The 144,179-nt window shown below is 36.8% G+C and overlaps 9 protein-coding genes across 9 annotated transcripts in view; 2 read left to right on the forward strand and 7 right to left on the reverse strand.

Annotated features, from left to right (window-relative positions):
• Positions 1-2,512, reverse strand: part of LOC115966477 — a 4,262-nt gene extending 1,750 nt beyond the window's left edge. Inside the window, exons 1-4 of the mRNA XM_031085708.1 lie at positions 2,432-2,512; positions 1,682-1,842; positions 1,256-1,403; positions 1-1,188 (exon numbers count right to left, since the gene is read on the reverse strand). The exon at positions 1-1,188 is cut by the window's left edge and continues 446 nt beyond it. Of these exons, the coding sequence (XP_030941568.1) occupies positions 1-1,188; positions 1,256-1,403; positions 1,682-1,842; positions 2,432-2,512 (1,578 nt within the window). The remainder of the gene's footprint in view (positions 1,189-1,255; positions 1,404-1,681; positions 1,843-2,431) is intronic.
• LOC115969060 (AAA-ATPase At3g50940-like) lies at positions 2,204-4,841 on the reverse strand. The gene is made up of 3 exons (XM_031088623.1): positions 4,759-4,841; positions 3,343-4,368; positions 2,204-3,140 (listed from the first exon to the last, which is right to left on the reverse strand). The coding sequence occupies exons 2-3, from the start codon at positions 4,324-4,326 to the stop codon at positions 2,556-2,558; spliced, it is 1,569 nt and encodes a 522-aa protein (XP_030944483.1). The 5' UTR covers positions 4,327-4,368; positions 4,759-4,841; the 3' UTR covers positions 2,204-2,555.
• Positions 4,842-25,059: 20,218 nt separating this feature from the next.
• Positions 25,060-30,832, forward strand: LOC115966478. The gene is made up of 4 exons (XM_031085709.1): positions 25,060-25,214; positions 28,782-28,961; positions 29,775-29,853; positions 30,639-30,832. The coding sequence occupies exons 1-4, from the start codon at positions 25,060-25,062 to the stop codon at positions 30,777-30,779; spliced, it is 555 nt and encodes a 184-aa protein (XP_030941569.1). The 3' UTR covers positions 30,780-30,832.
• A 19,443-nt stretch (positions 30,833-50,275) lies between these two features.
• On the reverse strand, positions 50,276-52,855 carry LOC115966479. Its single transcript, XM_031085711.1, has 3 exons — positions 52,580-52,855; positions 50,749-52,201; positions 50,276-50,676 (listed from the first exon to the last, which is right to left on the reverse strand). Exons 1-3 carry the CDS (start codon positions 52,853-52,855, stop codon positions 50,276-50,278), a joined length of 2,130 nt encoding a protein of 709 aa, XP_030941571.1.
• A 45-nt stretch (positions 52,856-52,900) lies between these two features.
• LOC115966480 lies at positions 52,901-53,755 on the reverse strand. Its single transcript, XM_031085712.1, has one exon. The coding sequence runs from the start codon at positions 53,753-53,755 to the stop codon at positions 52,901-52,903; it is 855 nt and encodes a 284-aa protein (XP_030941572.1).
• Positions 53,756-53,860: 105 nt separating this feature from the next.
• Positions 53,861-54,529, reverse strand: LOC115966481. The gene has a single exon (XM_031085713.1). It carries the CDS (start codon positions 54,527-54,529, stop codon positions 53,861-53,863), a length of 669 nt encoding a protein of 222 aa, XP_030941573.1.
• Positions 54,530-62,632: 8,103 nt separating this feature from the next.
• Positions 62,633-64,314, reverse strand: LOC115966483. The gene is made up of 2 exons (XM_031085715.1): positions 64,060-64,314; positions 62,633-63,118 (listed from the first exon to the last, which is right to left on the reverse strand). The coding sequence occupies exons 1-2, from the start codon at positions 64,312-64,314 to the stop codon at positions 62,633-62,635; spliced, it is 741 nt and encodes a 246-aa protein (XP_030941575.1).
• A 6,267-nt stretch (positions 64,315-70,581) lies between these two features.
• LOC115966484 lies at positions 70,582-71,606 on the forward strand. Its single transcript, XM_031085716.1, has 2 exons — positions 70,582-70,903; positions 71,035-71,606. The coding sequence occupies exons 1-2, from the start codon at positions 70,582-70,584 to the stop codon at positions 71,604-71,606; spliced, it is 894 nt and encodes a 297-aa protein (XP_030941576.1).
• Positions 71,607-96,783: 25,177 nt separating this feature from the next.
• Positions 96,784-99,767, reverse strand: LOC115967910 (AAA-ATPase At3g50940-like). The gene is made up of 2 exons (XM_031087067.1): positions 98,271-99,767; positions 96,784-97,648 (listed from the first exon to the last, which is right to left on the reverse strand). Exons 1-2 carry the CDS (start codon positions 99,252-99,254, stop codon positions 97,082-97,084), a joined length of 1,551 nt encoding a protein of 516 aa, XP_030942927.1. The 5' UTR covers positions 99,255-99,767; the 3' UTR covers positions 96,784-97,081.
• Positions 99,768-144,179: the final 44,412 nt, after the last annotated feature.

The following is a 144,179-nucleotide window of genomic DNA, read 5'->3' on the forward strand; positions in this document are numbered from 1 at the left end:
CAAGTGAACCAAAGACTGTATAGTAGCAGTAATTGAAGTTAATAGATCAACTGAACAAACAAAATGGTCTGTAGCTCCAGTATCCAAAACCCATGTCCACTTATCATAAACTCTTCTATTTACTACTTGTGCAGAGAAAACACTATGAGAGAGATCAATACCTGACATTGGAGCACTAGCAAGTGTAGAAGATGATGTTATATTGGCTATTGAAGCTTCTTTGACTGGAGCAGAGGGTATAATGGATGAAGCAGAAGCTCCAAATAGTGCAAAAAGCTGTTGATACTGTTCCGGAGTAAAGGCAGTCTGATGGTGCATTGGTGAAGCAGCAATGGGTGATGCATCTGAAGATACTTGATGAGCCATAAATGGCTTATTCTTGAACTTAAAACCTGGTGGAAAACCATGCTTTTTATAGCATTTCTCCATTGTGTGACCAGTTTTGCCATAATGTGTGCAAGTTGGTCTTCCCTTCCCTTTACCAGCATTACCAAGAAATGAACCAAGATGTTCATTGGACAACTTAGCAGCCAAAGCAGTGGAATCAACCTTAGCAAAGGATGTGTTAGGTACTGATCTTTGTGTCTTTTCTTGAATTAGCAATGAGTAAACTTTACTAAGAGATGGAATAGGATCCATAAGCAAGACTTGAGATCGAACTTGGGAGAAAGAATCATTCAATCCCATTAAAAATTTCATGACAGATTCTCTTACTTGCAGATCAGTAAGCCTCTTGTTAATATTGCAAATACATTGACCACAGGTGCAAGAAGGAAATGGACTAAGGTTTTGTAATTGATCCCAAAATACCTTCAACTGAGTGAAGAAGTCAGTGATAGACATTTCTCCTTGATGAAGCTCTGCTATGTCCTTTTGAAGATTAAAAACTCTAGGTCCATTTGTTTGGGCAAAACGATTCTTCAAGTCATTCCAGATTTCTAAGGTAGTATCTTCATAAATGATGCTTGCTTGGAGCTTTGGTGAGACTGAATTGGTTAACCATGTCCCAACCATGTTGTCACATCTTATCCAGGCCTGCACATTCGAAGGAGTTGATACCAATGGTGATGAGAGAGTCAAAGTTCCATCAATGAACCCTAGCTTATTCTTGGTGAGTAAGGCTTTTCTTACTGCATGAGCCCAGGCTGAGTAATTTTCACCACCTATCTTGGTGAGTAAGGCTTTTCTCTGCATGATGCAAGAACAGAGGGTCATCCATTGGAGATTCTTTTGAAGATGAAGAAGATGGATTCACAGATGTGGAAGCATCTGTTGAACCATTTGCATTCGTAGCAGAAGCCATAGATGGCGAGAATGAAGAATAAGATTTCCTAAGAACTAAATTTCTCAAGAACAGAGAGATTTTCTCGGGAAAATTTGAGAAAGAAAGAAAATGCAAAACCCTACAGGAATTTGGAAATTTGCTCTGATACCATATAACAAAATGAAGAATTGAAAATCTGTATTTTCATTAATGAATTAAATGGATTACACAAACTATATATATACTGATCTGTACAGGTGTGAACACACAAACTAACAAACTAACAGAATTAACAAACTAACACACGTGCAAGCTACAAGACTAACTAACACTCTCACGTACTAACACTTAAGTAAATACCCATACACATTAAGCTACAAGTCGTATGTGCATTATTCTTCTCTTACATTGACCTACCGTTTATGCTCTGCTACAGAATCAACATCTCTATGTTCAGTGTTTTGATCCTCTGTATTCTTGACTTCTCTTCTGCTCTTGCTACCGATCTTGGCAGATTCACTTGAACTCTGATAAATAAGCACCAAAGCATCTCCGATGCCACCAACTCTCAAAGGTGGCTGAAATTTGCGAAAGCGTTAAACGCTTTAGTATCAATTAAATATGAACACTCAATAGTATTATGGCCGTAACAGAATAAGAGTAGGGCTGTTACACGAACTAAAACTATATATCCTCCATTTTTGTAAAAACCACCCTCATCATCCTTTAAAACCAATAACAGAAAGAAGCCCCACAGATCTCAAACACAGAAAACCCACAGAGAATAAGAAACTCACAGCAACACTTTCAAAAACGTGGCCACAACAACGAAAACAATCACAGGTACCTCACAGCAAAGGCAGGGATAGGAGATTAAGAGTGGGAGTCAACATTACCAGCAATTAAAATAAAGTGATCAGAAGCAAATAGCAGCAACCATAAAAAGCGTAATGCAAATTATCCCTTCAACAAACATGTAATTCTTTTTTAAAACAACATCATCTCCCACAAACAGTCACACAATTTGCAAAGTACATAATCAGATTCACAGCAGTGCACACCCACACATTGATACTATACATATTATTTCACTAGGAAAAGAAAAACTCGGAAATGAGGGGAGGAACAGATAAGGATCACCACCAGCAGCGAGTCACTGAGGGTCACCAAGACGAAAAACTCAAATGCGATTTGACAAGTGCTAGAATGGCTTGGGAATATTACTAATTCCTTGAGAACACGAACCATCTCTTTTGAAATTACCCATCAGTTAAGATTCATTTGGATTTATTCACTTTGCCTCTGCAGCCTTTGCATCCTCAATTTTTTTTTGCTTGATAAATTTGACAAATCCTTCAGCATCAATATCAGTATCACCACTGTTCAAAAGTTGCTCTACCTCTTTTTCCTTTGCATTCTCAAGTTTTTTCTGCTTGAGAAATTTGACGAGTCCTTCAGCATCAACATCTATATCAGCACTCTTCAAACGTTCCTTTAACTCTGCAGCCTTTGCTTTCACATGTAACTTTTGCTCGAAAAATTCGACAAGTCTTGCGAGAACAACATCATCACTACTACCACTACTATTCAGAAGTTCCTCTGCAATTTCAGCTGGGGTAACCTCTACATTCGCCAACAATACTTCAATCTGTCTATAGAGTTGGTGGTCATCTTCGATTTTAAGATAATTAGTAGCCAACAACTTGAACCCATCTATGGTGCAATATGACATGTGCACGTGTACATCCATGCGGCCTCGGCGAAACAAAGCGGGATCAAGCTTGTCCTTATGATTGGTGGTGAACACAATAATTCGCTCATCTCCACAGTTCGACCATAATCCATCTATGACATTCAATAAACCCGAGAGTGTGAACTGAAAAAGTAAAAAGAAAAAAAGAAAAAAAAAAAAAAAAAACATTACGGAAAATATTGTCAGATAAAATCATTAGATAATGTCAATTGCAAAAGTTTGTGTGATAGTACTGGTGAAGCAAATAACATATTTAACTCTATTTTCTGATAAATAGTTATGCTAATTAATTTTATACATATATACTAGACTAGAGAATGCTAACCTTAGCGGAAGAAGCCTTATTTTGTTGCCCTCCTTTTTCCAACCGTGCACAATCTATATCCTCCATTACCATTATTGAACCATTAGACGTTGAAAGCAATATTTTTCTCAAGTCTAAATCTGAATTTATACTTGAAATGTCCACATCATAGATATCAAACTTGAGGAAATTAGCCATGGCAGCAATCAAGGTTGATTTACCGGTACCCGGAGGGCCGTAAATCAAATACCCTCTCTTCCATGCTCTGCCAACTTTCTTGTACCAATCCTTTCTTTTAACAAACCTGTCCAGATCATCCTTGAGCATCCTCTTCAGCGTTGGGTCCATTGCCAACTTCTCAAATGTAGTTGGGTGTTCAAAATTGATAGAAAGCCATTCACCAAGACCACTTCCACCCCTGCTATAAAGCCTTGGCACCCGTTCTTCTTTACGAATTTCCTCAGCACGAGCTAATAGATGAGGTATATAATACTCAAGCACCTTCTTTTCGTGTCTCTTATCAAATGAAAGCTCAAAATATTTCGAAACAGTTTCACCGTTGTGTTCATTAATTTTTGCACGTGACTTCCATTCGAGCTTGATGCCTTCAAAGTTAGCAATGATCGAATCTTCTCTCGCAATATCTTTTTTTTGGTAAAAATCTTCCCCCACAAAATCAAAGACTAGTTTCTCTCCCTTAATTGCTCTTCTACATTTGAAATGCCTTGGTTTTCGTGAAACACTAAACAAGACACCTACGTAAGTTCTGGCCGCTGCATAGAGTTGATTTTGACTGAAACCATCACTCTCTTCAATGATCATTGTAAGTTGAGGAAAGAAATAATCTTGATAGTTTGAGAAGAGTATACTCCTGACTGCGGCTATGCGATCTGTTAGTATGGGGCTTAGTACAATTATAACAGTAGCAGTGAACAATTGTGCCAAGGATAATTGTGCCAAGGACAATTGTGCCAAGGATTTAAGCACCTCCAAGAGAGGAAACATGGTTTGAGAGTATAGTCGTTTACCAATCACCTCTTTCAAATCCTGCAAAAATGAGAACGTGGTCAATGACAACTTTTTTAATGGCTTGAGGCTGCAATATAGGAGAATGGCCACCAAGTATTTCTTGGTTCTGTTTATGCAATCTGGTTAAAGTTACGAAAGTTTTGAGTCACTTCACAAAGATAACATCTGCCATAAATTTGTTGGGATAAATCTCCACCTTATGTTTCAATAAAATCTAAATATAAACTGAATTAAAAAAATTTTAAAAAATCACGCAAGCAACAAGAAAATTAATCACACAAGAACATGCACACTACATTGAAAACCTTCTATTTAATATAGAGGGAAAACTTTACTATTATAAAATGCAATGCTCGAGTTTATACCCAAAACTTAAGTTCATAATAAATTTTAAAAATACAATAATACCTCTCTGGAAACCCAGTGAAACCAAAAATGCAGCAAGATCTCCACTCTAAACAAGGAACTTTTTTTTTTTTGTTGTTGTTGCTGCACACAGCTAGCAATCTCTGCATGCTTCTCTCTTTGGATCCCATTTTATAGCCCCTGTTGCATCACTATTCCTGAGCGTGTCTCACAAGGCTAAGGAAATTGATGAGAAACTTCGTGTGTAGTAATTGTAGTTAAAAAATAAAAATAAAAAAGAGGTAAAAATTATCTACTTTGAATGACGCGGTTTCGTAATTGATTCCATTTAGTTTTACATAATTAAGAACATGAGATTTAAGCAATAAATTTAGCTTTTAATTTTTAATTTTCTTTAACTTTTATGTATTTTTTTTTTTTAAACATTTTCAAGTACACTTTCAACAAAAAGTTTTCAGTAAAAAAATTTTCAAAATTTTCATGGTAATTACTCCACCTCTTGTGCTGTTAAATGGTCCTTGATCAAGTAATGTAATGTAATTGAATTGATAGAGTGACTTCATTAACAATTTTCATGTTTTATTAATTGGTTCCTAATTAACCGGTGCATGCATGAAACTAACTAAATTTGAAGAAAATATCATTATATTTGAGCTGCAACAATAAATGGATAAAATAGAATTCTACTTATTAAGAAAAGTATTATGTCAACAACATTTTTACAATAAATTTTAGATGATAAATTATTATTGATTCTAATTTAAACTTATCATTGAAATTACTTTTTTGTTTATTAGCAATAGCTAATAAACGTTGCAAATTTGCAATCATCAAAATGAATTAAAAATTCGTAATCATAAATGTAGTAATGTTGTATAACTAAAATATGATAAAAACATTATAAATTTTATTATACAAATTTTATAAATTGATTTGGTATCACAAATTAATGTGCTAAGAAATAAACTTAACATGAGTGATGATAGATAATAGGAATATATGTTACAAATTTGATTACTTATTACAAAAATCAACATCTCTCCAAATCAAAATATATATATATATATATATATTGATATTAATATTAATTTATTATAAATTTTAAATAGCGCAAATCATATTTTAGACACATCAATTTATATAAAATTTTATAATAATTTTAGTATTTTCACTACAGTTTCCACGGAGGCTCAAAGAGTTGAGATTTAATAAAATTCAGTATCTACTAGCAATTTCCTTGTTCTTTCAATAAAATTTCCATTACATTTAAATGGAAAAAGAAAATTGGGACAATAAAAACTTCACTGCTGAGACAACAAACAATTTGGATACTAAACACTAAGAGTCTGTTTGGTTGGAGAAACACTAAGAGTCTGTTCGGTTGAAGAGGTGAAAAAGTGAAAGGATAAAAAATAGGAAGAAGATAAAAAAAAGTGGGAAGAGTGAAAACTTTTTAGTTTTCCCTCACTGTATTTGGTTTGCAAGTAGAAAAGTAGAAGGATAAAAAATATAATTTATATAAAATTATTTTCATGACCCTAATAGATAAAAAGTTAACAAATAAGAAAAAAAAAAAATTAAAGCACCAAAAGTACTGAAAATGACAAAAATCTAAAGAATGAAATTATAAAAAAATAAAAAAACTAAAGGTGATTGAAAAAAAGGAAAAGGAGAAAAAAAATTAAAGAAGGAAATTTATTATTAAAATAAAAAAGAAACCGCTGACATGTAAAAAAATGACAAAATGTGTATAAAAAAAAATGGTAAAAATGCAAAACTGATCCTCTAATTTTCACATTTTTTTTATTTTAGTCTTCTAACTTTTAGTTTTGTCAATTCAATCATCTAACTTTCATTTTTTGTTAATTCAAGACTCCGTTACTGCTGCCATTAAACCCACTAAAACGATGTCGTTTTGCATGTAGTTTTTTTTTTTTTAATTTGAAATTAAAAGAAAATTCTTAAAAAAAAAAAAAAAAAAAAAAAAACACACACACACGTTAAGGGGAATGATGTCGTTCCCCTTCCCCTAAATCAAAGCAAAACAAAGGAGGATTCAAATCCTAACTTTGAGTGAGAGTTCTTCCTTTTCTTCCTCTTCCTCCAAATCCCAGTTCCAAAAGTTTCTCGATCGCCAGAGAAGCATTCGAGGTTTGTTCCATTCTTCTCTTTTTCTTTGCTCTTTGTTTTGGCTTTATCATAGATGTTGAATTGAAGGTTTTTTTTTTTTTTTTTTTTTTTTTTCCTTTTTGGGTTTTGGGTTTTAACAAGAATGCAAAGTGCCAGTTCGAAGATTAACCCTGAGGTTCTGAAATCTATGATTGTGTCTGGTTCAGTGAACAATGGCTCAGGTTCAGTGCCCTCGAGTCCAAATAGAGAGCAAATTCTCTTCCCTGTTTTGCTTGTCTATTCTACTCCTACACTTAGGTACCACAGTGAATGGACCTTGCCTTGAGATAGTTGGAATGAAACCCTTATACAAAACCATAACCCCCTCTGTCCTTAGAGTCTTCATGGCACACCCATCACCGAGGCAGAGCACACCCATCACCGATTCAGTCAAGGTAGAGCAACAAGGGTAGTGGTGGTTTACACAGTAAGCAGGAGCGGTCTCGCCGCTGGTGAACTCAGTCTCTCTCTCTCAAAGTTAGGATTTTAATCCTCCTTTGTTTTGATTTGATTCAAGGGACAGTCGTCGTTCCCCTTATTATTTTTTTTTTCCAGATTTTTCTTTTAATTTCGAATTAAAAAAAAAAACCACATGCAAAATGGCATCGTTTCAGTGGGTTTAATGGCAACAGTAACGTAGCCTTGAATTGACAAAAACTGAAAGTTAGAGGACTGAATTGACAAAACTGAAAGTAAGAGAACTGAAATAAAAAAATGTGAAAGTTAAGGGGTCAGTTTTGTATTTTTGCCAAGAGGAGTTTTTTGTCCAAACATTTATCTCCTATTTTCTTTTTGATTGGAAGAGAAAACAGTTTGACGAGTCTGGAAAGAAAACACCCGAGTCCTACAATTTTTTTTTTTCTTCCTTCCTTCCAACTAAATACTCACTAAGTGTAAGTTTGGATCCACGTCCGAGTTTTACTTTTGCGTTTTGCGTTTTGCTTTTTTTTTTTTTTTTTTTTTTTTTTTTACACGCGTTTCAGGGGACAAGCGCAACAGTAGAGTACTGTTTAGTACTGTTTGGCCCTGTTTTTTTACTTTTCTGTCAATCAGTGGATCCGTGCACTGTTCATAGACCCACAAATTTCATTTTTTATCAATTTTTTCATTAAAAATGGGTCCCACAGTACTATTCACACATTTAAAAATTATTTTGCTACAATGTTTTCAGTTTTCAGTTTTCAGTTTCAGCAAAATAAGTTCTATCCAAACACATCCTAAGTATGCGTTTAGATAGAGTCTGCGTTTCACATTTGCGTTTTCCTTTTTTTTTTTACTTTTTTTTTTTTTATAATTCAGAACAGTATTTTCACATGGGTTTTGTCTGTCAGTGGGTCTCATGTACTATTTACAGGACCCACAAATTTCTTTTTTTAGCAACTTTTTTATTAAAAATGGGTCCCATAGCACTATTTACACATTTAAAAATTATTTTGTTACAAGATTTTTAGTTTTGAATTTTCAGCAAAATAAGTAGTACCCAAACAGACCCTAAAAACATCATTTCTTCACTCTCATTTTTTTTTTTATCCTCCCTATTCCACCTCCAACCAAACATACTTTTAAAAGCTTTCTTACTAAAAAAAAAAATCGTATTCCAAATTGCCAAGTTTTGTCAAAAATTCAAATATGAGCTCGGCCTTGGCTGTCACAAGACTTACAATAGGCTTTTGCTTTTGAAAATTGGTGTTCAGTGTGTCTTTTCTGACGGGCTGAGAGCCTGACAAAGAAAATTATTCCTTTTTGAGTGAGAACTGAGAGGGTGAAGACTGCTAAGAGCATCTCCAGCAATGTATGTATCCGGATATATTAGCTAAAATTTGGAGAATTTGTGCACTGTTCATGCTCCAGCAGATTCGGTACAACTGGATTTTTTTTTTGGCTCATGAAAAGTAGCCCATCAAGTCTGATGGGCTACTGTACATCAGCAATCGAATTTCTTGGATTAAAAAATTATACGAGCTATTATTATATCAATTCTTTCTCTCTCCTCCGGATTTTTTTTCTCTCATTCTCTCCGTTTCTCACATAATCCAAACACAAAACACAAAACAAAATCCAATTCTTAAAATAAAGTTGAATCAGAACAAGCAAATATGAAAAAAAAAAAAAAAAAAAAGAACAAGCCAATCTGACCCCGTTTCTCACATAATCCAAACACAGAACACAAAACAAATTCCAATTCTTATAAAATAAAGTTGAATTAGAACAAGCAAAAAAAAAAAAAAAAAAAAAAGAACAAGCCGATCTGACCCAGCCTGGTGGTGGGGAGGAGGACGAGCGGCGGTGGGATGGCAGACGTGGTAGTGCATGGTGAACGCCGATCTCCCAGTCTTTCTCCTCTCTCTCTGTCTCTCTCTTTTCTCTGATGAGAAGAGCAAATTTTTTTTTTTTTTTAGGAACAGAGAAGAGCAAATGAGATGTTGCTGGAACGTTTTGGAGGAGAAAAAGAAATAAAAGAAGGGGGATAGAGGACACGTGTGTGCAGGAGAATGAAATGAAAGAATAAAAAATCCTGATTGAGAAATTCTATCACAATATTTTCATAATAAATTTTAAATAACAAATTGTTATTAGTTAATATTGACGAAAAAAAATAATTTCAATGATGAGTTCAAATTAGAACTAGTAACAATTTTTCACATAAATTTTGTTGTGAAAGTATTGTGAAAAATATTGTAAATGTAACACTTTTCATTAAAAAAATATAATTATTGGGAATAAATATAAGAAAAATAAATGATGATAGAAAATAAATGAAGAAATAATATTTAAAAGAAATAGAAAATAAGATAAAGAATCTGTTAGAAGTGTATTTAAAAAGTGGATATATAAAAGTTAAATATCATTATTTATTTTTTAAACAGTACCAAAATTTACTGAAGTTGTTGGGATTGAGACCTAGGTATTGCGCCTGTCTCAATCCGTGTTTAAAGCGTGTCATAGAGAGGAAAATTTTTCTTTTCTTTATGAGAGAACAGCGTGTGAAAACTGATAAGAAATGATGAGAGAGAAATTTTGGCAATTGAGTGGGAGCTTCAAATGTGGGGCAGAGAGAAAAAGATTGAATAGTATGTGATCTTGCGCCTGTCTCAATCCGTGTTTAAAGCGTGTCATAGAGAGGAAAATTTTTCTTTTCTGTATGAGAGAACAGCGTGTGAAAACTGATAAGAAATGGTGAGAGAGAAATTTTGGCAATTGAGTGAGAGCTTCAAATGTGGGGCAGAGAGAAAAAGATTGAATAGTATGTGATCTGATTACTTGTGCAGCACGCTCATTACTATAGCACAAATTACGGGGCTGGACTTACTGCAGACATGCGCAAACAACAAAATTTATAAAACAAATGATTGATATGGGTAATTCTTCCACTTACGAAAAAAAAATTTATATTAAAAGATTCTTAATTAAAATTTTTATTTGTTTTTCAAAGAATATTTTAATTTTTATTATTAATGAGATTTGAGAGCCGTAAATGTAATCAAATCAAAGTTTTAGGAATTTATTTCGTTTGTTTTTATCTTATGAGAAGATAATTTTTTGAGTTTTTCGGTGTTTAATAGCATAAGAAAAAAAAGATAGTTTTATAGAAAAAAAAATTTAAAAATTATTTATTTTCTAGAAAATATTAACATCTAAACAAAAATAGATAATGTTTTTTCTTTTAAATTTTTAAAATTTAAGTTTTTAGAATATTTTATATATACGAAGATAATTGGGCATATGTATATATATAATTCTTTTACGGCATGAATAAACTTATAAACATGGTTGGCTTGGATTGAATCGTTTATACTTTTAGGCCCATTATGTGATTTGGTTGGTGATTTTTATTTATTTAATTATTTATGTTATTCCTTTTGCTTTTATTCATTTTAATCATATTTATCCAATTTAAAAAATACATTAATATTATGCCCATGTAATGCACCACTTAAAAAAGAATTATATGTACTAATTAAAGGCAAATTTAATACATTGAGTTCTACCAAAGACTTTGTAGCTAAATTGGTATCAAGAGCATGTTTAGTATTATAAAAATTTTCACAACTTTTATAATGAGTCATCACGTGACTAGTTGTGAATGATAAAGAAAAATTATTGGATTTTTAAGGGTCTACATCTTTATCATTCATAACTCGTCATATAAAAAATTGTGATAAAAACTGAGAAACTTAATGAACTGTTTGGTAGAGTGTTTTGAGCAATAGTTTTTAGTGTTTAAATAAAATTACACGAATTTTCATATAATTTTTTATCCACACATATTTCTAAAAACTATAAACAAAATTACTAAAACAACATTACCTAACAGTCCCAAAATTTTGAAAGCTTGAATAATTTGATACAATTATTAATTTATTTTTTTTTCTATATATTATGAAATTATGACTAAAACATTTCACTTCTTCAAAATTTCATGAATTTTCACTGCGATTAACTTCTTTATATCCATCAAGAAACTATAAATAACAATTTATTATCATATGAACCGACAAATTTTCAATGAGAAGACGACTGCGAATGTGAAAACTGGGAAGTTTGACGGAAATAACAGAGAAATGTGTGGGCGAGAGCAAAAGAGTAAAAAAGATCAGACCTTGTGACTTGTGCAACACGCTCAAAGTCATAGTCATTGATGTGAACAGCTTAGCCAAACAGAAAATGCCCACCTCACCATCCCAACGTCATACAAAATAAATTATTGCTATCTTCTTGTTTTACAGCATAGTGTCAGAATCTTTCAAATAACCCATTCGCGTTTGTTACAGACTGGCATTCCCACTAATGACTTATGCGAATGCAATAACTGTGTTACAATTTGATCACGTGATAAATCGTAAGCAGTAAAAGAGTGATAATGACGTCATAAGAGTAAATTACGATACAAATTATGCAACAAATTGTGGCACTAACATAACTCCTTATTAATACACACTCTTTGGTCTTTGCACACACATAAATAGTAATTAAAACACAATTAATTTTTATGTGAACAAAAATGTGTATTAATATATGTATAGCATAAATTTTCCATTACGTATTTTCTAGTGTTGAATTTTTTTAATAAAAAATAAATAAATATTGACTCATTACTATGAATCATTACAAAAGGCAAAAGAGGAGAAACTCAACCCAACAAGTCTCTTCGGATAAAATAGGTAACTAACCCTGATATTCTAACTATTCAGTTAGATGGTTCAGTTATGAAAGTAATTTGCTTTTTAGCATCTCGAGTCTCTTAGAGTCGATTTTGGTCTGTAAATCGAGTATAAAAGACTCGATTTCCATGGTCTGATCTGGCATTTTTTCCACATCAGATTAGTGGAAATCGAGTCTTTTAGACTCGATTTACAACTATTATATAACCTACTCCCAAAATCATAAAACAGAACCCAGAACCCAAATCTCTTTCAAATTTCAAATGAGCCTCGTTCTGGACCGCCGGAGAGATCGCCCAAATCTCTTTCAAATTTCAAATACCTGAAGAGATCTCTCCGGCGACCCAGGTCGCGCCAGGAGCGCGACCCAGGTCGAGCGGCCAGGGTCGCGCGACCCAGGCCAGCGCGATCCAGGTCGCGCGGCCAGGGTCTCGCGACCCAGGCCAGCGCGATCCAGGTCGCGCGACCCAGGCCAGCGCGATCCAAGTCGCGCGGCCAGGGTCACGCGACCCAGGCCACCGCGACCAGGGTCGCGCGACCCAGGCCAGTGCGACCCAGGCCAGCGCGGCCAGGGTCGCGCGACCCAGGTCGCGCAGGCCCTGGCCGTGCGACCCAGGCCGCGAAGCCTGCGTCAGTTTTTTCTTGGGTTTTCAGTTTGATTTTGTTCTTGGGTTTTTTGAAATGAGAATGGGAGAATGACGAACAGACACTTGAAAGTTTGATTTGATTTTGTTCTTGGGTTTTTTGGAAGTTTGAGAAATGAGAATGGAGAAGAACTGTTCTTGGGTTTTTTGGATTTGGAAATTTGAGAAATGAGAATGGAGAAGAACGATCCAGAATATGTGTACTGTAGATGTAAATCGAGTCTTAGAGACTCGATTTACAGGTGGACCTCTCCTGACACAAATGCCATCTCGGACCCGATCAAACCATGAAAATCGACCTTCAAAAAGTCGACTTATAGGCCAAAATCGACTCTCTTGAACTCGAGATGCTATAAAACCAATTAGTTTGATAACTGAGCCTACTAACTAAATAGTTATAAAATTAGTGTTAGTTACCTATTTTATCCAGTCTCTTCTCTAAGGGCACCCGTGTTACGTTATTCTTTTTTTTTTTTTTTTTTTTCCAAGTGTTATTTTAATGTACCTAAAAATTACCATATTTGTTTTAACATAGCATTAAAAAATACACTTCATATCTCGTCTCTTACTTATACATCACACATTAAAATAACTTAAAATAAAATCAACATTTTCTTTTAAAAAAAAAAAAAAAAACCTCAACTACTAAATAGAGAGACATTAGTTAGAGGAGAGAGAATAAGAAATAAAAGAATTAAAAAAAGTAGCATTGAGCTATATTGCACTTCTACTAGTAGCTCAAAATTAAATTAGCACATCCAATGCTAGTGCTCAGTAACTTTGAATCTCTACAAACTTTACTCAAATTATTGAAAAGAGAAATGGAAATAAGCTTGGCGGAAGAAAGACCCCACACACACACACACACACATGCATCTCTCCCTCTCTCTCTCTCTCTCTCTCTCTCTCTCTCTCTCTCTCTCTATATATATATATATATATATATTAATAGCCAAACCTCAAAGAAATTCAATTAGATTTTAATTGGATTCTCAATTTTGCACCATGTAAACTATTTAATTTTTAATTTTATACCAAATGAATTATTGAGTATAAAAATAGAAAAGTCCAAATTCAATTATATTTTAAATTGGATTTCAATTGGAGTCTAATTTTTCATCACATGTCCATTTAATTTTTAAATTTTTATGATAAGTGAACTATTTGGTGCAAAAATTGAAGAGTTTAAATTCAATTAAATTACACACACACATATAATGAGAAACCATAATATATTTTAAATAGAGCAAGACTTAGGTACAGTACTTAGGTCATGTTCCTTAAGTTCCCTTTTTAAGATTCTGCCATGTGAATTTTTTCTCATGAAAAGAAAGTGTATTTTTTAATTAAGTAGCCACATGACTAAATTTTAAAAAGAGAACCTAAGAAACAGAACTTAAGATACTATACCTAATTTTTGTCTTTTTCAAAATGTATGATTTAAAGAAAATGTAAATTAATACCATGTATAATTTGAATATCTTCTCAAAAAAAGTTGTATTTTAAACTCTATAATTTTTATTGTTTTTAATTGTATCCGTGCATATGCACTGGGTTACACACTAGTATGTGTGTGTGTATATATATATATATATATATAGAGAGAGAGAGAGAGAGAGAGAGAGAGAGAGAGAGAGAGAGAGGTATAAGTATATATAACTACAAAGTAAAGACCTACACATGCTTAATAAAATTTAATTTAGCTATATGAATGAAACCCCATTACATATACCAGCTTTGCTTGGCTGCGTTGATTTTATTAGAGCTGTTTTAGTTAAAGGAAAAATTATAATCATAAACATATGGTAATATAACTAAAAATATGCTAAAAATATTACAAAATTTATTATATAACTTTTACAAACTGGAATGACACTAGAAACTAATGTGGCAAAAAATAATTCCTCAAAAAAAAAAATTTTAAAATAATAAATAAATGAATCATAATGGAAATATTACAAATTTTATTACATAAAACTTATTATCACTAAATCACCAAAAAATATTTTAAATATTAATTGATTATGTAGTTTAAATAGCATAAATCATATTTTAGACATTAATTTACAAACTTATAAAAATAATTCTAGCAATTTTCCTCCCAGGTCTCAGTGAGGCTCAAAGAATTGAGATTTAAAAAAAAAAGTTATCTAATTTCCTTATTCTTTTAATAGAACTGCCATTCCATAGGAAAAGAAAATTGAGAAAAATAAAAATAAAAACCTTCTAGGCAGAGATTGACGAAAAGAGAGTAAGAGCTTTATTACTTAAAAAATTATTTAAAAAAAAAAATTGAATTCCAGTACTCAATTGTGTCAAAAGCTCAATTAATGAGCTTGTAAATTCCTGCCATAAAAGTCTTTAGCTTTAGAAAATTGGTGTCTACGAAGACTGAAACAGAATAGAGATTAGAGACTTGGGTGTTTGGTATTCCTAATCAAACATACATTTTCAACTTTTAAATAATATTACAAGTATTTTTATATATTTTTTTATTCATACATATTTCCATACATATTTTCAAACAACAAAACACATATTTTCAATGAAAAATAACATTTCTTAACCGCTTTCGAGAGCGCTGCATAATGAGAATTGGTGAAAACTAAGAAGTGAAAGGCATAAAAACACGCCCGCGAACATGCATATATATATTGAAGCAAATGCATTTTTACTATATTAGCATCTAAAAATAAATGTTACTTTATATAGTGGAGTGAGATTCAAATGTGAAGAAAGTTACCTACAAACTAGTATTTTTTATTGGATGTTAATTTTGATAAATCTATAATTAAATTATAATTTTTTATTATATTTTTCGTACTTTCAAATTTCAAGAAGATTAAAAATTAATAATTATGTTATCAATAAAATATTTAAATTCAGAGGTGGCTTTACAGTCAGCCCAAGAGGTTCAACCCTGACCTGGCCAAAAAAATAAAAATTATATATAAATATATATATATATATATATATATATTGTTCATATTCCTAAAATAAAATTTTGAACATCCTAACCCTAAATTTTGTTTAATCCCCCGTGGAAATAAACTTGAATTCAATTATCTTAGTGTATGTTTGGATTAGAATGAAAAGGGAAATAATTTCACTATTAAACTATCTTTAACACTATTTATAAACCCTATTATACTATTTTAACTCATTTTTATATAAAGTACTCTCAATAATAATTTTTTAATTTCTATAAAATAACTAGTATCTTTTGTGCTGAGATTGACATTGATATGCCCGACCAAAACTACAATCGTCCATACAATGCAAGATAGGGACGACCTTAAGGAAATCGTCCAGGGAGAGAAGGTCGTCGCTCAAAGACCTGAATATTCGTCCCCACTCTTCGTGGAACGGTTACGAGACATTAATCAACCTTCAGACCGTTCGGAATGGCAGCTCATCATTAACACCCAGCAAGGGCGTTACAAGGCAAGATTAAAGCCTCCATCAAGACTCCACCAACGGCTAGAAGATATGACCTGCAAGCACACTGATATGCCCGACCAAAACTACAATCGTCCATACAATGCAAGATAGGGACGACCTTAAGGAAATCGTCCAGGGAGAGAAGGTCGTCGCTCAAAGACCTGAATATTCGTCCCCACTCTTCGTGGAACGGTTACGAGACATTAATCAACCTTCAGACCGTTGGGAATGGCAGCTCATCATTAACACCTAGCAAGGGCGTTACAAGGCAAGATTAAAACCTCCATCAAGACTCCACCAACGGCTAGAAGATATGACCTGCAAGCACACATATATAAAGACTGAACCCAAAAAGGGTTGGGGGGTAAGAAAACACTCTAGCACAATATTTTCATCGCTCTCCTTTGTCAATCTTTCTGACTTTGGCATCGGAGACCCTTTTGCAGGCACAACGCCGGCGAACTGCTTCCTTTCGTTCGTCCACAGATTGTAGGAGATTGATTTGGTGAGGAACGACTTCCATCTAGACGATCGTAATCAACTGACGATCATTTCATAATCAGTTTGGTGCCGTCTGTGGGACGACGATTCAAAACGTGATCTGTCCCCAATCCAAATGGAATCCAGTACAAATCCAGATCCTGCTGCGCTGGCCCTACAAATCCAGTCGCTATCAACAACCGCGGAAGAACTCACAAGACAGAACCAAGAGATGAAACAACGACTACTGCAGGAAATCAATCGTGCAGATAGGGGAGACGACGAAGACAGCAACAGAAGGTGAACCAGCACTCCAGAGGAAGCAAGCTCGGATCTTTTGAGAGAGATGAGGAAAGAGATGGACGAACTAAGAAACGCCATAAAAGGAAAGATGGACCAAAGCTTGGAGAGAATCGTCCGGAAGACGGATTCGCCCTTTACCATAGCCGTCCAGGAGTGCCCTGTGCTCTCCAAATTTCGCCTACCCCAGCTGGAACCTTTCGACGGGCTGAAAGACCCCTTGGATCACCTGAATACCTTCAGGACGACCCTAGGCCTCCAACAGCCGCCTGACCAGATCTTACGTCGCTCATTCCCTACGACCCTCAAAGGAGCAGCCAGGGAATGGTTCAACAAGTTGCCAACATCGTCCATTGACAATTTCGAGCAGTTGAGCAGCTCTTTTGTCCGTCACTTCGTAGGGGGGCAACGACCAAAGAGAACTGCCGACCACTTGCTTACCATCAGACAAGGAGAGAAGGAACCACTAAGGTCCTACGTGACACGTTTCACCCGAGGAATGTTGGAAATAGACGAGACAGATGACAAGGTACATCTCACGACCTTCAAAGCAGGATTGAAGTCCAAGGATTTTGTGGCGTCCTTGGCAAAGAACCCCCCCAAGACGATGGCCGAGGCACTGTTAAAAGCTCAGAAGTACATGAACGCGGAAGAAGCCCTGGCAGCCATTGACGGAGCAGGTAAGAGTAGGGAAAAGAAGAAAGAAAAGGAGGACGATCGAAGAGGGCTAAAACGAGATCGGGCTGACAGACGTAATGACGATGGTAATCGAAGGAGAGAGGATAAAAACCCTTGTCCATCAAAATTCACCCCGCTGGTGATGCCAGTAGATCAAATTCTAATAGAAATAAGGGACGAACCATCCTTAAAGTGGCCAAAACCTCTCCATTCAGCACCTGGATTGCGCGACAAGAGGAAATATTGCCGTTTCCATAAAGATTATGGGCATTACACGGAAGATTGCAGGGACCTAAAAGAGCAGATTGAAGAGCTCATCCGCAATGGGAAGCTACAACAGTATGTAAAAAAGGGGGATTTCGGCAGGTACGGACATAAAAGCCAACCAGTTAATGCACGAAGAGACGAAGATCGCCCCCAACCTCGTCCACAGAACGCACTAGGGGAAATCAAGACCATCGCCGGGGGACCAACCGTAGGAGGATCATTCAAGTCTCTCAGGAAGTCATACCAAAGACAGGTAAACAGCGTCCACAACATACCGCCGTCAAAGCAAAGACGCACCAGTGAGGACTTGCATTTCTCTGAGGAAGATGCCAGAAGTGTGAAGCAGCCCCATGATGACCCGCTCGTCATTATGATCATGATCGAGGGGTTTAACACGCGAAGAGTCCTGGTCGACAGTGGAAGCTCAGCAGACATAATCTATCTTCCTGCTTTCCAACAACTAAAGCTGGAACCAAAAAGGCTCCGTCCTTTTGAGTCTACCCTCGTTAGTTTTAGTGGGGACAAAGTATACCCCAGAGGAATTGCGACGTTAACAGTAACGGCCGGGTCATACCCCCTTCAGGTAACCAACCAGCACAATTTTTTGATAGTAGACTCACCCTCGTCCTACAATGTGATCATTGGCAGACCGATGCTCAATCGCTGGAAGGCTGCTATCTCCACCTACTGCTTAAAAGTGAAGTTCCCAACAAAACATGGAATCGGGGAGATTAAGGGAGATCAAGTACTGGCCAGGGAATGCTACCATGCCGTCCTGGCATCAAATGAAAACCATACGTGGGCAATTGAGGAGAAGACGCCCGAGATTATGGAGAAACTTGAAACGATAGATCTGGCTGAAGGGAATCCTCCAAGGACGACCCAAATAGGGACGAGCATGAGTAAAAAGACGAAAGGTGAAATCGTCAGCTTTCTGAAGAGCAACCTCGATATTTTCGCCTGGAACCACAAGGATATGCCAGGAATCCCAGCAGACGTCATCCAGCATCACCTGAATGTTGACCCGGGAAAGAAACCTGTCCAGCAGAAAAGGAGAGTCTTTGCTCCCGAGCGAAATAAGGCAGTGATGGACGAGGTAAATAAGTTGCTTGCAGCAGAATTTATCCGAGAAGTCCACTACCCAGAGTGGTTGGCCAACGTAGTCATGGTCAAAAAAACAAATGGTAAGTGGAGAATGTGTGTCGACTTCACAGACCTAAATCAAGCATGCCCAAAACATAGCTTCCCACTGCCCAGAATCGACCAGCTAGTAGACTCCACAGCAGGGCACAAACTTCTCACATTTATGGACGCGTTTTCGGGATATAACCAGATACAAATGGCTAAAGAAGACCAAGAAAAGACTGCTTTTATCACCAGCCAGGGACTTTACTGCTATCGGGTCATGCCTTTTGGGCTCAAAAACGCAGGGGCCACCTATCAAAGATTGGTAAACCAGATGTTCGAAAAGCAAATCGGGAGAAATGTGGAGGTTTATGTTGACGATATGCTCGTCAAGAGCAAGGAAGAAGAAAACCATCTGGACGACCTCAGAGAGACGTTCAACACTCTCAGACGGTATAGCATGAAGCTAAATCCGTCCAAATGTGCCTTTGGGGTTTCCTCGGGAAAGTTTCTTGGGTTTGTAGTATTGCAGAGAGGGATTGAAGCAAACCCCGAAAAGGTAAGGGCCATCCTGGAAATGTCTTCACCCAGGACGGTCAAAGAAGTACAGTCCCTAACAGGGAGAATTGCGGCCCTCAATAGGTTCGTCTCGAAGGCGACGGATAAATGCCTTCCATTCTTCAAGACTTTGAAGAAGGCGTTTTCATGGACGGAGGAATGCGAAACGGTATTCCAAGAGCTGAAAAGTTATCTTAGCAATCCGCCCCTCCTGAGGCCGTCCAAAGAAGGTGAAGATCTATTCCTGTACTTAGCCGTCTCAATCACGGCTGTCAGCGCGGCATTGATTAGAGAAGATGGTGGTTTGCAACTTCCTGTGTATTACGTTAGCCAGGCCTTCCAGGGTGCCGAGGCACGGTACCCACGTATAGAGAAGATCACCTTCGCCCTGATTATGGCTTCAAGGAAACTTCGTCCATATTTTCAAGCCAATCTCATCGTCGTGATGACGGATCAGCCCATAAAAAAAGTAATGAACAAGCCCGAAGCAGCGGGAAGAATGGTGCAGCGGGCAATCGAGCTCAGCCAGTTCGACATAAAATACCGTCCAAGGGTAGCGATAAAAGCACAAGCACTGGCCAATTTTATAGCTGAGTTCACCGTCCCTGAAAACGTAGTGAACATCTGGACGGTTAACACTGACGGATCGTCCACCCAACGGGGAGGCGGAGCTGGCATCGTCCTCACTTCTCCCGAAAAGAATGTCATCAAGTATGGAGTCCAACTTAAATTCCCCGTGACCAATAATGAAGCAGAATATGAGGCATTACTGGCAGGATTGAGAGTAGCCCGGGCATTATGAGCTGAGAATGTTGTGCTCAGGAGCGATTCCCAACTCGTCATTGGACAAGTAAGGGGGGAGTACGAAGCAAAGGAGGCAAGGATGCAGAAATACCTCAAGCTGACGAACCAATTGATCAGCTCCTTCAATTACATAGAGTTCGTCCAGATCCCCAGGGATCAGAACATAGAAGCCGATAAGGTGGCCCGAAATGCCTCAGCGGACAGTGGAGGTAAGAGGGTTGATTGGAAGACGGAAGCACAAAACCACCCCAGCATACAGGAACTTCAAATTTCCTCTGTCCACACAGACCATGGATGGATGAGCCCTATAGTCACATTCCTTCAAGAAGGACGACTACCGGATGATCCAGAGGAAGCTAAAAAGGTAAGGAGACGAACAGCCAGATTTACGATACTTAATGACAAACTCTACAAAAGAGGCTACTCCCAACCGTATTTGAGGTGTGTTGAAAAGGAGGAAGCCAGGTACGTCCTTGAAGAGGTGCATGGTGGAATCTGCGGAGATCACACGGGGGCAAAGTCCCTCGCTAGAAATATCATGAGAGCTGGCTACTTTTGGCCAACAATGCAACGAGACGCAGCTGATTTCGTGAGGACGTGTGACAGTTGCCAAAGATATGGGAATGTTCAAAGAATCCCCGGGGAGAAAATGACCACAATATCATCTCCTTGGCCATTCGCACAGTGGGGGATCGACATCATGGGTCCCTTACCTCAGGGAAAGAGACAGGTGAAGTTCTTGCTCGTCGCCATCGACTACTTCACAAAATGGGTGGAGGCAGAAGCTCTGGCAACAATCACCGAAGCAAAGGTACAAAATTTTGTTTGGAAAAATATTGTTTGCAGGTTCGGGATACCAAGGACGATCATATCAGACAACGGTCGCCAGTTTGATAGCCAAAGCTTCAGGTCATTTTGCTCGAGCTTGGGCATCAAAAATAAGTACTCATCACCAGGTCATCCCCAGGCCAATGGATAGACGGAAGTAACCAACCGGACCCTGCTCAAGATCATCAAGTCCCGGTTGGTGGGGGCAAAAGGAATGTGGCCTGAAGAACTGCCAAGCGCCTTGTGGGCATATAGGACGACAGCGCGGACACCAACTGGGGAAACACCGTTCAGTCTGACATATGGCACAGAAGCAGTTATACCAGTCGAAGTTGGTCTCACAAGCTTAAGGAAAGAATTTTTTGACGAACAAACCAATGAGAACAAATTGAAGGAAAACTTAGACAGCCTGGACGAGATTAGAGATCAGGCAGCTGAAAGAATGGCAAAGTACCAGCAGAAGATAGCAGAATACTATAATCAAAGAGTAAAGCTAAGAAGATTCAACATCAGTGACCTCGTCCTTAGAAAAGTCACCCCTGCAACAAAGGATCCAGCACATGGCAAGTTGGGACCGTCTTGGGAAGGACCCTACAGAGTCGTCCATTATTCGCGTCAGGGCAGTTACCACCTGGAGGATTCAGAAGGAAAAAGACTACCTCGTCCGTGGAACGTCGAACATCTAAAGAGGTATTACAAAAAGGAACCATAAACTTCATTGTAAAACCAATTTGATACTTCTATCTTATGTAAGCAATTATTCGAATTATAAGTATTATCCAGCATCCCTTATGTGTTAGTGAGCAAATCATGCGCCACTGTTTTCGAAGATAAGCACAAACGATCGTCCCCCTAAAAAGCTTAATGACGATAAAATTCCTTAAATGGATGTACATCGTCCCTAAAAAGCTTAATGACGATAAAATTCCTTAAATGGATGTACATCGTTCCTAAAAAGCTCCACAACGATAAAATTCCTTAAATGGATGTACACCGTCCCTATAAAGCTTAACGACGATAAAATTCCTTAAATGGATGTACATCGTCTCTATAAAGCTTAACGATGACAAAATTCTTTAAATGGATGTACATCGTCCCTAAAAAGCTTAAGGACGACAAAATTCTTTAAACGAATTACATCATTCCTAAAAAAGCATAACGACGACAAAAAGTTCCCTAAGGGGATGCACGTCGTCTCAAAGGCTAAAATTCCTTGATGTCCATGATTTCATCTATACAAAAAAGCAAGAGGATCAAACTCCTCAAGTTGATCAACGTAATCTCGTCCATACAGGACAACCAAAAGGAAGGTACAAAAATCATCACACAACTCATGCAATCATGAAGAGCAAAAAACAGACATTTATAAAACCAAACATAGAGTTAAATTGTTCAAGAAACGAAAATGGGGGGCCCCAAAAACAGGAGGGGCATCCAAATAACAGCAGTTCTTAACTTAGTGCAAAAAAAAAAAAAAAAAAAAAAGAAGAAGAAATTTTCCCTAAGGCAGAATTAGGCTGGAGGGGCAATATCATCGTCCTGGGTGGCCTGAGATGGTTCAACACCGGTAGACGCCCCTGCCTAAGCCGCCTTGTCCTCTTCAATCTCCTTATCAACAACCTCAAAGTCTAGATCGTCAAGGTTCACGCCAGGACCGTGCTTGATCAAATACCTTCGCAGCAGCTCGAACCCTTTGAAGTACCACTGGAAGAGAATGGTGTTATATTCTTCAGTGGTTTGGAAAGCAGTGACGGCCTTGGCCACTGCGACCTTCATCTTCTGGGCGGACGCCGATAGCAGCTCGTCCTTCTGCTTCACAGATTGTCTCTCAACATCCAGCTGCTCCGTCAGTACACGAACCTGCTCCTTGGAAGCGTTGAGAGAATCCATAGTCGTGATCAAATCCTTCCGCAGACCAGAGGCCTCAGCCTCCAAAGCTTCTACCTTCGAGTTGGCCACGACGGCCTTCTCTTCATTCGCTAAATACTGAGTAGTGATGTGCATGGTCTCCCCCAACACCTATGGACGAGCACAAAGTTAACAAAAATTAGTTTAATCAAAAGCAACAAAAAAATAGTCAAGCAGATAAAGACGAAGGAGGGGACAAAATGTGTGATGATTCACTTGCACAAGCTTATGAACGTGATGGCTCACCATCTCGTGTGAAGGAATGCTCGTGACTTCCCTCATCTCGCCTGGGGTAAAAAGCTCGTTGGCACGGTCCATGGCCGTCCCAGCGTCCGACCAAACGCTGGCACCAACCTTCTCTTTCCCCTTGTTAGCAGCCCTCTGCTTCTTCGAAGGACGAGCCACCTCCTCAATTGAAATGCCACGAGATGCAGCCAGACCTTCTTCCAGGTCAAGGGTAGGAGTGGACGATCCTCTCTCCACAACCTCTTTCTCCTTCTCCTTTTCTATATCTGTGATTCTCAGCCTCTTCTGGCCTATGCTGGAAAGGGGCTCATTCTTTTTGCCCTTAATTTTGTCATACATCTGTTTGTTAAATTTCGACGTCATTTCTACATCAAAGAGATCAAGGACGAATAAAAGAGGCGTAAGGACGAATAAAAAAGAATGCAGATAAATAAGGAGAAAAGACGTGAAGTGCAACTTACGTTTTCTTTCTTCACGGTCGAGGGTACTGAGTACGTAGAGGGAAGGTTCTGGTCCCAGACAGTGATGAGCTAAAGTGCGCGGATCAATCAGCTCACCAAAATCTTCTATCGTCCTTGCGTACTTGATCGCAGCTTGCACTCGCTCTACAAATTTGGCCTCTAGCTCTGGACGATCTTTCACTACAAAGGACGATATTAAAAAAAAAAAAAAAAAAAAATGGGGCCAACAACATTGGGGTACACGCATCAATCAAAGGGGTCTTCCATCATCGCAGCAACCTAGGTACGTCCCCCCATAGATCATCAAGCAACGTTTCCCAACCGTCCCCAGATACAAAGAAGTATCTTGATTTCTAGTAGCGAAAGGACGACGGAAGGTCAGCTACCAGACAAGCCTTCCTATTCCAGGGTACGAACTCATAGTACCCAAATTCTCTGGACTCTTTTAGACGATACAGGTGGACGAACTCATTAACTGAGATCATATCCCCGTCAGCAATGGTCGTCCAAATCACCATACAACTAATCACTATTCTCCAGGAGTTAGGCATAAGCTACCCCGGAGCAAGGTTAAAATGGTAAAGAAGCTCCATTATGAACGGATGGACGGGAAATCGGAGGCCACACGAAAAAGCAGCCTCGTAAAAGCAAACTTCCCCGTGGGCAAAGGCGCAAGCCTTTTCGCCCTTCCTGGGTAGACGAGCCTTGGTTCCCTCTGGAAATTGGAATCTGTCCCTAAATTTACTAAAAACCTCAACTTTCAAGGAGCAATTTTCCTTCAGGGCATGAAAACGACGGACCGTCGCTGGAGCAGGGGAATGAGAAGACGAAGGAGCACGGGAAATAATGGTGGTCGTAGCACCGATCCCGGCCTTCTCCTCGACCACGTTTGAGGACGAACCCCTCTCCAAATCACCTAACCCTTCTTCTAAACCCATATTTTCCTCTCTTAGGTGCCCTCTAATAGACCGAAACCAAGCTTGAGACTCTAACAGAAGAGGGTATAAAACACCCAACGCCGAACCTAACCCGGTACCCCTATTAACAAATTCCTCAACTACTGGGTACGAACCGGCAAGGGAAGGCGCACCCAATAGGTCACCGGAAAACTCTACCAAGGAACCTAGGCGGGCAAGGAGAAAAGCTACGGAAGGGAAGTTGCGCCTAGCTTTGAAAGTGTCCACCATTAAAGGAAAGAAAGGAAAAACTAACACCACCACTCAGTAAGAAGGGAAAATAGTACAGAAAGAAAAAGGAACTTAAGTGACACAAATGCAAGGAAAAACCAGAAAGGAAAGAAAGCGTAAATGGGGGTGGGCGTACCTGGAAGTTAGGGAGAAAACTGAGGAGGTGAGGAGCAAAATACGCGTAGGAGAGATCAACCGCACAGAGAATGGGGAAATGGAAAAAGCCAAAAGAAATCAAAGGTCTCTGCCTTGGAAAGTGCGGGAAAACTGAAAAGGCACACACCGGAAACGAGGCACTCCCACCAGTAGAAATTGAACACGTGGCACTGAGAGGAGCCACAGCCGCCACTACGCAATCAATGCGGGGCAGAATTCCAAGCGCCATTACTGAGAAAAATAAATAAATCAAAAATAATGATAATAACAATTGTTTCATATTCCTATAATCGTCCGAGAAATGGACGACCATGGAATAGGGGGGCAGCTGATATGCCCGACCAAAACTACAATCGTCCATACAATGCAAGATAGGGACGACCTTAAGGAAATCGTCCAGGGAGAGAAGGTCGTCGCTCAAAGACCTGAATATTCGTCCCCACTCTTCGTGGAACGGTTACGAGACATTAATCAACCTTCAGACCGTTGGGAATGACAGCTCATCATTAACACCCAGCAAGGGCGTTACAAGGCAAGATTAAAGCCTCCATCAAGATTCCACCAACGGCTAGAAGATATGACCTGCAAGCACACATATATAAAGACTGATCCCAAAAAGGGTTGGGGGTAAGAAAACACTCTAGCACAATATTTTCATCACTCTCCCTTGTCAATCTTTCTGACTTTGGCATCAGAGACCCTTTTGCAGGCACAACACCGACAAACTGCTTCCTTTCGTTCGTCCACGGATTGTAGGAGATTGATTTGGTAAAGAACGGCTTCCATCTGGACGATCGTAATCAACTGACGATCATTTCATCATCAGACATAAATGTAGACGGTAAAGCACAAAACCAAACAATTTGGTCACTAAACAATAATAGATTTCTTATGAAAAAACAAAACTTTGAATTCCAGCACACGGTTTTGTCAAATTGTGGGGTTATTTCCTGGCACAAAAGTGTTTTACTTTTTGAAAATTGGTGTTAGGCGTGTCTTATTCTTCAGACAGGGAGAGAAATATGTGGGCAAGGAGAGCAAAAGAGTCAAGAATATCAGACCTGATTACTTGTGCATCACGCTCAATGTCATTGATGACTGATTAAAAAAGTAGCTCAGCCAAACAAGAAATGTCGTTATACAAATTATTGCTATCTTCGTGGATTGGATTCTATAGCATAGTGTCAGAGAATCTTTGAAATAACCATGAAGTCGACTCCATACCATGCACCTTTACTTCCTAGCTTCATTCAATTCGTCAATTGTGGGGTGAATGAAATCCTTTCTTTTTGTCTTCTCATGAGGATGTACCTGCATGTATAATAATGTATTTACTAGATTTTATTATTTTATTTAAAAATGAATAAATATGAATTTATCGCTAAGAACATTTGTATTAACTTGTCCAAAAAATTATTTTTATTTTAGATAAGAATTTACCTTTTTAAAAAATTTTACATAACCATTATTTATTATATTATCTATTTTATTAAAATATTAAAATTTCTTGATATTTTAGCTGTCTATCTATCTTCACACATCATTAACATCATCTACTCTATTTAGTAGTGGCTTCATAAATTTTTTTTTAAGATGATCGTTAAAAAATTTTAATTAAAAAAATTTAATAAAAAGATAATTTGAATATATTGAGTTGTTAACAAAAAAAAAAAAATGTAATTATATTAAGTTTTACGATTCCATTTGTGGGGCCAAAGAATTTGACAATCCCGACCCACTTTATACTAAACCCAAAGCCCACGTCAAGGAAGAAGAAATGATCGAGGACAAACAAAAAAACCCAAATAGCCTAGAAACGTTGCCGAGGACGATCCTGTTCTCGGTATTCTAGATTCTAGAACGAAAGAACGGTACGTCATCAAAGGCAGCCTCCCAGAGCGCCCCCAGAAAAAGGATAAGTACAGTAGGACACCCATGGGGTATGGTGTAGGAGCAATTCAAGGAGAAACAGTCACTCCCGCATTAAATGTACCCAACTAACATTCTGGCCGCATTAATAAGAAAATGACCCCTGAACAGTACGGTCTTGGTTGTCGCAACTCACAGAGAGTTTAGGAAGGTAGCTGATGGGACGAGCACTCAAGTAAAGACCTGCATGATCAACAGATGGAGGGTTAAGATCGATTGAAAGGAGATATATAATGTGAGAGATCCTTCAAGAATGGGGGATCAGAAAAAAGCCGAAGGGAGAAAAAAGGAGAATACGAGAGAAATTTGCATTATCCTGGAAGCCTTTGGAACCTAGCATTGAAGAAAGAAGAAGAATATTAAATTCCTCGGATGAAATGCCCGAGGACAGAACTTCATACTTTGGCTTATATCTTTGTTATTTAATCCATACATAACTGTGTCTAGTTGTTATAATCTTGACTAAGACCTAGTTCCTAGACTCATTCTCTATAAATTTATTGTATTGGACTAATTGGGTTTGAATCTACTCATCCAATAGGAGAAGAGCTTGAACCCTGTCCCTACACCATTCTTCAAGTTTTCATATTTCAAAATAATTACAAGATAATTCATTATCATTTGTCATTATATATTATCAATGTAAGTAGATGTGACTATTTTATTTTGCTATGTTTATATAATATTTTTATTTTTATACAGTTGCCATTATTTGTTTGCAATCTAATTTGTAATATTTTTATTATCTCTAATAAATTAAAAAGGTAATAAAAATATAAGAAAACTGATTACATATTACATATTAATGGGCAGAGACTTCTGTAAAAATTGGGGAAGTTTAAAGGAAAATAATTAAAAACCATCATTTAGATAAATCACACGATTCACGTTCAAATCAAATATGTGGCCGAAACCAAAAGAGTAAAAAGCAAAAGTCTACGCAAAAAATTACCTAATTTCTTTCTCTTAATATTTGAAATAAAATATTAAGAGACAAAGAAATTACATAATAACAGGTTTTATATTTTAAAAATAAAATAAAATAAAATAAGTATTCTTTGAAAGTATTTTCACAAAACAAATTTTGAAAGCTTAGATAATTTGATACAATTATTAATTTATTTTTTCCTATATATTGTAAAATTATAACTAAAACAATTTGTCTTTTCAAAATTTTATGAATTTTTACTACGAATAACACTTAATATCATCAAGGAACTATAAATAACCTTTTATTATCATATGGACCGACAAATTTTCAGTGAGACGATGACCAGAGTGTGAAAACTGGGATTTATGATAACAGATAAGCTTCAAATGTGTGGGCGAGAGCAAAAGAATAAAAAAGATCAGACCTTATTACTTGTGCATCACGCTCTATCTCATAGTTGTTTGTGTGAACGTACAGCTCAGCCAAACCCCCCTTACTAGGGATGGCAATTTTTACCCGACCCGCGGGTATCCGGCCCGGCCCGATCCTAATGGGCCGGATTTTACCCGGTCCGATTAGGAATAGGGTCGGGTATGGGTTTAAAAAAAAAAAAACCCGAAGCGGGTCCGGGTCGGGTCCGGGTTTTGTCTAAAAAACCCGAGACCCGGCCCGAAACCCGGCCCGGTTAAAAACCCGGTACTCAAAAATTACAAAAATACCCTAGATATATATATTCCTATATTCTAACCCTAATTGGCTAATCCCTCATTTCTTCACTCTTCACTATTCAGCAGAAACTCACGCCGACACTCACACTCCCTCAGTCCTCAGTCCTCAGTCCTCACCTCAGTCCCTCATTTCAGCTCAGTCCGACACTCCCTCTCCCTCAGCAACTCACTCCGACACTCCCTCACTCCCTCAGTCACGCCTCTCTCGCCTCCTCACCCTCACTCCGAAGCTCATCTATCCAGGTTTTTGTTTTAAAATTTTGGATTTTTTTTTTCAGTGTTTCATTAAAATTTGTTAGGAGGTTTTGATTGTGTGGTTGAGAAGATGTAAAAACAAATCAAAATTTGTTTTGAGTATTGTGGGTTTTGAGTGTTCTGTCTCTTGCTGCCTTTTCATGTCTGTGTGCTAGATTTACATTTTTCTTTTCTAAGCTTTTTCTTAATTAAACATCCAACAGATCCAGAGAGACTTTCATTTTTATATTCTTCTCAGAATCCAAAAGCAGTAGATCTTGGATCTAAATTTCACTTCTGTTCCTTGTTTTGTCAATTGGTAATTTTATTTTGTTAAAAATAATAGTTGGTAATTGATAATCATTTGGGCAATAAATAAAAAAAAAGAGTGTGTTTTTGGAATGTAGTTGTTTTCATTTCTTTGGTGGCAGTAGTGGGGGTAGATCTATATGATATGATAAAAGTCACATTTCTTTGGGTCAGGTCTCGCGTACTATATATATATATATATATATATATATAATTTGAGATGCTTAGATCTTTGTTCTATTTTGTGTGTGTGTGTTTTGGAATGTAATACTGTATTGGATGAGCATATATAGGCATTGTAAGTAACGTGATGAGTTGAGAAGGCATCTTATCCAGCTTTTAGATTTTTTTCAGTGTTTTCATGAATTGAGAAGATGTAAAAACAAATCAAAAGCTCGGCTCTTTTAATAATGAAGAGTAAATTCATATAGCTTTGTGGTTTTATTTGAAAACTGTGTGTGTGTTTATAGCTGTGTATTGAATCATTGATCTGAATAGTTTTGAATTATCCAGGTCAGTTGAACTAATTGGATTGTGCTCACAACCTGAAGCTGGTGGTCGCCCCCAAAAAAACAAAGTAAAAGGGTGGAGGGTGAGGTTACAAATTTTTAATCTTTTATGTCGTATATTGTTAAGATATGGTTTATGCTTGTGATAGTGCAGATAGCAGTAACTGTGTATCTTGTAATGTGTAGCTACTGTAATAAAAAAATGTGTTGTTACTGTAATTGAGCATGTGCTTAATATGCTTAGAGATGAGGTAGTTAAGGGGTAGTTAAGAAACTGTTAGGCTGATATAGATTGTAGATTCTGTCAGATGCTAGTATAAAGGAGCACTGAATTGTAATGTAATGAATAAGCTGATTTGTGTGTTCTGTTCTGCTTTGCACTTTCACTGTTGATATATGTATGTCTAGGCCTATGAAGCTGAATAGTGTTGTTTAATGTGATCTATTGTTCAATACTTGCATTTCTTGTTTTCTTATTGTGATTTTGTGATGTCCAAATGCATTTACCTCCTTTATTCGTTTAGAGCATAATGGGCCGGGATAAGATCCCTTCCAATTCCTCCAATTTATATTTAAATCTAAGACATGTGGCATTCAAAAATTAAATAATACCATGTGTCACACATCAGGACTAAAATAGGAGGGGATTGGAGGATGTTGAAATCAGTGAAACTAAGTGTGAAATATGGCAGTGAAATATTGTTTTTTGTGTTTGTTGGGAATGATGTGTGCTCAGAATTGGTTATGGAGTGAAATCAACGGTTAGCAATTGTCTAATTTCTATTTATAAAATCAAAATTGTGTTTTTATATTTGCTAGTTACAATTTGATGAAGTTTATTCCATTTTTTAATTCATTGTTGTTGTAGGTTCTTCAACTATATCTGGAGATAGTACATTTCAATCCATTCCTGATGATGGAGAGCCAAATGAAGATGATGGGAGTTGTGCCACAATTGATGGGAGTTGTGTCACAATTGTGGAAGATTAAACATTTTGTATTAATTTAGTAGCTTTTTTAATTTCTTAGACTTGTTGGATTAATTTGTTGGTTTGTAATTATTCTAAACTTGTAGGATTTATTTTGTAGCTTTTTAATTTCTTGGACTCGTTGGACTTTTATTTTAGTTATGATTTTGTTGATTAATGATTAAATGGTTATCTTAGCTAGGTAATTTATTGATTTAAAATCTTAGTTATGATTTATTGAATTATGATTATGATATTAGTTATGGTTTATTGATTTATAGATTTGTAAAAATATTATTAGGTATAAAATGTAAATTGTCCATATATTTTTTTTAATAAAATTATTATGAAGCATTTTTTTTCCCGGGACCCGAACCCGCCCCAACCGGGCCCCGCGGGCCCCACGGGCCCCGTTTAGGGATTGGGCCAAATTCGTGGCCCAACCAAAAAAAAAAAATTTTTGAAGCCCAAATTTATTTTTGCCTACATTCAAGCCTGCATATGCATATTCTAATTCAAGCCTAGGTAACGTGGCCCAAATGCCAAATCAATCCAAATCATAGGCTATTGATCATAAAAATGACTATCAATAGTATTTAAATTATATATATAAGAATTATATTATGCATCTTATTGGATATTTTTAAGTGTATTTATACATATACATGGAGTTACAAGCTAGTTACATATTAACATGTCACCAAGTCACAAAACAATAATTTATTTTGTTGATTAAATAACACATATAATGTTTTAGACACCTAAATTTATAAATATTTTATAGTAATTTTAGAATTTCCCTCACAGTTTCTAGGGAGCCTCAAAGAATTGAGATTTAAAAAATCACTATCTACAAGTAATTTTCTTGTTCTTTCAATAAAAACTGCCATAATTCACGGCTAAGATTGATGTAAATGTCGACGGTAAAGCACCAAAACCAAAAACTTTGGTCACTAATTGGTAATGTTGTTCTAGTAATATTGTTTGTATATTTTGAGAATACGTGTGGGTAAAAAAGTGTATGGAAATATATGAAATGTTGTTTAAACACTAAAAACTGTTGTTCTAGTTACACTAGCAAACAACTCCTAAACAGTTAAAGGAAAAAGTTTGAAGTTCAGTAGACCAAAGAATATTTTAATTTTTTATTAATGAGATTTGAGAGCCGTAAATGGTATCAAATCAAAGTTTTAGGAATTTACCTCGTTTCTTTTTATTTAAAATTTTATGAGAACATAATTTTTTGAGTTTTTCGATGTTTAATAGCATAAGAAAATAAAATAGTTTTATAGAATCTTTTTTTAATTATTTATTTTCTAGAAAATATTAACATCAAAACAAAGAGAGATAATGTTTTTTCTTTTAAATTTTAAAAACTTAATAAAAATAGTTTTTAGAATATTCTATATATAGAGAAAGATAATTGGACATATGTATATATATAATTCCTTTTTTGCATGAATAAATATGGTTGGCTTGGGTTGAATTGTTTATACTTTTAGGCCCATTATGTGATTTAGTGGTGGTTTTTATTTATTTAATTATTTATGTTTTTCCTTTTTCCTTTTATACATTCTTATCATTTTTATCTAATTTAAAAAATATACTAGTATTATACCCATATAATGCACCACTTAAACACGAATTATATGTACTAATTAAAGGCAAATTTAATACATTGAGTTCGTGATTATATATGAATAACAATTAAATTTTTAAGAATACAAAAAGTTAGAATAGTATAACTAATCATATATAGGTAACCAATAGCCAGTATATATATAGAGAGAGAGAGACACACACACACAGAGTGACTTCATTAAGAATTTTCATGTTTTATTGGTTCCTAACCTATGCATGCATGAAAATAACTGAATTGGAAGAAAATATCACTATATTGAGCTAAAATAGTAAATGGAATAGGTAGTTCCTAAAAAAAACAGAATAGTAAATGTATAAAATAGAATTCTATCTAATAAACATTGCAATCATTAATTAAAAGAAAAATTGTAATCATAAATGTACTAACACTTTATAACTAAAAAATGCTAAAAATACTATCAAATTTTATAAACTGACATGGCATTAAACTAATGTGATAAGAAATAAACTAGATTAACATGATAAAAAAGTTATAGATAATAAAAAAATATTACAAATTTGATTACTTATTACATATTAACGTGTCACCAAATCACAAAACAATAATTTATTATGTTGATTAAATAACACAAATCATATTTTAGACACCTAATTTTATAAATATTTTATAGTAATTTTAGAATTTCCCTCATAGTTTCTAGGGAGGCTCAAAGAATTGAGATTTAAAAAATCACTATCTTGTAGTAATTTCCTTGTTCTTTCAATAAAAACTGTCATAATTCACGGCTGAGAATGACGTAAATGTAGACAGTAAAGTGCAAAACCAAACAATTTGGTCTCTAAACAGTAAAAGATTTCTTATTAAAAAAAAAAAAAAAAACTTTGAATTCCAACACATGGTTTTTATTTTAGCATGTTTATATAATATTTTTATTTTTATGTAGTTGCCATTATCTGTTTGTAATCAAATTTGTAATATTTCTATTATCTCTAATAAATTTAACTTGATAAATAAATTACAGGTAATAAAAATATTACAAAATTGATTACTTATTATGGTTATTACTGTATTATATACAATATTGTAATAACCTAAAGTCATGCTATGTAATTAAACAAAGTATTAATAAGGTAAATGCATTTTTTCCAAGTGTTAAATACTTATCAGTACACTTTAAAAAAAAATTATAAATACACAAATTCTTTATGTAAAATGAATTTTTATGATTATTTTTCTAAGCTTTATATAAGGAAAAATTGATTTGGAAATATTACATATTTTGATCAAATTTAATTGTCTTAGCAACAGTTGAAAAAAAGTGCAATAAAAGATAAAAGAAAATTTAATAATATTTATATTAAAAAATTGTACTGTTAAATTAGTGAAAATAGTTAAATATTTGGCAATCACTCAAGCAATAAGTTCTTATTCTCAACAACATTATTTATAATAATTTTATATTTTCTCTTTTTAATTACAAGTAATATAACTGAAGTTAATCTTCCAAAGATTATAATTTGCCGTTAAATTTCTACAAAATGTTTCAAAATGCTTCGTACATTGGGTGGACATCAGCTACTTAATTTTTAAATTTTTTTAAAGGCATCTAAGATTTATGCTGAAACTTATTACCGTTTAAGCTATAAGAGCTCAAATGACAATTTCAACTTTTCAACTAATAGCCCTTTAAAAAATTTTAGGAAGAAATTTTTTTCAATGGTTAAATTTTCTGTCACTTCCAGAATTTTATATATATATATATATATATATATATATATCAAGAACTCAATCATGAAATGCCCTTCTTTGCTAATTTTAAGAAGAAAAAAAAAAAACTAATTTTTTTTTTTTGGATTTTTACACTGCTCTTTGCATTTTCAAGTTTTTCATCCTCAAGAAATTTGACGAGTCCTTCAAGAGCAGCATCTGTATCATCTCTCGAATAATCACTCTTCAACAATCCTTCAATATGTTTCAAAAGTCGATGGTCACCATTGATACCAACATCTTGAATCAATTCATGGTGCAATATGACATGTGCGCATGTGGATAGAAGAAAAAATTTGCTTTAATTTAAATGCAAATTTTCCAGGCTCACATTTCTTTTCTCTTGCCTTGCCTTGCCATGCCTTGTGTTGTTAAGGAATTGGTGTGGGCTTGGGCTCAGATGTTTACACTTTTAGGCCCACTATGTGAGTTCGTTGGTGCAGCTTCGGTGGTCTTTTTTTATTTTAATACATTCTAAAGCATATTCATCCAGATATAAACATACATGTATATTTCGTCACAAAGAGATTAACTACATTCTAGAGAGAAGTCAATTAATTCATACATAACCATACCCGGCCACCCAAACTGACATGATATCCATAAACCCATCACGGGCTTATTTCAAGACCAATAAAAATGGGTAAGATACAAAAACAAAATCTCTACTGATACCCAAGTTCTTAATTTTAACCAAAAAAAAATATGGTAACCATCTTATGCATGCATGGATGTGTTCATTTAATCATGGAATTAACATACTAACATAAGCTTGAAAATAATCCTAGCTTAATTATGCGTGTCTATAATTATTCATAATCACACATGTGTGGCATTCATTATAGTCTTATAAAGACAAGAAGCATAAGAATAGTGAAATAAAAAGGATTTATGAATTATACCAAACGGGAAGCTAGGATTTGATGAAGGATTATTTATCTGGAAATTTTCTTGAATAATTGAGAGAGAATTTAGGTATTTTCATGGTATTTTAATTTTAATGTTTTCGAGTCAGAGGGGTGACAAATTTATAGAACCAGAATAAAAAATTTGCTCATACTATGAGCATTAGGGCAAAAGCACATGGTATGTGTGAGCATGTGCTTTGGTTTGAGAGAGGGGGGGGGATTTAAAGGGGGATTTAAAACAACAAAATTTGCATATAATGAGCACCCTTCTTTAGGGAGGGTGTTTGCACACCTATTCACTTTCCAATATACATGGTTTATCTTGATTCACTGAAATTGGCCAAGAAGGAATCTGCAGTCATTTAGAAGTGAGGAATAAGCTTTGCTAGAGGCATTCTAGTTCAAATTCTTGTCCTTATATATAGTTTTTGGTATCAATTTTGTGTACTTGGTTCGAGGCTTTAAAGATCTTCATTTTACTTGTTCTTGATACCATTAAAAAGGTTGAGTAACATTCTTTTTAAAGGTAGCAATTTTTTTTTTTTTTTTTTTTTGTGCTACAATAAAAATGTTATTCAATTGAGAAATGGGGTGGTTCAAATGTGAAATTTTTGACGTGTTTTTTTTCTCGTCATCCTTGTTGCAAGTATTTTTCAACAATCTGGGGAACATCCAATGGAGCTTTTTATTTCAAAGTGTAATTAAAGAAGCATGCTTAGTTTACTTAGTACCAACTTTTTGGGTCTCCCATGAGTAATTTGTGATAAATATATGTGCAAAGCGGGCATGTCAAGTTTATTTTGAACCATTCACCCTGGGTTTCGCATGATTTTTTCCACTTATGTGAACTTATTTTTTGGCCTTCTGACCCTTGTTTAACTCAAATGAAGTGTCGTTAGAAAGCTTATGATGCTCATTTTCTAGCTCCTCATATCATATCACTCCATTTGACCCTTGATTTTTTCAAAATTTCCAATATTTAACATTTTTAAAAAATATTTTGTTACTGCATCCAAGCTAACCTCATTAAGGAACCAAAATTGCTACCCAATATTATATTATTGGAAACACATAATAGAGAAAAAAAATGAACATTTTTATTGTTGACCGTAATTTGCCAATAATGCAATAACCAAAACAAATGAGTAAACTTATGTTTAGAAGACAAATATTTATCTTATTATTATTTGTTGTTTGCTCTTTTTGATTATCGTGACTTTTGGAAGAATATGCAACTCTACAATAAAAGATTAATTTGTATGTGAGTGTGTGTTTGTTTTCTTCAATTGAAGATGAAGTATACGCTTCTTAAATTTATCTTTTTATCAAGAAGCGTAGCGAATCTAGTCTCAATTAATAAATTTTTTTAAGTGAAAAGAAAATATTTAAGCAATTAGCAATAAATATTTTGGATAATTTTATAATATTTAAATACTTAATTTCTCAAGTTAACTATTTTAGTAAATCAAAATTGCAAACCTTGTTTCACTATTACAGCCACATTGTGTAGAAAAATAAATAAGTTTATATTTTCAAAATCCGATAGTAATAATACTTAAATATATAATAAATAAATGTATAAACAAATGTTTACACATACTGTTAAAGGACAAAACGGTTAACCCTAGGTAATGTAAAATGATTATAATACAATACTCTAAAACATTGTTGGACACAATTAGGGCTGTCCATCAACTCGTCAGGCCCGACCAACCCATCCGATCCAATCTGACCTGAAGGCCCATGGGCAGATCCAATTGTTCATACGGGTCGGATGTGGATCAATTAATTTTAAAATTCGGTCTTATGGGTTGGTTTCGAGTCCCTTGACTTCTAACCCGTGTAAACTGACCCATCCGACCTAGAATTTTTAAAAAGAAAAAATCATGAGTTTATGTTTTAGTTTTAGAACATTCTCACTGGTTCTAGAAAATTCTCTCTTACTTTCTCTAATCTTTCACTCTCCCTTTCTCTGATCTCTCTCTCAAATCCCTAACCTTAGCATCCTTGCTACCGTCATGGCCAAGTTGAGCCTCATTGCTGCCCCTAACCCTAGCCTCCTTGCCGACGTCGCCCAGTTGGCTCTACTGCACTGTCACTAATTCAAAGTGTTTGTTGCTCTCACTGTTCTTGGTTGAGTCTCAAACTCCATAAGCCTCCTCTGATCTACTTGAAATATCCTCTTATGACTTTGGTTTGTGCAGTTTGATGGTGACTTTGAATTTGAGTAATATTGTTTGAGTGTTTTTGATATACGTGTGAGTGAAAACGTAGGTGAAAATGTGTTTAAAATATGAAAAATATTGCTTGAGTAGGGCTACCAAATGGGCCCGAATCACCTCTTCAAAATTTCATGAATTTTTACTATGATTAACTCTTTATATCATCAAGAAACTATAAATAACAATTTATTATCATATGAACCGACAAATTTTCAATGAGAAGATGACCGCGAGTGTGAAAACTGGGAAGTTTGACGGAAATAACAGAGAAACTTCAAATGTGTGGGCGAGAGCAAAAGAGTAAAAAAGATCAGACCTTGTGACTTGTGCATCACGCCCAATGTCATAGTCACTAATGTGAACAGCTTAGCCAAACAGAAAATGCCCACCTCACCATCCCAATGTCATACAAAAAAATTTATTGCTATCTTCTTGTTCTATAGCATAGTGTCAAAATCTTTCAAATAACCCATTGGCATTTGTTACAGACTAGCATACCTACTAATGAGTTATGCGGGTGCATAATTTATGCTACAATTCGTCTACGTGACAAGTTGTAAGTGGAAAAAGGATAAAAATAGGGTCATGTAGGTGAACTGTGGTAGAAATTGTGCAACAAATTGTAGCACCAATATAACTCCTTACTAATACGCCATCTTTGACCTTTGCACACACATAAATAGTAATTAAAACACAATTAATTTTTATGTGTGCAAAAGCGTGTGTATTAATATATGTATAACAAAAATTTTCCATTATGTATTTACTAGTTTTGAATTTTTTTTTCAAAATAAATAAATAAATAAATATCGATTCATTACTATGAATCATTACAATAGGTAAAAAAGGACAAATTCAACCCAACAAGTTTCTTCTCTAAGAGCACTCACAGCAGTGGTGTTATATAGGTATAATGCTATTTTTTAGCTCCAAATACCAAAAAATCATCACGCAGCAGTGGAGCTAAATCTAAAAGATTTAGCTCCTCAGCTACAGTGCACATCTATCTTTAGATGTGCACTGTAGCTCAAAGCTAAATTTTTATTTTTTATTTTTTATTACACTTCTCTCTCCTCTCTCATTAAAATATTCCTTTCTTTTTCTCTCTCTCTCTCCGGCTTCTCTTCTTTCTTCTTTCTTCCTCAATTTTTTTTTCTCTCATCTCCCTCATCCCTCAACTCGCCGGTCAATTTTTTTTCTCTCTAACTCACTGGCCTCCCTCATCCCTCAGCTCGTCGGCCTTCCTCATCTCCCTCATCTCCCTCATCCCTCAGCTCACCGGCCAGCTCCCTCATCGCCGACCTATTCCACCGACCCAGCTCGCCGACCCACGCCAAGCCCCATCGCCGATCTCCCCAAGCCCCATCGCCCAGTCCGTGCCCCTCTGTCGGCCTCAACATCACTGGCCCAAGCCCCAAGCCGCCGATCCACGCCTCCACCCAATCCTCCTATTAGACCCATGCCGCCCAGTCCTCCCCACTCCGCCGATCAACGCCTCTGCCCAATCCTCCGATCAGACCCACGCCATCTCTCTATTCTCTTTGCTGTGAGTGAGTTTTTTTTTTTTAATGTATTTTCATATGGGAATGATGTTTGATTTTTTTTTTCTTTTGTGGGTTTGATTTTTTTTTTCTTGTGGGTTTGGTGGTTGTGGTGGTGGCGATGGTGGTTGTTGTGGCTATGGTTTGGTGGTACAGTGTTTGATTTTTTTTTTTCCCTGTGGGTTTGGTGGCTGTGGTGGTGGATTGGTGACTATGATGGTGGTTTGATTTTTTATTTTGTTTGTGGGTTTGGTTATGTCTGGTGGTGGTGGTGGCTGATGGTAGAGGTGGTTGTGGATGGTGCTGGGTTGTTTTTTTGGGTAGTGGGATATATTATTTTATTGTAGGTGGTATATTATTTTATTGTAGGGGATATATTATTTTATTATGATATTTATATTATTTTATTACGTTGATAGCTAAAATAGATTCACTGCTACAGCATATGTGTAGGTATAATAGATAAAGTAACTTTTGGTGGAGCTAAAAAGCTAAATTTTTAGCTCTACTGCTGTGGATGCTCTAAGAGCATTCACATTAGTGAATGCAAACTTATCATATATTTTGCACAAAAAAACTATTTTTTCTATTTTACATACCAATTTTTACAAAACATCCACATCAATCCATCTGTTATACACTATATTTTATATAAATAATACTTTTATACTATTTTTTTAATATTATTTTATCTCCCGTTTCTTTTTCCTATTCTTGCTCTTCTTTCTTTGTCTTTCTCTCACAGTCAAAACCTAGGAGCACCATCACAAGCACTCCATCAACACTGATCTCCGCCAACCCACAAAACCTAGAAGCACCATCACAGACACTCCATCAACACCACAACCATAACAACCATAACAAGCATCACAAGCACCACAACTCCTCTCCAATCCACTAATCTCCATCAAAACCCAGAACTGATCCACATCGCCTCTCCAATCACTGATCCACATCATCGATCACCAATCCAACGATTATCGATCATTGATCCACATCACCGATCCAAATCGTCTCTCCAATCCATGATCCATAATCACCAATCACCGATCCAATGATTTTGTTCTAGTGGTTGATTTTTGATTTTGTGTCAGTGGAAGTGTGTGTATCAGATGAAGAAAGAATATGATGAGGGAGAGAATGTGTTAGTTTTGCAGATAGAGAAGAAAGAGAAAAAAGGAGCGAATTAGAAATTATTAAAATATTAAATGCAAAAGCTACAATAACCGTGCATATTTGCATGGCTACTGTAGCTCTTATGCATTTATGTACAATTTTACACCCACTGATGTGGATGTTATTTTACTCGAAAATGTGTAAAATCAGTTACTTTTTCTATTTTACAAGACTTTACACATACCCATGGGGATGCTCTAAGGGCATCGGTGTTACGTTCTTTTTTTTTAAAGTGTTATTTTAACGTACCTAAAAATTACCTTATTTATTTTAACATAGCATTAAAAAATACACTTCATATCTCATCTCTTACTTATACATCACACATTAAAATAACTTAAAATAAAATCAACATTTTCTTTATAAAAAATATAAAAAATAAAAAGACCTCAACTACTATAGAGAGAGACATTAGTTAGAGGAGAGAGAATAAGAAATAAAAGAATAAAAAAGAGTAGCATTGAGATATAGTGCACTTCTACTAGTAGCTCAAAATTAAATTAGCACATCCAATACTAGTGCTTACTAACTTTGAATCTCTACAAACTTTACTCAAATTATTGAAAAGAGAAATGGAAATAAGCTTGGTGGAAGAAAGACCCCACACACACATTCACGCATATCTCTCTCTCTCTCTCTCTCTCTCTTTATATATATATATATATTAATAGTCAAAACTCAGAGAAAATCCAATTAGATTTTAATTGGATTTTCAATTTGGCTCCACGTGTCCCATTTAATTTTTAATTTTGTGCCAAGTGAATTATTGAGTGTAAAAATCGAAAAGTCCAAATTCAATTATATTTTAAAATGGATTTCAATTGGAGTCTAATTTTCCACCACATATCTATCTAATTTTTTAATTTTTGTGGCAAGTGAATTATTGGGTGCAAAAATCAAAGAGTCTAAATTCAATTAAATTGCGCGCGCACACACACACACATAATGAGAAATCATAATATATTTTAAAAATGTATGGTTTAAAGAAAATGTAAACTAATATCATGTATAATTTGAACATCTTCTCAAAAAAAGTTGTAATTTGAACTATATAATTTTTATTGTTTTTAATTGTACTTGTGCATATGCACGGGGCTACACATTAGTGTGTGTGTGTATATATATATATATATATAGAGAGAGAGAGAGAGAGAGAGAGAGAGAGAGAGAGAGAGAGAGAGAGAGAGAGAGAGAGAGGTATAAGTATGTATAACTACAAAGTAAAGACCTACACATGCTTAATAAAATTTAATTTAGCTATATGAATGAAACCCCGTTACATATACCAGCTTTGCTTGGGTGCGTTGATTTCATTAGAGCTCTTTTAGTTAAAAGAAAAATTATAATCATAAACATACGGTAATATAACTAAAAATATGCCAAAAATTATTATATAACTTTTAGAAACTGGTATGACACTACAAACGAATGTGGCAAAAAATACTTCCTCAAAAAAAAAAAAGCAAAAAATAAATTTAAAATAATAAATAAATGAATCATAATGGAAATATTGCAAAATTTATTACATAAAACTTATTATCACTAAATCACCGAAAAATAATTTAAATATTAACTTATTATGTAGTTTAAATAGCACAAATCATATTTTAGACATTAATTTACAAACTTATTAAAATAATTATAGCAATTTTCCTCCCAGGTCTCGAGTGAGGCTCAAAGAATTGAGATTAAAAAAAAAAAAAGAACATTATCTAATTTCCTTATTCTTTTAATAGAACTGCCATTCCATAGGAAAAGAAAATTGAGAAAAATAAAAATAAAAATAAAAACCTTCTAGGCAGAGATTGACGAAAAAAGAGTAAGAGCTTTATTACTTACAAAATTAAAAAAAAAAAAAAAAAAAAAAAAAAAAAAAAAAAAAAAAAAAAAAAAAAAAAAAAAAGAAGAATTCCAGTACTCAGTTGTGTCAAAAGCTCAATTTAATGAGCTTGTAAATTCCTGCCTGCCATAAAAGTCTTTAGATTTTGGAAAATCGGTGTCAACGAAGACTAAAACGGAATAGAGATTAGAGACTAGGGCCTTTTGGTATGACATTTTAAGCAACATTTTTCAGTTTTTAAATAACTTTACACATATTTTCACACACTTTTTCACCCACATGTATTTAAAAAAAAATACATACAACGTTACTAGAACAATGTTACCAAACGACCCTAGAGTCAATGAAAAACGACATTTTTTAGCAGCTTTCGAGGTCGCTGCCAGGGTGGCGTTAAGTGTTGTTCAGGGGGTTCATTTGAACCACTTGAAAATAAAAATATTATATATATTTATATATATATATATATATATATTTATATAAATTATTAGCTTACTTTAAAAAATATTTTTGAACACCCTAACTTAAATTTTGCACACCCTAATCACAGATAAGTCCAACTCAAAACTAAACAATAACACAGGCCAACCTAGTCCAAAACTAAAACAACACAGATAAGCCCATCTTAAAACCAAACAACAACACAGATCATATAAATCTCTTTTTTATGAATCTCATTTCATTTTAGTTAATTATTTGACTATTTTGGTATCTTCAAACTCTAAGAATAAAGAGTGAATATTTGTGAGTTGCGAATGTCTATTTTATTATAAATATTTATTATATGTGTGAGAGTATTTAATATTGATTATGAACATTTTTTTTTTCGGTGAATTGTGATGTGTACAAATGTGTGCATGTATAGTACAAACATGATATAACTTTATATAATTTAATTTTTAGGAAATACAGAGGGTTTGTAATGATTCAAAATATGAAAACTTGTAGAAAGAAATTATAAAATTTTATGCATTTGCATGTTTTTTTTGTTGGTAACTTGATATAGTAAAGTTTTATTTTAATTAATTTTTTTTAACTTATATTTCTTAATGAACCCTCTGGAAAAAATTCCTAGACCCGCCACTGGGCGCTGCATAATGAGAATTGGTGAAAACTGAGAAGTGAATGGCATAAAAACATGCGCGAACATGCATATATACTGAAGCAACTGCATTTTTACTATAGTAGCATCTAAAAATAAATGTTACTTTATATAGTGGAGTGAGATTCAAATGTGAAGAAAGTTTACCTACAAACTAGTATACTACTAGATAATGGCAACAAACTTGAACTATATATTTTTTCTTGGATGTTAATTTTGACAAATCTACCATTAAATTATAATTTCTTATCATATTCTTCATACTTTCAAAATTTCAAGAAGATTAAAAATTAATAGCTATGTTATCAGTCAAATATTTAAATTCAGGGGTGGCTTTATAGCCAGCCCAGGGAGTTCAACCCCTTGGCCCTCAAATAAAATTTTGAACACCTTAACCCTAAATTTTGTTTAATCCTAGTTGAAATAAGCTTGAATATGATCATCTTAGTGTTATTTTCATAATATTATTTTCACAATGATTTTACAATAAAGGTTAAGTGGCAAGTTTTAATTGATTTTTATCTTGACCCGCAAATAACATCATTTTTTTACATATCTTTAACAATTTGCGACTTAGATTTTGTTGTGATAGTGATAGTATTGTGTTAGTAGCTCTACTCTTAAAATTGTTGCTTTGTTTTTAAAAATAAATAAGCAAATAAACTTTCTCTCTGGACTCTAGCTTACTTTGCAATTGGCTGCGGAATGAAATTGTTTTTCCCTAAATTTTTTTTTCTTCCTTGACAAAAAATTACAACTTTTAGCGCACAAAAATTACAACACTGTTAACCCCCCTTGAAAAAAATTCTGGAACCACCATTGTTTAAATTATTCTTTTTTTTGGCAAGAAGAACTGAAGAAGTACTATTGAAGACTTGCAACAATTATTTTTTAAATCATTTTTTTTTCGGTGGAGTATTATTGAAGACTTGCAATAATTACATTTGATACTAAATCAATTTTGTTCAACTTTTTCATTGTGTGGTGTTAGCTTTGTAGAAGTATCAATCACTCTTTTTTGGGCGTAGAGAAGTATTATTGAAGACTATCAACTTTGCGAAAGTATCAATCATTCTTTTCTTGACAAGAAGAAGTATTATTGAAGAATTGCAATAATTACTTTTGATTATTATTGAAGACTTTAAACTTTGCAAAAGTATCAGTTTGTTAGTTTCTAAATATTTAGGATTAAATGTTTAGATTCTAATTTTATGTATGTTGGCAAACTGAGTACAAAAACATGTCTAGTATAAGGTTTTTATGTCTTAGAACAGTTTTAGTCATTGCTTAAGTTGATTCAAGTCAAGATTCAAGAATAATCAAGTTACAGAAAGAAGAATTCAGAATCTGCCTTTCTCGACGGATCGAGAGACACCTTCAACCGATCGAGATGTGTTTTTTGCTGATTTTAAATAAAACCCGAAAGCTCGCAAAATGTTTAGGGTTTGAGTCCAACAATGCTAGGTATAAAAGCAAAACCCTAATACATGTTTTCCAAGACTTGTGAGTTATTCCTGAGATTTGAGAGATTCTGTAACTTTCTAACTCAATAAGCATCTACTAGAGATTAGATTGATATTGCATGAACCAGTGGAGATAAGTTGCTGCATACAAGATCAACTATTGCTGATGATCTAAACCTTTGAATGGAGATCTCAAAATCACAAACTGGAGTGTTTGTGTGCAACAGATTCAGAATAAAAGAGTCTATGAATTCAGAGAGTAAGTACTACATGAGGTAGTATTAGATCTAGGGAAAAATCTATTGTAAACGGTTCCATTCTATTTAGTGAATTTGTTGCATTGTGGATTGTTTAGGTTAAATCCTCCCTAGGTTTTTTACCTTAAAACTAGACAATTTCATTGGTTTTCCTGAGTAATCGTATCATGTTCTTTACTTTTCCGCTGTGTATGATGTGATTTATTATGATTTATACTAGATCTGCATAATAAACCTAAGAAACAACTTGGTTAATAAATTATGTTAAACAATATGAGTTTACAGGGGTGTAAATAACTAATACAGTTGTAAGGGCGGATTTTGGGGCCCAGGCCCAGTGAGCAGACGATTCTGGCCCAAAAGACCCTCAACAATGAATTTATAGAGAGTGGGTCGAAGAACTAGATCAAGACAGAGTGCACGTAATGGTTAGTAAGCTATGCAACCATTTGGGGGGGCGCTTCATTAGGTTTCCTGAGATAACAGTTTATGGAACAACAACTTATACTTTTCTTACAGAACTTCTTCTTCTTCTTCTCTCTTTTCCTTACTTTTTTTGCTCTCCCTTTTCCGATCCCCTGATCGTGGGGGTTTTCTTCTCTTATATAGCATCCTTCGAATGATAATGGCCATACACCTGTTGATCACCTAGGCCTCTACTTGAGTGCCTATCCCATAGGACATCATCCTCCTTTTCTGTGAGTTGCACTGGTCAAGACAATACTGTTCTCCTGTCCTCTCCACATTAATGCGGCTGGAAAAGTAGCTTCCTGGCATTTAATGCGGCAGTTGTGGTTGCCCCCCTGTGCGTCCAGCACTTTCCTTCGATTTGGGACGATTTCCCACTATGTGAAGGGTATGCGTTGGATTCCCATTTGATGCGTCCGAGGAGACATTCCTCCTCGGATGCCTCTTGGGTAGGCCCGGCCCAACAGGGCTGGGCTGGAAGCCCTCTGGCCATGTCCGCACTTCTTGTCATGGTTGGGCCCCGCATGGATGCCAAGGCCCACTGTGGACTGATGAACTTTTACCCCCACAATAGCCCCTCAAAATTCCGCCTCTTTCTTCTTGATCCAAGGAGGAAATGTGGGATTTTGATACCCACTGGATAGTTCGCTGGGGATCCCTGCTCTGCAAGTGTGGAAGTGTGCCCTTACGTGCCTCATTAATGTTGCAGGCATTTATTGCTCTCTCAATCCAACGGTTGGGGACCGGATCAACGGTGGACAACATTTCATTTGCTCTAGGCTGGAGTGTGTCTGTCCATCTCCCTCTGAGTATATAAGGTTTTGGAAGGCGTTACTTCTTCGCTTTTGACAAACACTCCAGTATTCAGAACACCTCAGAGCCTTCTCCTTCAGCACGTTCTTACCTTCGCCGCTGTTCTCTCGAAGATTCCGTCAAGCGCCTTACCCGTAAGTGCACGCTTCTCCTTCGTTACTCTTCATTAGACAGATTGCCTTCTCGTTGTCTACGATTAGAGGGGATGGGTAGACTTGAGAAAATGGTAAACACTCCAGCCGGTATGGCGGGCTTCAGGGCGAAGTATCGTATTCCACCGAAGGTAGGTTTAGAATATTGCCACTAGGAGGAAATTTTTTTCAAGAGAAGAACGGGGGAAGTCGCAATTCCAATGATAGCCTTCGTGGAAGGAGGAATGACGATTCCAATGGGGAGAATAACTAGGGACTACCTACGTTGTCATAGGTTGGCCCTACACCAGTGCACCGCGAACCTGTTCCGGATCCTGGGGTGCGCCGACGCCTTAAACGACCAGATGAACCTCGGCCTTTCATGGCACGACGTGGTTCATCTCTATGAATGCCATAAGCTCGGCGACTCATATTACCTAAAGTCCAGGACTGACGAAGTGAGGTTGATATCCTGTCTTCCCAAGTCCAGCAAAGGCTTGAAGGAAGACCATCTGATCGTCTCTGAACCATGGCATGATGGCATTCACTGTCCGACTAGGGCAGGAGAGCCAGGTGGGGTGTCATAGAATTAGATTTCGTGGGGAGGACCCTAGTTTTGAGCTCTCCCCCCTTTTTGCTTTTCTTTCTTTCTTTTTACTTTTTGAACTTGTTGGTTTGGTTGCATGCCTCCTCGGACTAACAAACCCTTTGATGGCCTTTGCAGACAAAGAGCGAACATCCCCTCGGCTGAGCTTGGTCAACGTCCCGGCTCTAAATTTCCTCCTCCGATCTGAGATTTTCGTGAGTGAGGACGAACAATTACGGTCGGCTCCTCTGATTTTGGACTACGTTCCTCTCACTCGATCCTTGGTGGACCCCGGCCAAGCTATAATGGCTGGCAGTCCTCTATTGGCACGTATTGACGTATCCATACCGGGGTTCCTTGCTTCAACAGACTTACCTCCTGTTCAGCTGCCTCCCCAATGTGCTTTTCCCCCAGTGGTTATCCCGGAAGAGGAGGCTGGTTCTTCGCATTCATCCTTGGAAGAACAAATAGACCAGTTCCATTTTCCCGAGGAAGGAGAGGTGTCGGCCAGGGTAGTAGAGCTCTCAGACACCGACGCCGATCTAGACCGCGCTTCAGCGGCTCCTGATACTGGTCTAGTCATCGCACAAATTGACACTAGCGAGGAAGTCGAAGAAGAAGGAATGGACTTGCAGCCGAGGACAGGCCTCAGGGGCCTTTTATCCAGCAGGAGTAAGGGGCAATCCTCTAAGGATGTCTCGAAGGAACGAGCTGCCACTAAGGCTCTCGCTCCTCCTCTCCCTCCCCCCTCGTCGGACGCAGCGCTGCAGCCTATGATTAACTTAAGGCGAAAAAGGCAGGTAGAAGAAACGGAGGAGGGAGAGATCAGCCGTGAGAAGGCTAGGCCTCAGAAGAAGGGGAAGGAGACGAAAGAGCCCCGGGATAAGAGGACTAGGTCCACTGATACCCGAGACGAGGCAGCCACCCGTAGGGAACAACGAATATGGTCGCCGCGGATCGAATTGGACGCCGCCTCTATTCCCTGGGATGCTACCCTATGGGAATCCCAACGAGAGCAGGCATCCTACCTAGCTGATGCCCTGCAGCAACCTCTTCTCTTGCCTCGTGATATGGAGGGGCTCAGGAAGACTCGTCAACCAGAACTTTTCATGTCCTTGAAGAGGGATATGGCTATGGTAAGTAGAATCTTCTATCTCGTCCCCATATTGTGCATCCTGCTATTGTCATGTTCTAATAGGGTTTTATTTACTTCTGGGCGCAGGTCACTCAACAAATTTTTGTTGTGGAGGAATGGGCCAAGAAGGCTCGCGAGGACTTGCATAAGGAGGCTCTGTCCCGCTATGCCGCCGAGAAGGCTACTGCTGACCTCAAACTGGACTTTGAGCGTTAGGATAAAGAATTAAAAGAGGTGAAGAAGGCTCATGCGAGCGCGGAGGCCGGCGTTAAGAATGCCGAAAAGCAAGCTGAGGAGCTGCGCGTAAAGCTCCGTCAATCTGAGAAGACACTTACAGCGGAGCAGCAGGCGGTTTCTACGCTCCAGGCTGAGCTTGCAAGGACCAAAGAGGAGGCCCGCCTGGCCAGGGAGGTTGCTGAGAGGGCTGTAGCGGCCTCGTATGAGCGTGCAGTGCGTGATACTGAGGCTAGGATTACCGAGGAGGTGGCCATTGTCTGCAGGGAATACATCACCACGTCCTGGGGTGTAGCCCTGGATCGGGCAGGTGTCCCAGCGGATTCTGATCTCAGGAAGGCTGAGAACATCTTCTTTCCACAGGATGTACGCGAAATCCCTGATGAGGACGCCTCCAAAGAGCCTCTTCCAACTGACTCATCTATTCTCGAGGCTGGGGGCAATGAGCAGACCGTGCAGGACAGGACACCTGACGACAGCCTTTCCATCAACGAGATCGTTGCACAAGCCAAGGAGGTTGCCCCGGGGACCTAAGTAGCCGATGATCAGCCCAATCCTGCTCAAGGCCCTTAGGAGACTAGTGTAGGATTTGTTAGCCTTGCCTTTTGTATCCCATTTTGTTTTGCCTCACCAGTGTTTGTAAACAGAATTACTTTTGGGGATTTTAATGATAAGGGCTATTTTCTTTCAAATATTATTGTCTACCTCTCTTCTTTTTTTTTGTTTTCATTATGAATGGATGTCTCCGTCGCTAACTGTTGACAACTGAGCGTAAGTGAATGAATACGTGAATGGAATGATAGTTAATAATTAGGTGTGTTGGTTGCGAACCTTATTTTCTCCAAGCCCCTGGTCCGAAGAGCCAGTCAGGATTTGGGCCCTATTTAACACTTAGGGAGAATCACTTGGCAGTTAATTTCCCCCGAGTCTGTGGTCCGAGGAGCCAGGCAGGACTTGGGTTCTGTTTAACTCTGCGTGAGAATTACTTTGCAGCTAATTTCCCCCAAGCTTGTGGTCCGAGGAGCCAGGCAGGACTTGGGTTCTGTTTAACTCTGCGTGAGAATTACTTTGCAGCTAATTTCCCCCAAGCCTGTGGTCCGAGGAGTCAGGCAGGACTTGGGTTCTGTTTAACTCTGTGTGAGAATTACTTTGTAGCTAATTTCCCCCAAGCCTATGGTCCGAGGAGCCAGGCAGGACTTGGGTTCTGTTTTACCCTTCGTGAGAATTACTTTGCAGCTAATTTCCCCCAAGCCTGTGGTCCGAGGAGCCAGGCAGGACTTGGGTTCTGTTTAACTCTTCGTGAGAATTACTTTGCAACTAATTTCCCCCAAGCTTGTGGTCCGAGGAGCCAGGCAGGACTTAGGTTCTGTTTAACTCTGCGTGAGAATTACTTTGCAGTTAATTTCCCCCAAGCCTATGGTCCGAGGAGCCAGGCAGGACTTGGGTTCTGTTTAACTCTTCGTGAGAATTACTTTGCAGTTAACTTCCCCCAAGCCTGTGGTCCGAAGAGCCAGGCAGGACTTGGGTTCTGTTTAACTCTTCGTGAGAATTACTTTGCAGCAACACGGCACCAAAGATTACATCTTTCATTAATAACAGTACCTTTTCAGGTTATTTACATTCCAAGGGCGTGGGACTACACGTTTATCCAAGTCTTCTAAATAGTAGGCTCCTGCTCCAGCTACGGAAGTGATGCGGTACGGTCCCTCCCAGTTTGGTCCTAGCTTCCCCCATGCGGGGTTCCTTGCAGTGCCCAGGACTTTCCTCAGTACTAGATCTCCAGGCGCCAAGGGCCTGGACTTCATCTTGGCGTCGTAGCCTTGCTTAAGCTTCTACTGATAGTTAGCTAAGTGGACCATCGCGCCTTCCCTTCTTTCATCGATGAGGTCCAAGCTCTTTTCTAGAAGTTTGTCATTGGTAGCGGGGCAAAAGGTGGTAGTCCTCTGGGTCGGGAAGTTCACCTCCAGTGGAATGACAGCCTCGGCCCCGTAGGTCATCGAAAAAGGGGTTTCCCCTGTGGACCTACGAGGCGTGGTGCGGTATGTCCATAGGACATGGGCTAACTCTTCTACCCATCTTCTTTTTGAGTCATCTAGTCTCTTTTTCAGTCCGTTCAATATGGTCTTGTTGACGGCTTCTGCTTGGCCATTACTCTGGGGGTAAGCTGGCGTGGAATACCGGTTAACAATTCCCAGCTCGCTGCAGTACCTTCTAAAGGCTTTGCTATCAAACTGGAGCCCGTTGTCCGACACTAGGGTGTGCGGGGTGCCAAACCTGGTGACTATATTCTTCTAGAGAAACTTCTTGACATCGACGTCTCTAATGTTTGCCAGCGCCTCCGCCTCTACCAATTTGGTGAAGTAGTCGGTGCCGACGAGAAGAAATTTTCTATTCCCTGTTGCCTTGGGGAATGGACCAAGTATATCTAGGCCCCATTGTGCAAATGGCCAGGGACTAGACATTGGGTTTAGCTCTCCACCAGGCTGGTGTATGCTCGGGGCGAATCTTTGGCATTGGTCATACTTCTTCACATAATCCAGGGCTTCCTTATGCATGCTCGGCCACCAATAACCCTGCGTTAAGGCTCTATGAGACAAAGACCTACCCCCTGTGTGACTTCCGCAAATTCCTTCATGTAACTCTTCCAGGATGAGTTCTGCAGCCTCTGGGGGTACACATAGCAGGTACGGCCCTGAAAACGAGTGTCTGTAAAGCTTGAAGTCCTCCGATAACTAGAATCGGGCAGCCTTTCTCCTGATTTTGCCAGCCTCAACCTTATCGTCTGGCAAGGTGTCATGCTTTAAGTATAGAACGATAAGGTCCATCCAGCTCGGTCCGGCCCTGATGCTATGTATTCCAATCCCATTGGCCCTTTCTGTTGATGGACGGAGGACCTCTTCTACCAAAATGACTCGAGGCAGGGGTTGAGCCGAGGAGGTAGCCAACGTTGCAAGAGAATCAGCATGAGTGTTCCCACTTCTGGATACGTGCGTCAGGCGGAAGTGATGAAATTGGGTCTGTAGGTGCTTAACCCGAACTAGATACTCCTGCATTCTTTCGTCCTTTGCCTCCATGTCCCCATTTATCTGCCCCACAATAAGTCTTGAATCCGAGAACATGTCTACAGATTTTCCTCCCAACTTCCGGATCATTCCCATTCCTTCCAGTAGCGCCTCATATTCGGCTTCGTTATTTGTGGCTGAAAACCCGAGTCTCAGTGACTTCTCTATGGTTATCCCTTCAGGTGAGAGCAGGACAAGTCCTAACCCTGAGCCCCTTTGGTTCGCTGCGCCATCGACGTGCGCTTTCCAACAGGTGTTTTCGTGCTGGGAGACCGTGTTGATCATCTTCTCATCAGCCCCCAGTAAGACCAACACTTCCTTTCCCTCTGATGCGGGCTCCGCAAACTCTGCCACCAGGTCCGCGAGGACCTGGCCCTTTATAGCGGTACGAGGCATGTATTTAATGTCAAAGGCGCCCAAAATAGTTTCCCATTTTGCAATTCTACTTGTGTAATCGGCGCTGCGTAGGATGGATTTTAAGGGGAGTTGAGTTAACACCACAACCGTGTGTGCTTGAAAATAGTGGGGAAGTTTTCTTGTGGCCTGCACGATGGCCAGGATAGCCTTTTTGAGGGGGAGGTAACGGGTTTCTGCCTCCTGCAGCGATTTGCTAACGTAATAGATTGGTCGCTGTGTGCTGTTGTCTTCTCGGATAAGCACCAAGCTTACTGCATGTGGAGCCACTGCTATGTAGGCGAACAAAACCTCGTCGGCCTCGGGACTGAACATAATCGATGGTTGGGTGAGGTATTCCTTTAGCTGTTGGAAAGCAGTAGCGCATTCCTCATCCCACTCAAATCCTTTCCACTTGTGCAATAGGAGAAAAAATGGCCTGCATCTATCTGCTGAGCGCGAGATGAAACGGTTTGAAGCTGCTATCATACCAGTAAGCTTCTGGACTTCCTTTGGGTTCCGAGGAGGCTGTAAGTTATGGATGACTCTTATTTGGTCAGGGTTAGCCTCGATGCCTCTGTGAGTCACCATATAGCCCAAGAACTTTCCAGATCCCACTCCAAATGAGCATTTGGTCGCGTTCAGCCGTAGTTTATACTTTCTTAGTGTTTGAAAAACGTTCCCGAGATCATCAATATGGTTGGGAGCCAGCTTACTTTTAACCACCATGTCGTCTATGTACACTTCAATGTTTTTACCCATCTGATGTTCAAACATCTTGGTCATCATCCTCTGATAGGTTGACCCGGCATTTTTTAGGCCGAAGGGCATTACTTTATAATGATAATTCCTAACTGGGGTGACAAAAGCAGTCTTCTCCTGGTCTTCGGCGGCCAAGGGTATCTGGTGGTAACCTTGAAAAGCGTCTAGGAAACTAATTCTAGGATGTCCGACAGTCGAATCTACCAACTGGTCTATCCGGGGCATAGGGAAGGGATCCTTTGGGCATGCCTTGTTTAGGTCGGTGAAGTCTACGCAGACCCTCCATTTCCCGCTCTTCTTCCTCACCACCACCGTGTTGGCTAACCACTCAGGATAGAAGACCTCTTTGATAGCCCCTGCTTTCTTCAATCTTGTGACCTCTTCTATCACGGCGTCAGTATGTTCTTTCGATGGTCGTCGAGGGGCTTGCCTCTTAGGGGTTATGGCCGGGTTCACATTAAGGCGGTGGCAGATGAAATCTGGATCTACCCCGGGGGCCTCATAGGGGTCCCAAGCAAACACGTCTAAATTCTGTCGGAGGAAGGCAGTCATTGCTGACTTCTCTTGGGGCGGCAATTCTGAGCCAGTTTGAAAAAACCTCTCTGGGTCAGATCCGACGAGTGCTTTCTCCAACTCCTCACAGTTCACCTCCATGGCTGGTCCTCCACTACCCGCAGTTTGGACCGTAGTCATTAATTGCTATAAGCCGCTCTTGGCCGACGTGGAAGTTACACGATCCTGCTTTCGCAGGATTGCCGACACCATGCATTGCCTAGCAACCCCCTGGTTCCTTATTATCTCTTTGACCTGGCCTCCTGACGGATATTTCACATTTTGGTGCAAGGTTGATGACACAACCCCTAGGGTATGAAGCCATGGCCGGGCCACTATGGCTGTGTAAGGGGAGTATGCATCTACGACAATGAAGTTCACTTCTACCACCTCCGACTCCGTTTGCACCGGCAACCTAATCATGCCTTTTGGGATGACGACCTTTCCTTCAAAGCTAAGCAGGGGGGAATTGTATGGCAACAGGTCTTCCTGTTTCAAGTTCAATCCCTTATACAAATCAGGGTACATTATCTCCACCGCGCTGCCTTGATCAACTAACACCCTTTTGACATCATAACCTCCTATCCTGAGCGTCACGACTAAGGCATCATCATGGGGCTGGATAGTCCCTTGTTTGTCTTCCTCCGTGAACCCAATCAATGGCGTGGCGCTCACCCTAGCCCTCTTAGGTTCCCTGTCATCTGGCTTAGTCGGGAGATTGCTCACTGACATTACCCTGAAGGGGACAGAGCCTGTCCTTCCAGGTGCGGCGAGAATGACATTAATCGTGCCAATGGGCGGCCTCAACGCACTTTGTCTGGTTTCATTACTTGACTGTTCTTGCCATCTTTCAGAGCGATACAGCAGATGTCTTAGCTTCCCTTCTCGGACGAGCCTGTCTAAATAGTTCTTCAGGTTCCTACAATCATCAGTAGTGTGATCGGGTTCCTGATGGTATGCGCAATATAGGTTCTGATTACGCTTCAAAGGATCGCCAGCCATCTTGTTCGGCCACTGAAAGAAAGGCTCATACTTCACCTTCTCTAGGATTTTGTGGATAGGTTCCCGGAACACAGCATGGACTGTCTGAGTCCCAACGGATCCAGATTATTCTACATAGTCCCTTCTCGGCCTGTTACTGTTGTTAAACCGTTCCGACCTGAAGTCCCTCCTCTCCTGAGGGACGACCTTCGCTTTTCCCTTCCCCATTTGCTGGTCCTCCTCGACCCTTTTATACTTGTCAATTCGGTCCATAAGCTGGCACACACTGGTGACTGGCTTTCCAGTGAGGGACTTTCTTAAGCCATGTTCTGTCGGTAAGCCCCTTTTGAACGCGCTGATGGCGACATCCTCATTTTTCCCTTCGATCTCGTAATATGTTTCCCAGTATCTATCCGAGTAGGCCTTCAGCGTCTCTCCTTCCCGCATGGATAGGGATAGGAGGGAATCGAGGGGCCGAGGGACTCTAGTGCTGGTGATGAAACGTGAACCAAAAGCCTGCGTCAGCTGTTTAAAGGAATCTATGGAATTTGGCTGGAGGGAATCAAACCATCTCATCGCCATGGGTCCCAAACTAGATGGGAATATCCTACACATTAACGCCTCATCCCTGGTGTGGACAGCCATTCTTTGATTGAATTGGCTCACATGCTCCACTGGGTCGGACCGACCATTGTATATGGCGAACGTTGGTTGATGAAACCACCGAGGAAGCATTGCCCTCTCTATTCTACGGGTAAACGGCGACTGGGAGATGCGATCCAGGGCCTTACTCATGGCATCATTGGCCAGGCCTTGGTAAGATGGGCTTTTGTGGCTGCGTTTACGAGGCCTCTCTTCCTCATAGGAAAATGTTTCGCTCGGAGGCGTTCTTGATCTTCGCCGGTATTCATTATCCTCGCCACTGCTAGAGCCCGAGGAGGGTAAAGGACGTTTCTGTTGTGCTCGGCGCAGTTTTTTCTTCAAGTCATCAATCTCTTTTCGTAAAGCCTTTCGATCGTCTTTCTCACGGGATGCATGATCCTTCCCCTTTGAACGATTTTTGCTCGTATAAGAGGTGTTCACGCTTCCCTCCCATTGGTTATCCTGGTCGTTCCCTCGTTCGACATTTAAAAAATTGTCTTGCCGTTGAGAATCTGCGTGTCCGGTTTGGCGCGGGCCTGATCCTTCCATTTCTTACTGTTCACTTGTCGAGACACAAATTCTTCCCACAGACGGTGCCAATTGTAAGGACGGATTTTGGGGCCCAGGCCCAGTGAGCAGACGATTCTGGCCCAAAAGACCCTCAACAATGAATTTATAGAGAGTGGGTCGAAGAACTAGGTCAAGACAGAGTGCACGTAATGGTTAGTAAGCCATGCAACCGTTTGAACGTGGGGGGCGCTTCATTAGGTTTCCTGAGATAACAGTTTATGGAACAACAACTTATGCTTTTCTTACAGAACTTCTTCTTCTTCTTCTCTCTTTTCCTTACTTTTTTTGCTCTCCCTTTTCCGATCCCCTGATCGTGGGGGTTTTCTTCTCTTATATAGCATCCTTCGAATGATAATGGCCATACACCTGTTGATCATCTAGGCCTCTACTTGAGTGCCTGTCCCATAGGACATCATCCTCTTTTTCTGTGAGTTGCACTGGCCAAGACAATACTGTTCTCCTGTCCTCTCCACATTAATGTGGCTGGAAAAGTAGCTTCCTGGCATTTAATGCGGCAGTTGTGGTTGCCCCCCTGTGCGTCCAACACTTTCCTTCGATTTGGGACGATTTCCCACTATGTGAAGGGTATGCGTTGGATTTCCATTTGATGCGTCCGAGGAGACATTCCTCCTCGGACGCCTCTTGGGTAGGCCCGGCCCGGCCCAGCCCAACAGGGCTGGGCTGGAAGCCCTCTGGCCATGTCCGCACTTCTTGTCATGGTTGGGCCTCGCATGGATGCCAAGGCCCACTGTGGACTGATGAACTTTTACCCCCACAACAGTTATTCTTTTTTTTTTTTTTTTTTTTTTTTTTTTTTTTCGGTGGAGTATTATTGAAGACTTGTAATAATTGCGTTTGATACTAAATCAATTTTGATCAACCTTTTCACTGTGTGGTATCAGCTTTGTGGAAGTATCAATCACTCTTTTTTGGGCATTTTTTTTGGTGGAGAATTATTGAAGACTTGCAGTAATTAGGTTTGATACTGAATCAATTTTTTTCAAACTTTTCATTGTGTGGTATCAGCTTTGAAAAAGTATTTGTGGATGCCACCAATTTTTCCTTCCTTGGGGGAGGAAAGGGGAGTACGCCTCGGCCGAGTGGATAGGGGCCAAGGTGAAGAAAAAATGGAGACGCCACCTAGATTAGGTCTAGGAACCATTTACATAGTGTCCTTACATGGAAGGACTGATTTTACTACTAGAGTATGGGTTCGGAGTTTAGGTATGATTTTGGGAAGGTATTAGGCACCCGAAACCACCCGACCTGTGGGTCAAGGTCCATTCATTGTATCTTACATCTTAATCTCATTAAAGGCACCTTCAATATTGCATTCTATACTCACACACACACACTATCATACATCTAAGCATACAACATGGCATTTCATCCCAAATCCTAACATACATCTATCATGCTTCTCATATCATCATAAACCCTAGCATACATATATCATGGTAATCCACATCAAACCTGGCATACATCTATCATGGTAATCCACCTTAAACCTAGCATACATTTATCATGGTAATCATCTCATCTCATCCAAGGCAGCAAGCAAACAAGGTATCTTAAAGGCAACAACATAGTAGCAATCAAACAAACATGTTTATCATATTGATAGCATAGCACATGGACTTTGCATATACACATTCATCAAGGGAATATCAATGTCATATAACAAACAAATGCTTGATCATGTGAAATGCATGACTCACCTTTACTTACCTCGTTGCACCATAGCACCTATACATTAATGCATGGACATTTGAATGCGTGTTCATGGCATATAAAAGCAAGAAATAGAAAGAAACCCTAATCTAGCATGTTAAATGCAAACAAACAATCAAATAGAGACACAGAGACTCAAAAGCATAAAAGTAGGTCAAAATAGAATCATGTTATGTGAAAGAAAAGAAGAAACAGAAGTGGAAAACTCAAATTAGAGTTTCTAGGCACGAGTATACGTGCACATACATAGGCCTGCATACGCAAGCCAGTTGTATACATACACATACTTTGAGCCTGTGTATGCATGCAAGAAGCATACGCACGTAGACACACCTTGAACCCTAACCCAGAAATACAGAAACACAGAGCAAAACTTAAAACTAACAAATCTAACAACCAAACATGCTTTTAAATAGTAAACTACCAAACCCTAGGCTGCCTGAACATACTAAAACATAAACAAAGAAGGAAAACAAAAAGAAAATAGAATTAAAATAAAGAAATGAAAATAAAAAATGTTAGAGCTCAATACCTCAAACAAGAAGCTTTTCAAGCTTGATTTTGATCGTTCCCCTCAATCAATCTATTCATAATCAAATACAAAAGTGATTAGTAATTTTAAAACTCAAATATTATGACCAAAAAATGTCCCAATCAAAAGAAAATTGATTTAAGGATGTTTTGTGAAAAACTCCCTCTTTGATTCACTATTTCTACTTAGGTTTTCTGTTAGGATTTTCTATGTGTCTTGAAAAGGTACCATGTATGGCTTTTTGTATTGAGAAAATAGGGGTTTGGAATGGCTCCCAGACAATGTGGGATTCATTCCAAATCTCAGTTTTTAATGCAGAAAACTTGCATTTCATAGCTTCTGGAACCTTAGCTGCATACGCAGGCCCATGCATGTGTACGCATATGTGTGTATGTGTACACAACCCTAGGGTTTTGGTGGTCTTTAATTTCCAAAAATAGATTTATTTTATTCATAAAAGAGTTATATTTTCCATAAAGCCTTACTTATGTCAATTTATAATCTGATTGGGCCTTAAATCAACCTTGGGCTTTTTTTACCATCGTTGAGGAACGGAGGCCCGCATTGTAGGGAGTACAAAATGCGGTATCTACAGTATCAATCACTCTTTTTTGGGCATTTTTTTTGGTAGAATATTATTGAAGACTTGCAATAAAAGACTTGCAATAATTACATTTGATATTGAATCAATTTTGTTCAACCTTTTATTTGAAGTATCAATCATTCTTTTTTTAGCCACATGACGTTATTGGGTTTACTCGGAAACCATTTGTAACAACCCGAGGAAAGTGTCAATCACATTTGCACATATACTCTAAAATTACTAGTTAAATTACAATTGGAACTTCTTGTAATCATTTATAAACCCAAGATCCACTTAGTAAACACCCAATGTAAGACTCAACACATGTCCGCATCACACATTCTCAAACAATTCAAACCATACAATTTGGAGAATCACAGTATCAGTTCTAGGAAGCAAGCCTGAAAGCTTAAAAGAAGCTCGACGGCAAAAAGAAAGCCTCTATGAGTCCCTTGTCCTACTGTCCAAAAGTCCTTTCCTAGTATCAAAAAAGAAAATTTATACTTATAATATTTTTAAGAATTCGAATAAGAATAAGTGTTTAAAGTATTATTTAAAAATTTTAGGAATCAAGTAAATTTAAAGTTTTCAAAAATAGGTTTATATTCAAAGTCTTTATATATATATATATATATATATATATATAATTCTTTCTAGCCATTAATAAACATGGTTGGATTTTAGGTTCATTATTTGACAATAAAAGACTCTAGAGTCAACCGACTTCACAAGAAAAGGTTTAATTGACTTGCAATCACTCTATTTAATTTATTGCAAAATTTGCCATGGATTGTTTCTTTGGTAAATAATCTATCATGGATTTATAAAACAAATGAACCTTGCGATAAAAGTAGTGAGAAGATAATTAAGTATTAATGAATTTCATATTCTCAGTTATCGTACAAAATTTCCCCTAAAAAAAAAGTTGTCGTACAAAATTCATCACTAAAGGGAAGTGTAAAAAATAAATTGGAGCACATATCAATGCATTTCATATTGTCAATTATATTGTAAACATGAAAGAAATTAAGTTATATATAATTAAGTATTAATGAATTTCACATTCTCAATTACTGTTCATAATTCATCACTAAAAAGGAAGTGTAAAAAAATATTGGAATACACAGTAAAGAATTTCGTATTCTTAATTATATTGTAAACATGATTTTTTTTTTTTTGGTTGCAAATAAAAATGAAAAATTTGAGTTATTATATATAAACTAATCACAAGTGGAAGATGCCAACTTGGATCACCCTCTACCCATTTTTTTATTATAAAAAGAAAAAAAAAAAAAAGAAATGTTAACGGATGACCTTATAATGGGTGGTGAGTTGTGTCAGTAGGTTAAACCAAATATTTGGCCTGCAATTAAACCACCATGATATTAACTTCATGTATAGTCTGTGTGAAAACATTAAGATCGATTACTACCTAAAAACTAGGGATATGTAGGTACGGCTGATATCATGCCTTCCCGATTCCAACAGAAACTCGACGGGGGAATTCATTCGGGTGAGCGGCAATTGGCTTGCCGATGAGCTCCCTTTCCCATTTTCGCCATGTGATGTTGGTCAGTACTGAGAACCTTTATTTGCTTTAAGTTTGAATCTTTTACTCAGTTATTTGCATATACACTAACCAATCCCTTTGTTGATTTGTTGCAGAAGGAAGAAGATTTCAACCAAATCTCAGAGTTGTGCACGTGAGAGATCTTAAATTTGTACTTAGGTCATAAATTTTTATGCGTAGGGACAGCCAACTCCGAGCATCCCATTTGATACTCAATGTTAACGCGGTGTATTCTACCTGGCAAACATTCAGCCAGGCATTGTTAGTAGATAGCCCGTCGCTCTCGTACATAGATGTTCGGCATGCAAACTTCCTCCCGCCTTCATTGACCACTAGTGAAGCTTGGGATCTAGGTACTAGATACACTAACGCGGAGGAACTTGCCCCGGTAAGGGACGAATCAGCTGAGTGCATGTCCTGAATCCGTAAAGCCCACATTCTCGTCGAAGGGCCCTATGCTCACCTTAGGCTACTGAGTTGATTGCAGCCGAACCAATCCACCCCACAGAGGAAATAGCTAACTTAGGTGAGGAAATGGTAACCAAATGCACCCTATCAGTTGACCGATTCTTGCCTAGGACACGCTCGGTCGCTCAATCCCAACAGCCTCCCGGTAGGGACCGAACTCCGCCTCCTCCCTCTAGCCATGCAAAGAAGAAGCAGCGCGTTATTGATCCTTCGCCTCCTCCTTCAAAGACCCCTCCTCAGGCATCTAGGGGGATTTTAATTCGGGAACCAATTGGTGCCTCGCAACCACTTACCCAGGTTGAGAGAGATGTTGCGTCCTCTTCCAGGCCTGAGGTAGGATGGCAGCCCTCCTTGAAGTTCGGGGATGAGCCTCTGCCGGCGATTGCCAGCATAAGGACTTGGGCCTAGGGCCAAGGGGAGGCGGGTGCCCAAAGCCTAGTGTAGGGCCTCCTTTTGCCCGAGGACATCAACTGTTTCTTGGAGGTGACAAAGGAGTCGATGGCAAGGTGACTTCAATGGCATACAATAGCGGTAACCCTTCTTCCCTTTATGTTTCATTTGTTTCGTTTGCATGCGTATTTCCTTCTTCCCTACACTTGTGATATCTTGTTATTGCTATGTTACTAGGCCATGCAGTTGACTCACATCCTTGATGAAAGGCTGAAGGAACTATCTGAGGACGTGGAAAGGGAGTAGGCCTTGAAGGATGTGGAAGAGGACATGGCGAAAGAGAAGGGGAAAGCGGCTGACGTTGTCATGAAGAGGGCTCAAGCTACCGAAAAGGAATGTTTGGTAACTAAGAAGAAATTGGCTGAGGTGGAGGTCAAGCTAGGGGGCATAGAGCTTAAACTAGCAGAGGTGGAAAGCCTAACTTTGGCCCAGGTTGATGAGATTGCCAACCTTAAGGCGGCCCTTAATGCCTCCAAGGAGAGGGGGTACAATCTAGGCTTCGCAGATGTTGAAAATTCTATGGAGCCCGTTGTCCACCAAGCTTGGAATCATGGGTTTGGCGAAGGGTGGCTTGCAGCTCTACAGGTAATGGGAGTAGCAGAGGATTCCCCGCTGAGGAATCTCGAGCAAATTCCCTACCTCGTTTTTGCTCCCTCTGTTCAAAGTCAAGTTGATGCTATCGATGAAGAGGAAGCCCTTAGCATGAGGGAGTTAGTTCACGCCATCGACACTCACGTGGAGATGGTTAACCTTGAGGTCACCAGCAATCTTCATGCTGTTGAAGATGGACAAGGACAAATGCTTGCCGTCGACTAACCAACCGAGAATGTGCTCGCCCAGCGGTCCGACAAAGTTACCCAACTTCTACCCTCCGATCCTTCTGTTTGATCCATTATGTTTTAATTTACTTTCATTTTTGGCTTATTCCTTTCAGTTGCTTGGTTTGCCTAAAGTCACCGGGTTGTGGTGACGGGACAATGATCTGACTCTTACTCTCCTAAGTTTTATTTTCCTACAGTCACCAAGTTGTGGTGACAAAACATTGGTTTAACTTTTATTTGTTTTCTTTATTTGATTTGGGTATGGTGACTGAACATTTGTTTATACTCATGAATGGTTGCTACCAAGTTATTCTTTCTGCCATGTTCTTTCATTTCCCTCTTTTTATATATATTCCTGATGGATGGGTGGTCTAATCACGGTTCGCTTATGAATGGCGATTGGAACTGTTTACTCACTTATCTTCAAAAAGGGTAGGCTATATCTGGGCAAGTATGGTGACTAGGATCGGTCTGGAAGAGATCACCTATATCTAGAAAGAATTGACTCCTCGACAATAAAAACTAAATTTGACATACATTGACCTTTCTAGGAAAACATAGGGTAATCACCTTCCCCGTGATCTGGGTTGAATCCGGGTGATCGGTTTCAACCCCTTGAATAACTTGACGTAATCTCTGTGTGCTCAGTGAATAGAATAGACTTGGAAAGCTTGTTTCCATTCGTGGAATAACTCAATTTAAGGTTTTTTCCCATCCGGCGATGAATATCTAACCAGGAAATAGGTTTCTTTGGACAAAATTTGAAAATAGGTTTCCATATGCCCGGTAATTGGGATTGAACCAAGAAGCAGGTTTCTGTCCTTAGATAAATTTGGAATTAGGTTTCCACCTGCCCGATGATTGGGATCAAACCGAGAAGCAGGTTTCTGTCCTTAGCTAAATTTGGAATCAGGTTTCCACCTGCTCAGTGATTGAGATTGAACTGAGAATTGGGTTTCTATCCTTAGATAAAATTTGAAATTAGGTTTCCACTTGCTTGGTGATTGAGATCGAACCGAGAAGCAAGTTTCTGTCCTTAGATAAAATTTGAAATTAGGTTTCCACCTGCCCGGTGATTGAGATCGAACTGAGAAGCAGGTTTCTATCCTTAGATAAAATTTGAAATCAGGTTTTCACCTGCCCAATGATTGAAATCGAACCGAGAAGCAAGTTTCTATCCTTAAATAAATTTGGAATCAGGTTTCCACCTGCCCGGTGATTAGGATCGAACCGAGAAGTAGGTTTCTGCCTTTGGATAAATTTGGAATAAGGTTTCCACCTACTTAGTGATTGAGATCGAGCTAAGAATCATGTTTCTGTCCTTAGATAAAATTTGAAATCAGGTTTCCACCTGCTCGGTGATTAGGATCGAACCGAGAAGCAGGTTTTTGTTCTTAGATAATTAGGATTAGATTTTCTTCGTGTTTGTTAGCTGGGGCTAGTAAGTTAATAGTAATGGAACCATATGTGAGCATAGCAATATGAATAATCATTACCCTTATATTATTTAACATACGCGTATGCCAACAGTTCATTGATAAAACTTCTTTAGATTATGGATGTTCCATGGCCAGGGAACCGGTTTCTCGTCTAGATCCTCAAGGTAGTATGCTTCTGCGCCTGCAATGGCAGTGACTTTATAAGGCCCTTCCCAGGTCAGGGCTAACTTCCCAGCATTAGTGTCTTGCATATTTCCCATTACTTTCCGCAACACTAGGTTCCCAGCGCCGAATTCCTTTGTCTTCACATCTCGGTTGTAGTGCCGGGCAAGCTTTTGCTGATACTCGGCTAGCCGTATAGTCGTCATTTCCTGGTACTCTTCTAGCAAATCCAAATGTTCCACCATCAATCCATCATTCTGGGTAGGGGCGAATTTCGCAACCCGAGCACTACATAGGTTTATCTTGGCTGGTATGATAGCCTCTGCCCCGTACGTTAGGGAAAATGGAGTCTCTCCCATAAACCTCCTGGGGTTGTCCGATATGCCCACAAAACGTTGGGCAGCTCCTCGACCAACCTACCCTTTGTACCGTCCAACCTTTTCTTCAATCCATTCACAATTGCTTTGTTGGTGGCTTCGGCTTGGCCATTGCTCTAAGGATATGCCGGGGTGGAGTACTTGTTCTTGATACCGAGATCATTGCAAAACTCGCGAAAGGCTCTACTATCAAATTGCAATCCATTATCAGATATGAGAGAGTCCGGCACCCTAAATCTCGTAATTATATTTCACCACACAAACTTTCTAACGTCTGCATCAATATTAGCTAACACCTCTGCCTCTATCGACTTGGTGAAGTAATCAATAGCTACCAAAACAAACCTTTGATTGCCCAAGGCCCAAGGACACAGACCGAGAATATCCAGCCCCTACTGTGCAAAGGGCCACGGGCTGTTGACTGGGTTCAGATAACCTGCTGGCTAGTGGATTAATGAGGCGTGCTTTTGGCACTGTTCACACTATTGCATATATTCGGCGGTATCCTTCTGCATCTGCAGCCACTAAAACCCTTGGGTCATCACTCGGTGTGCCAATGAGCGATCCCCTACATGATTGCCACACACCCCATCGTGTAGCTCAGCCAAGAGTTCATTCACTTTCTCGGGGCACAAATATAAAAGATACGATCCCTCAAAAGACCTCTAGTACAATTTATGATTTGCCAACAACCAATACCGAGCAGCTACTCGGCGTTCCCTGTTAGCTTCCTTTTCATCATCTAGTACTCGATCCTAGGCTAAAATGTTGATGATTGGGTCCATCCAACATGGCCCGGACATTGAAACCATTGCGACACCTGTCGCAGCGTTAATACTCAGTTCCATTATGAGCTCCACCATGATTATTTAAGGTACATCCTCTGTCATTGATGACGCCAATGTAGCTAGAGAGTCTGTATGTCTATTCTGCCCCCAAGTCACCTAATCCACCTTTGCCTTAAGAAATTAACTCATAACCTGCCTCACGACCCGCAAGTATTCCTTCATTCGGGAATCTCGGGCTTTAAAACTGCCCTGCACCTGGCTAACCACCAGTTGAGAATCTGAGTAAATCTCAACTTCCCATGCTCCCATATCCAAAATGACTCTTAATCCAGCAAGTAAGGTTTCATACTCAACCTCGTTATTAGAGGCCCTGAACCCTAACCTGAAAGAATGTTCCAACCTTATTCCTTCCGAAGTGATGATAACAATCCCGGCTCCAACCCCCATTGCACTAGACGCGCCGTCCACGAACACCTTCCACGGGTGACAATCCACATGACAAATCACTTCCATCACATTCGTAAGGGAAAACTTTGCAACAAAATCAACAAGAACTTAGCTCTTCACCGAACTTCTAGGCCTATACCTTATATCAAAGGATCCAAGCCGGGTTCCCCATTTAGCTATTCAGCACGTGAAGTCGAATCTCTTCAGCAATGACTGTAAAGGGTATTTGGTCAACACATAAACAGTGTGAGCTTGAAAGTAGTGAGGCAGCTTCCTCGCAGCATGCACTAGTGCTAATACCAGCTTCTCTAGGGGCAAGTACCTTGTCTCAGCATCGACCAGGGTCTTGTTGATGTAATACACGGGTTACTGCACTCCTTGATCCCTCAAAAGCATGGCACTCACGGCAAGATCTGACACTGAGAGATACATGAATAAGTCCTCCCCGGGTTCTAGGGCCGTCAACATAGGTGCCTGCACCAAATATTCCTTTAAGTCCTGAAAAGCCTTTTCGCATTCTTCATTCCACTAGAATCTCCTCCACTTCTTCAAAAGCTGGTAGAATAGACGGCAACGATTAACAAATTTGGAAATGAACCAATTAAGGGTAGCTAACATATTGGTTAATACTTGGACTTCCTTCGGACTACTCTGCTACTTGAGGCGCTTCACGGCTTCAATTTGATTGGGGTTGACTTCTATCCCTCAGTTTGTGATCAAATACCCTAGGAACTTGCCAGCCCCCACCTCGAAGACACACTTATCAGCATTAAGGCCCAACTTATGCTGTCGAAGTACTTCGAACACCCCCTGGAGATCTTCTGTATGTCGTGTCTCCTGTTTACTCTTTACCACCATATCGTCAATGTACACCTCAACCGTCTACCCCATCTTATCTTAGAACATTCTTGTCATCATGTGTTGATACGTGGCCCCAGCATTCTTTAGCCCAAATGGCATAGTTGGCGTTTAGGGAGATAAATGCTGTCTTCTCCTGATCCTCGATGGCCAGGGCAATCTGGTGATAACTTTGAAAGGCATCTAGAAAACTCATCCTCGGATGCCCATATGTGGCGTTCACCAATTGATTGATCTTCGGCATAGGAAACGGGTCCTTTAGGCATGCTTGGTTCAAATCCATGAAATCTATGCAAACTCTTCATTTGACAATTTTCTTCTTCACCACCACGGTATTCGCCAGCCATTTTAGAAAGAAAATTTTCCTTATCGCCCCAATCTCCTTTAACCTCTAGACCTCCTACCTAACTGCCTCAAAGTATTCTTTAGCCAACCTTCTCGACTTCTGCTTCTTGGGAGGGAATGATGGGTCTACATTAAGCTTGTGAATTATGAATTCGGGATCCATCTTGGGCACCTCATACGGGCTCCAAGCAAACACATTTACATTCTATATAAGAAATAGTAACGTCGCAAACCTGTCCTCATCCCTCATACTTGCCCCTACTTGGAAATGCTTGTCAACATTTGGTAATATTTTTACTTTGATTAATTCCTTGGCACAACTAGCCCCCATTCCTTCTTGGGGCTCATGTTATTGCTATAAAGGGACCTCCTCGGGTGGTTCCTTCTGTTTAGGTTGTTTGTTCTCCCAATTAACTGTGGCCACTAAGCATTGTCTAGCTACTTGCTGGCTTCCCCTTACTACAACAACACTCTGCTCGGTGCGGAACTTGACCTTCACATGCAGGGTGGACGGAACCCCCCCATCGAATGGATCCACAGTCTTCCTAGAATCGCCGTATATGGAGAAAATGAGGCAACCACTATAAATGCTACTACTACTTCCTTACCTTCCATATTCACGAGAAGGGAAATTTGCCCCTCGGGGATCACCACCCAGCCATCAAAACCGACCAGGGGTGTATCGTACCTTGAGAGGTCTTTGCTCTTTAGTCCGAGCCCTTTGAACAGGTCCGGATACATCACATCGACCCCACTCCCTTGGTCCACCATCACCCTCTTCACTATGAAACCATTTATCCGGGCAATCACCATTAAAGCGTCATCGTGCGGCTGAATCATTCCTTCTAAATCATCATCATCGAAAGCGATGGGCTCTCGTGTGAGCTTCATCTTCTTCTTGGAGGGTTGCTTGCCCAAGAAATCTTCTATCGACATTATAGCCAACACCCCTTTCCTTCTAGTCATAGCAATACCCTTTGGGGTAGTGTGGATGACCTCGATCACTCCTAACGGCGGTGGGAGAGGGTTTCCCCTTTGTTGAGTACCTTGCCTGGTACCTCAGTTCCCTAAATCCACCACAAAATTCTTCAAATATCCTACTTTCACCAACTGCCCTAAATGATCTTTCAACACCTGGCACTGCTTAATCGTATGGCCTTTATCCCTGTGGTAAGTATAGTACAAGTTTTGGTTCCTCCAGGATGGGTCGCCTCCTATCTTGTTCGGCCACCGGAAGTACGACTTGTTCTTGATTCGATCTATGATCTTGTGCACTGGCTCCTTGAACGTTATGTTCACTTCCCCCATTTGTGCCTCCGACTCTTGAATCCTTAAATCCTTTCGGGGCCTTGACTGGAAACCACCTTGCCGAGGACGACTCACTGCGGGGCTTTGCCTTTACTTTGAAGCTGGTCATCCTCTAAGCATTTATACTCCTCAATGCATCTCATGAGCTACCTTATATCCTTGGGAGGCCTCCTCGTTAATAACTCCCACAGTTCAGAGTCCTCGGGCAACCTCATTCTAAAGGTGCTCGCTGCAATTTTCTCGTTGCCCCCACTGATCTCATTGTAAAGTTCCCAATATCGACTGGCAAAGCTGCGAAAGGTTTCCCCTACTCCCATTTTCATGGATAGTAATGCGTCCATTGGTTGCGGAACCCGGTTACAGGTCACAAACCGGACCCCGAATTCTTGGATCAACCAGGCAAAACTGTGAATGAAGCCTTTCCGTAACCTATTAAACCATCTCAAAGAAATGGGCTTGAGGTTCGAGGGAAATACCTTACACATTAGCACGTCATTATGAGTATGTAAGGACATCATTTGGATATAATGATTGACATGCTCTACCGGGTCTGTTTTCCCCTCGTATAAGTTAAATGGTAGGCACGTGAATTTGCTTCGCATTGGGGCTCGTTCAATGTTATCCGAGAAAGGCGACCGAATGGCTCTGCGTAAAGCTTGGCTTATGGCGTCCATGGCAGCGTTTTGGGGCTATCACTCCTCTAGGGAATCCGAGTCTTGGTCCGCATATTATTGTGATCGTGAATGGTCCCAGTGTCGTCAGGAACCGGATTGATTGGACCTGGCTTTATAGCTGCCTCCCCTACTAGCTGATCCCTCCTCCCAATCGTTATAGTCTCTTCTCTGTTACCTACCTCTTGCTTCCAACTCCAAATCTCTCACCAAACCTTGCAAACGTTCAAGTTCCTCATCTCTCTCATCAAATTGCCCATGCCCTGAAGCACCTGACATTGTTTGGCGTGTTTGATACGACCCTTCTCCAAGGCCAGACCGTTCCTCTTCTTGCTTACGATTCCTATCTTCACACCTTTCATGCCTTCTTTCTCGCCAAGTAGATCCTCGAGAAGACCCCCTCAGAACCATTTGCAGCATAACTCCCTAACCGTCCTTCAGACATTTCCCCGATGCGAGTCTTGGTCGAACCATAGCTATGTAGGACATTCCCATAGATGGTGCCAATTGTGCACACCAAAAATGAGGCACATGGGCTGGTAGGCGTGTGAATTTGCTAGGCATTGGGGCCTGTTCAATGTTGTCTGAGAAGGGTGACCGAGTGGCTCTGTGTAAAGCTCGGCTTATGGCCTCCATGGCAACGTTCCGAGGCCGTCGCTCCTCTGGGGAATCCGAGTCTTGGTCTGCACATTCTTGTGACCATGAATGGTCTTGGTGTTGCTGGGAACTAGATTGATAGGACCCGGCTCCGTAGTGGCCTCCCCCACTAGCTGATTCCTCTTCCCAATCATCATGGTCTTTTCTCTATTACCTACCTCTTGCTTCCAGCTCCAAATCTTTCACCAGCCCTCACAAACATTCAAGTTCCTCATCTCTCTCGTCAAATTGCCCATGCCCTGATGCACCTGATATTGTCCGGCGTGTTTGATACGACCCTTCTCCAAGGCCGGATCGTTCCTCTTCTTGCTCACGATCTGTATCTTCACACCTTTTGTGCCTTCTTTCTTGCTAGGTAGATCCCCGAAAAGACCCCCTAGAACCACTTTCAACTTAACTCCCTTACCGTCCTTCAGACATTTCCCTAGCGCGAGTCTCAGTTGAACCACAGCTATGTAGGAGATTCCCACATATAGCACCAATTGTGCGCACCAAAAATGAGGCGTATGGGTTGGTCCACTACTTGGGCTCACAATCTATTTGTAATGTGGGCTTTGGGTTTCCTACTATGGGCAGTTCTTAACTTAGAGACCCAACAAATCGAGCTAATCTTACAAACTTCTCTCTTTTCTCTCGTATTGCTTTCCTTATGTCTTTAGCTCTCTGTTCCCTCTAGCCCCTTTTAATAACCCCCTCTTCCTCATTTTTCCAAAATTCATAGCAAACATATCAAGCTTATGGAGAATTATGAATTTGTGTTACTAATATAAAAGCCCAAGGAAAGTTATGATTATTTATCTTAAACCCATGACATTTATATATTTCATACCATATTATAAACCCATGGAATTTATATAAGAACCCGTTGTCACTATTTATCTTATATCACAACATTCATAATGTTTATTTCTAAAACTCATGGTTAGTCGACAGGTATTCACATGAAAAAATGACCCTAACTAACCTAACCAACCTTACCTCCAAATCTCACTGTTCATCATCCTCCCCCCTCTCTTAGATGCAGATCCGGCGAGATTTGTCTAGAATCAGCGCGATCTGGACGAGATTCATTGAGATCCAGCTATTTCTTAACTAGATCCAGCTAGATCTCGACTAGAGAAAGGTTTTGAAACCCGAACCAGACTGTATGGTCTGACCAGGAAAACTTCAAACCATTCAGCTTTACGGTCTGTTTAGGGTGAAGAACCATTCCATGTAAAAAAAAAGCATGGAACTGTGTGAACCGCAGTCCGATTGCTCAGTTCTGTGAACCATGACCGGTTCACACAGTTCCTGTGTTTCAAGCCTTAAACGGCACCGTTGGACTCTCTTCTCTATTTTTGTTTTCCTATATGGCGTCGTTTGGGCTTATGTGCATATGCGTTCCACAAATAGAAACCCTAAAACCCATGCCTCACTCTCTCAAATCTTAATCACACTCTGCCTCTCCCTTACTACTCACTCTCATCTCTTATCTCTGCCTCTCTCCCTCGTCGCCATTGGCCACCACTCTTTGCCCAGATCACAGCTCACTCAGTCACTCCCTCAATCACTCTCTGCCTCTCTCTCACTCTGCCTCATCGCCATCGGCCACCACTCTTTGCCCAGATCATAGCTCACTCTTTGCCTCTCTCTCACTCTGCCTCGTCGCTGTCACTCCAAGTCCCACTCTCTACCATTCTTCAACTTCTACTCATTTCGACTCTACTCTTGCAAGGTACTTTATCCTTTTTAATTTTTCTTTCTTTTATGTCAATTTATATTTTTTGGTCAATTTATTGTGTAAAATAATTTGTGATCAATTATGTTATATGATAATTGCATGTGAGAGTATATATATGTTTGTGTTTGTGAATATATATAGCTATATGTGGACTGTCAACTGTGTATTTGGATATTTGGGGTGATGGGTTTGTTGTAAAAAATTGGTGAATTTCAGAAATTGTATGAAGTTGTGAATTTGTGATTCTTTGACTCTATGACTCTGTGTATATTAGTTTGTTAATTTGACTCTATGTATGAAGTTGTGATTCTTTGACTCTTATGACTCTGTGTATATTAGTTTGTTAATTTGACTGGTTGTTTAGTCTTTTAGATTAAAATGGAAATGGAGACTGGGTCTACTCCATCACATGAAGTTGATTCCAATATAGTGGAGTCTAGCTCAAGAATAAGGGAAAAGGTTAATCCGGCTTGGGAACATTTTAGCCTTGGGGTGGATGAGAAGGTACGAAATACTTTTACATGTGTGTGTTATAGGCAAACATATAAAGGTGGGGGTATTAATAGGATGAAACGACACCTTGCGGGGATAAAAGGTGATATTGGATCATGTAAAAAGGTTTCTCATGATGTGAGATACCAAATGTTGGAATATTTGAAGGAGTTTGAGTTGAAGAAAAAAGCTAAGAAATAATGTCAAGAAGAAATGTTTAGTGTGCCTTCCACAAATAGTGATATGCAAGAAGATGAAGATGTTCAACAAGTATTTAGTAGTGGGTTGCCTAAAAATCCTATTTTAGGTAAAAGAAAGGATACAAAGCCAATGGATAATTACTTTGCTCCAAGAATTACTCCAAGAGCTCAACCTAGTCTTAAAAGTGTGTTTCAAAGTAAAGAAAAGGTGAGGCAAGCTGATATGGCTATTGCAAGGTGGATGTATGACAATTGTATTCCTTTTAATGCAGTGAATTCAATGTACTACCAAAGGATGATTGATGCCGTAGCTACTTCTGGTCCTGGTTACAAAGGTCCATCTTATCATGTTGTATGGGTCCCTTTCTTGAGGGATAAAAAAAAAAAGAGGTTCAATTGTTGGTTGACTCACAATGTAGGCATTGGGCAGAAGTTGGATGTACACTTATGGTTGATGGTTGGACAGATACTAGACATAGGTCATTGATTAATTTCCTTGTTTATTGTCCCAGGGGAATGGTGTTTGTAAAATCAGTTGATGCCTCAAAGATTGTGAAGAGTACCAGAAACTTGTTTAAATTGTTTGATGAAGTAGTTACATGGGTTGGTCCAAAAAACATAGTTCACATGGTTATTGATAATGCTTTCAATTATGTATCTGCTGGTAAATTGTTGTGTGAAAAGTATAAAACTATTAATTGGTCTCCTTGTGCAGCACATTGCCTGAATCTTGTGTTGCAGGATATGGGAGACATGCCTCATGTGGATAGTCTCAAAAAACGTGCATCCAAAGTTACAGTTTTTATTTATAATCATATGACTTTGATTGCTTGGTTGAGGAATAGACCTGGTTGGACAAATATTGTACGTTCGGGAGCAACAAGATTTGCTACTACTTTCCTTTCATTTGGAAGCATTCATGTGCATAAGCATGACTTGCAAGCCTCAGTGACTAGCAAGTTCTTTGTGGACAATATATTGGCAAGAGAGTTAAAGACAAAAGAAGCAGTTTCTATCATTTTGGATAATTCTTTTTGAGTGATATTAATGTTCTTGTCAATATTTCATCGCCACTCATTCGTTTGTTACGGATTGTTGATTTTGATCAAAGGCCTGCAATAGGATATGTGTATGAGGGCATGTATAGAGCACGGTTGGGAATCAAGAAGATCTTTCGAATGAGGAAGCACTTGTACAAGCCATACACCTCAATTATAAAAAACCGTTGAGACAAACATTTGCGTAAAGATCTTCATGTTGCTACATATTGGTTAAATCTTATTTTTCAATATGATGAGGAGAATTTTTGTCGGAAACCAGCAATAAATATGGCTGTTTTGGACTACATTGGGAAAAAATATGATGGTGACCAAGAAAAGGTAATTAAGGAAACTCAATATTTTCGAGACCGTATTGGGAGCTTTGATAGAGATCTTGCATTGTCAACAAGCACGACCACTCATCCAGGTGAGAAGTAATTAGTTTACTTTAATACTATAAACAAATCTTAGTTTTTTTGTTCATGTTGAAAGTTAGTTTTGTCACTATAGTTAGAATAACTAAAGTGATTATTCAATTGAAAGTTTGTTTGTTTATGTTGATTAATATTAGATTACGTTGTGTTATGAAAATCAAATGAATGGTGGAAGCTGTGGGGTGCAGATGCTCCAAACTTGCAAAAATTGGCAATTAGAATCCTTAGCCAAACTTCCACCTCTTCTGGATGTGAGCGTTGTTGGAGTTTATTTGACCAAATACATTCTAAAAGGAGAAATAGGTTTGAGCATCAAAGGCTCAATGATCTTGTGTTTGTTCATCATAACTTGCGATTGAGACATAGGTAAATAAATGCTATATCTTGTCATTATATTAATTTTTAAGAAGACATTTATATAATGTAATTGTTAGTTATTAATTATGTTCAAATTCCAATAATGAGCATGACATTTTATGATGCAAGCTTTACAACAAAAAGTTTAATTTTGACCCCATTGATTATGCAAGTATCAACAAAACTGATTTTTGGGTATTTGTGGAAGAGGAAGACCCATATCTTAATTATGAAGAGTTGGAGAATGTAATTCATGAAGAGGGTGCATATCCAACAAGTGCAGAGCCTTCTTCTAATATTGAAGGTTAGTTTATATGTAAATAATTTGATAACCTATAGTGATTTTTCTTTTATTTTTTTCAAACTTGTGTAAACATTATAATGATTTTTCTTTTTATTTTGTTCAAATTTATGTGTAGAATCTATAGATGATAGCAGTGAGGTTGAAGGAATTGATTTGGGAACATTTGGACAACCTATTGGCCCTCCTCCTGGATTTCCAGGGAATGATGATGAGCATGATAACTTCCATGACGTTGATAATTTATGATCATAATAATTCTGTTTGAATTTTGAAGTTCTATTTTGTATTTTAGAGATAATTTCTATGTCTTTTTGTAAGACACAATGTGTAACTTGGAGTTTGAAGTTTTATTATTGTTTTCTTAGAAATAAGTTTTATGTATTTTTGTAAGAAACAATGTGTAGTTGTATACTGTAACTTGAAGGCTTGTTTATGCACATAATGTGTAACAATGTGTAGTTGTGTACTGTATTTTTGTAAGCTTTATGTATTTTTTAGATGAATTGGACTATTTTAGTTAATTTTTCTATTTTTCTATTTTTTTATTAATTTAATGTTTTTGTATATATTTAAAATAATTATTAAATTAATTATGATGTCATCATGATTTGACCCCAGTTCAACCTCGATTTAACTTCAAAAACCTTGAACCTCTCATTTTTACAGTTCAATGAATGGTCTAGGTTTGAAAACCTTGGACCAGAGACGTCAAGATTTGGTCAAATCTCTACCAACATTGCTGCTTCATTGGTTTCAATTGAAACCGATCACTGCCCACCCAAACTGAAACCAACTCCACTCGTTGTTTTCGGTAATCGACAGTGAGTCAGTTGCCCTGTTACAAGAAGTTGTTGAGTACAAACCCAACCCATGGACAACCCTAGGTCCCAAAATTTACATCTAAAGTCAAATCTTAGTTATGTCACTTAATCACACTTACCTATTCTTAACTACTTATCTATTATTAATATATATTAAAGGGGTGTCACTTTATGTTCAGGGGTTCACTTTATATATGTTTAATTTACCCTTAAAAATATTTGTGCACACTCTAACTTAAAATCTTACACATCAAGATCAAATATCATCCCAACCCAAAACCAAACAACATAAATCACAAATCTCTCTCTCTCTCTCTCTCATAAATTTCATCTCATCTCTCTTCTCTATCTGACTATCTCGGTATCTTTGACTCTGAGAATACAAAGTGAGTGTTTTGAGTCTTGATTATCACTCTCTTTGTTATAAATTTATACCATATATGTGTGAATCTGTCTAATACTGATTGTGTATGTTTTTTGTTTGTTTGTTTGTTATAATGTTACTTGTGTGATTTTTTTTTTGGGTAATATCTCACCCACCATAGAGCCCACCTTTAAGTGAGATGAAGGGAATATAGTCCCAGAGTACCCAATAATTTTCTTATGTATTAATATGACATTGGGATCGATAGAGGGGTCAGATCAAGTCAGATGTCTTTTACTCCTTTGCTCTTGGCCACACATTTGATTTGAATGTGATTCAATTGCACGTTAATTTGTGTCTGTTTGAGAATGACATATTTAACTATTTTGTTGAAAACTTTTTATTAAAAGTGTATTTAAAGTATATTTGTACTTTGAAAAAAGTGAAAAAAAAATGAAAAAAATTTGAGAAAAAAAAGAGATTTAAAAAAAAAAGTTATATATAAAAGCTAAAAGTTAAAAGCTAAGCTTATAAACTCTAATCAAATAGAATTTTTCTGTTATAATTTCCCTTTAATTTAATATCTCATGTATAAGGACAATCAATATATTAAATATCTTTTCTAATTTATTTTCAAAATAATGATAATTAAGTTGTTTTAATAGAAAAATGAATAAATAACTTAAATTTCTACATTAAAAAAACGAGTAGAGGCTAATGAGAGGTTCCGTTAACACAGTGGCGGCTCGAGAAATTTTTTTCAGGGTGTTCCTCACTAAGCATAAATTACACAATCTAATAAAAAGAAAATTTTGTATATTGACAACAATAACAATAAAAAAACACGCAAATACATAAAGTTTACAATTGCTTTCTACATGGTTTTCTTATCAAATATTTGTCCATAATTCTAGCAAAATAATAAAGAATAAACTATAAGTTCATTTGAAATATTAATAAAATTATTAATTATTGTTATTTAGTTGTTTCATTAATTTGTTTTTCTTTTATAAACTATAATTTGTTATATTGTTGCTTCATTAATTATAAAATTATTAATTATTGTTTAGCCTAACATAATTTAGTTGTTTAATTTGTTTATTAATTGTCTTCTATAATTTGTTATGTGTATAAAAAAACACGCAAATACATAAAGTTTACAATTGCTTTCTACATGGTTTTCTTATCAAATATTTGTCCATAATTCTAGCAAAATAATAAACAATAAACTATAAGTTCATTTGAAATATTAATAAAATTATTAATTATTGTTATTTAATTGTTTCATTAATTTGTTTGTCTTTTATAAACTATAATTTGTTATATTGTTGCTTCATTAATTATAAAATTATTATTTTTTTTTATACAAGATAGAATTCTACTCTAGTCTAATCTAAGTGTATATATGTGTGAAACTCCCTCCTGGAGATTTGAACCCTGGCCCTTGCCCCCCACACTCCACAAGCACTTATACCTGTGGAGTGACCATCGCACCAAGGGTGTGCGGTGGTCATTAATTATAAAATTATTAATTATTGTTTAGCCTAACATAATTTAGTTGTTTAATTTGTTTATTAATTGTCTTCTATAATTTGTTATGTGTATAATTAATATATAGAATGTAATTAAGAGTTGAGTGGGCCAATCAAGTGATAAACGCAAGCCTTAAATTATACCCATGTCAAAACCCAAACCATAAACCAAGGCCCACCCTTTAATTTAAATTAATTTTTAATAACTTTTTTTCCCTTTTCCTTTGTTTTCTCCGTAGGTCTTTTTTTTTTTTTTTTTTTTTTTTTTTTTTTTTTTTTTGACTGAATAGTAGAAGTTATTAATCATCAGAAAAAAAAAAAAAAAAAAAAAAAAAAAAAAAAAAAAAAAAAAAAAAAAAGAAACCCGGTCCTGGTGCTTTACAAGCACAGAACGGCCCAGAGAAAACAATGGACCTATAGCTCCAGAAATCTCCAAGGCTTTTTTTTTTTCTTCTTATTTTAACTTATGTGTCATTTTTGCTTTAACCCTCCTTCACGCGTGCTTTACATATCCTATCTTTTCTAGATTTTTCTTCAGATCTACTTTCCTCTTTTCTTTCTTCTTTTCTTTTTTCGTCCTTATTTCTTAGTCACAGCTTTTCTTCTCTCTCAATGTTCTCTTCAAGCATCATTTTATGCCGCCACCTTGCTTCTTTCAACAAGCATCGTTCATCCCTAATAGCACCTCCATGCTCCTCTCTCAAGCCTCCTCTACCTGGCACAACATCTCCTCAACCTCCATTACTGATCAATATTTGCTTTGTTTGGATTATAGGTTTATATTTTCATTATTTCGTATGGGAAATCAAGAGTTTTTGTTTCAGCCCGGAATCCGTTTTTGATTGAGGGTGTTCCTAATTTGGTTGAGAGTGTTCCTAATTTTTTTTAAGGGTAAACAAATATAAATTTTTAATTATTATATATAAATTTTTTTTTTTTTTTCAGGTCAGGGTGTTCCTGGGAACACCCTGGCCTGAACGTGGCACTGCCACTGCATTAACACCACAAATATGTCAAGAAAAGTGAAGTAAAAACATCGAAGTAGTAGCTAGGTGAAGTAGCTAGGTGAAGGGAAAGTGCTATGGAGTCAAGTCGTCAACTTACTTCATAGCCAAATAAGAAAAAAACTTAAATCAATGCTTATTCATTTAAAAAAAAAAAAATCAAAACTAGTAAATACAAATGCTCTTAGCAATGAATCAGCAATACTTATTCATTTAAAAAAAAAAAAATTTTCAAAACTAGTAAATACATTATTTATAGATGCATTTACATCCGCATGAGAAGACAAAAAGAACGGATTCGATTAGCACCACAATTGAAGTCCGGTAGGTGAAGTGAAAGTGCTATGGACTATGGAGTCGACTTCATGGTTAAAAAACAAAAAAAACACTTCAAAGATTCTGAAAATATGCTGTAGAATCCATCATGAATATAGCAATAATTTGTGTCGACGTTAGGATGGTCAGGTCAGATATTTTTAACTCTTTTGCTCTCGGCCACACATTTGATTCAACCACATGAAGTTTCTCTATTGTTGGATACTATGGAAAAAAATCCAGTTTTCACACTCTATTATACGGCACAAGCATTATTCTTTTTTCCCCATAAGAATAGCTTTTACTGTTTCGTGATTTAGTGACGTGTTAACATGTAATAAGTAATCAAATTTGTTTAGTTTATTTCTTGTCGAGTTCATTTGTGATACCACGTAAGTTTGAAAAAGTTAATAATATTTTTAACATTTTTTTAGTTATAATTAAAGTGTTACTACATTTATGATTACAATTTTTCTTTTATTGATTGCAGTGTTTATTGGATAGAATTCTAATAAACATTTCTCACGTTTATCGGATAAATTCTATTTTATGCATTTAATATTCCAGCTCAAATATAGTGATATTTTCATGCATGCATGTTTTAGGAACCAATAAAACATGAAAATTGTCAATTACTATAATGAGTATTGGCTGCCCACGTAGGATTAGTTATTCTATTCTAATTTTTTTTATTTCATAAAAAAAATATATTATTCGCATATAATCACTCACTCAATGTATTAAATTTGTCTTTATATATATAATTTACATATAATTTTTAATTAAGATGTACATCATATGGATAGAACCAAAAAAAAAAAAAAAAACAAAATAAATAAGTGAAGACGTACTAACCAAATCATATAACGAGCCTAAAAGTATAATTGTATAAACAATTCAGATAGTTTAACTGGTAAAGTCTCTGATGATTGAATAAAAGATCTGTGGTTCAATCTCCATCTATATTAAAAATCGATTGGTATCTTGGTCTAATGATAAATAACTATCTTTAAAAGTGGACGCCATAAGTTGAAAGTCTCTCTAAAAAAAAGTATAAACAATTAAGCCCAAGACAACCATGTTTAGGGCCCGTTTGGTACTTGTGTTTAAACAACAGTTTTCAGTTTTTTTGAAAATAAATGAGTGAAAAAGTGTGAAAATACATGTAATATTGTTTAAAAACTGAAAATAAATGTTTAAACTCGCATACCAAATAGAGCCTTAGCCTCCCATAGAATATTTCTGAAAATAATTTTAGTCAAGTTTTGAAATTTTGAAAGAGAAAAATCTTAGGATACGTTAGATAACTATTTTTGTTTTTTGTCCAAAATTTTTTTTATGAATATATAATTTTTTTGTGTTTTCAAAATCAAGAACATGTTGATTCTCAACCAAAAATAATAATAATAATCAAGAGCATGTTTAGTTTTCTTGTGTTCTATTAACACCACAAATATATCAAGAAAAGTGACGTAAAGGCATAGCTAGGTGCAGGGAAAGTGCTATGGAGTCAAGTTGTCCACTTACTTCAAGACTAAAAAACAAAAAACTTAAATCAATATTTATCTATATATATATATATATATATATATATATATATACTTCAAGACTAAAAAACAAAAAACTTAAATCAATATTTATCTATATATATATAAAACGGAAGCCTTTGAAGGTCCCACAACTTTCCACATCATCATTATTTTAAAAAAAAATTAAAAACTATTTCTATTTCTCAATCCACGTCATCATTATTTTTAAATCATCATAATTATTATAAAAAAAAAATCAGCTAAAAAAAAAACCTATTTCTATTTTTCACGGCAATATCAAACCCGATACCCAAAATTTTTGTTCTCCTTCTCCAAAACCCAACTTTGAACGTCATTCCCCTTTTTCTCTATTCCTCTTCAAGAACTGATCGCCCCAATATCTCTTGGTTCAATTTCTCAAGAACTCCTTGGTAAGATCACCTTGAATCCTCAATCTTCCTTATCTTCTTCCTTTTTTGTTGCTGTTGTCCTAATCTATTTGCTTATAATTAATTTGTGGTTTTTTTCCCATAGTTTCTGAACATTATTGAATTAGGACGAAATTAAGATGACTTTGAGGTTGAAGGGTTGATTTGGGGTTTTTATTAGTTTTGGGATTTTGGGGTTCCTAATTAGGGTTTGCTGCAATTATAGATTTCAATTGCTAATATGTTTCCTCTTTGTTCTTTTTTGTTTTTCCCAGGGGAACACCATAGAAGATCAAATTCTACCTAGGCTTTGTCTCTTGGCGTTTTGAGGAATGGTTAGTGATGTTTTTAATTTAATTTAGGACTTCCTCCCTAACTTGTTCTCTTTATTTATTTGTTAGTAGGAGTGAAATTGTGGTTTTTGGGTCCAGTTTAGCACTTTGGTTTACTAATTTGCGTTTTTTTTTTTTTTTTAAATTCAAAGCTTCTGAATAAGGTTTTAAATATATTTTGGGTTCTATTTGTTGTTATCCATATAATTGTAGACAAGCTATGAGTCTTCCATGTTTGAAAGATTTAATCTTCACCAAAATATATGAACGCTAAAAAAAAAATTTTAATTTTGCATTTCATAGGATTTAGTTTTTTGTATTTTGGTTGGTTGGTTTTGATTTAATTTATTGGGTATCAAACCTGTGAAGAATTCTGTAGAGCAAGCTTGATCAGCTTTGTGGAGGCTCTTTGTGTTCTAAACATGCTTGTATGTTAGTTCTCAGTGCACCATGAGCTCTAGCAAATCACACATCATCTCCTTGTAAGAGCAAAGTGTAGGTTAGCTCAGTATGTGTAACTTATAAAAAAATGTAGGTTAGCTCAGTGTTTAGGCTTATCATAGCAATTTTGGTTGTAATTTTGTACAATATCAGCTCTGTTCCATGTCAATTCTTTTTATACATTGTATAGTTTTTTCTTATAGTGTTATAATTTTTTCAATGATATGATTGTGATTTAAAATGGTATGGAGAGCTGCAAAGATTTTATTTATGCTACCACTTCCCCTATTGTTATATCATTGAATTATCCTCTAGACTTATTATATTTATAAATACTCTTGACCGATTTCTGTCTTTGAAAGGGACCCAAATAATGTTGCTGGCTGAATTTTGCAAATCAAATTCTTTTTGAAGCTATTGGCTGAATTCCACGTTGATGATAGAATATTGAAGGGTTGATTTGGAGCCATTGTAATGTTTGAATAGTAGATCTGCTAGGCAATACTACCAAAAGAGCATAATCAGCCCAACTTAGAGTTATCTAATCTAGAAGAAACTTGAAAGTCTCAAATTTTGGAAGCCTTGAACTATTTAGAATTGGTTTTCAAAAGGATCTTGTTGTTAGTCATTTGCTGTTATTTTAATGACTTAATTTAAAAAAGATTGCATTAAATGAATTCATTTTAGGAGGTTTGGTTATTTTGGTGTTTTAGAAGATGTAGAAGTGGTGGAAAAAGTTCTGTTTACATAATGTATATTTTTTACTTTAAAATCTTTGTGAACATGTACCTTTTTTTTTTTTTTTTTGCCTCCTATCCATATGGTTGTGGCATGTTCTTTTTTATTTTAGGGTAATTCTATAGATTTCTTAGAGTAATGCAAGATGGAGGTTGTCTAATCTTGGCTTTTGAGTAAAATTTGATGGCCAAAATCGCACCATATTTGAGTAAAAAGATATATGTTGCAAGTAACAATGGCAAAATTGCTGATTGATGTGCAATCATTAAAATGTTGAATTTTGGTTAAAAGGTTGATATCAACCTATAATTTTTAGCATCTTTCACAATTTTAAGTGAATACATGTAAATTTTGTCAAATGTTAATTTTTATGCCTTACAGGGCTTTGAGGAGTACATAAATTTGATTTTGGAAGATGATGGAAAAGTCAACATCAAGAGGGAGAGCAAAAAACTTTAGGTGGGTTCATTTTCTCATTTTACTTTACTTTTAATCTCCCAAATGTGCATACTCTAAATGTCGTACATCCATTTTGTTATTTGTTGATTACATATCAAAAAATGTACAAGATAGATTCTTCTTAAGAGATGCAACACAACAGCCACCCCTTTCTCTCTCTCTCTCTCTCTCTCAATAGTGGAAATAATGATTTCAGAAATTGTGTAAATTAGCATTATTTTGCCTTTTCATTCCCATCGAGGTCTAGCATATTTGTTTACTGGCAATGTTAAAATTTAGATACATCTTGAACATCAAGAATGATTAATGTAATTTATGAAAAATACTTGATTGAATGAGTATGGAATTAACTATATTTGTGTAATTAATTATATTGGAGTGTACTTATATCAGTTATATATTTTCTAAATATGATCTCAAGCTCTTGGTTATCATGATATCTCATTGTATGTGATAGACTTTATTACTTTGTAAATGATAGATTTTATTGGTTTGGTATATAATTTATACCGTGATATTGAAATTTTTTTATATTAGAAAAGTTATTAATAGTTTTCTCGTGCGCCGCACGGGTTAGCGACTAGATCATTTTAAAACGAAATCAAAACTAGTAAATATTATTGTACATGCATGGACATCCGCAATTCCGCATGAGAAGACAAAAAGGTACGGATTCCATTAACACCACAATTGATGAATTGAACCTAGCAAGGTGAAGTGAAGGTGGCATATTATGGAGTAGTCAACTTCATGGTTAAAAACAAAAAACATCGTGGCTGATGGCTACGACATAATATACACGTCTTTCGAAATGACAAAGACAAATGCATTATTATGGGTTATTTATTTCAAAGATTTTGACACTGAAAACGCTATATGAGTGGGGTTGGCTGGTAGAATCCGAGAAGATGGCAATAGTTTGTATCTCAATATGACGTTGGGATGGTGAAGTGGGCATTTGAATTATTGAATATGATGAAGTTTCTCTGTTGTTTCCCTTTAAACTTCTCAGTTTTCACTCTCATCAATCGGGAAAAAAAAAAAAAAAAAAAAAACACGCTTAACACCAATTTTCAAAAGCAAAATACTTTTGTGACAGGAAAGGACAAACACTCTTTACTATTCCAAATCAAATATAATGACATTTTCTTCGAATTCAGTTATATTCATGCATGCACGGGTTAGGAACAGTTACGGATAATGATAAGTTGCAGACAACAAGAGACAATGCTAAGTCAGCAAAAAAGACTAACAATATGTTTGGAAATGGGAGAAGGGAATGAGAAAAGAAAGAAAAAGTAAGGAAGGGGTATTTTTTCCTCTTTTTTTTTTTTTTTTTTTTTTGGAAGTATTATTTCCTCCATTTGGTTGTACAAGAGAAGAGTAAAATGAATGAGGTAGAGTAATGATATTTCCATGAGGACCACTGTTTTGGTATCAGCCTAATTTGTATGGAAATGATAAGAAGGGAGAGAATTAATTACATGACGTCCACCACTTTATACTATAAAATGATTAATATGTCCTTAACATTTTTAAGAAATTACAAGTGTTTTGATATGAATAAAATTTAGTTACAAAATTGATTATAATTTTAAGTTACAATCTTACTTAATATATTTTTATTGGAGATAAATTTTGACAAATTTACCATTGGATTACATCTTCTTTTTATATCTTCTATACTTGCAAAATTTCTAGAAAATTAAATATCAATGATAACGTCATCAATAAATTATTTAAATTGCAAATTTTTGTAATTTAGAACTATGCATAAAATACAAGAATAATTTTATAGCAGTGTTTGAAGGAAAATACTACTCTTGTCCCTGTACAACGTTCTTGTTTTTTACTTTGGCCTTTTGTCTCTTTCAATTTTTTTCTTCTACTTCTATTTCTTCAAGATTGTCCACTATGCAACCACATATGACTTTTGTCTCTTTCATTTTGGACATATTTGTCCCTATGAAACGTTCTGTTTTTTTTTTGCCTTTAGCCTGTTTCGTGTTTTTCCTTCTACCTCTATTTCTTCAAGATTGTCCGGTGCGCAACCCCATATGGTTTTTTTTTTTTTTTTTTTTCCTTCCTTTTGGAAAAAATTGTCCCCTGGGCAATTGTCTTTTTTTTTCTTTTTTCTTTTTTTCCTGTTCATCTACTTTATTATTATTATTTTTTGGTTATTTTTATCCTTTTATTTTCTCTTATTTGTTTTGGTTTCTTTTACTTCTATTATTTTAATAGCCACATCAACATTTAGTTTATCAACTACACACTAATAATGGATTCTAGTTAGCTCAACTGGTAAAGTCTCTGAAGGTTGAATAAGAGATCTGGGGTTCAATGCTGGCGTACACCTAAAACTGATTGGTGTCTTGGTATGGTGATAAAGAACTCTCATCAGGAGCGGACGCCATAAATTGAAACTCTAAAAAAAAAAAAAACCTATGCACTAACATGTAGACAATGTCGGGACTAAAAAATAGGAGCTAAAAAATAAGAAGGGACAAAATAGAAACTCGCCTAAAATGTCGGGACTAGAAAAGTATTTTCTCCTTATTTATTTTACATAACACTCTTATTACAAGTTACAACACACGTTATATCCCATTTTTTATTTTTTTGTTTCTAATCTATATCTATTAACTATATAAAAAGAGCCAATGGCCCTAACTATACAGCTTTTGGTTTGTTCAACTTTTGTGTTTTGTAACAAGCCAAAACAGTGAGTCTAGGTGAGAAAGAAAATTTTTTTTATATTAAAAAAGTTATGTCTACAACATTTTCACAATAAATTATAAGTGACAAGTTATTATTGATTATTATTAGTAGGGAAAAAATAATTTTAATGGTGGGTTCACATAAGAATCTTAACTTACCATTGAAAAATTGTTGTAAAAGTATTGTAAATAAGTGGTAGACACAACACTTATTATTTAATACTATTACTTAAAAGCCTTAAAATAAAGAGAAATCAAGTTTAAAAGACCAAAAAAAAAAAGGAATAAAGGAAAAAAAAAGGCTAGCCGAAATTGTGAGTTTCAGCTAACCAATTGACTAGAGTATGTGAGATTAGGAATTAAGGAAACCAGAAATTCAAAAATAAATAAATAAATAAAAGAACTTGGTGAGTCATAAATTAGAAAAAATAAATAAAAATTTTGGAATGTGGTCTTGAGGGAAATATCAAAGTGGACTGAGAAGTTTTTTTTTTTTTTTTTAAATTTTTGGACAAGTTTGTTTTGAAGACATGGACTAGTAGGAGAGTGTCCTATTTTGTAGGCATTTTACGTGGAGTTGGAGATATATTTTTACTATATTTTTCTCAAATTTTGTCCCTATTAAACGTAGGGTCTAGGGGTATTTTTGAACTACATAAAAGTCCAGTCCAAAGAGGAGAATTCTGTTATAGATAGTATAGATGTACTAAAATTGGTTTGAGCTCGTTTTAAAAGAAATATATATATATATATATATTTATGTGTTGACACATTATTTTGGCCTAGGAATAGTTATATTGACACAACAAATTGTCACCATATTTTCATAATTATTGATTTTTTTTAGTTCTTTTTAGGTCAAAATAAAATAAAATAAAATAAAATAATCAAATTTTATTGTGAAAAAATTGTGATATTTTGTTGTGTCATAATATTTCACAATTAATGAGGTCTCAATTCCTTATAAGTTAAAATAAAACAATAGATTATTAGACCAAAACTGATGTAGGATAGAATCTACAATTTAATTTTTGTAATTATTTAATTTTGATATTTTTATGTAAAAAAATGTTATTTTAGGTTTAGGTGATTTATTTCCTTGTTTTTAGGTGCTTTTAATGTTTTTTAGATCAAATTTGGTTCCCATTTTGGTAAGGTATTAATTAGAAATTATTTTAGAATAAATTGTCTTGTAAATAGGCCACTAAGTCTATAAATGTTTTTCAATATTATTGATATTAATAAAAATTCAGACTTTTGTCTATTCTCTCTTTGGTGGATTTCAAAACCCTTTCTTCTTGTGAATTCAAAGACTCTTGTAGATTCAAGGAACCCTCATAAAGCGAAGGTTATTTTCAAAAGCAAATGTTTTTTTTTCCCCCCTGGAAGTAGACATGTTCTGCTTCTTAACGCTTCCATATCCTGCATCAATTTGTATCAAAGCCTTGACTTATCTTGGTTTAGTGGCTAATGAATGTGACGATAACAATTTCGATGACAAAAAACTTAGCAAGTATTACATGACGTACAACTAGCACTCACAAATATCTTTGTTATGATGCCGCCGTTAAAGCATGGAAACAATAGGGATAACTATTGTGGAGACATAACTCACGAGCAACTTATTTGTAAGAAAATTTTATATAGGCCTTTTAGAAGAATTACAAGTTATTTATAAAGTAGATTTTCTTGATTGGTTACTTGATCTATAGGATTTATTTGACTATGAGAATATTTGTGATGAGAAAAAAGTTAAACTCGCTTTGTATAAACTTAGAGAGTATGCCTTATGTTTGTGAGAACGAATACAGACTGATATAATCCAACAATGTAAAGAGAAAATTTGTTCATGGCCAAGGATGAAAAAGATGCTTACTATCAAATATTATCCTTAGGATTGTGATGAACTTTTGTCGTATACAAAATGAGATTATTATTGGCCAAAAAGTTCACACTTGAATTATTTTAAAGAACCATATATTCCACCATTAAGAGAAGAACTGTATGTTGAACAACATATTTTTCATGAAGAAAATATAGAATTTTCTAAGGAAATTAATGAAGACATTGTTATAGAAGAAGAATCTAAAATTAAGATAGCGTAGAAGATTAATGAAGACCCTTTAGAGAAAGATCTTGAAGTCGAGATGATAGAGATAATTGAAGAAGAAATTGAAGATGAAAGTTTCAAGGATCTCAATAAATCAAATCATATGATTGTCAATCTCAAGATCCTTTTATTTTGATGACAAGTGATACACCAAAGTTTATTGATTTTATTGGGGTTGATAGATTTGATTCAATTGTCAATTCTTATTTGGTAAATCTCTACAATTACATGAAGACCAAAGAAAAAGAAATTCAAGTTGACTTGTTTATCCCATTAATGAGTTGCAAGTATAGAAAGAAGATCAAGGGACTCAAGCATTCAAAGTATTTGTTTATTTGGAGCGGAAGATTTTAGGTTTGAAAGATAGACTCGAGGACGAGTTTGTTTCAAGTGAAGGGGTCTGATGTATGAAAAAATCTACAATTTAAATTTTGTAATTATTTAATTTTGATATTTTTACGTAAAAAAGAGTTATTTTAGGTTTAGGTGATTTATTTCCTTGTTTTTAGATGCTTTTAATGTTTTTTAGGTCAAATTTGGTTCCCGTTATGGTTAGGTATTAATTAAGAGTTATTTTAGAATATATTTTCTTATTTGTCAAGTTTTACAAAGCCCGTAAATAGGCCTCTTAGGCTGTAAAAATTTTCAGTATTATTAATATTAATTAAAATTCAAACTTTTGTCTATTGTCTCTCTAGTGGATTCCAAAACACTTTCTCCTTGTGGATTTAAGGAATTTTCATGAATTTGAGATTATTTTCAGAAGAAAACATGTCTTGTTTCTTGTTTTCTAGAAATAGACGTGTTCTACTTCTTGACACTTCTGCATCCCGCATCAAAAACCTATCACAACTGAAAATAAATGTATTGTGAAAATGTTGGGTAATTTTTTATATGTCACAATATTTTCATAACTACTAAGGTGTAAGTTCCTCATTAGTCAAAATAAATATAAAATAAAATATTAGATCAATTGCAACCACAACTAAAAATAAATGTATTGTGAAATTGTTGTGACATTTTGTTGTATTCTTAGACTTCTTTTTTGGCTTAGTCAATTTTGGTGAGCCAAAATTCCTATTTTATGCACAATTTTCCTAGTGTTGACGCCCCATTTTGCAACCCGTATTTAACTTTACATGGAGGGTAAAAGGGTAATTTCACCTTGGGAATATGCATCTTGATTCTAGTCACTAAATCCTTAATCTCATTTCACCAAAATGATCTTGATGTTGTAACGATTAAATTGACTAGTCATAAGCCCTAATCGGACCATCAGATTGAAAGTTATCATTAAATCAAGTTCTAATGGCCGAGATGCACAATCACAAATTGAGTCCGACTATATGTGATTATGAACAATTGATTTCAATTAGTTATAAGTATAATCAATTTGAGATCGATGATGTGTCATAATTTGATTGGTTAGGACTATATTTTATGGTAGGGTTGCACACTCCTAATTAACTAGATAGTTAAACATTAATTATTCAATGAGTAATTTGTGCAATTATTTTTTCATTATTAGGGTAAATTTGGAACCAATTAAGTTTGAAATGGGAGTGATTGGAGCCATTTAATGTTAATTGGGAGCTAATTTGGGACCTATTAATGTTAATTGTGTTGAAATCATTTTCTAACAAATGACCTCTACTCACCATTTCATCGATATCTCTCAGAATATTTTAAATCTGTGAATGAGGTTAATTTTCCCAGAAACTAGATATCTAGGGCTTCAATTTGAGCACAAGAACGAGACAATTCCGATCAAAATTGACTCAGATATGATTATTTGAATTTGGCTCTACAAGTTGTTACAGCAACTACGGGAAAACTGAATTTTGGCTTACTCCTCACTCCCACCAATCTTTCCATTTAATGCACCAGATTTCCCCTAAGGCTAAAATGAGGTCTAGGTTTATGATTTTTTGTCAACCCTCATTAAATGGTCTTTCATTCATATTTTCTCCATCACTACTATATAAACCTCCCTCTCTCCTTCATTCCAAGAGCATACAAAAAACCCCATCTCTTGAGTTCTAGTGAAGTTAAGTAGTCTTGTTATATCTTAGTCTTCCTAAAACTCAAGATATTGAGTGAGACTCACTCTTCCTCTCCTTACTTTTCTTTTCCTCCACCCTTAGGACCACTACCAAAAGTCTCTTCCTCCACCATATGGATCTTGCATGAAGGTATAATCCATTTCCCTAACTTGTTTTTTTACATTGCCATGATGAGAATTTAGGATTAAAGTGTGATAGTAACTATTTAAATTCTCTTGAATATGTTTGAATATTCTTAAATGTTCTTATGTGTTCTTCATATGTTCTTGGTTGTTCATCACATGTTCATGCATAACACTATTTTCGATCTTAAATCCACATCAAAAAACATGAAAAAGATGTTTGTTTAATAATTCTTTTAAATTTTTGAATCTAGGATATCACCATCCACACACATTCATTAGAGTTTATTTTTCAATCCAAATGTCATGTTTAATAAATTGAATTAGGGTTTATCACATGCACACACATTAAATTCAACATGCAAATTGATTGATAACATATTGGATGATGTGATATGAATGTTAGCCACCATAGCCTAGAAGACCGGTTTCACCGGGCAAGATGGATGCCTAACACATTCCCAACTTGTAACATAACCTCCGAACTTAGATCAAAGGTTAGTAGATCAAATGCTTATCCATGTAATTTTCGATTTCAGATTGTAACTAGGAAACAAAGCCATGTATTTTATCTTAGATTGTATTTAGGACCAAAGCCATATAATTTTCTTACGATCAATGTAAATTCAATTTCAAATAAATAAAATGAGGAATTTTTCAATTTTGGTTTTCTTATTTATTCCAATAATTAAATAAGTGGTAACTCCATTGTAAAACCATTAATCTAAAAGGGAAAATATAACTAGTCAAACCTCCATTTTGAGAGGCAATAATACGACTCCACCCATTCACGTAGGTTTGACCCAACAATCTATAAAAACGGGTCGGCGGGCGCAGTCTCTCACAGTGGCGACTTTACTGGGGATATTGAGAGCTAAGTTTTAATTAGATTATGGTGGCCAACCATGTCATTGTTTGTTTATTGTTTTTTTGTATATAATATATCTAATATGTCATTATTTTGCATGTCATGCATCATTTACTTGAATGAAATTTATTTGTTTGTGTGCTAGCCTGAAAGCCTGGTAGTATTAGCTGTGGATTGTGGTCTTCCTGAGACTCACATACCCAGCGGTGAACCTACCACCCACCGCAACAAGGATCATCATGGTTATGCCATGGTGGTTCATAAGGACAAATTGTACCGTTTGGACCAACGCGGCGCTCCTAGCGTCACAAGTTGAGAGGTACGACGTCCTAGCCTGTGGGGACCTTTAACCTACCTTCTACCTATGTTGTAATGACCCATGGAAATTAATACCCAAAATCTATCATAAATATTTATTAAAGCTCATGGATTCATTTTATTTCTACTAACAACTAAAACCCATGAGGAGTAAAAAACCCATGGCAAAGCATGTCTTTATTACCCATTTTGTAGGGCCAAGAATTTCATGAAGTAGGGAATAAGCCCAAGCAAAAAAAGGGCCATGTAGCCCAACTAAGAGTGCTGAAATGGAGCAAAGTTCCAGCCCAAAAAGGTCCCTAACAAGAGGTTTGAAAGTGGGCAACCAACCCTTGTTCATCCCTAATCAAAAAACAACTAAAGACCCCCTACAAGGGAACCAAGCCTTTGAAGATGAACTAGGGGTTGTCCCATCAGTTTTCTGCCACCCTCTACCTGACGTGAACAGTGCCTAAAGTCTGTCATATCAGCTAAAGTTTGAAGGATGATGGAACTCCATCATTTTCCTCAAGACTGTACCTTTAGCAGAAGGAGAGCTGAAACCAAGTTATCCAAACTTCAACAAATTGATACTATAAATGTTAAAAACGTTCAAGACATGATTTATGTACCAAGCCCATGAATCCTAAAGTGGAAAGATTGGGAACATGTGGTTTGGAGAGCATAAAGGGATCTCCAGCGGAACCCCTTAAACTGGACTAGAGCTTGACACCTGGCTTGGGGTGTTGAATCTCACTTCTTGGAGGTCCAAATCTCAGTTGCAACATTAGGATTCGTTCCTAATACACACCTTAATCCCATTGATTAGGCTCAGTCTTAGGAATCCTAGCATTTAATGCAAAGCACTCTAAAATCCTATCATTATCCAAAGAGGCAAGACAGCCCCTAAAGTAAATCTCCTATTTCTAGCCAAAAATCCCAAAAAGATTAACCTTGAATCACTACCTCTGATTAGTCATACGTTTTTTGGATTCTTGTTAATGAATGTTTCTCTAAAGCTCTATTATAAAAACATACACACCTCAGCCCACAGGGGAGGGAGAAGGTCTCTCTAAAAATTTCTGTCATTGACTACACTCTATAGAAATTCAATCCCTATTAAGCTTTCTTTAAGCTTCCCCAAGCTCTCTTGAGCTCACTCACAACCTTTCTCAGCCTATAGTCACCATAACACCAACATTCACCACCTTGCTTACACCTTCCTACTCCATAAACGTCCCATAACTGACCAAGACAGCTACCCTCTCTGAAACTCTTGGTTTGTTTACTATTTTGTTCGTTGTTTAGCTTTCCTCAAGCTCTCACTCATCATCTTTAGCCCACACTCATCTAATCTCAAATACTCTTTTCCCCCTTTCACACAATCACAGCCTATAAATGTCTCTCAACTAGTCATAAACAGTCCACCACACACAAAAAGCCTTAATCTTAGCATTAGTCCCATTTCACTCACTCAAAAATAGCTCACATTCGTCTCATTCATGCCTTACAAATACACACCCACCAAAATCTTAACTTAATACTTGTTGCACTAAGCTGGGGATCTCTATCTCCCTCAATTCCATCCTAGTTTTCCTCTTTTATTTGTAACTATGGAGCCTTTAATCCCTATTTATTATTATTATGATGAAGGCCACAATGTTTTGGATATTCTAGAAGTTTTCCCTTATGTTGACTTAATAATAATAAGGAAAACATATGATTTTTACCATGTAAACACACTTATTAACTTGAAATTACCCTACCACTAGAGATAATACCGTACCGCTAGAGGACTGATTTGCACTATGATGTTGGAAAAGAACTAATAATATAACAAACTAACAACAGTAACATGTTTATTATGCTTTGTTGTTGTCTTCTTGTTAGGGTGCAACCTCTATCTATTACTTAGGCAGACTTACACCACATCAATAGCCTTTGGGCTTTATTTCAAGGACCCATCGTCGAGTTTCGGCTTGGCTACCTCATATTCTATTTGGGAACATTAAAATTTTCCTCTCAACATTCTGGCGACTCCGCTGGGGAGCCAACCATGGTGAAAGTCTATCATGCCCTCAAGGTTGCATAATAGCCAACAAGAAGCAAGTCAACATAATATATATTCATATGTGTGTGTGTTTGTATATATATATATAAGTATACATACATATATATATACATGTATACGTAAATGAACACTCTATTTGCTTTCCTTCAAAAAAGAAAACAATTTTTTTTTTTAAAAAAAGGTGTCATTTGTCATGAACAATGCAATATTTACACATGGGCAGTCAAAAAGAAAAAGATAACAATGCACATATGTATGTTTATATACATGCATAAAAGAATGGGCACTATTTGTTTTCTTTCAAAATCACAAAACTTTTTTTTCTTTACCTTTAGCTCAAAAATGGTTTTTGCAGGAAAAAAAAAATGAAAAAGGGAACATAGTAGCTACAGCTGGAGGTGTCATTTGCCATGAAAAGTACAATATTTACATGTGAATGGCTAAAAGAAAAAGGTAATAGTGCGTGTACATATGTTAGTATACATGTCTACACATATATGTAGATGAATAAACACTATTTTATCATAAAACATTTTTTTTTTTTGAAAAGGAAAACCCTTTTGGCTCAAAAAATTATTCTTGCAAAAAAAAAAAAGGGGGTCACTATAGCTACGGCTAGAGGTGTCCTCTGCTATGAATAGTGCAATATCTTCACATGAACAGTTAGGAAAAACATGTGCTAACATAAAAAAGTAACAATGGATAGCCCCTTTTATGCAGAAAAATTCCTTTTATGCAAAAAAATAGCTTTTATGCAGAAAAATTTCTTTTAGGCATGAACCTTTTACAAAGCAATGTCCATAGTTAACTAGTCCTTCTTTTGCATGTTATATTGGTACCTACAACTGAAGAACATGTACTTGGCATTAATTTGTAAAGCGTATTTTTTTTTTTTCATGCAGTTTTGTGGACAATTATCAGTGAGTATTAAACTCTTATATGGTATATGTATACATGTTATTTTTAAATCAGTAATTGAGTTTTGGTCAATTTCACCATTGCCTTTGGCAGTGGCGATGCCACGTTGAGGGCAGGGTGTTCCCAGGAACACCCTGTCTTGAAAAAAAAATTATATATAATAGTTTAAATTTTTTTATTTGTTTGCCTTTAAAAAAAATAGGAACACTCTCAAGCAAAATCAGGAATACCCTCAAATTTTTTATGCCAAACAAATTTTGAACTAAAATCTAAAAAGAAAAAAATGAAAAAAAAGTAAGAGAGAGAGAGTGAAAGAGTGAGACGGGTAAAAAACTGAAGGTGACCTTTGATAATTCTTTAAGTTTGAGGTGGATTACTCATGAAACTTCGACCTTCACAATGTTCACATATTTTTAGCACAAAGAGAATGGGTGGCAGAGAGAGTGTGGTGCCTTGTAAGATAGAAGTAGAAAACACAAAGATAGAGAATTTGAAAACTAGGGGCTCTATTCGGGTAAAAATTGTGGGATTAGGTGGCGGTAGGTGAAATATTAAATGGGCACTCAAGCAAATATTGACACATTTTTTCTTTTCTGGCAAATAGTATCCTTTAGGCAAAATCTAACATCAGCTTACAGTTAAAAATAGGAGAACCACTTGTTTGTGATATTCTTGCTTTAAGTAGGGCCTTTTGTACTGTTTCTTTTGTTTGGGTCAGAAGAGTTTGTAATTCTGCAGCTCACAGTGCTGCCAAGCTAGCTCTTAGGATCCATTGCTTTATGTCTTTTCTTACGGGATAGTCTGCCAGTGGAGTTACTTGGAGTATGTAAGGCAAACTTCCCACTCTGCTCTAATCTTTTTTAATGAATTACTATTGAAGGTTAGCAAGAGAAAAAAAAAAAAAAAAAAAAAAGAGTACCACTTGTTTAAAAAAAAAAAAAACACATTGTTAAAAAAGACACCCAATTAATTGTATATAAACCAATTGTATATAAACCACATTGTTCATTTCTTTTTTTTTTTTACCTTTTGAGATTTTTTGGTGTAGAAAATGTAAATTTATTTGGTTTTAATAATCTTTTTTTTTAAGCACAAACTTCATACTGGTCAAATCTTGAATTTTAGTCAATATTTACCGAAATATCCCGAAATGACTCAAAATTTTTTCAAAGTGAAATAGGAACACCCTGGACAAAATTTCTAGAGTCACCACTGACCTTTGGTGATTATTATGTATAGGCTACACTTACGTCATCAGTTGAAAGAGTGGTGTTCATTTGCAAAACAACCAATAAATATATAAAGTTATCAACTTCAATTTCTTTTGTTCTATGAGGGGGATGCATGTTCACAAAGCTTGATGTGTAGGTTTAAAAAAAAAAGATGAGATTTTAGAAGGAGAATGCTTGAATCTAGATTGTCATAGTATCGAGCAACTATGATAGCTATTGTCATTGCTGTTGGCTTCTACGTAAATTAAATGCCTACAACAAATATAGATGTGGCAATAGTGTTTACTGGAATTCTTTTTGACAGTATTTGATCTACAAAATACATTAGAGTGAAAAGTGAATTTATGTAGTGAGACTGATTTACAATTAATATGAAGTATGTTTTCATTGTTTCAAAATTGAATTTGGATTTTGACCTTGAGCCAAGTAAACATACAAAGTTTGCAATCCTTTGCAAATAGATGTCCCATTGACTTAATGTTGCTTTAGTTTTCAACATTATTTTTTTTTAATTAAAAAAAAGGTTTTTTCTTTCTTTCTTTTTCAATGTCTTTTTTTTTCCTTTCCTTTTTAGCTTTTTCTTGGTGGGCAAATCAGCCTTTCGCTGATTCTTTTAGCTTTTTTTTTTTAATGTGAGGTTGATTAATTAAATATTTATTTAACTATCCCGTGCATCACATGGATTAGCGACTAGTTAACATGAAATATGAGCTTAAGAATTGAAAGTTAATCAAATTTCAATAAGAGCCTAATTAGCCTAGCAAGAATAAACTAAAAGAGAAAAAAAAATGTAGGTAATAAAAATAAAGACAATAATTTTCTCTTAGAAAATTCAAAACAATGGGAAAACTATATGTAAAGGATTCTAACCTTTGTCAGTTTAATAGGCTTGAAGGCAAAATCCATATTTAGTTTTGCAACAAATCTATACAATTTCATATTACATATAAATTAACCTCACTACAAGAATACGTTCTCCACCGTAGTGTACTTTGGAGATCATTCACCTTTCTTTTCAAAACACTACTGCATTCATTGTCTCAAGAATTTCAACAAATACTATAGCAACATCCATATCTATTCTAGGCATCTAATCTTCAAAAAAGCCAATAGCAACCACAGGAGCTATCATGGTTGCAATTTCTTATTATTTTGCATTATTTAATAGTCATTATCCTTCAAGCCAACTGTATTGGAACAACATTGATCTTGGTCTGTAAAAGTACAGACCAAGATCAATGTTAAGCACTTGGAAAAAAATGTTTGCTAATTGATCCCAACTGAACCCAAGAAAAGAAAAAGATGATAAGAGACTTATTGGCCATCATAACTCAAACTAAAGTGAAAATCAATTTCAACATGCATTGATCGAGCATGGCAACAGGCAGTGGCAATGCCATGTTGAGGGCAAGGTGTTCCCAGGAACACGTTGCCTTGAAAAAAAAAAATTATATATAACAGTTTAAATTTTTTTATTTGTTTGCCTTTAAAAAAAATAGGAACATTCTCAAGCAAAATCAGGAACACCCTCAAAATTTTTATACCAAACAAATTTTGAACTAAAATCTTTAAAAAAAAAAAAAAAAAGTAAGAGAGAGAGAGAGAGAGTGAAAGAGAGAGACGGGTAAAAAACTGAAGGTGACCTTTAATAATTCTTTAAGCTTGAGGTGGATTACTCATGAAACTTTGACCTTCACAATATTCACATATTTTTAGCACAAAGAGAATGGGTGGCAGAGAGAGTGTGGTGCCTTGTAAGATAGAAGTAGAAAACACAAAGATAGAGAATTTGAAAACTAGGGACTCTATTCGGGTAAAAATGGTGGGATTAGGTGGGGGTAGGTGAAATATTAAATGGACACTCAAGCAGATATTGATACATTTTTGGCAAATAGTATCTTTTAGGCAAAATCTAACATCAGCTGACAGTTAAAAAATAGGAGTACCACTTGTTTGTGATATTCTTACTTTAAGTAGGGCCTTTTGTACTGTTTCTTTTGTTTGGGTCAGAAGAGTTTGTAATTCTGCAGCTCACAGTGCTGCCAAGCTAGCTCTTAGGATCCATTGCTTTATGTCTTTTCTTACAGATAGTCTGCCAGTGGAGTTACTTGGAGTATGTAAGACAGACTTCCCACTCTGCTCTAATCTTTTTAATGAATTACTATTGAAGGTTAGCAAAAAACAAAAAAAAAACAAAAAAAAAGAAAAAGAAAAAAAAGGTACCACTTGTTTTTTTTTTTTTTTTTTTTAAAAAAACACATCGTTAAAAAAGACACCCAATTAATGATATATAAACCACATTGTTCATTTCTTTTCTTTTTTCTTTTTTTTTGCCTTTTGAGATTTTTTGGTGTAGAAAATGTAAATTTATTTTGGTTTTAATAACATTTTTTTTTTTTTAAACACAAACTTCATACTACTCAAATCTTGAATTTTAGTCAGTATTTACCGAAATATCCCAAAATGACTCAAAATTTTTTCAAAGTGAAATAGGAATACCCTAAACAAAATTTCTAGAGTCGTCACTGGCAACAGGAGAGTATATTGCCCCCATTAATGTTATCCTTCATCCATTGCTTTGTTTTCAGTACAATATTAGATTAACATTCGCATTTGGTTGTCTCTCTTGTTCCTAATATGAGCTCTAGGAGTGCAGTCCATATTGAATTTGAGTAGCCCATTTAGTGAAGTGCACTTCCAAAAATTATAATCCAAATGGAACATTGAAAATGACGTGGCATGTGTTGCCTTTTTTTGACATTACATCCATTGATACTGTAAAGTCTACAGACAAAAAGAATTCTTACTACATATTTGCGTAATGCTAGTGTAAACATGAAAGAAATTAAGTTATTATATATTACAAAAAACCACCATTTTTTTTTTTAATTTCAGGATCATCAAACAAATAAAAGACAAAAGGAGGAAGAAGTGAAAGGGGGAGACTCATATCACAACATATTATGCGATTAGTTCCTATTCTCCCTCAGTACTGTTATCAAATAAGTAACACTGATATAAATCTTTGACTAGCATAGTTTTTTTCAAAGAACAGAAAATAACCTCCAAAGACTTTTTTATATGCTTTCTCACCAAAGCATTAAATGATTAAATACTAATTAAATATGAACATTCAATGGTGGTAGGGCTGTATCTAGATGAGAGAAGGGAGGGCTGTTACACATAAAAAGAGTGAGAGTCAACATTACCAGCAATAAAAGTAAAGTGATCAGAGGCAAATAGCAGCACACATAAAAAGCTTAATGCAAAATATCCATTCAACAAACATGTAATTCTTTTCTAAATCACCAAAATCTCATACACATGCATGGCCACACAATATGCACAAGTACATAACTAGATTCATAGCAGTGCAAACCCACACATTGACGCGATGCATATTATTTCACAAAGAGAAGAAAAACGCAGAAATGAGGGGAGGAACAAATAAGGATCACCAGATTCAACACCAACAGGGAGTCACTCATGGTCACCCAGATGAAAAACTTAAATGCGATTTGACAAGTGCTAGAATAGCTTGGGAACATTTTACTAATTCCTTGAGAACACGAACCATCTCTTTTGAACTTACCCATCAGTTATGACTTTTTTGGATCTATACATGTGTTGGCTTTATAAAGCCTTGACTTAAAATTCAACAAAGTACTCACAAGAAAGAGAGGAATGAAAATTTTATTAGAGTACTTCAAACTCACAAACAAAGAGATTAGGCTACTGTCTTGAGAGCTCACTACAATCTCTCACACACTTTCACATCATACATCTATCCCCTTTTATAGGGTGAAGTTACAAGAGTTGTCATTATTGTCATGACTCTTTGTTTCATAACAGAAAATTCTAGAATGTGGAAGACTCAAAGATACAAGCATTACGGAATGACAATAGACACAAACAGTTATGAAAAAACAAAAAACACAAACTATTATGAAATATCAAGAGGCACCTTTTAGTTTGCCTCTTCCAACAACATGCACTGCCTCTTCAGCCTTTGGATCCTCAAGTTTTTTTTTGCTTGAAAAGTTTAACAAGTCCTTCAACATCGTCATCAACATCAACATAAGTATGATCAATCTTCAAAAGTTGCTCTGCCTTTGCAGCCTTTGCATTCTTAAGTTTTTCCTTCTTGAGAAATTTCACAAATTCTATAACATCAACGTCTGTATTATCATCACTCTTCAGAAGTTCGTTCAACTCTGCAGCCTTTGCTTTCTGAAGTGTTTTTTGCTCAAGAAATTTGACTAGTCCTCCTAGAACAACATCAGTACCACCACTCTTTAAAAGTTCCCCTGCCATTTCAGCTGGGGTAACCTCTACATTCTCCAACAATCCTTCAATCTGTCTATAGAGTTGGTGGTCAGCTTCGATATTAAGATAATTAGAAGCCAAAAGCTTGAACCCATCCATGGTGCAATATGACATGTGCACATGCAGATCCATGCGGCCTGGGCGCAACAAAGCAGGATCAAGTCGGTCCTTATGATTGGTGGTGAACACAATAATTCGCTGATCTCCCCAACTTGACCATAATCCATCTATCATGTTCAATAAACCCGATAGTGTGAACTGAAAAAATAACATGAAAATAAATATTGTTAGATGAAATAATTAGATAATGTCATTTGCATCAGCTAGTATGATAATGTTAAAGGTTATTGACATAGTGCATAGCATATGTACTCAATAAAAGTTATAATCAATACACAATACTCAACTTCCAGGGGGTTTAAGAGATATGATTGGTATGCAATTTTATTCCCATTTCTATTCTATTTTTCTGTTGAAATATATAATTCGATTCTCAGAATCAAACCCAACAATACATGCATCCAATAGTAGGAAAAATCTTCTAGTAGGATAAAAACTAATTAGACTCATTGAACTAAATATCTCATTAAAATTATAGCCAAGTCTAACAAAAAGAGGCTCACAAACTTAGAATCATTATAACAATTTTTCGTATTGAAAAAATAGTTTATATTGAAACTCCTTGTACTCGTTTATAGTCCATTTGAATCTAATAAACACCAAATGTCAAACTCAATATACATCCACACAAATCACACACTTATCCAACTAAATCCATTCGTAGAAAAACTGTCTGAAGTGTATAATAGTTTGACTATATATATATATTGGAGTAATTCTGTAATTGCAACTAAATTTTATGAGAATAAAGAATGCTAACCGAGTAATTTTTTTTCTCTTTAGCTTTGAAGTTTGTACTGCAATCTATATCCTCGATTACCAGTATTGAGCGATTAGTTGTTGAGAGCAATATACTTCTCAAGTCTTCATTTGAAAACGTACCGGAAAGGTTCAAATCATAGATATTAAACTTGAGGTAATTAGCCATGGCAGCAATCAAGCTTGTTTTACCGGTACCCGGTGGGCCATAAAGCAAATACCCTCGCTTCCATGTCTTGCCAACTTTCTCATATAAATCCTTCCCTTCAAGAAACCTGTCCAAATCATCCTTGAGCATCTCCTTCTGCACCGGGTCCATTGCCAACTTCTCAAATGTAGCTGGATGTTCAAGGTTAACATAACCCCAATGTATATTACGATCAGGATCATGCTCACGATGAACAGAACCACGAACTTTTTCATTACGGATATAAATCTTTACCGCATTTTCTTCGTTTTGAATTCTCTCATAACGATCCACTATATCAGCTAAATAAGACTCTAGCACATCCTTTTCGTATCCCTCATCAAAGGAAAGCTGAAAATATTTCTTAAAACCAGGACCCTCGTCTTTCTCTGTACGTAACTTCCATTTGAGTGTAATTTCTCTGAAGTTATCAATAACCTGTACATCCTTTATGACATCAATGATTGATTCCTTTTGCCTATCTTCTTTGCTTACCTTGAAGCCTCTTGGTTTTGTTGAATCACAAATCAGGGTTTGTTTTGTTGAATCACGAATCAGGGTACGTAGGTAGGCTTTGGCAGCCTTATAGATTTGGTTGCTAGTGAGATCACCTTTCTCTTCAATGACGATAGTGACTTGAGGCGTAGAGAATCTAGCGAGCCACTTTTTAAAGGTTGAGACCAGGTAACGGCTGACTTCATAAGGCATGCGTTCTTTTGCAAAGGGACTAAGTACAATCACAACAGCAGCCGTGAAATATGGTGCCAATGTTTTAAGCATCTCCATGATACTAAACATGGTTTGGGGGTATGGTGTCCACCAATCACCTCTTCCAAAACCCTGTAAAAATGAGAAGAATGTGGTCAATGATACAACTTTTTTATGACTAGGGGGCTGCAATATGGGAGTTTGGACACCAAATATTTCTTGCTTCTGTTTATGCAATCTGGTTAAAATTATGAAAGTTTTGAGTCACTTCACGAAGAGGACATCTACCATAAATTTGTTGGGATAAATCTCCATCTATATATGTAAATAAAATTTAAATATAGCCCGAAGCAAAAAAATAAATAAATAATCACGCAAGAGCAGCAAGAAAATTAATCACACAAGATTGAAAACCCTCTAATCAATATATAGGGAACAATTTACTATAATAAAATAGAGAATGCAATGCTCAAGCTTATGCCCAAAACTTAAGTTCACAATAAATTTGAAAAATACAATAATACCTCTAGAAACCCAGTGAAACCAAGATCGCAACAAGATCTTCACTCTGAACAAGGCTCTTTTTTTTTTATTTTTTTATTTTTTTTATTATTATTTTTTCTTTAGATTTTCACACAGCTTAATTTCACACTCTGCACGTTTCTCTCTATTACACCCCTTTTTATAGACCCAGCTGCGTCACTATTCCTCTGAGATTTTCTCACAATGCTAAGGCAATTGATGAGAAACTTCGTGTGGTTGAATAAGATTCAAATGTGGCTGAGAGCGAAAAATCTGGTAGAAAATAATTAGTAGATAAGTAACAGTGACACGGGCAGCTCTACGTAGACTCTAGGGTGGTCACCAACCTGACTTGGAAAAAAAAAATATTATGTATAAATTTTAAAAATTTATGATTTTTTTTATCTTTAAAAAAACTTTGTAGCCACCCCAATTTTTTTTTTGTAGGTCTAACATAATTAAATTTTGAACAAAATTTAGCAACAAGTTTGGTTGTAAACTAAGACTACAACTCTATTCAATATTTTTTTATTGAATGTAAATTTTAACAAATTCACAATTTAATTACATTTTCTTCTTAAATCTTCCATACTTGCAAAATTACAAGAAAATAAAAAATCAATAGTTATATCAATAAAATATTTAAATTTCAAGTTTTTGTAATCTAAAATCATACATAAAAAATAATTTATGAATCGAATAGTAAATAACATCTAATTGGCATGAAATTTTGACGTGTTTTAAGAATATAAAGAACATTAAATTCATTGATTAGATTTTCAAAATATGTAATAATGTTAATTCTTTTAGTGAAAGTCACCACAACTAAATTTGCAACCAAATTTTGTTCTTAAACATTGGTTCCCTTAACAATATATTAGGTCCTTAAAAATAAAAATAAAAAATCCAAGAAAAATTTTATTTAACTAAACTTTTGAAGATATGTAGTTTGCATTATTGATAATAATACTATTATGTAACGATTTTAAAATAATAAAAATTGTATAAGGGAATTGTAAGATTTTATGTATTCCTGTCTATTTTTTTTCTCAATGTAAGAAGTTCTCTTTTTATTAAATTTTGTATAATTTAAGTTTTTTAATTTAATTTTTTTTTAATGATTACCCTAAAATAAGTTTTTTAATGATCCTCCTAAAATAAATTTCTGGAGCCGCCCATGCAGGGACATGTAATTAAAAGTTAAGAAAATGAGATATAATTACTGTTTATAATTGGTGATTACTGGAGAGTTTCACATAATTAAGAAATGAGAATTGGTGTCGGGTGACCACAAAGTTGACTCTTTTTTAGGACGAGTGTGAAAACTGGGAAGTTAAAAGGAAATAAGTAATAACAGAGAAACTTCATGTAGTTTTGAGTCACATTCAAATGAAATGCGGAGCAAAGAGCAAAATAATATTTGACCCGATTATTGGGTCCGGCTCCCCTCCAAAAGTCTCCAGTTCTCTGCCATTTTAAAACTGATGAAGGACACGTGCAAAAACAAAATCCAAAGGTTACAAAGAAGCCACCCCAAATACAACTTTTTTTTTTTCTCACCTAAAAAGTCTGACCACCCTCTTTCTTTCTCTCTCCCAACAAGCCTTTCTTCTCTTCTTTGCCTCTCTCTTCTTCTCCATCACCACCGCCACCTGAGCATCATAGGCACCGAAGTCAAAGCTTGCCGGAGAAGAAGGGTAAAACAAGACAGTGGATTAGGAAATTAAAAAGAGCAAAAGATCTTTTTAACATAAATAATACCCACTGCCAATGTTACCACAAAATCAGTCATCTGATTATTTGTGCATCAGGCTCATTGATATGAGCACAAATCCAGTCTGGGCTGGACTAGTTAGCAAGGAAGACGACCGGTACAGAGTACAGACACGTTGGTGCTTTGTGTCGGCTTAAATACCGGCCGTTCCCGGGGTGATATATACCGGGTTTCGGCCGGAAATTAGATACCGGGCCGGAACAAAAAGCTATCGATCTTAACGCAGGCAGTAACCCAGAAACGCTGTCGATTAACATTCAACGTTCTCCTCTTCACACCGATCTGGGGAATCTTCATCTTGGCCTCACAGTGGTCTGGCGGTGACCGGCGTTCATTGTGGCAGCAAAACATGGTTGAATGCCTGATCTGAGAGAGAGATCGGATCTGAAAATGTGTGTTGACTGATGGAAAGAGAAATAGTATATCACGTTAGAGATAAATCTGAGAATAGGGGGTGGTAAACTGGGAGAAGAAATGAAAGGGTGAGGTTAATAGTAAGTTTAGATAAAATCAAGTAGCTTCTCACATTCTGGGGGGTATATTATTCCTATATATATTTTTACAAAATTTTTAAAAAATAATTTTTTTCGTAAAAAAATTATTTTCAATTTTTAAACATATACCAACGGTCCTAACTATTTATAAAAATGTTATAAAAATATATATATATATATATATATATATTTTTTTTTTGTTGGTGGAAAGTTATAACTATAATTGAGTTTTGGACAGAATCAAAGTATTATATGGTTCTCGGACTCAAACCTATGGGGAAACCAACTACTTGGATGGGAAAACTGAGTTTTAGACAGAACCAAGGTATTGTATGGTCCTCGGACTCAAACCTATGGAGAAACCAACTACTTGGATGGGAAAACTGAGTTTTGGACAGAACCAAGATATTGTATGGTCCTCGGATTCAAACCTATGGGGAAACCAACTACTTGGATGGGAAAACTGAGTTTTGGACAGAACCAAGGTATTGTATGGTCCTCGGACTCAAACCTATGGGGAAACCAACTACTTGGATGATAAAACTGAGTTTTGGACAGAACCAATGTATTGTATGGTCCTCGGACTCAAACCTATGGGGAAACCAACTACTTGGATGATAAAACTGAGTTTTGAACAGAACCAAGGTATTGTATGGTCCTCGGACTCAAACCAATTACTTGGATGAGAAAACTGGGCACTAAGCAAGACTTAGCTACTATGCATGACGTCGAAAATGGTGCCTATATCTTTGTTGAACGAGGGTTAGAAATGAGTCTAAAGGCTCCGCGGGTGCAAGTAAGCTAGGGTTTTGAAACATGATGATAAATGTATTGCATGCATAAATATTCGTATATGTTAAAATGAATCAGCGCAGAATTAATAAACAATATTATGCATCAACGAGGGCAGCTAACAAGTAACCAAAAGGAAAAAGGAAAAACAAGATTTCATATATACATAATCAAATGCTTGCAAATCATCAATAGATTAGAAAGTTTTCGAAATAAAAAGAAACAAGTTAAATCATTAAATTAGAAACGGATACAAAAGCCTAGCCAGGATTTCTACTTTTATACTTTTGCGCCGGTCACGTCCTGAGAGGAAGGAACGGGATCAGCTTCGACGCCCGGGAGGATGGTCCCTTCTGGGGAAGGCTGAACAGGGTCAGCACTGGTACTCTGGGGGACCACAACAAGGGGAATTGCCTGCGGCGGCTGGGCAAGTGTGGCTGGCTCCTCCGTACTAGACACCTGAATGCCAATCACGGGCTCAGTAACCTCTTTAGGTGCCTCAGGATTCATATGCTAAGATATCACTATCACATCCTGAAGTTCTCCCTCTTTGAGCGCCTTGCCAGAAGAACTGCTGACCTGTAAGTCTTCCGACAGGGTGACCCCTCCCTCGGGTTGGTCATCCATAGCCACGGAATTGGTGGAAGTGGCCTCACGGATGGTCGTAGGGTAGAATATGTTTTCCGCCTTCCACAAATCAGATGAAGCATCCACCCCAGCTCGCTTCAATGCCTCTTCCCAAACCTGGGAGCAATAAAACCTGCACACTCCAGGAATCTGGGCCTTAAGGGTGGCTTGGGTTTCAGCCACTCCCATATTATAACCGTCATCCTCGGCCGTGTCCTTGGCAGCCTCTGCATCATTCCTGGCAAACTCGGCCTCCTGTTTTGCCCTTAGGGCCTCATCACGGGCATATTCTGCCACCCCTTTTTCATGCTCAGCCATGGCCAGCCGCTTATTTAAACCCTCGATCAGATCTTTGGCTATTCGCAATTGGTCCTCAGCTTCAAGTACGCACTTTGTTTGATCCTCGGCCTGTTTTTGGGCGCTAGCTAGGCCCGCCGAGACGTTATCCCTCTCACGGATAGTTATCGTTAAGTCAACCTTGACTTTGGCAAGTTCATCCTCGGAGGTTTCGAGAGTCTTTGAGGCCGTTATGCGCTTCTTGCGTTCATTCCCGGCCGCCTTACTCCTGTTATTCACCTCTTCCTCCATCCTATAGGTTGCCTGGAGAGTCTGGCAAGAGGGATGAGCGTGTAGTTAGTGACAAACCAGTGGCAAGAGTCAATAAAATGTTAGGTTTCAAGAAATTTTACCATGCCCAAGTACCTCTTATTGTTGAGAAAAACCTCTTGCATCCTCATTCTCCTCAGTTCATCCATGTCATTATGGAGTAACATGGTTCTCCCTAATGCATCCGCCACGTAGCCACCCTCGCCATCTCCAAGGTCCCTTAGAGAGGCCGTTTCCAGTAGTGGACCCCCGTGAAGCATTGGGGTAGGAAGCCAGGCACTCGGTAGGGACTGGGACTCAATCCTCTTTCCCTTGCCTTGAGAAGTTTGGACTTCAATTTCTTTGCCCATGCCTTGGTGTCAAATCTTCAGTTGTTTTGTGCGCGGAGCCTCATCCTTCTCCTTAGAAGGTTGGGATTTTCCCTCGTCCATGACGTCCTTGCCCTTGGGGCTCCTCTTTCTCTTGGAATCAGCGCCTTCAGTTCGAGGAGGCCGAGCTGGTTGGGAGGAAGTAGGAAGTTCGGGGCGGGTGGATTGTGGTTGAGACTTGGTGGAGGATGACTTGGTTTGGATAGTAGGGGGCCGAGGTGGTGGAGAAGGAGCAACGGGTTGTGGTGTTTCCTGTGTATCCTTCCCAGGTTGGCCCTCGAGGAGTTGGAGAAGGGGGGTCAAAGGTATTCTCTTGAGTCCCATCTCGGCTTGAGAAGAGGTGTCTATTGACGACAATTCCGCCTCGGACAAGGTTGGGTCACCTATGTCACCAAGAGGATCCTCGGATTGGTAGACTAGGTCAAATACCCCAAAACCTTCCTCGGGCCGATTTGGCTTGCCTTCGTCCTCTGCTACTTGATGAGACGAGGAGGGGCCCACCTGTGGGATGTTCTCGAGGACAGCTGGCTCCTGGGAGATTAAAAATCCCGTTTCAACTACGGTAATTTTTGGAAGCCAAGGACGGCGGGCGCTGATCACGTGCCTTGCGTCCGCAAATTACTTCTGAACAGGAGGGTACCCTAGTATTTTGTGAGCTGCTCGGACTTGACCATCTCTATCATTCACCAAAACTGCCGCTTGTAAAACGGTCTCCAAGTCCGCCCGGTTGACTAAGTGAAAATGCCGCGTGTGGGCGTGTAGATCTACAAAAAGACAAAAACGTATGCATAGTTAGTTACCGAACAACATTATATTAGAATGGCATAAAGGGTCATCCCCCTTCCGTTCCTAGTACCCCACCTGGTTCTCCTTCTACTATGGGACACGGATCGCCATCGTGCCATTCTCTAGAGACGATAAGGAAATCCTTATTCAATCCCTTGTTAGAGTCAGGGAGGCACTGGATTAACCGAACCCTCTCGTCCCTCGACTTCATGTAGTAGGTTTTCCCCTTCAATTTTTGGAGGTTATAGCACCAGTTCACGTCATGATAGGTCAACCTTAACCCCATCTTCTCATTTAAAGCATCCATGCAACCCAGAATCCTAAAAACGTTGCCGGCGCACTAGGTGGGGGCTAAACGGAAATGTCTGAGGTAACTCCTCATCACTGGCCCCATAGGGATTCTCATCCCTCAACAAAGGCGAGGACGGGAATTATAACCGCGCCCGTTCCCCTCTTATAGTGCCATTCCCCTATCTTACAGTGCTCCAGACTTACACTGGGGGGAATCCTATAATCAACGATGAACTTATTCATCGCCTCTTCAGTATCGACTAACTTCCTCAGTCTCAATTTAGTCATCTTTGTGATTTACTAAACAAACCCGACCCGCGACGGCAAAAGAAAGGGAGCCAAAGAGAAATAAACCCAGAAAAGAAAAAGCACGAGTTAATGGAGGTAGGGAACTTACATAAGAGAAGAATTACGCTTCGGATAGGCTTTATGTGCTTGAGATAGACTTGAATTTGGGCGGAAGTTCAGATGAACCCAGAATACACGCACTAAAACTCTTAAGTGCAGAACTGAGAGACGGATCCATCCCCAAAAAAATCTTTTATACTTTCTAGGGTAACTGCACACCTTTTCCCGCCCAAAAAGACCAAAAGATCACCACCATTCGATTTCCATCATACCGTAGAACGTGGGAAGCACAAAGCCGCCCGTATTTAATGAGGCCATGTTTCGCCTTCCAACGGCTCTAGGAACGTGCCTTGGGCAGATGAAAAACCTCAGGAATCGATAGGTGACAAGGATTGACAGGCATTGGCAGATCTCTGATGTTATCAAAACCCTCCTATCCGTCCGAGGAGATGGATAGCAGGATTTTGAGGGGCTATTGTGGGTCCGGGAGGTCTACAATTCGGCCCAAACTCTATCTGGGCCCAGGGCCCGTGCCGAGGAGGTATTTTGCTGAGGACGAATAATCGATGGCCGGGGTGTCAAGGGGAACGGCTGAGAAACTACCCTATCCTCGGCATTCCAAAACTTCAATGGGAAGACCAACATCTTGGTGGAGGCTATCCCCAAACAGCCCCCTGAAGGGGATGTGAGTGGAATGGGGCCCATAGGGAAGCAGGGTGTAGAATTGGATCAATGAAAATGCGTCCCCTCCGCATTAAATGTATCTGCCAACGTCCAGATCCGATTAATGAGAAAAGACGTTTGCACGATGTAAACTTCGATCTTCGTAACTAGTAGAAAGTAAGACGGGACGGTTGATGGGATGGATACAGAAATAAGCACCTGCCTGACCAACAAGTGGAGGGCTAGGATCAACCAAGACGGACTATATAATAAAAAGGTAGGTGCACCAAGCAAAGGGCTGGGAAAAATGACCAAAAATCAGAGCTTCCCAGCCCACCTCCAGGAGAAAGACTCCAGGGGTGAAGAAAACTTAACCATGTATGAACACCACGAAAAACCCACCGTCTGGTGATCAAGGCCTAGCCTTTCAAACCCACGCTCTACAAATGATATTGTTTGGGCCATTTTACGTGCGAACCCAACACTGCTACGGTTCGTTACGAATCGTGTCCTTACAAAAGTAATCTTAGTGTTAGATTCAAATTTGAACCAATAACAACTAACCATTTGTAATTTGTTGTGAAAAAATGTTGTAGACATAGCATCTCTTTTTTTTTTTTTTTTTTTCCTCCCATTTTCGACAATGCCATTGCCACAATTGGTTTCCATTTCAAGCAGTGCGGGCAAGACAAGAATTTCGGTAATCTCATTACCGAAATTCAATTTTCTCTCTCCCCTGACACATTGTACTTTTTCTTACAATTTCGGCAACACTGTTAGTCTCTTTCCTCATTTTGCCAAATAACTTTGAACAGTACCTATAAGAACAATAAACTTTGTTTTTTGCAATTTTTAGCCAAAAGACTCCAAAATTGACAAACCAGTATGCTAAAGTCTATTTAGGAATCGCTTATTTTATTAAAATTTTTTTGCTGAAATTACTTTAGATAAAGGTAAAACTTAGGTGGCATTTGGATATTGCGTTTTTTGCATTTTTTTTTTTTCCTGGACGCACATCTAGCACTGTTCATTGTCCATGAATAGTGATTTTAGGCTCATGAACAGTGCCAAATGTGTAAACAATAACTTTTTTATTGTTTTCATTTTTCAATTTTCAGCAAAATAAGCGATATCCAAATGGACCCTTAGCTGAAATAGGACAGTGGAACTTATGAATAGTACCAAAAAATATAGTGGGGCCCATAAATACTAGTAAAAATAAGTTGAATAGTAAAATAATTTATTTTTTTCATCCGCACCCAAACACACACTTGTTACAAGCATTTTCCAACAATTTGGGGAACATCCAACGGAGCTTTTTGTTTCAGAGCGTAAAGAAACATGCTTAATTTACTTAGTACCAACTTTTTGGAGACCATCTCGGAGGGTGCTCTCGTGCCAGCGTGCATGTAGAAGCAGTGTTTAGTCTTGCAGCCACTTGCAAGAGTTAGTGTGCCCTCCTTGGGTGAAGGCGTGTGGTGGTCCTCTCCTCCTGAGAGGAGTCCTCCTTACTCAATCTAGTGGTGAGTGTTAGGAAGGGGAATAGAATGGCAGAGGAGCTTGAGAGGTTATGGAGTAAACTGACTTTTACGGAGGAAGAGGATGAAGGAATCGAGCTTGACTCCAGTTGTACTAAGAAGGCTAGGGAGATCGGGAAGAACTGTGTGATAATGAAGATCTTAGCTCACAAAAGTATAAGCATTGACGCACTTAGAAAAAACATGCGAATGCTTTGGAAGCCAAACAAGGGTGTTCAAATCTCAGAGGTTGATGCAGATCTATTTTTAGTCGAATTTGGGGATGCTCGGGACAAGAAAAAGGTACTGGATATGAGCCCATGGAGTTATGAAAAGCAGCTGGTTCTTCTCCAAGAGTTCGACGGAAAACTCACCCCGAAGGAACTAGAGATCAGGTGGACACCCTTCTGGATCCAAATTTTCAACCTTCCCCTGAACTGTAGAACGAAGGAAATAGGAAAAGCAATTGGGGCCAAGCTGGGTAAGGTGATAGAGGTAGACGTTCCGGACTCTGGAGTTCATTGGGGAACATGCTTGAGAGTTAAGGTGCGTATTGATGCGAATAAGAGATTGGCCAGAGGCAAAAAGATCACTGTGGAAGGTGGGGAATGCAGATGGGTCAACTTCAAGTACAAGAGACTCCCCAACTTCTGCTACCGGTGTGGACTCCTAAACCACGCACTTAAAGACTGCCCAGAAAATGGGGAAGAAAACAATAGAATAAAGGGAGAGGAGCTTCAGTATGGGGCATGGTTGAGAGGTGACATCATAAGAAGATCTTCGCAAGACCAAAACAGAGCAGGCATAGGAAGAGGAGCAAACACAGATACAAGCCGGTGGAACGACGAAGCTGAGGCGGAAAGGATGAAGTTTGGTGGGGCTTACGTCTCAAGACAACCAACCATGGAGGAAAATCCGCTGACCCAGCAAAAAGTGAAAGTGGGCGAAACAGTTAAGGTGTCAGAGGCATTACATGAAAATGGGAGGGTCAACAAGCTGGCTGAAAAGCAAGAGGAGAAGAAGTTGGCTATAGAAGGGAAGGCCTCGGACCAAACCAAAGAACTGACAAAAGAAACAGAGAGCATGCTCTGGGTAAAAAACTCTGATAAAGGAGACATATCAAGGTAGGGGCTGAATCTGTCCTATATAGAAGGGTTACCCAAAATGGCTATGACGCCGGATTTTGAGGAAACCCTTAGGAAGATTGATGAGGATTTAGGCTTCAATCCCGCTACTGAAGACGCAGCTCCCATATCTGTGAACAAGATAAACTCTTTTGAAAAGCCTTTAGCGTAGGATCACAAGTCCACTTCAAAGGTGACCCACGTGGCAAAGCCCAAAGGAAAAGCCCAAATAAGTGAGCCCATTACTCTACCTTATGCCACGAGAAGTGAAAAGACAAATAAGATAAGCAAAGTTGGTGGAGAGCCCAAGCCCAAGGAGCAAGGCACGTGGGTAAGATACACTCAAGGAACAAAAACAACAAGTCAGGTTCCAGATGTTCATTTAGCTGAAGTTAAAAGAGACCCATCACACGCCTCAGACCCACAACCCAGTAAACGCCAAAATGTTTCCCAAGATGAGGTTCTCTGTCAAGTCCCAGCGGCGGTGGCTGATGTCCAGCCATGCTGGACGCCATGAACGGCATCAGCTGGAACTGCCGTGGCTTGGGGAGGTCACGAGCAGTCTTGGAGCTCACCGAATTGGTGAAGAAACATTCCCCATGGTTCGTGTTCTTGATGGAGACCAGAGCAAAAGATAAGTTTCTGAAAAACCTCTGTCGCAAACTAGATTTGAAAAATCTTTTTATTGTTCCTCGTAACAACTCAGGTGGGGGACTAGCCTTGTACTGGAAAGAAGGTATCAATCTGAAAGTGCAGAGCTCATCTCCTTCTCATATTGATGCCGTAGTCGACCCAGGAGTGGATGACGCCTGGCGGGTTACCGGTTTCTACGGAAATCTAGTAACAGCCAACTGGGAACACTCTCGGGCGCTACTCAAGCACCTCTGTCTCCAAATGGATCTACCTTGGCTCTACATAGGTGACTTTAACGAGATAGTGAAGGCAGGAGAAAAAATGGGTGGAGCTATGTGGCGTGAGCAGCAAATAAGGGAGTTCAGAGGAGTTATAGATTTCTGTGGTTTTAGAGATTTGGGTTATGTAGGTTCGCCGTTTACATGGTGTAACAATCAATTTGACGGAGTAGTAACATGGATCAGATTGGACAGAGGTATGGCTTCTTCGTCTTGGTCTCAAAAATTTCCCTCTGTTCGAGTTCATCACATCTCGGGCTCTCTATCTGATCACTGCCCTTTGTGGATCTGCTCTGATGATGAAAATGGGCGTTTCTACAAGCGAGATAGGCCTTTCCGATTTGAAGTAATGTGGATGAAGGATGACCGGTGTGAAGGAGTAATTAAGGATGCTTGGGAGGGTCAATTCTCGGGCAATCCCATGAAAAGGCTAGTTTCAAGAGTTGAGGCATGCTGTACAAAACTAAGAACGTGGAATAGACTCTCTTTTGGCCATGTCAGAAGTTTATTGGAGAAAAAGAAAAAATTGCTTGCGCAAGTCGAAGCCTTATCTATGACAGGACAAAGTCATGAGCAAGTGAGGATTCTTAAGGGGGAAGTGTATGATTTAAAGGTCAAAGAGGATTCCATGTGGCATCAAAGGACGAGGGTGGATTGGCTTAAGGCGGGTGACCTTAACACCAGCTATTTTCATAGCCGTGCAAGCCAACGGAATTGCAGGAACTTCGTTTCCAAACTGATTTGTGAGGATGGCAGGGTCATTGAGGAGGAGCAGAAGATCGGGCAGGAGTTGGTCTCTTATTTCAGTGATCTATTCAATACAGCAGCACCTTCTAACTTTGAGTCCATTCTCCAAGGGATTGAAAGAAAAGTGACACCAGGGATGAACTTAGAGCTAACCAAGGAGTACACAGCATGTGAGGTAGAGTTAGCTTTGAAACAAATGAAGCCTATTTCTGCTCCAGGACCCGACGGTATGCCCCCTATCTTCTTTAAACATTTTTGGAACATTGTTGGTCAAGATGTCATCACTGCCACCCTTTCTGTCCTCAACTCAGGAACCATTCCACCAAGGATAAACCATACCTTTATTTGCCTCATTCCCAAAACAAAATCCCCAGAAACAGCCAAAGACTTCCGACCCATAAGCCTTTGCAATGTCATTTATAAACTCATTTCAAAAACCATAGCCAATCGTCTCAAGAAATACCTCCCAAAATTAGTGTCTGAATCCCAAGGTGCCTTCCTTTCTAATCACCTCATCACAGATAACTTACTGGTTGCCTTTGAAACATTACATCACCTAAAAAACAAAAGGACTGGTACAACAGGTTCTATGGCCTTGAAACTCGACATGAGTAAGGCATATGATCAGGTGGAGTGGAATTTTTTGGAAAAAATGATGGAAAAATTAGGATTTGATAGAAAATGTATTGATTTGATTAAATCCTGTATCAGCACTGTGTCCTTCTCAATTTTGCTGAATGGTGCTCCCCATGGCTTAATCCACCCCCAACGTGGTCTCAGACAAGGGGACCCGTTGTCACCTTATCTTTTCCTTTTGTGCGCAGAAGGATTACATTCTATTATTCAACAAGCCGCGGATACTGGATCCATCACAGGAGTTTCCTTATGTCGAGCAGGTCCCAAGGTAACTCACTTATTTTTCGCGGACGATAGCTTGCTGTTCTGTAGAGCAAACAGTCAGGAATGCAACACTATCCTTGATTTGCTTGAGAAGTATGAAAGGGCTTCGGGGTAGAGAATCAACCGTGAGAAAACTCAGCTCTTTTTCAGCTCCAACACTAACCAGCAGGTCCAAAATTCAATCATAGACAGGTTTGGTGTTTCAGTTTCTCACCAATTTGAAAAATATCTTGGACTCCCGTCCTTTGTGGGTAGAAGGAAGAAGCAAAGCTTTAGTTACATCCGTGAGAGGATTTGGCAGAAAATTCAAGGATGGAAGGAGAAATTGCTGTCTCAGGCAGGGAGGGAAGTATTGATCAAATCTATATTGCAAGCATTGCCAACCTTCACCATGAATTGCTTCAAATTACCACGAAGCTTGTGCAAAGACATCGAGTCTCTCATCCACAAATTTTGGTGGGGTTATAGTGGGGACCATCGCAAAACACATTGGCTGGCTTGGAACAAACTCTGTCTTCCCAAAAGTCAGGGTGGTTTGGGATTTTGAGACATCGAAAATTTCAATCTTGCTCTCCTTGGAAAGCAGGTATGGAGGCTTCTCCACAATCGAGACTCCCTATTTTACAAGGTGTTTAAAGCTAGATACTTTCCTTCTTGCTCAATTATGGATGATGGTGTCAAAACCACGGGGTCTTATGCGTGGCAGAGCATAGTAAAGGCTCGCCATGTCATCGCAGTGGGGTCTTCATGGTGTATTGGAGATGGCCGTAGTGTTCTAATCAGAGGTGATAGGTGGCTGCCAGGTCTGCACCACGGCAAAATCCTCTCTCCCCAAAAACATTTCCCTCTTAACACCAAGGTGTGCGCCTTGATGACTGAAAATGGGACCAGTTGGGATGTAGATCGTATCCGAGGTGAATTTTTTCCTTTTGAGGCTCAAGAAATTCTCAGCATTCCATTAAGCTCTCGAAGACCGGATGATATTAGAATATGGAAGGAGACAAAAAATGGGGTGTACTCCACGAAATCAGCTTATCGGCTTCTGGCCAAGACAGTGAGCAACAACCAACTGAGTCCATCGTGTCCATCGAAGCACAAGGATCTCTGGAGCAGCATTTGGAGGCTTAATATTCCAAATAAAATTAAGCATTTCTTATGGAGAGCTTGCTCGGAATCTCTACCAACAAAGAGGAATCTAGCTCACAGAAAAATCATATCTGATGCTTCCTGTGATCTCTGTCGTGACCACCCTGAAGATGCTATTCATGTTTTGTGGGATTGCTATGTGGTCAAAGAAATATGGTGGCAGGAAGAATCATGCAAACCACACCTTTTGGATCGCTTTGTGAATTTTCAGGAACTCTTCTTGGGTATCCTCAAGGCTCAAGACCCTCACTTAGCAGAGAGATTTGCTTATATATCATGGAGCATTTGGTACACAAGGAATGCTATTCGAACTGGTTCGCCCTCGCTGCCCCACTCTATGATTCATGTTGATGCCATTGAGCGTCTCCAAGAATTCCAACTGGCTCAAGATAGGACTCAAATCCCACAACAGTCTTCAGCGACGATCCGTTGGTCTCCTCCCCCCATTTCCTGGTACAAAGCAAACTTTGATGGGGCCATTTTTCAAGAGCTTGGTGCTGCTGGTCTGGGTGTGGTTATTAGAGACCATGAAGGCAGTGTCGTGGGTGCACTATCCAAGAGAATAGCCTTACCACCATTAGTGGAGGATGTTGAAGCGCTAGCAGGTAGGAGGGCAATTTCGTTTGCAAAAGAAATTGGATTGCTGGAAGTCATATTTGAAGGGGATGCTGAAATCATAATCAACTCCCTTACCATAGATGGCGAGTGCATGGCCTCTTTTGGTCATCTCATTGAAGACTCTAGGCAGCTGGCTGCTAGTCTCAAAGCTTTTGCTTTTTCACATGTTAAAAGAAAAGGGAATAGCGTAGCTGACAAGTTGGCTAAACTTTTTTTTTTTTTTTTGATGGGGACAAGTTGGCTAAACTTGCAAGAGGGTCCCTTGCACCTCGAATTTGGTTAAACGACATCCATAGTGATGCCACCAATCTTGTATTGTATGACAGAAGTTTCTGTTGATCTTTAAATGAATTGACTTCTTTCTCAAAAAAAAAAAAAAAAAAAACTTTTTGGGTCACCCACGAGTAATTTGTGACAAATTTATGTGCAAAGTGGGCACGTCAAGCTTATTTTGAACCATTCACCTTAGATTTCACATGATTCTTTCCACTTATGTGAACTTATTTTTTGGCCTTCCGACCCTTGATTAACTAAAATGAATTGTTGTTAGAACTTAGAAAGCTTATGATGCCCATTTTTTAGCTCCTCATATCATATCACCCCATTTGACCCATGAAAGTTTTTCAAAATTTTCCAATATTTAACATTTTTATAAATATTTTGTAACTACATCCAAGCTAACCTCATTAAAGAATCAAAATTGCTACCCAATATTAAATTATTGGAAACACATAATAGAGAAAAAATGAAGTATACATTTTTATTATTGAACGCCATTGGCCAATAATGCAGTAACCAATACAAACGTGTAAACTTATGTTTAGAAGACAAATATTTATCTTATTATTATTAGAGAAAAATGATTGTTACTTTGGAAGAATATGCAACTCTACAACGAAAGATTAATTTGTATGTGTGTGCTTGTGATTTCTTCAATTTAAGATGAAGTATGCACTTCTTAAATTTATCTCTTTATTATCAAGAAGCATATCAAATATAGTCTCGATTAATTAATTTTTTTAAATGAAAAAAAATATAATATTTAAGTAATTAGAAATAAATATTTTGGATAATTTTATAATATGTAAATACTTAATTTCTCAAGTTAGCTATTTTAGTAAATCGTAATTGCAAACCTTATTTCACTATTACATCGACAATGTGTAGAAAAATAAATAAGTTTATGTTTTTAAAATCCGCCAGTAATAATACTAAAATATACCATAAATAAATGTATAAACACACACACACACACATATATATATATATATATATACAAAAAGTTTAACCCAAAGTAATATAAAGCGATTATATTATAGTACTCTAAAACATTGTTAGACAAAATCACATGAGAGGAAAAAGAAAAATCGTCCTCCTTATATTAACAAGATTGTTATTCAACATAAAAAAGATAATTATTGTAGTTAACTTACTTTGAGACATTAACATTTTTTAAGAAATTAAAAGAACTTAAATTAAGGACGTGTGCTAAAATCAAGAGATTTTCAAAGTTTTTTCTTATCCTGTTCTGATCTTGTTAGGATTTGCTTAATTACATAACATATATTATGGTTATTACTTATTACTGTATTATATATATTGTTGTAATAACCTAAAGTCATACTATGTAATTAAACAAAGTATTGATAGGCAGGTTAAATGCAATTTTTCAAGTGTTAAATATTTACAAATACACTTTAAAAAAATATTTATAAGTACACTAATTCTTTATGTTAAATAATTTTTTATGATTATTTTTCTAAGATTTTATATGAAAAACTTTATTTGGATTTGTGGGGCCAGAGAAATTGTGGCCCTGGCCCAGGCCCAGTTTATCTTAGGGTCCACGGCCCAAGCCGAGGAGAGCCATTGCCGAGGACGACCTCCTGCTCAGCACTTCACTAAATGCCCAAAGAAAGGAACGAACTGAGTGTAGGGGCAGGGCAATGGAAAAAGCCGCCAACACAGTAACACGGAGTTCGGCGTCTGACAAGCCCATACTCAAACCCTTGCCCATGCGCTTTTCCAGCAACTCCCAACCACTCTAGGTATGGGTTGACTGGACAAGACTGTTCCCAAAAAAAGTAAAATTAACACGTGGACGCAAAAAGGGGAATGGAACACCAGTATAAAAGGGGGAACTCTGGCGAATGGAGGGGTGGAAGCCCGCCCATGTAGTATTTCCCGTAGGAACGACGACTAAACCATTCACCTGTGCCCCAGGTCATACTTTTCAAGCCCACTCTCTACAAATGATATTGTGGGAGGCCTTTTTACTTACGAGTCCAATTTTATCTTGGAGTTGTTACAAATTGAGGCCCTACAATTGGCGCCGTCTGTGGGGAGGTTTGTGTCCTAACATAGGCGATAGTTGGAGAAGGTTCCCTTGGCATTTCTACCAACCGGTTATGGTGTTCTAGCGTAAAGTTCCATTAGGGGCTATGATCCTTAAATAGGGGCTACGCTTCATGTCATCAGCCGCGCAGATGGTTCTAGGGGCTCGGTTGAGGAGCTAAGTTCCCTAAAGCCAGGACCTCGAAACCAACTACTTAGAAGCAAAACCAACTACTTGGACGAAAAACCACAAGTTTTGGACAGAACCAAGGCCTTGTATGGTCCTTGGACTCAAGCCTCTGGGGAAACCAACTACTTGGACGAAAAACCACAAGTTTTGGACGGAACCAAGGCCTTGTATGGTCCTCGGACTCAAGCCTTTGGGGAAACCAACTACTTGGACGAAAAACCATAAGTTTTGGACAGAACCAAGGCCTTGTATGGTCCTCAGACTCAAGCCTCTGGGGAAACCAACTACTTGGACGAATAACCATAAGTTTTGGACGGAACCAAGGCCTTGTATGGTCCTCGGACTCAAGCCTCTGGGGAAACCAACTACTTGGACGAAAAACCACGAGTTTTGGACAGAACCAAGGTCTTGTATGGTCCTCGGACTCAAGCCTCTGGGGAAACCAACTACTTGGACGAAAAACCACAAGTTTTGGACAGAACCAAGGCCTTGTATGGTCCTCGGACTCAAGCCTCTGGGGAAACCAACTACTTGGACGAAAAACCACTAGTTTTGGACGGAACCAAGGCCTTGTATGGTCCTCGGACTCAAGCCTCTGGGGAAACCAACTACTTGGACGAAAAACCACAAGTTTTGGACAGAACCAAGGCCTTGTATGGTCCTCGAACTCAAGCCTCTGGGGAAACCAACTACTTGGACGAAAAACCACAAGCTTTGGACAGAACCAAGGCCTTGTATGGTCCTCGGACTCAGGCCTTTGGGGAAACCAACTACTTAAGAGGAAAATTGTAGGGTGTAGACATAGCCTGGACGATATATGGCCCTAAGTGTCTACCCCAGATGAGGGCTATCCATTGATAGATTTGGTTAATTCCTAGATTGACCGAGATCCGCAGCTTGCCCTCGGATCCTAGATACCAAGGGAGTTAGTGCAACTGTTATAGGGCCAGGTGTTATTGAAACACGACCAAAGCCCCTCACTGCTCGGCAGCCCCCTCGGAGGGTATATTTAGTATTTATCGTTCTCGGACGATCGTCGCGCCTGCGTTATGGGGCATTGAACCGTCATCTCGGTTAGTTTTCTGAGTTTAACTTACTGGGAATTATCGTTATTATACTTGATAATGCCGATAAATTCAGATTAGTAAGGTTTTGTTTCAAAATTTCCTGCTCTAAATATCACTAAAGGAAAATACATACATAGCACACCCATTCACAAAGTAATTGCTGCCGAAAGGAAAAGTATTCAGAAAGAAATAAACACATCTTTTATTAAGACAAAGAAATAGTACAGTTTACAATGAAAAGCTGGAATAAGCTTATACTAAAGCTAACTACGTAAGCAAAAGAAAAGATACAAGAGGATGAAGAGAAAGCCGAAGAAGAAGTGCAGAGGAGAGGTTGGCTGCTGTTCCAAGATGTTGTCTAAGGAAACTATTCCTCAACACTTTTACATGCCCATAACTCAGGCAGCCAAAGAACCCCACTTGGGGCCTACACCGTTGAAGAAAAGGTGCAGGGAACCTGACCCCAGGCTAGCACCGTTTGAAGAAAAGGTGCAAAGAGCCGGAAGTGGAGGAGCCTCCGTATAACCACGCCTGCGATAGAGCAGACGACGCTGATGGCGGAAAACCTTACTTCTGACACGTCAAGAATCTGACGCGACCAGTACCTGCTTCGGATTTTGGCTAAAAGATGTATAGATATCATCCCCATCTTTCCAAAATGGAAGATCATCTTGAGTCTGTGTCTACCTTGTCCAGACCACATCACCTTGAGCCTCGGAGGGACCCGTCGCCTCTGTGGCGGGTGTAGTTCCTTCGCCCCTATACGTGCCTTAAGCATATTACACTAAGGGTGGGAAACACTAAATATAAAGACTGTGATTATAGTTGAAGGATTACAGTTGTGAAGAAAACCGAAGGGTTTGAATGTAAGAGGAATAACCTCCTGTCCTACTTATTTAAAGGGAAAGGAGGAGATATTTAATTTACGCAGAGTTCCAAGGAATGCTACAGACAAGGAATAGTTGGCTCAAGTTCCAACGCCATTTGTGACCGTAGGATCTGAAGATTCTCGTGAAGGCGTACCTCGAGTGTAGGGGTGTCAAAGGACTCCGCGTGGGTGGGTAAAGGAATGCCTCTTGATTTGGCACGTCCCCCGTGCAAATGGAAAAATGCAAATATTAATGGAGTGTAGAATCAGAACAGGCTATGATGTAAGCCCAACATTATCAAAACCCTCCTCCCCAACTAAAAGTCGGGCAGCAGGCTTTTGAGGGGCTATTATGGGGCCAAAGAAATTGTGGCCCTAGCCCAGGCCCAGTTTATCTTAGGGTCCACGGCCCAAGCTGAGGAGAGCCATTGCCGAGGACGACCTCCTGCTCAGCACTTCACTAAATGTCCAAAGAAAGGAACGAACTGAGTGTAGGGGCAGGGCAAGGGAAAAAGTCGCCAACACAGTAACACGGAGTTCGGCGTCTAACAAGCCCATACTCAAACCCTTGCCCATGCGCTTTTCCAGCAACTCCCAACCACTCTAGGTATGGGTCGACTAGACAGGACTGTTCCCAAAAAAAGTAAAATTAACACGTGGACGCAAAAAGGGGAATGGAACACCAGTATAAAAGGGGGAACTCTGGCGAATGGAGGGGTGGAAGCCCGCCCATGTAGTATTTCCCGTAGGAACGACGACTAAACCATTCACCTGTGCCCCAGGTCATACCTTTCAAGCCCACTTTCTACAAATGATATTGTGGGAGGCCTTTTTACTTACGAGTCCAATTTTATCTTGGAGTTGTTACAAATTGAGGCCCTACAGGATTATTATATATTCTTACTCAAATTGAATTGTCTAAGCAACAATTGGAATAAAGTGGCGTAAAAGATAAAAGAAAACTTAATAGCATGTGCAATAAAAAATTATAAAAAGAAAAAAGAAAATGAAAAAGAAAATTATACTATTAAATTAGTGAAAATAATTAAGTATTTGTCATATCACTCATGCAATAAGTTCCTATTCTCAACTACATTAACCATAATGAACTAATAATTTGTGTTTTATCTTTTTAATTACAAGTAATATAATTGAAGTTATTTCCCAAAGAGTAAAATTGTTAAATTTCTACAAAATGTTTCAAAATGCACCATGCATTACGTGGACATTGATTAGTTAGGTTTTTCTTTTTTTATTTATTTTAAAGGCATCTAAGAAAAGATTTATGCTCAAACATATTACCCTATAATCTCGAATGAAAATTTCAACTTTTCAAGGATACAGATACTCTTAAAAAATTTTAGGAAGATATTTTTTTCAATAAAATGAAGTGCCAATGCTCTTCTTTGATAGATTTTCTATCACTTATAGAATTATATATTTCAATAACTCAATGGTGCAATGCTCTTCTTTGTTAATTTTAAGAAAAAAAACAATAAATATGTTTTGAATTTTACACTTTGGCCTTTGCATTTTCAAGTTTTTTTATCCTCAAGAAATTGCTATAACTTAAAAGAAAAAATTTCAGGCCACATTTATTTCTCTTGCCTTGTCTTGTATTAATGTATTGTATCCCTGTCCAGTTAAAATTACGGAGTTGGTGTAGGCTTGGGCTGAATTGTTTGCACTTTTAAGTCCATTGTATGATTGGGTTGCAGCTTGGGATTTTTTTTTTTTTTTTTTTTTTGGTACCAACAGCTTGGGATTTTATAATCCTTTTTTTTAAATAATTAAAATATAGTAATGTAAATTTCATTTGTTAGTTAATTAATTAATTAATCTATATATAGGCTCGTGGTGGCAATTTAGTCACCTACAACTCTAATAAATTACCACCACACATCTTTGGTGTGATGGTCACTCCACAAGTATAAGTGCTTGTGGAGTGTGGGGGGAAAGGGCCGGGGTTCAAGTCTCCAGGAGGAAGCTTCACACACATGTACTCTTAGATTAGGCTAGAGTAGAATTCTATCTTAAATAAAAAAAATAAAAAAAATAAAAAAAAAAAAACCCATAGGATATTGCATTAGTTAATATATATGTTATAATAATAAGTGTGCATGGAAGGTTAATCACTAATAATGTGATAGTTGCTTTTGAGACTATGCATCATATTAGCCAGAAAAAGGGAGGAAAGATTGGGGAAATGACGCTCAAACTTGATATGAGAAAGGCCTATGATAGGGTGGAATGGACTTACCTGGACAAAATTATGGAGAAATTGGGTTTTGTGGAGCATTGGAGAAGGTTAATTATGCGGTGTGTGACTACTGTTTCTTATGCCATTAATATTAATGGGCGTCCTAGAGGCCATATTATTCCTACTAGGGGTATCCGGCAAGGTGACCCCCTATCACCTTATCTTTTTTTGTTGTGTGTAGAAGGTCTTTTAGCTTTAATTAAATCATCTGTGGATAGTGGCTTTTTGGAGGGTATTGCTGTTTGTCATGGTGGCCCAAAGCTTTCTCACCTATTTTTTGTAGATGACAGTCTGATCTTTTGTAAGGCTACTCTAGCTAATTGTGAGTCATTGCAAAGAATTTTAGAAGTTTATGAGTGTAGACACTCGATTTTGCACCCATGATTTAATCAAGGGGAATGACTTGAATGACCATTTATGTGCCCAAAAAATCATAATTGCATTACATGCATCAATTTGTTCTTGCCTTACATACATCAATTTGTTCTTGCATTACATGTATTAATTCATTCATTGCATATCATGAAAATGATCTTGAGGTGCTAACAGTCACAACAATGGGTCCGGTTTCCAAATTGGACCATTGGATCGAAAGATATTGCATGATGAAGTTTGCACGGTCTGCATGCATTGTGTGGGGTGAAGCCGATCACATGTGATTAATTGAGATTAATTTTGATTGGTTAAGGATTAAAATTAATTAAATGAATTTATGTGATTGGTGGAGTATTTTTCTTAAAGTGAGATTTGTTGCATGGGATTAAAATAAATAAGTTGATAATATTTAAAGACTGTGGATAGTTAGGCTTTTGGGATAATTATATTCAAAATAATTATTTTAAAAGTCATAAATTTTTTTTTTTTTTGAGAAGAATGTAAGCGTAGTTTTATTAAAGATAAAAGACAAATTAAGACAAAAATTGGAACACATCAATCTCTTTTTTTTTTTCACCGCTTTTAGTCCCTAAAATCAAAAAAGCGATCTCGTTTTGTCCATACCGTCAGTGCCCTAACGACAAAGTCCTAGGTGGTAGACGGAACACCTTATTAGCTGACGTGGTGCTGATGTGGCACTAATGTGGCAATTAAAATATTATTAAAAAAATATTATTTGGCATTTTTATATGCCACATCAGCATTTTAATTTTTTTTTTTTATAAAAAACCATGTTAGAAAATTTAAACCAAAAAAGAAAATAAATTAAAAACACAAACTCAAACAGATCTAACACAAACCCAAAAATAAAGAAAATTAAAAACAAACATTAAAACCTAAATAAAATATATAAAACTGAATTTTCATTTTCTTATCTCTATCTCCCTCTCAGGTCAAACTCCTCTCTCTCCCTCTTGGCTTTCTCTAATTTCTTTTTCTCTTTAAGTTCAATTGCAGTTTTTGGGATATGGCTTTGATCTGGGTTTAGAGAAAGAGAGGCTAAGATGTGGTGGTTTGGATTTGGGTAGAGAGAGAGGGGTTGAGATCGGCGGTGGTTTGGATTTGGGTTTAGAGAGAGGGGCTAAGATCGGCGGTGATTTGGAGCAGATCAAGGGGAAGGAACCTTTGAACCGGCCCTTTTGCTTTTCGGGTTTTTCCTCGACCAACGCCGAGCAAAGCAAGGGGCATTTTCCTGTGGGTATCTGACCCGATCTTCATCAACAACGAGCAGAGGAAGGACTAATGGAAAGTCGCCTGTTTGGGTTTGAGAATATTGGGGGTTTTGGTTTGTTTTTCCTTTGGGTATCTGACTCAATATTCTCACACAATTCAACTGGTCTGGATTTTTTGTGTTTGTTTCCCAAGAAAATTTACAAGTTTAAAGGTTAAGGTTTACTTTGTTGATCGGTTTGGTTGTTGGGTTTATTGGTTTTCTGGGTTTGGTTATTTTGCTAGAGATTTGGGTTTGGTTCTTTGTTGGAGATTGATTTTGCAGGAGATTTGGGTTTAAAAGTTGTAGCTGCAACTGTAACTACAACCTCACCCATCTAGGTTTGAAACATTTTGCAGGGGATCGATTCTTCTTTGCAGGGGATCGATTCTTCTATGTGTATTTGCAAGTTTGTTTACTAAGAAAATGAAAGAAAAGAAAAAAGAAATCTTAAATATTTTAATTTTCTGGGCAAGAAACATGTTTGGGAAAGAACATGAAGAATGAACAATCATGTTCTTCCGAAAAACTAATGAAATTTTTTATATATTTTATTTAGGTTTTAATGTTTGTTTTTAATTTTCTTTATTTCTAGGTTTGCGTTAGATCTGAGTTTATGTTAGATCTGTCTAGGTTTGTGTTTTTAATTTAAGTTTTTTTTTAAATTTATTTTCTTTTTTTGGTTTAAATTTTCTAACATGGCTATTTATAAAAAATTAAAATGTTGACATGACATATAAAAATGCCAAATAATATTTTTTTAATAATATTTTAGTTGCCACATCAGTGCCACATCAGCTAATAGGGTGTTCCGTTTGCCACCTAGGACTTTGCCGTTAAAGCACTGACGGTAGGGACAAAAACCAGATCACTTTTTTTATTTTAGGAACTAAAAGTGGTGAAAAAAAAAAGTTAGGGACCAAAGTGGGAATCGCGTGAAAATGTAGGGACGAAAATGGGTTTTACGCCTAGAACTTTTATATCTATTCGTATTGTTATTTCTTCAATTACCGTTTTAAGGCTAAAAGTATGTATTTGGATGCTACAGGCTACAGTAATGTCATTAGGTTTGATAGGTGCGGGTACCAACAATGCTCGAATAGCTGGCATGCTTCGTAATCTTTCAAGTTATTACTATAAAGATGCCAACCTTCTTTTCTGTGTAATGCTTCTATTGAATTCCTTATACTTTTCTATACAGTATTTCATGGAGTTTATATTTTTTATTTTTTTATTTTTATATATTTATTATGAAAATGATGAAGTTCCTTTGCCTCTTTTACAGGTGCGAATTGCTCAAGGTCTTGTAAATATGGGGAAAGGCCATCTGCTCCTGGTATTGGAGTGATTATGGAGGTTTGAGAGTGATTATGGAGCAACAAACACTATTGTATCCTTTAAATTGAATGTGAGGCATAATCAGGGAATAGTTGCAGAATTCAAATATCAAGACAAAGACTCAGGCAGAGAGGCAAAATGCCAGAACAATGCATTGGAAGAGTTCAAGCCAAGACTGCATAAATGACAGTGCAGTAAACAGTGCAGATAGTGTAGTAACTTAAAGTAGCCATACTACATGTAGTTTTAGGATTAGTTTTTAATTGCTAGCTGTGATTTATATACACGTGTAATGATCTGATTGATTGTATAGAGTAATTCCACATTAATTCAAATTTGAACTAGTCTACAGTCATGTTTAAACGTTGGGTTACAGCACTTTGATTTAATGCTTGAAATTTGTGGCATTTTATTCATCCAAACTTTTAAAATGCTTTGGCTCAGACCACATTTGTTTTATATCTTCAAATTCTAAACCTTCCTAGACTATCTGTAATTATATGTCTAAGTTTTGTATAAGAACACTTGTTTATAGTTAAATGCATCAAATTTACTAATTGGTTTGGTTTTATAGTCATCCCAACTCCCAGGATTGATGGAGACTAACAGACAGTCACAGTGCCATTAATATAGGCGAATCTTCTCATGATTAACATGGTTATGGTAAAGGGACCCTTCAATTATTGAAAGTCGTGTCAAATTTGGCTAAGGAAAGCAAATTGAACTTGTCCATCTTATGTGCCTTGTTTTCATCATCTCTGCTCTCTCCACTATTAAATGTATTTTTTGTTTTACGCTGCTCTTCACTACAACATACATAAATATGATTTGTTACATTATCACTTCTGGATGCTTTTTTACTCGTACGGATACGGAATCCAAAACCTTCTTGTTTGGCAAATTCTTTGTAAAAAGTTTCAACATTGTCAAGAGAATCAAATTGCATTCTGACATATGGCTTGGATTTCAACTCACAGTCACCAAAATCTTCAAGCGGTAGCTCTTGCTCTAATGGTCCTGAATTATTTGGGGCATCATATAACTCTTCACGTTCCATTAGCGATTTAGTAACTATAAGAACCAATATAAATAATGAACAAAATATATATATATTACCAATATTAGGCTCCAAATTGAAACCACAAAAAAAAAAAAAAAAAAAAAAAATACAAGCGTAACTCAATTCTCAACAAAAATGGGGATTTACCCCTTTCTGTCAAAATTTTCAACAATATGCCCCCTTCCTGAAACTATTTAGGTCCATACCCCTATTTTGAAACTCGATTTTATTAAAATTGAGTTTCAATGTGAAACTCGATTTCTACATAATCGAGTTATGTAGAAAATAATTAAGCAGAACTCAAGTTCCATTTATTTATTTATTTATTTTATATTTTTTTAAGTTTTTGAATTCACCTATACCTCAATTTTTTGAAAATCGAGTTTCAAAAATAGGGATACGGACCTAAATAGTTTCAGGAAGGGGGCATATTGCTGGAAATTTTGCCAGAAACGGGTAAATCCCCATTTTTGCCCTCAATTCTCTAATAACTAAGACTTTAAACATAATATCTAACTGATTGACCTGATCCACTAATGAAAACATGACAAATGCCAAAGCCCAACTGATTAAATACAATGCATATATGACCTACAGTACTGTACAGTAACTTTAGCTAAACTACAGACTGCTTCTTTCCTTTCTTTGCCTATAGTTCTTAATTACTGGCAAGCTAATTCATAAAATCCAGATATCCATTTATAAGAAAAATTCTTGGGGATGTAACTAGGGAGCTACCAACAAATGACAAGAACTTTCCATTTTTTTTTTTTTTTTGTTTTGTTTGATAATTGAATAGTTATATAAGTGGGGAAGGGTGGGATTGATTGAACACGGTTCTCCTAATGGTAATGCTTGCTTTTCCAAGCTGCTTTAACAATCAATAGTGATGTCCTTGTAAATCTAATGGTAAATTGACTGATTGGTGACGGGTCATTCTCAACACTAATGGCCACTTGTGCTTAAATTTGTTGCAAGAGGATACAGAGAAAGGAGCCAAACAAACATCAAGCATGTGCGAATCACAATTAAATTTCTTGGTAAAAATGTTACAAGCATGATCACTAAATTCAATCAACCACAATATTCTTACGAGCCAAATCCTGTTATAAAAGTAAAATGTAAGATTTTTTCCCACCTTGACAAGACTTGAAACTCAGTGTCAATATCAACTAGTTCAAATGAACATGCCCATAGCCTTTATATTAATAGCTACCATCACCATTTAATTTTCTATACACCACTTAGCATTTGAGTAGTCACTAGCATATTAAACCATCATTAACACAAATGATGTACCAAGCATGATACAGAAAAGAAACGTAGAGAGAGAGAGAGAGAGAGAGAGAGAGAGAGAGAGAGAGAGAGAGAGAGAGAGAGAGAGAGACGTCAAACTTTTTTGGGTATAGTGATAAATTTAGAATGTAATAAATGAGAGTAATTAATGAGATCCTAATAAAAATATTTGCAATAATGGGGGTTTTAACTGTTGGATCTACTTAAATCAACGGTTTAAAAAATGTGTAACTCTTTAGAGTTACATCAGGTGTAACTTGAACCCATCTCATATATATATATATATATATATATATAGTATTTTTTTATAAAAATAAAAAAAAATAAAAAAATTAAACCAAAGCGAACTACACTTTTTTCTTTTTGCTGAGAATTGACATTTTTTTAGCAAAGCAAAACCAACAAAAATACACACACATTGATTGATAAAACGTAATTAAAAATATAAGATAAATAGAGGAATAATAAGGTCATCCTAGCCTGCCAGTTTTATACAGTAACTTTTCTTGCAAAAACGCCAGGTGAACATTATAATTTTGTCTAAACAAAAGGACATTCAAATGTTTTTTTTTTTTTTCTTTTTTTTTTTTAATGTAGGGAAAAAAGTGATAGAGACCACAAAATAGAGTTTGAAGTAATTGTTGTAAAGAAGTTGATAACAGTGTCTAACAATCTGTTGGAAAGTGTGTAACAATACATTATTATCAATCTCTTTATTTATTTATTTTAAATGCAGTAATTAACCCAGAAAATCCCATAATCCCACTTACAAAAAAATTATAATTACTGTACACTCTAAACTTTCAGATTTTAAACCATCCATGTTGAAATCTGGCTATTAAAATCAAGGTTGGAAATCCCTAATGTTACCAAAACTTAAGACTAGAAAAATAAAATTTTCAGTCCAAAGTAAAATATTTTTCCCATTTAAAAGGTAATTTTGTAGTTCAATGATTACTCTTTTTTTTCTTTTTTTCTTTTTTTGAGAACAATTCAACAACATTTAGATCTATGGAAATTAAACAATTGTATATCAATTATTGCAAAATATCTAGATGAACAAAAAATCTAGACAAGCTGATGATACTCATATTCTACATGAGCACAACAAAGTTAAAACATAAGAGTCAAAAGGAGGAAAAATATCAAGAGAATACAATTTTCAAAAATATAAAGAAAGAAACTCATAACAAACTTTAGGGATAATAATTTAATGATTTAACTATTTTAGAAATAATTTTATTACTAAATTCATACAAAACAAGTTATAAACACTCCCTCTCTCGCAAACTTTAAAAACTTCTATTCAAGCAGAAGTAAATAAAGATACAACAACTACCAAAATAGCTTTCACAGAAATATTTAGAAATTCCCAAGATCTTTATACACAAAGGCAAAACAAATCTCCAATGTACAACTCCTAATCTCAACTTGAAAAATAAGAGAATTCATACCTAAAAAAATTATTCATTTAGAAGGAAATAAAAAGAATCAATATATATTTTCTTCTATTAATGGAGACTTGCAATTAGTATGCATTTCCCACCCTTTACCACTAGTCTGAAACAATGGGAAGAAAGATTTGACTTTTATACATATATAGTTAGAATATTTGGCTTAAATCCATGAATTGCTTATACTCAGGAGATAAAGCAATTATGAAAGGCACCAATTATTTCAACACAAAAAAAAAAAAAAGAATAATAAATTCAAAAGAATAATCATAATGAATTGAAAAGCAAGCAATATGAATGGCTTGAGAATGATGATCCAATATGTTTTTGAAAATATTGAACATCAATGCAAGAACCTATAAGTGACTTTCATTTAACATTATATTTATCATGAATTCTATCCAACACATGCTAGAATCTTTTAATTCAAACACTCTTCATAACTAAAGAAAATCAAATATGATTACAAACGATTTGAAAAAGATTTAAAACTTTATTAGCAAAATATATTAAAAAACAAGCATAGACCAAGTACAATATAAACTGATAAGGAACTTCATTAGAACTTCATTAGCACAACTTTCCAATCAAAGTAGATAAGCATACAAAAATAAAGAAAATGCTAAATGTACTACTAATTTTACAACAAAAGGCTTAGGAAACTCACTTCAATGAAAATATTGAAGGGGCGACATTTCGTAAATTTTCCACAAATGAGTCATTCTATCCACTACAATGACAACTTCAAATTCTAAAGCATCATCCAAGATGTCAGATTTGTGAATGTAGTATTATACAAAATATGAATGATTCCAATGCATGGGCAACTAAATAGGCCTAGTAGATGCACCTAATGAGGGAGGCATGAAAAGAAAAAACCATTGTCAGCTCGAATTTTATTTGCCCTAGTCAAATGATTTCGATGTCAATAAATCATAATTTCTCTACAACTAAAAGTAATGGCTAATAGGGATTTATCATGACCAACTCTAGAACGTGACAAAGAGACTTTCAAAGGATGTTACAAACCCCAAGAAATTGTATGTTGGAGATGGTAAATTTTTTTTTTTAAAATGTATGATATAGGTGGAACATTTTGAACAATGAGTTTCATGATGTTATCTTCTCATATACTTGGATCAGCCATAAAAATATTGTCTTACATGCGTAGGAGGGGATGCAATGTTTAACTTTATTGATAAAGGAACAATGTCAGCACCTAATCACCCAGATCTTGAAAGACAATTAAGACTCTAGTAGAAAAAGAATTTATTGGCACATCGCAATCCTTAAAAAGCAGCATTATAGAAAGTGTTTCTCTGTTCCTGTTCCGAAAAAGCAATCTTTAAGGTGCAGAGTCCCACTCCATGGTCAGAAACTCCATGCATAAGCCCACTATTGGATGCAACTATCAAACTAATGGTCAAATAAAGACAAATAGAAATGCTTATCATTAGTTAATAAAAAGACATAAGACACAAGACAGGCAGTAGGAACATTAAAAAATCTTATTAGATTATTATGAAATTGAAGTATTCTAAACATCATATACAAAGTTTGAGAAAAATGATTTGGCAATTTATTTGCTATTTGAATCTTTAAAATTTTCTCATGTTAAAGCCAAAAATAGTTCCAATTATAAGATATCACATTAAGGAATCGTGAATGAAAAGAAAAGATACCATGTGTTAGATTTGAAGATAATTATTATATAAAGTAAAAAAACAAAAGAGTCAGCAATGAAGTTGAATAGAGAAAAGTAAACATCTTAAACTTCTAAAGTGACCAAGTAGATGAGACATCCAATGCATATTCATTCGTAGGCCCAAAATGTCCTAACTATAAACGAAGTAGGGTGCAAGTGACTGTTGCTACCATTTTGAAATAAGAAAGGTCATAATTTCAGTTGCTCAAGTCTGCAAACAATTAAATGTTATTTTCATGAGAAAGGTTAGAGCATATTAGCTTTATTCAAGATTTTAAAATGGGAAGTTGAAAGAAAAAAAAATATCAGAAAAATTCAATGAATAGACAAAAGAAAAGCACCATTATATCTTAATTAGATACAAATCCAACCACAATTCTTGCAGCATACAATCCAAATTGCATGAGTATAGAAAATCAGGACATTTTGGAAGTAGTTTAACATAGAAACAACTTTGAAATACAAAATAATTTCAACTTAAAAGACTTAATGCTATGATGTTACCTGTTTCATTTGGTCATAACTGGTTGGGTTAACAGCATTTACTGTAGCATTTTCTGCTACATTAGGGCCAAAGCTAGTCCAATAATTTTCTTAATAGATTGGTGAAGGACAAAATACCTTACGCTCATGATTCTTGTATTTGAATTTAGTCAGCTGTTCAACTCAAAGCTTTGTTGAACTGGGTAAAAGTGACTTAGGGTCTGTTTGGGATCCACTTATTTTGCTGAAACTGAAAACTTTTTGCTGAAAGTACTGTAGATAAAGGTAAAAGTTTGCTAAAATAGTATAGTGGGACTCATAAATAGTACCAAAAAGTGCAGTTGGACTCATGAATAGTAGCAAAAATAAACTGAATAGTAAAATAAGCTAACTTTTTAATTTTTGCCAAACACACACTTAGAGTAATTAATAATATGTACAATTCCCCTACTACATAGCTAATTTGTCTTCAACTTGGGCATGCTTAAATATGTAAAGCATTTAAAGAATATAGATATTGGTGGTACTGAACTCTTAACTTCCAAGGATTTGTTCACAAACGATGGAGTGAAGGGAATTGTTTTTTGCTGGTCTGTATTTAGTTTAGTCGATCTTTGTTCTCTCTCTTTCTCTGTACAGTAAGCAAGTCTATACTTTTAGACCCATTATGTGATTTGGTTGGTGCAATTTCGGTTTTTTTATTATTTAATTATTTATGTTTTTCCTTTTGCTTTTATACATTTAAATCATATTTATCTAATATAAAATATATACTAGTATTATGCCCATGCGATACATGACTTAAACAAGAATTTTATATACTAATTAGAGGCAAATTTAATACATTGAGTTCGTGATTATATGCAAATAACAATTAAATTTTTAAAAAATACAAAAAAGGTAGAATAGAATAACTAATCATATATGGGTAACCAATAACCAATATATATATATATATAGTAAGCAATACATAGAGTGACTTCATTAACAATTTTCATGTTTTATTGGTTCCAAAGCTATGCATGCATGAAAATAACTGAATTTGAAGAAAATATCGTTATATTGAGCTAGAATACTAAATGGATAAAATAGAATTCTATCTAATAAAATTGCAATAATTAATTAAAAGAAAATGTAATCATAAATGTACTAACACTTTATAACTAAAATCGTTAAAGATACCATAAAATTTTACAAACTGCCATGGTATCATAAACTAATGTGACAAGAAATAAACTTAATTAACATTATTAAAAAATTATAGATAATAGAAAACTATTACAAATTTGATTACTTATAACATATTAACGTGTCACCAAATCACAAAACAATAATTTATTATGTTGATTAAATAACACAAATCATATTTTAGACACCTTAATTTATAAATATTTAATAGTAATTTTAGAATACTCACAGTTTCTAGGGAGGCTCAAAGAATTGAGATTTAAAAAATCACTATCTACTAGTAATTTCCTTGTTCTTTCAATAAAAATTGTCATACTTCACGGCTGAGAATGACGTAAATGTAGACGGTAAAGCGCAAAACCAAACAATTTGGTCACTAAACAGTAAAAGATTTCTTATGAAAAAAAAAAAAAAAAAACTTTGAATTCCAGCACACGGTTTTGTCAAAAGACTCAAGAGCTCAATGAATGAGCTATGTCATTTCCTGTCACAAAACTATTTTGCTTTTTGAAAAACTGGGAAGTTTGAAAGAAAGAACAGAGAAACTTCAAATATGTAGGCGAGAGCAAAAGAGTCAAAAATATCAGACCTGATTACTTGTGCATCACGCTCAATCTCATAGTTTATATACAAATTATTGCTATCTTCGTGGATAGGATTCTATAGCATTTTGTCAGAGAATCTTTGAAATAACCATGAAGTCGACTCCACAGCATGCTCCTTCACTTCCTAGGTTCATTCAATTCATCAATTGTGAGGTTAATGAAATCCTTTCTTTTTGTCTTCTCATGCGGATGTACCTGCATGTATAATAATGTATTTACTAGATTTTATTATTTTATTTAAAAATGAATAAATATGGATTTATTTCTAAGAACATTTGTATTAGCTTATCCAAAAATTTATTTTTATTTTAGATAAGAAATTTTTTTTTAAAAATTTTACATAACCATTATTTGTTATATTGTCTATTTTATTAAAATATTAAAATTTCTTGATATTTTAGCTATTTATCTATCTTCACACATCATTAACACCATCCACTCTATTTAGTGGTGGCTCTAAGATTTTTTTTTTTAAGATGATCATTAAGAAATTTTAAATAACAAAATTTAAAAAAAATATAATTTGAATATATCGAGTTGTCAACACAAAAAAAAAAAAAAATGCAAATTTATTAAGTTTTACAACTTCATTCTACTAGTTTTCATATTTCAAATTATTACAAGATAATGTATTATCATTTGTCATTATATATTATCAATATGGGTAGATGTGACTATTTTATTTTGTTATGTTTATATAACATTTTTATTTTTATGCAGTTGTTATTATCTGTTTGTAATCAAATTTGTAATATTTCTATTATCTCTAATAAATTTAACTTGCTAAATAAATTAAAGGTAATAAAAATATTACAAAATTGATTACTTATTACATATTAATGGGTAGAGACTTTTGCAAAAATTGGGGAAGTTTAAGGAAAATAATAGAAAAACTTCATGTAGTTAAATCACATGATCACTTTCAAATCAAATGTGTGGCGAGAGCAAAAGACTAAAACGAAAAAGTTTAGGGATGCAAAAAATTACGCAACTTCTTTGTCTCTTGATATCTAAAATTAGAAATTAAAAGTCCCATGGGTTTTTTAGAAAGAAATAACAGGTTTCTTATATATATATATATATATATATATGTAATAAATAAATCGTTCTTTGAAAGTATTTTCACAAAAAGAAAAACGAAAATTGAAAGCTTGGATAATTTGAAACTTTTATTTATTTATTTTTTTCTATGTTATGTGAAATTATGAATAAAACTTTTCACCTCTTCAAAATTCCATGAATTTTTACCACGATAAGCCTATTTATATCATCAAGAAACTATAAATAACAATTTATTATCATACGAACGACAAATTTTCAGTGAGAAGATGACCAAGAGTGTGAAAACTGGGAAGTTTGATAACAGAAAAAACTTCAAATGTGTGGGCAAGAGCAAAAGAATAAAAAAGATCAGACCTTATTACTTGTACATCACGCTCAATCTCATATTCATTGATGTGAACGTACAGCTCAGCCAAACAGAAAATGCCCACCTCACCATCCCAACGTCATATGGCCAATGTCATACCAAAAAAATTTATTGCTATCTGGTATCTTCTTGTTCTACAGCATGGCGTCAGAATCTTTGAAATAACCCATTAGAGTTTGTTACTCAATGATACACTCTCTTTGGCCTTTTAGTAATAATTAAAACACAGTTAATTTTTATGTGTGCAAAAGTGTGTGTATTAGTATCTGTTTAAGAACAGTTTATTTAGTTGAAATTAAAATTTTTTTGCTGAAAGTATTATAAATAAAGCTAAAAGGTAGTTTAAATAATACAGTAAGATCTATGAATAGTATCAAAGAGTGCAATAAGACCCATAAATAATAATAAAAATATTACAAAATTTATTATATAACTTTCATAAACTGGTATGACACTACAAACTAATGTGGCAAAAAATAAATTTAAAATAATAAATAAATGAATCATAATGGAAATATTACAAATTTTATTACATAAAACTTATTATCATAAAATCACCAAAAACTATTTTAAATATTAATTTATTATGTAGTATAAATAGCACAAATCATATTTTAGACATTAATTTATAAACTTTTTAAAATAATTCTAGCAATTTTCCTACCAGGTCTCGAGTGAGGCTCAAAGAATTGAGATTTAAAAAAAAAAAACATTATCTAATTTCCTTATTCTTCTAATAGAACTGCCATTCAATAGGAAAAGAAAATTGAGACAAAAAATAAAAAAAATAAAAACCTTCTAGGCAGAGATTGACGAAAAAAGAGTAATTAGAGCTTTATTACTTATAAAACTTTAAAAAAATAATAATAAAATAAAAGTATTCTAGTACTCAGTTGTGTCAAAAGCTCAATCAATGAGCTTGTAAATTCCTGCCACAAAAGTCTTTAGCTTTTGGAAAATTGGTGCCAACGAAGACTGAAAAGGAATAGAGACTAGAGAGTCAATGAAAACCGACATTTCTTAACAGCTTTCGAGGGCGCCGCAGAATGAGAATTGGTGATCGCAAATGTTTCCATGCAGAGGGACAGAGATTGACTGACTAATCGAGAGAAGGGAATATTTCTTTCTCTTAAGGAGAGACTGAGAAAGTGAGAGGGAATAACAGAGAAATTTCATGTGACTCATCAGGCACTCTGCTCTCTTAACTCTCAGGGTGTCACATGGACAAACTTATCTAGTAGCTCAATATGAAAGGGAATAGAGAGAGTCAAAAAAATTGAGGCGCTGCATAATGACAATTGGTGATCACATTTTTCCCATACAAAGTGAGAGAGATTGACTGACTTTATAAGAGAGGAAGATTTTCCATTTCTGAGTGAGAGACTGAAGCGTGAACTGAAAACTGAGAAGTGAAAGGCATACAAACACGCGCGGACATGCATATATACTGAAGCAAATGCATTTTTACTATAGTAGCATCTAAAAATAAATGTTACTTTATATAGTGGAGTGAGATTCAAATGTGAAGAAAGTTTACCAACAAACTAGTAAACTAGTAGGTAATGGCAAAACTTCAACCATATATATATTTTTTGGATGTTAAATTTGACAAATCTACCATTAAATTACAATTTCTTATTATATTCTCCACATTTTCAAATTTCAAAAAAATCAAAGATTAATAGTTATGGTATCAATCAAAAATGTTTAAATTTAGGAGCGGCTCTACAGCCAGCTTAGGGGGTTCAAATGAACCCCATGACCTGGCCAAATAAAAAAAAATTATATATAAATTATTATTTTTTTTTGTTCTGATCCCTAAAATAAAATTTTGAACACCCTAACCCTAAATTTTGTTTAATCCCAGTTGAAATAAACTTGAATATGATCATCTTAGTGCTATTTTCACAATATTATTTTCACAATGATTTTACAATAAAAGTTAAGTGGCAAGTTTTAATTGATTTTTATCATGACTCACAAATGACATCACTTTTTTACATATCTTTAACAATTTGCAACTTAGATTTTGTTGTGATAGTGTTGTGTTAGTAGCTTTACTCTTAATGCTGCTTTGTTTTTAAAAATAAATAAACCTTCTCTCTAAACTCTGGCTTACTTTACGATTGGTTGCCAATTGAAATTGTTTTTCCCTGTATTTTTCTTCTTCATTAGCAAAAAATTACCACTTTTAGTGCACAAAAATTACAACACTATTGACCCTCCTAGAAAAAAAAAATCATAGAGCCACCACTCTTTAAATTATTCTTTTTTTGGCGAGAAGAACTGAAGAAGTACTATTGAAGACTTGCAACAATTATTTTTTAAATCATTTTTTTTTTTTTTGAGCGGAGTATTATTGAAGACTTGCAATAATTACATTTGATACTAAATCAATTTTGTTCAACCTTTTCACTATGTGGTATCAGCTTTGCAGAAGTATCAATCACTCTTTTTTGGGCATAGAGAAGTATAATTGAAGACTTTCAACTTTGCAAAAGTATCAATCATTTTTTTTTTTTAAATTTTTTTAGTGGGAAGAAGTATTGTTGAAGAATTGCAATAATTACATTTGATTATTATTGAAGACTTAGGGCCCGTTTGGTAAAAGAGTTTGAGTAATTTTGTTTATCTTTTTTTGAAATACGTGTGATTGAAAAATTGTGTGGAAATACGTGTAATGTTGTTTAAAAATTGAAAACATGTATTTAAAATACTTTACCAAATGGGGCCTCAACATTGCAAAAGTATCAGTTTGTTAGGTTTCAAATATTTAGGATTAAATTTTTAGGTTCTAATTTTATGTATATTGGCAAATAGAGTACAAAAACATGTCTAGTATAAGGTATTTATGTCTTAGAATAGTTTTAGGCATTGCTCAAGTTGATTCAAGTCAAGATTCAAGAACAGTCAAGTTGTAGAAAGAAGAATTCAGAATCTGCTTTACTTGACCGATCAAGATGCGTTTTCTATAGATTTTAAATAAAGCCTGAAAGCCCGTGAAACATTTAGGGTTTGAGTCTAACATTGCAAGGTTTTTCTTTTTTCGATAGAGTATTATTGAATACTTGTAATAATTACGTTTGATACTGAATCAATTTTGTTCAACCTTTTTTCACTGTATGGTATCAGCTTTGTAGAAGTATCAATCACTCTTTTTTGGTTATTTTCTTTTTTGGTGGAGAATTATTGAAGACTTGCAATAATTACGTTTGATACTAAATCAATTTTGTTCAACCTTTTCACTGTGTGGTATTAGCTTTGCAGAAATTTCAATCGCTCTTTTTTGGGCATTTTTTTTGGTGGAGTATTATTGAAGACTTGCAATAATTATGTTTGATATTGAATCAATTTTGTTCAACCTTTTATTTAAAGTACTTATCATTCTCGACATCACGCCATGCGGACCTGTTTTTAGAATGGTTGTAGAGAGTAAAATTGTGGTCCCCCCAACAATTACACCATCACAATGACACTCCTGTGACTCGAACCCATGACCTTGGCTCTGATACCATTTGTTGGACCGTGAGCTGTGTCATTCTACCTCAAAACCAATTGGTGATGAGGAAGACACACTCAAATCTTTTATGGCATTCGACATCACGCCACACGGGCCTATTTTTAGAGTGGTTGTAGGGTGTCAAATTTTGGTCCCCCAAACACCAGGTTTGCTTGGAAACCATTTGTAACAACCTAAGGAAAGTGTCAATCGCATTTGCACTTATACTCCAAAATGACTGTTAAATTACAATTGGAGCTCCTCATAATCATTTGTAAACCCAAGATCCACCTAGTAAACACCCAATGTAAGATTCAACACACGTCCGCACCACACATATTCAAACAATTCAAACCATACAATTTGGAGAATCATAGTATCAGTTCTAGGAAGCAAGCCTGAAAGTTTAAAAGAAGCTCGACGGCAAAATGAAAGCCTCTATGAGTCCCTTGTCCTACTTATCAGTGTCCAAAAGTCCCTCCCTAGTATCAAAAAAGAAAATTTATACTTATAATATTTTTAAGAATTCGAATAAGAATAAGTGTTTCAAGTATTATTTAAAAATTTTAAGAATCAAGTAAATTTAAAGTTTTCAAAAATAGGTTTATTATTTGACAATAAAAGACTCTAGAGTCAACCGACTTCACAAGAAAAAGGTTCAATTGATTTGCAATCACTCTTTTATTTATTGCGAAATTTGCCATGGATTGTTTCTTTGGTAAATAATATGTTATGGATTTATAAAACAAATGAACCTTTTTTTTTTTTTTGAGAAAACGGTAAGACAATATTATTAAGGTAAATCAGATTGGAATACAACCTCCAACTCACTAGGTAGATCTTCTACCCATACATCAAAGTCTGCGGATGAAACCACTCTCCTAGCTAGAGCATGTGCCAACTTATTACCATCCCGGCGAACATGCTGAAATTGACAAAACTGTAGGGATAAACTCTGATTACGCGCATCTTCAATTATATTCCCATACAGAGTGTTACACCTCTCCTTTGCTTTCAAGGCCTGCACCACCCTCAAACAATCCCCTTCCATAATCACCTTAAAAATACATAATTCTTTTGCAAACACAACAGCTTGGCAAGCAGCTAACGCTTCAGCAGCTTCAACAGAGTTAGGCTTCCGGATTTTCTGACTTAAGGCAGCTATAACTTGGCCATGACAATCTCTGATCACCACTCCCAGACCTGCACTACCCAAATCTTCAGATATAGCCGCATCAAAGTTTGCTTTATAGAACGTATCCTGAGGAGGAATCCAGCGAGCAGATGTGCCTCTAATTCTCGGCCTAACATCCTGTTTTGTGGCATCCAAAAATTCAGTCACCAAGTCTTTTGCTTGTACTCCAATCTCATGAAGTGGCCAAACGGATTGATTCTCTCGTAAACGGTTTCGCCTCTGCCACAAGCTCCACGCAATTGTAGAAAACCAAGCCACATGAAATCCTAACCCTTTTCGCAACACCTCCTCCAATAAGTCAAAAAAAGTTCTAAAACATTTTCTGTAATACTGGACGAAGCAGAGTTCAGACTTCCACACCGATTGGGCATGCTCGCATAGCCAGATACTATGCATGAGTGACTCTTGATGATCTCCACACAGTTCACACGTTTCTTCCACAGGTAAATGCCGAGCTTTCAAATTTTGTTTAGTGGGCAGCGAATCTCTTGCAGCACGCCATATAAAATGTCGTATTTTATTCGGAGTTCTGATTTTCCAGATGCTCTTCCAAACCTGATGTGAATTTTCGGAGGAGGATGAACTTGGTTCTTGCCTACTTTCATCCTCAGACAGCATATGATAGGCACTACGAACACTATAGTGTCCATCTGGAGTCAATGGCCAGATCAACAAGTCTTCTGTCCACCCCTCACTAACTGGGATACTTTTAATCAATTCAGCTTCCCAAGGCACAAAGGTCCTCTCCAACAGCCCCGGATCCCAAATCCTTGTACCTGGATAAAATAAATCCTTAACACAAGTCACAGTGGAAGCAAGTTTTGGTGAAATAACTCTACCATTAGGTTGGTCAGGTAGCCATCTTTGACCCCAAATAGCAATGGAACTCCCAGCTCCAACTCTCCACATTGGCCCTCTACGTATTACATCACACGCTTGCAATATACTCCGCCATGCATAAGAGCATTTAGGATGAACCGAAGCCTCAAGGATATTCCCCATTGGAAAATACTTCGCACTAAAAACCTTATATAACAACGTTTCCTTTTGGTGAAGCAAACGCCATACCTGTTTAGCAAGCAAAGCATTATTAAATTTCTGAATATCTCTAAAACCCATACCTCCCATGGTCTTTGAAGAACAAAGAGTACTCCACTTGACCCAATGGATCTTTGTTGAATCCCCTTGACCCCACCAAAACCTTCGAATCATGGCTTCAATGTCTTTACACAACCCAACCGGTATTTTAAAAACACTCATGGAATATGTGGGAATAGACTGAACCACCGCCTTGATCATGACTTCTTTTCCAGCTTGGGATAATAATTTCTCCTTCCACCCCTGCATCTTCGCCCAAATTCTTTCCTTCAAATGAGTAAAGCATTGTTTTTTCACTCTCCCTACAAAAGAGGGGAGCCCTAAATACTTCTCATAGTGTTGAATGGATGGGACATTTAGAGATGATTTGATTGCCTCCTTCATCTGTTCTTCAGTGTTTCTGCTAAAGAACAAAGTTGTCTTGTTCTTATTAAGCATTTGGCCCGAGGCAGCTTCATACAAGGATAAAAGCTCTTGAATTTTCTCGCACTCCTCCAAAATAGATCTGCAAAACAAGAGACAATCATCGGCAAAGAAAAGATGAGTAATCTTAGGTCCATTACGACTTAGAGAAAATCCTTGAATTTCCCTATTCAAAGCCGCTTTCCTGAGAATGGCATTCAACCCTTCCGCACAAAAGAGAAACAGATATGGAGAAAGGGGATCACCCTGTCTCAAGCCCCTAGAAGGTTTAATCAAACCCTTTGGCTCCCCATTAACCAAAATTGAGTAAGATACCGTTGTAATGCACTCCATAATCAGAGCCACCAATCCTCCCTAAAACCTATCCTCAAAAGGATCTTTTCAAGAAAAATCCATTCCACCCTGTCATAAGTCTTGCTCATATCCAATTTAAGAGCCATAAAACTTGTCTTCCCTGTGTAAGTGGTTTTCATATGGTGAAGGGACTCAAAAGCAATGAGAATATTATCAGTAATTAGACGGTCAGCAATGAAAGCACTTTGAGCTTCAGAGATAATAGAGTTTAGTAGAGGCTTCAAACGGTTTGCAATCACCTTACTAACAATTTTATAAATCACATTACACAAGCTTATAGGTCTGAAATCCGTCACTCTTTCAGGGCTTTGGACCTTTGGGACTAAAGTGATAAAAGTATGGTTAATGGATTTCAACAAAGAGCCAGAATTTAAACAAGACAATACAGCTTGAGAAACATCCATACCAACCTCGGTCCAATATGTTTGGTAGAACAAGGGAGGCATTCCATCAGGTCCCGGGGCTTTTAAAGGAGCCATCTCTTTAATTGCATGCTCAACCTCCTCCACCATATAAGGCCTAGCCAAGTCAGCTTGCATCTCTTCACTCACTACACATTGTACACCGTCTAACACTCTATCCAAATCATGTGGGTTCGATGATTTAAACAAATCTGCATAATAGGTAGTAAACCAACCCGAAAAAATATCCTCATCTTCACACCATATACCATTTGCATCCCTAAGCCCTTTTATGAAATTTCTTCGTTTTCTCCCGGTAGCCGTACCATGAAAAAACTTCGTGTTTTGATCCCCGCTTTGCAACCATTGAAGCCTAGACCGTTGCTGCCACATTCTTTCCTCTCTATCATATAAGACATTCAGCTCCTTCTTCAAACGATTCACCTCTTCCAAGCACCCAGTTCTGACCGAGACCTCTTCTGCCACCCATAACAGCTCCTTAGTTTTTTTAATTTTCTGCAAAACACTCCCAAAATGGTCTCTATTCCAGGTCTTTAGCATCTTTTTGCACTTCTTAATTTTCTTAGTTGCCACTACTATTGGTGTACCTTCAGGATTACATGCCCATGCAGTTGAAACAACCCCCTTGCACTCTGGATCGGACAACCACATTGCCTTAAAACGGAATGGCTTTCTCTTCCACCGTTGATTTTCACCATTTGAATCTAAAGAAAGGAGAATTGGACGATGGTCAGAGGTAAAACAATGCAAGTGTTTAATTCTACCTGTAGGAAACCTTGCCAACCACTCATAGTTGGCCACACCCCGATCTAGTCGTTCCCAAATCAACTCCCCTCTACGGCGGCCATGCCATGTAAACTCTGGACCTGAAAGCCCCAAATCCACAAATCCACAAAGGTCAAGAACGTCCTTGAAACTCTGCATAAGACTATGAGCCCTTGGCGGACCACCCCTCTTTTCCTGTAGCTGTAGTAGTTCATTAAAATCACCAAAACAACACCATGGCAGCCTTGGTTTGGAACTTAGCATCCTTAACATATTCCACCCTTCATTCCTAATACTTGTATCAGGCTCACCATAAAACCCTGTAAGCCTCCATGCATTCTCAGATCCTCCATTAACAATAACAACAATATGATAACTCGAAAAACTATCAACCCATACATTTGTACTCCCCTTCCATAACATAGCCAAACCCCCTCCCCTACTCTCATTAGAAACAGTAAATAACCCATCAAACTTAAACTTATCTTGAACTCCCTACATCTGTTCTTTTGTCGACCATGTTTCCGATAGAAAAACTATCCCGGGATCTTTTGCTTGGATTAAATCACCAAGCTCATCAACTGCACGGCGGTTCCCAAGCCCCCGGCAGTTCCAAGCTAAGAGATTCATTGGCTTCGGCGGGGCTGGCAACCAGCCTCCACCGTTAAATTTGTAAAATTTGCATTCCCACTTCTCTTACACCCATCTTCTACTACCACCTCTGAATTTAATTCCTGATGGATTCTTTTCCTCAAAACTGTCCCATTTGTGTCCGTGGGCTTGGTCACTTCCTTCCTAGTTATAGATTTTGATTTCCTACCACCTCCGCCCCTGCTTGACCTTCTCTTTGTCTTATCTAATTGCTGGGAGACACCCATATGAAATGACATATTTGAATCATCCACCAAAGCCCAAGACTGATCCGCCCCACAAGATTCTGATTCAGGTCCACTTCCTTCTCCCATTCCCTTCCTAGTCTCAAATCTTGACAACTCGGCATCAATGTCATCCAATTGCTCTTGAAAATCCTGATCAGTATTCCTCCTCTGCATACCCACCTCAATAACAGGGAGTTCATTATCCACCATAATCCGAGCTACTAGCTGTGGGTTCAACGGACCAAAAGTAGCCATGCACAAGCTATGAACTTCACCCTCCTTCACACCTTCAACCACTAAAACTCCCTGCCCACCCTCAACATGAAAATCCTGGTTGTGAGCTTCGAAAACACTAGCTGAATCAGTGTCATTCTCCCTTTCGGTTTGCACATTCCTTCCCCCTCCTGGAGTTTTGACCGTGCTTTGATCACCAACCCCATTCCCCTCTTCCTCAAAACCTGCTACCCGAACCACTGTTTTCCTTGCAAGGTTAGGAGTAGTGGCTCTCAACCACGAGCCAAATTGTTGCTCTGTTTCTAACAAAGGACCCTTCCTCTTCGTCCAAATAGAACATTCCCTATCCATATGGGTCAACTTCCCACACCAATAACAGAGGTTTGGTAACCTCTCATATTTAAAACTCACCTAGCTCTCCTTGCCATTACCCAGAACAATTTTCCTTCCTCTGCATAGCGGCTTGGACACATCAATAGCCACTCTAAAACGCAGAAAGTTGCTGCCCTCAAACTTTTCCTCCTCCTGTATACTTTCATCCACCTTTCCAGCCACAGAAATAATATCTTTTGCTGCCTTCCAAGGGAGACCGAGAGGCACATCATGAATCTAAATCCACATATTTGTACGATCAAAGACAAGGTTTCTGATATCAGCATGCTTCTCCACCTCTTTTAGTGCCACAAGGTGTTTGTCAAAGGCCCAAGGCTCACCCAAAATAACGTGATCCACATTTGCCCTGTCCAAGAAAACAAAAAGAACTCTATGGTTCCCCATGTCCCGTACTTCAAAACCCTTCCTAGTCCTCCACAGCATCTTAAAGGTACATGCTATTGCCTCCATATTAAGAACTCGTCCAGTATAAAATCTTGCTGCTACAAAGAACTCACCCTCTTCCATGCTATCCTGCACCACAAAACTACTCCCTTCAGCATCCGAGAGTGAAAACCTTTCCCACATAACCGAGAGCTTGTCCATTCTTCCTGGGAGAAACGAGTTTTCCTACTCGCTAACACAATGGAAAAGAAGCAAAGCCTAATGTAAGAGTAGGCACTACAATTCTACTGACGGCTAGGGTTTTGGAACCGCCCTAGGTCAAAGAAACCTATCTAAACAAATGAACCTTGCGATAAAAGCAGTGACAAGATAATTAAGTATTAATGAATTTCATATTCTCAGTTATCATACAAAATTTCCCCTAAAAGAAAAAAAGTTATCGTACAAAATTCATCACTAAAAGGAAGTGTAAAAAACAAATTGGGGCACATATCAAGGAAAAAATTGGCAAATGCCCTTTTTGAGCAAAAATTGTAGCGTTTTGCCCCTTTTCCCAAACTAATTAGGGAAATGTCCCTCTTTTGTAACTCAATTTGAGATAAATTGAGTTAAAAAAAAAAATCTGGAGCCCTAAAGTGGCGTTTTAAGGAGCCTATAGTGATGTTTTAAGGGACTATAGTGGCATTTTGTAACTCGACCTCCATGAACTCGACCTATAACTCGAGTTCATGGAGGTCGAATTACAAAACGCCACTATAGGTCCTTAAAATGTCATTATAGGCTCCTTAAAAACGCCACTTTAGGGCCTAACTCGATTTATCTCAAATCGAGTTTAAAAAGAAGAACATTTCCCTAATTAGTTTGGAAAATTGGGCAAAACGCTACATAATTTGCGCGAAAAGGGCATTTGCCCATTTTCTCTATCAATAAATTTCATATTGTCAATTATAATGTAAACATGAAAGAAATTAAGTTATATATAATTAAGTATTAATGAATTTCACATTCTCAATTACTGTTCGTAATTCATCACTAAAAGGAAGTGTAAAAAAATATTGGAATACACAGTAAAGAATTTCATATTCTCAATTATATTGTAAAAATGAATTTTTTTTTTTTTTTTTTGGTTGCAAATAAACAAGAAAAAAATTGAGTTATTATATATAAACTAATTACAGGTAGAAGACACAAACTCAGGTCGCCCCCTACTCATTTTTTTTATTGTAAAAGAAATTGAGTAAAAGTTAAACTAAAAAACCATTAACTTCAGTTTCAACAAACATATGAATTATATTCCATAGAAAAAGGGGGACCAACCAATAAAGTTAGCGAAAGATAGAAAACTTTGGCTTGAATTAATAAAGTCAAACGATTTATTTTCCCTTAAACTAGTAGACGTAGTTTCCTCATAATCAAGTATGAGTTAAATATGTGATCATCAATAATCATTATATATATATATATATATATATAAATTACACCTTTTTTACACCGTAGATTTCTAAAAGATCTAACGGTTAAAAAAGGCACCATTAAATGTTATTGTTTTTCACTTTTGTCTCTCTCCTTATTTATTGTTTTTCATTCGATTAAAGGGCACTTCCCATTTTCAACAGCCCACTTTTCAAATGAGTCATTAAACTCTCTCCACCCAACCCACTTGATTTGGCCTTTTTTTTTTTTTTTTTTGATAAAGATAACAAAGGCACAAGGACAAATCCTTCCAAAAATCATAATACAATAATTCTACACAACTTTAACTTTAAATTTAAATCCTCACAATGCCAAATCACAAAGATGAGAAAAGACTTTATTAAAATTTTAGAGCAGAAACTAATTTCTAATTCTATATCTTATCACCATAGCGAGGCAACTTCCTAAAACATATATTGGTAGAACAATTGCACTCACCCACAGCCACAAGAATCTCTAGTAAAAAAACACTTCCAAATTAATAGCAATAAACCACACAACCACAACTACAACCACCCAGAAGAATGTGCTCTCTTAGTTTCAGTCAGCTCTAGACTGACTAGCTCGGGAAGAAAGGGTGATGCCAACAATGAGACTATAGAGAGCCAGTGCTTTGGCAAAAATAAGAATAAGAATCATTCCAACAAAAAGCTTTGGTTGTTGTGCATTGGCTCTGAAGTAGATTAGTATGGTTTCTAGGTTGTTGAAAATGGTGTGTTTAATCAAGTGAAAAATAATAAA

The sequence above is a fragment of the Quercus lobata genome, chromosome 11 (genome assembly GCF_001633185.2).
Source record: "Quercus lobata isolate SW786 chromosome 11, ValleyOak3.0 Primary Assembly, whole genome shotgun sequence".
Lineage (NCBI taxonomy): Eukaryota > Viridiplantae > Streptophyta > Magnoliopsida > Fagales > Fagaceae > Quercus > Quercus lobata.

Coding starts and splice junctions, on each gene's coding strand:
- LOC115966479 (XM_031085711.1), bottom strand. CDS start 52,855: ATGGAGGTGAACTGTGAGGAGTTGGAGAAAGCACTCGTCGGATCTGAC. Junction 52,202..52,579: donor CTGACGCCGTGATAGAAGAG/GTCACAAGATTG, acceptor TTTGAACATCAG/ATGGGTAAAAACATTGAAGT. Junction 50,677..50,748: donor AGACGATAAGGTTGAGGCTG/GCAAAATCAGGA, acceptor ACTCGTTTTCAG/GGCCGTACCTGCTATGTGTA.
- LOC115969060 (XM_031088623.1), bottom strand. CDS start 4,326: ATGTTTCCTCTCTTGGAGGTGCTTAAATCCTTGGCACAATTGTCCTTG. Junction 3,141..3,342: donor ATAAGGCTTCTTCCGCTAAG/GTTAGCATTCTC, acceptor TTACTTTTTCAG/TTCACACTCTCGGGTTTATT.
- LOC115966483 (XM_031085715.1), bottom strand. CDS start 64,314: ATGGGGGTTGGAGCCGGGATTGTTATCATCACTTCGGAAGGAATAAGG. Junction 63,119..64,059: donor ACTTGCGGGTCGTGAGGCAG/GTTATGAGTTAA, acceptor TACAAAGGGTAG/GTTGGTCGAGGAGCTGCCCA.
- LOC115966481 (XM_031085713.1), bottom strand. CDS start 54,529: ATGAGTAAGGCCCTGGATCGCATCTCCCAGTCGCCGTTTACCCGTAGA.
- LOC115966484 (XM_031085716.1), top strand. CDS start 70,582: ATGTTTAGTGTGCCTTCCACAAATAGTGATATGCAAGAAGATGAAGAT. Junction 70,904..71,034: donor TTCTGGTCCTGGTTACAAAG/GTCCATCTTATC, acceptor ATGGTTGGACAG/ATACTAGACATAGGTCATTG.
- LOC115966478 (XM_031085709.1), top strand. CDS start 25,060: ATGCAAGGAAAAACCAGAAAGGAAAGAAAGCGTAAATGGGGGTGGGCG. Junction 28,962..29,774: donor TCCGAAGCTCATCTATCCAG/GTTTTTGTTTTA, acceptor TGAATTATCCAG/GTCAGTTGAACTAATTGGAT. Junction 29,854..30,638: donor ACAAAGTAAAAGGGTGGAGG/GTGAGGTTACAA, acceptor TTGTTGTTGTAG/GTTCTTCAACTATATCTGGA.
- LOC115966480 (XM_031085712.1), bottom strand. CDS start 53,755: ATGGCTGGCGATCCTTTGAAGCGTAATCAGAACCTATATTGCGCATAC.
- LOC115967910 (XM_031087067.1), bottom strand. CDS start 99,254: ATGTTTAGTATCATGGAGATGCTTAAAACATTGGCACCATATTTCACG. Junction 97,649..98,270: donor AAGAGAAAAAAAATTACTCG/GTTAGCATTCTT, acceptor TTATTTTTTCAG/TTCACACTATCGGGTTTATT.